General features: G+C 40.6%; 4 protein-coding genes and 6 pseudogenes across 10 annotated transcripts; 5 read left to right on the top strand and 5 right to left on the bottom strand.

Annotated features, from left to right (window-relative positions):
* Positions 1-7,262: 7,262 nt before the first annotated feature.
* Positions 7,263-7,893, top strand: LOC109694314 (small ribosomal subunit protein eS21 pseudogene; annotated as a pseudogene).
* Positions 7,894-8,202: 309 nt separating this feature from the next.
* On the top strand, positions 8,203-8,301 carry LOC141416353 (U6 spliceosomal RNA; annotated as a pseudogene).
* Positions 8,302-13,649: 5,348 nt separating this feature from the next.
* Positions 13,650-35,713, bottom strand: Mto1 (mitochondrial tRNA translation optimization 1). Of its 2 annotated transcripts, XM_020176170.2 has the most exons (12): positions 35,399-35,713; positions 30,821-31,020; positions 30,625-30,742; positions 26,792-27,081; positions 22,727-22,839; positions 22,426-22,616; positions 22,070-22,200; positions 21,028-21,232; positions 20,779-20,950; positions 19,709-19,827; positions 16,191-16,351; positions 13,650-14,327 (listed from the first exon to the last, which is right to left on the bottom strand). In XM_020176170.2, exons 1-12 carry the CDS (start codon positions 35,613-35,615, stop codon positions 14,172-14,174), a joined length of 2,073 nt encoding a protein of 690 aa, XP_020031759.1. In that variant the 5' UTR covers positions 35,616-35,713; the 3' UTR covers positions 13,650-14,171. The 2 variants fall into 2 exon arrangements, with proteins under 2 accessions (XP_020031759.1, XP_073935260.1); XM_074079159.1 differs by lacking the exons at positions 30,625-30,742; positions 30,821-31,020; positions 35,399-35,713 and adding an exon at positions 29,606-29,875.
* Positions 27,091-29,595, bottom strand: LOC141424821 (large ribosomal subunit protein uL16-like; annotated as a pseudogene).
* A 138-nt stretch (positions 35,714-35,851) lies between the features above and the next one.
* On the top strand, positions 35,852-106,458 carry Cgas (cyclic GMP-AMP synthase). Of its 6 annotated transcripts, none has more exons than XM_074079208.1 (7): positions 35,852-36,043; positions 39,744-39,849; positions 44,170-44,963; positions 65,024-65,243; positions 66,192-66,434; positions 73,186-73,288; positions 75,283-77,581. In XM_074079208.1, the coding sequence occupies exons 3-7, from the start codon at positions 44,190-44,192 to the stop codon at positions 75,632-75,634; spliced, it is 1,692 nt and encodes a 563-aa protein (XP_073935309.1). In that variant the 5' UTR covers positions 35,852-36,043; positions 39,744-39,849; positions 44,170-44,189; the 3' UTR covers positions 75,635-77,581. The 6 variants fall into 6 exon arrangements, with proteins under 6 accessions (XP_073935309.1, XP_073935302.1, XP_073935291.1 ...); XM_074079201.1 differs by having other exon boundaries at positions 35,852-36,223; XM_074079190.1 differs by having other exon boundaries at positions 35,852-36,230.
* LOC141416564 (small nucleolar RNA SNORA8) lies at positions 59,343-59,467 on the bottom strand (annotated as a pseudogene).
* Positions 78,739-82,915, bottom strand: LOC141415589 (acyl-coenzyme A diphosphatase NUDT19-like; annotated as a pseudogene).
* On the bottom strand, positions 94,501-112,055 carry Ddx43 (DEAD-box helicase 43). The gene is made up of 16 exons (XM_020187775.1): positions 111,806-112,055; positions 108,549-108,604; positions 107,167-107,293; positions 106,123-106,251; positions 104,570-104,651; positions 101,974-102,130; positions 101,621-101,739; positions 100,826-100,936; positions 100,036-100,177; positions 99,578-99,678; positions 98,044-98,131; positions 97,283-97,410; positions 96,972-97,081; positions 96,207-96,345; positions 95,337-95,424; positions 94,501-94,605 (listed from the first exon to the last, which is right to left on the bottom strand). The coding sequence occupies exons 1-16, from the start codon at positions 112,053-112,055 to the stop codon at positions 94,501-94,503; spliced, it is 1,932 nt and encodes a 643-aa protein (XP_020043364.1).
* Positions 112,056-112,133: 78 nt separating this feature from the next.
* Positions 112,134-117,489, top strand: LOC109702429 (ubiquitin-conjugating enzyme E2 B pseudogene; annotated as a pseudogene).
* A 2,243-nt stretch (positions 117,490-119,732) lies between these two features.
* Positions 119,733-121,751, top strand: Ooep (oocyte expressed protein). Its single transcript, XM_020187777.2, has 3 exons — positions 119,733-120,726; positions 120,949-121,131; positions 121,488-121,751. Exons 1-3 carry the CDS (start codon positions 120,537-120,539, stop codon positions 121,562-121,564), a joined length of 450 nt encoding a protein of 149 aa, XP_020043366.1. The 5' UTR covers positions 119,733-120,536; the 3' UTR covers positions 121,565-121,751.
* Positions 121,752-134,654: the final 12,903 nt, after the last annotated feature.

The following is a 134,654-nucleotide window of genomic DNA, read 5'->3' as shown; positions in this document are numbered from 1 at the left end:
TATAGGCAAAATACTTGGAATGGGCTTTGAGAAAACAATTTGAATACTTAAAACTAGTGCTTGACTTTAAAAACCATACTTTTAAGTGGCCCAACTGGTTGAATCATCCATGTCTACTTAAAAATGTCTACTTACAAATAACTTGCTGAATTTGCCCCGAGGAATTGGAAACAACTTCAAAATATGAAAAATAGGGAAGGTATTGTGTTAGGGAAGTACATAAGGCTTATCTTTTTTTTTCGCCCCCCCCTCCTGGACATACTGGGTTTTGGACACTTACCTTGTCCTTGCCTAACAAACACTGTACCTCTTTGAGTCCCCAGCCCTTGTATCTTTAGTTATTTTATAGATAGGGTGTCCCTTGGTGGCCTCCATTTGCAATCTTCCCTGTCTCCACCATGCCCAATTTCTTTTTTTTTTTTTTTTTTGTGGTACAAGCGATCAAATCTAGGGCCTGACACACACTACTGCTACAGCTCCAGCCTTACTTGATTTTTTACCTTTTCTCATAACTCAGGAAAAAAAAAAATTACTGGCCAGATGAGAATCAGAAGTTTTGGGTCCCTACCTTATATTTACACTATCGATGTCTGTCTTCTAAATCTCAAATGTATCTGGTTTCAGCTGTGACTGAAGAACCTAGCTTGCTTCTAGTGGGACGCATTTTTGTTTTGGTTTTTGGTGGTCTTGGGGTTTGAACTCAGGACCTTGGCTTGCTAGGCGGGCACTCTACCACTTGAGTGATGTTCTCAGGCTCCATTGGTTCCCATTGCTTGATAAAGAATTTTGACAACTTATGTCAATAGACCATAATCTCAGCATTGAGGAAGTTTTGTTTTTGTGCTGAGTGAGTAGGTTTTTTGTTTTTTTCTTCTGTCAGATAGCCTTTGTCATGCCCTTGATAATGTTTTAATGTTTCAGACTTAAGATTTTAGTAACTATAACCTTTTATATCTTACTGTGCTAATTCAAAGTAGTTTTATTTAACTAGAGACCCTGCTATTTAAATATCCTTGCTCAGCCGGACACTGGTGGCTCACACCTATAGTCCTAACTACTGAGGAGGCAGAGATGATGAGGACTGCAGTTCGAAGCCAGCCTGGGCAAATAAGTTTGTGAGATCCTACCTTGAAAATACCTAACATAAAAAGGGCAGGTGGAGTGGCTAAAGGTGTAGGCCACTGAGTTCAAGCTCCAGTACCACAAAATAAGCAAAAAAAAAAAAATATCCCTGCTCTGCTCTGATTATTTGCAGCAATCAAAAACTTGAATTACGTGGCAGATATGATGGTTCACATCTGTAATCCCAGCCCTCAGAAAACTTAGGCGGGAGGATCATGAGTTTGAGGCCAGCCTGGGCTACATAGCAAGATTCTCAAAACAAAAAACCAAAATTTGCCAGGTGTCAGTGGCTCACACTGTAATCCTAGCTAGTTGGGAGAATGAGGTAAGGAGGATCACGGTTCAAAGCCAGCCCATACAAATAGTTGACGGGACTCTATCTCAAAACTACCCAACCCAAAAAAGGGCTGGTGGATGGCTCAAGTGGGAGAGCACCTGCCCAGCAAGTGTGAGACCCTGGGTTCAAACCCCAGTGCTGCCAAAACCCAACAAATTTGAGTCCCCCTCCTATAGTCAAAACATTAATAAAACCACCTTAGATCTGAACATTTGATACTTTCTTCCCCCAGCCACTCCAGTACTGGGGAATGAACCCATGGGCTCATGCATGTTAGGCAACTGCTCTACCATTCCTAGCCTCCTCCACCTTTTAAAAAATATTAGAAACAGTCTAGTTAAGTTGCCCAGAATGACCTTGGATTTGTGATATAGTCCAGGCTGGCTCCGAACTCACAATCCTGCCTCTCAAGTAACTGGGATTACAGGCATATACCACCATGCCTGATTTAAAATTTTCCTTTTAGATGACAAAAATTGAAAACTGACCACAACTTAAGTGTCTTGTAGGAAAATCTCATAGATGATAAATTGTTAAACTAAGAGCTTGACTTAAGTTTGCAGTCTGACAGGGCAGTGACATTACCACCCTAGAGGCAGCATTTTTTTTTTTTTTTTGGTACTGGGATTTGAACTTGGGGTCTATACCTTGAGCCGCTCTTTTAGCCTTTTTTTCGTGATGGGTTTTTTTCAAGATAAGGTCTCTCGAGCTATTTGCCTGGACTGCCTCCTGAGTAGCTAGGACTGTATGTGTGAGCCACTGGTGCCTGGCAAAGCAGCAAATTTTTCAAGGTATCCATCTTGGATATATTCAACTGGGTCCTGGTTTTACCCAGCAAAGTCTATTAACTGCTTAATTAGGAGCTGTTGATTTTTTTCCGTACTTTTCTGTATGGTCTGTAAAAATCCTAGTGAATACCAGAACTATGGATTTTATTTCATTAAGATCTGTTATCTAGGTGTGGTGGTGCTCACTTGTTCAGCTACAGAGGAGGTCAAGGCAGGAGGGTCACTTGAGCCCAGGAATTTGAGGCCAGCTTGGGCAGCATAGATTCCACCTCAAACAAACAAAAATAAAATCATTTACCTCCATAGCCTGTTCTACTGAACTGAGCACTGAGCTGATGCCAAAGCAAACTTTTTTGGCCATAGCAGTCACAATTCGTGAAATGGAAAACTTTCTAGAACAAGAGTACAAATATCCTGTGTGTCAAAAATAGCTCAACATGTTTTAGATTGGTAGTGCTAGTTCATTTGTCATGGAACACTGCAGAAATTAATCCTATTCAGTTGAGAATTACAGTTGCATTCTGGAGTTATGACCAGCATCTTTGAAGTCAGTGAACAGCCAAGAGTTCTAGGTCCTGTGATGAGAGGAGAACATGCTTTCAGAAGAGAGAAAGAAAGAATACTATATCCTTCCCCACTTCTGGTTTTCCAGAGGATTTTCTTTCCTAATTGGGTTTGCTTTTCCTAGCTTTTTTTTTTTTTTTTTTACACTTCAAAATCCATAAGTGTTCTCTTACTCAGTATTGCTTAAGTGGCATCAAAATCACCTCCATTGTTTACAGGTCTTTGGAAACTTCCATAACTAGTTAAACTCGAATTGAAGTATAACTCACTGCTCTCTCAGTGGGTACTGATTTTGAAGAGTAAAAATTCTTTAACTTTAGGGAACCATATCATGGTTACTAAATGATTGTTGATCTCATCCAATGGTAATCTCTGAGAGGGACCATGATTGTGCTGTTTTCTAAAAAGAGGCCATTACCAGCAGAATTTATTTATTTATTTTTTTCATTTTTCTTTTATTATTCATATGTGCATACAAGGCTTGGTTCATTTCTCCCCCCTGCCCCCACCCCCTCCCTTACCACCCACTCCACCCCCTCCCGCTCCCCCCCCTCCATACCCAGCAGAAACTATTTTGCCCTTATCTCTAATTTTGTTGTAGAGAGAGTATAAGCAATAATAGGAAGGAACAAGGGGTTTTGCTGGTTGAGATAAGGATAGCTATACAGGGCATTGACTCACATTGATTTCCTGTGTGTGGGTGTTACCTTCTAGGTTAATTCTTTTTGATCTCACCTTTTCTCTAGTACCTGTTCCCCTTTTCCTATTGGCCTCAGTTGCTTTAAGGTATCTGCTTTAGTTTCTCTGCATTAAGGGCAACAAATGCTAGCTAGTTTTTTAGGTGTCTTACCTATCCTCACCCCTCCCTTGTGTGCTCTCGCTTTTATCATGTGCTCATAGTCCAATCCCCTTGTTGTGTTTGCCCTTGATCTAATGTCCACATATGAGGGAGAACATACGATTTTTGGTCTTTTGGGCCAGGCTAACCTCACTCAGAATGATGTTCTCCAGTTCCCTCCATTTACCAGCGAATGATAACATTTCGTTCTTCTTCATGGCTGCATAGAATTCCATTGTGTATAGATACCACATTTTCTTAATCCATTCGTCTGTGCTGGGGCATCTTGGCTGTTTCCATAACTTGGCTATTGTGAATAGTGCCGCAATAAACATGGATGTGCAGGTGCCTCTGGAGTAACAGTCTTTTGGGTATATCCCCAAGAGTGGTATTGCTGGATCAAATGGTAGATCGATGTCCAGCTTTTTAAGTAGCCTCCAAATTTTTTTCCAGAGTGGTTGTACTAGTCTACATTCCCACTAGCAGTGTAAGAGGGTTCCTTTTTCCCCGCATCCTCGCCAACACCTGTTGTTGGTGGTGTTGCTGATGATGGCTATTCTAACAGGGGTGAGGTGGAATCTTAGTGTGGTTTTAATTTGCATTTCCTTTATTGCTAGAGATGGTGAGCATTTTTTCATGTGTTTTCTGGCCATTTGAATTTCTTCTTTTGAGAAAGTTCTGTTTAGTTCACATGCCCATTTCTTTATTGGTTCATTAGTTTTGGGAGAATTTAGTTTTTTAAGTTCCCTGTATATTCTGGTTATCAGTCCTTTGTCTGATGTATAATTGGCAAATATTTTCTCCCACTCTGTGGGTGTTCTCTTCAGTTTAGAGACCATTTCTTTTGATGAACAGAAGCTTTTTAGTTTTATGAGGTCCCATTTATCTATTACCAGCAGAATTTATATGGAAGTGAAATGAGTAGAAGGAACATTATTATTTACTTTAGACTCCTCTTAGTAGGCCCATGGGTAATTAAGGGATTAGAATTCAGTTTGTGGTCTCCACAGGGGACATCATGACAACAAAGATAAAGTTAATATTGCAGTAATTCTATTCCTATAAGCAAAGGATATTAGAAAATTTTAAGCAAAAGAGTTTAAATGTTCACATTTCATTGAGATTTTTACCTATACTAAAATTCATCTTGTGTATGTATGTGTGGAGTAGTGGTAGTAGTAGTGGGGATTGAAAGACAAGGGCTCTACCACTGATCTACACCCCCAACCATAAAATTTGTCCTTTTAAAGTATATAGTTTCAGGAAAAATGAGACCTGTTGAAGCTTCTAAGAATGAATGGGGAGAGGGAGGATAAAGGAGAATGATGGAGAGGGTGAATTTAAGAAACATTGTAAGCACTTTTGTAAATGTCACAATGTACCCCCAGTACAAGAATCACATAATTAAAAAATAAGGTATATAGATCTGTAAGTTATGTCAAATGTATACAGTTAACCACAATTAAAATATAGAACAGTTACTGTGCTTCAAAATTCCCCTGTAGCCCTTTGTATGTAGTCAACCCTCTTCTGCACTCCTGGCCTTTGGTAACCACTGATTTAGTTTCTATCTTAATTTTGTTTCTGCAGGGGTGTCATATAACTGGCCTCAAAAAGTGTATAGCCTTTTGAGTCCTGCTTCTTTCATTTAACAGGATGCACTTGAGATTCATACAGCTAATATAGCAAACAGTAACCTGTTCCTTTTTAAATTTATTTTCACTGGAGACTGGGTTTCCCCATGTAGCCCAGGCTAGTCTTGAACTCATTATGTAGCCCAGGCTGGTCCCAATTTTTATTTTTTTGGCGGTACTGGGTTTTGAACTCAGGGCTTCACGATAGCTAGGCAGACACTCTACCACTTAAGCCACTCCTACAGCCCTGGTCTCTAATTTGAGTTTGTGCCTCACTCTGTCTCCCAAGTACTGTGATTATAGATGTGAACTACCATGCCTGGCTCAAACTTTTTTTTTTTTGGGTGGGACTGGGATTTGAACTCATGGCTTCACACTTGCAAAGCAGGCACTCTACCACTTGAGCCATACCTCCAGACCATTTTGTTTTGGTTATTTTGGAGATGGGTCTCATGAACTATTTGCCCAGGCTGGCCATGAATCTCTGCCCTCCCAATCTCAGCCTCCCAAGTAGCTAGGATTACTTGCCCACAAGTAGCCACAGTCCACCTCTCAGGTGAAATGGCATTCCTTTAGACTTTGAATTTTTGTTTTGTTTTGAAACTGGACTTTATAGCCCAGGATAGCCTTGAGCTCACATTGTAGTCCCAGCTAGTCTTGAACTCAAGGATCCCCTTGTTTCTGCTTCCCACGTGCTGGGATCACAGGCAAGCACCACCAGAATTTTTATAATAGAATGTAAATTTGGCTTGCTGACAAGCTGAACCACTCCAGTACTTCAATCAATAACACATTATTTATATTCTGGGCTCCTAAACCACCTCGCAGTTAAATTAATTGCAATCTAGCGTCCACCGAAAGTAGCTGTGACAATGGATATTTATGGAAGTGAGCCATGGGTTCTCACAGTTGGCTGGCCATCAGAATTACTTATGGAGCTTGTAAAACAGATGCCAAAGCCTTCCCAGGCCAACTGAATCAGAATTGTGTGGGTAACACCTGACCATCTACATTTTTACAAGATCTTTATAAAATTCTGATGTGCAATCAGATTTGAGAATCAATGCTCAAGGGCTTGGTATTCATATATTCCGTTAGGTTGATTTTGTTTTTGTTTTTGGGTAAGACTGGGGTTTGAACTCAGGGCTTCTTGCTCAAAAAGCAGGCACTCTAACCAACTGAACCTTGCCTCCAGTCCATTTTGCTTTGACTGTTTTGGAGAAAGGATCTCACAAATTATTTGCTCAGGCTGGCCTCGAACTGCAGTCCTCCCAATCTCAGATTCCCAGGAAGCTAGGGTTACAGGCCCCCAGCACCCAGCCTGTAACCCTATTATCTATTTTAGATAATAGCTTTACACCGAGGTTAATTCCCAGTTCTAGAAAAATAGAAAAACAAAAACAAGCAAACTACAAACAAAAAAAAACACCAACCAGCTTTATTGATATATGTCACATAATATAAAACTCACATGCCCTTTTTTTTGCAGTGCTGAATATCTAACCTCAGGGCCTCATACATGATAGCCATGTACTCTAGCATGAGCTACCCTACCAGCCTCAAATTCACACTTGACAGGCAGAGTGGCTCAAGCGGTGGAGCGCCTGCCTAGCAAGTTTAAAGTGTACAGTCTTTAATATCTTCCCAGAGCTGCAGAACCATCACCATAATCTAATTTCAGAATATTTTCATCACTCCAAAAGGTGAGACTCTCTCCCCACCCCAACCACCTTTTTCTTTTTTTTTGAGACAGGGTCTTGCTAGCAGCCCAGAATGGTTTCAAACTGGGGAATCCTTGTACCCTTGGCCTCCCTGGTGCTAGTATTATAGGCATGTACCGTCATGCCCAGCATGTTACCCCTTTAAGGAAGGGCAAAGAAGTCACCTACAAAACTTCCTTTAGAATTCATAAGATCATGGCTGGGCACAGAAGTTTACAGCTGTAAGCCTGTCTACTTGGGAGGTGGAGATTGGGAGGATCTAGGTCCAAGGCCAGCCTGGGCAAAAAAAATTAGCAGGACCCCATCTCAACAACAAACAGGACATGGTGGTTTGTGCCTGAAATCCCAGTTACACAGAAATACGTAGGTAGGAGGACAGTGGTCCAGGCTGTCTGGGGAAAAAAGGAGGCACGCTATCTGAAAACTAAAACAAAAAGGGTTGGAACATGACTCAAGTGGTACAGCACACTTTGTGTCCTCGCGCTTGTCTTGGAGGCAACAGGCGCGGCTCCAACATGCAGAACGATGCAGGTGGGTTCGTGGACCTCCACATGCTGTGGCAGTGCTCCGCCAGCAGTCGCATCACTGGTGTCAAGGACCACAGGTCCACCCAGATGAGTGTGGCCGAGGTCAACAAGGTCACAGGCAGGGTTAACGGCCAGTTTAAGACATACGTATCTGTGGGGACATTCTCAGGGCGGGTGAATCAGATGACTCCATTCTCCGATTGGCCAAGGTTGATGGCATCCTCTCAAAGAACTTCTGACTGGAGAAAATTGTGGGTGTGGAATACTTGTTATAAATAAGAGTGAGAAGCCCAAAAAAAAAAACAAAAAACAAAAAAAAACAAGTGGTATAGCACCTGCCTTGCAAGCACAAGGCTCTGAGTTCAAACCCCATTATCAATAAAAAAAAAAAAAATTCATTAGGTCAATTCACACTCTAGCCCCAGGCCTAAACCAAACACTGGAGGGGCCTGCACTGACTAAGATTGATCTAAACTTATGAAGATTTATTAACTCTGGAGCAGCAAAGGAAAGTGAACAAATCTCTCCCTTTCTCCCTCCTTCCAGGTATTTTAATGTTATTTAAGTCTCCTGAAGGAGTGCACTATTCCTGGAGTTACTGCAATACTAAGTCAATGCTTGGAGAGTGGATGGAGCAAGTTCCTATCTTTCAAATTAAAAAAATGTTGGGTGCTCACTTTGGCAGCATATACTAAAATCGGAAGGATACAGAGATTAGCATAGTCCCTGCGCAAGGATGCATGCAAATTCGTGAAGCGTTCCATTAAAAAATAAAATAAAAATTTAAAAAATTTTGGGCTGGCAGAATGGCTCAAGCTGTAAGAGCACCTGCCTAGTAAGTGTGAGGCCTGGAGTAGCAAAAAAATTTGTAGTGCTAGGAACTAAACCCAGGGCCTCATGCACACCAGGCAAGTGCTCTGTCACTACGCTACATCCCAAGCCCTCCTGGTACCTTTAAGATAGAACTATATGACAGGAAGCTGGGAGCCATTAATATTTCAGTGTAATTTGCCTTTTCCTCAGCTGACTTCTAGTCTTGAACTGTTTTGTTTTCCTTAAAATGTCTCAACTATGTTCTAAGAAGTAAGTGGGGGATTATCAATAAATAAATGAAATAGGTTTAGTGGACCAAGATAAATGAGTTAATACATCCAGCTTTTATAAAACTGATAAAACAACAAAATTTACCATCTTAACCTTTTTCTTTTTTCTTTTTTTTTGTCTGGTGGTACTGGGAACTCAGGGCTTCACGCCTGCTAGGCTGGCACTCTGCCACTTGAGTTACTCCCCCAGTCCTGTTTTGTGATGGGTTTTTTTGAGAAAGGCTCTCTTGAACTATTCATCCGGGCTGGTCTCAAATCATGATCCTCTTAATCTCTGAGTAGCCAGGATTACAGGTGCAAGCCACTGGCGCCTGGCTCCCATACTAGTCATTTTAAAATGTACTCTTCAGTGACATTAAATACATTCAAACTTGTGAACTCTCAGCACCAACCATCTCCAGAACTCTTCCTCTTGCAAACTCAAACTGTATCCACTAAGCAGTGATTTCTCCTGCTCCCAACACCCTGGCAACTACTGTTACACTTACTGTGTTTATGAACTTCACTGCTCTGGAATCAGTTTGTCTTTTTTATGACTCGCTTATTTTGCTTAGCATAAAGTCCTTACTGTTCGTCCATGTTGTTGCATTTGTCTGAATTTCCTTCTTTTATTTGTTATTTTTGTATGGTACTGGGGTTTAAACTCAGGGCCTCACACTCGCTAGGCAGGTGCTCTGCCACTTGAGTCACTCTGCTAGCCCTTTTTTGTGTTGGGTGTTTCTGCCTCCTGAATAGCTAGGATTACAGGTGTGAGCCGCCAGTGCCTGGCCATTTCCTTCCTTTTTAAGGCCAGTATTTTACCTTATGTTAATCCATTTATGCACTGATGGACACATGGGTTGCTTCTTCTATTTTTTGCTATTTTGAATGTTACTATGAACATGGGTTTTACTATTTCTTCCTTCTAGTAATGTTCATAAATTTGAAAAGCACGAGTGTCTACAACTACTGTATTGCCTGCACTCAAGAGGCTTATATATTAAGGACATGTAACATTAGCTTATATATTAAAAAAAAAATTATAGCAGGGCTGGGGGCTTAGCTCAGTGTGAAGTGTTTGTCTAGCATTCATGATGCCCTGGGTTAAAGCGCCAGCACCATAAAGAAAAAAAATTAAGGTAGAATGGAATAAGTGCAGTAATAGCAATATTAGGGAGAGGGGGTCCCAGAGGAACAGTTCATTTTCATGTGTGCATTCTAGTAAAAGCACCTCAGCCAGCTCAGAATGAGCCCTTAAATCTCTGTTGGTGGCTTTCCTGATGATATTCCCAACTTCAAGGAGTTGAAATTTCTGAAATGGAAAAGTCATGGTCAGTTGGTGCTCGTGGCTCACACTTATAATCCTAGCTGCTTGGGAGGCTGAGATCGAAAGGATCATGGTTCAAGGCCAGCCTAGACAAATGGTTCTTGAGACTCCCATCTCCAAAATAACCAGAGCAAAATGGACTGGAGGTGTGGCTCAAGTGGTAGAGCAACTGCTTTGCAAGTGGGAAACCCTAGGTTCAAATTCCAGTCCCAACAAAAGAAAAAAGAAAAAAAGAAAAAGCCATGGTAATTTCCGTGTATTCAAAAATGACAAAATATTTTAAAAAACAATCAGTATAAAAGTTTTATTTGATTTTTATATTTACTCACAAAAATCAAGTTCTTGCCTATAATAGAACCTTATATTCAAAGCCATAACAGTTTAAGTAAGCCTAGGTCCACATCTTTATCCGCCCCAATGCCTAATGCATAGTGTTTCTTATTCATCATTTTTTAAAAATAATTTTTCTGTTTCTATTGAAATGAACTTTAGTACCAGGTTTTTCCAACTACAAGGCAGTGTGGCCTGTGGTGAGAGGAAATCACACATGGGAAACTTTCATTGGAGGCTGACTTGTGGTCAGTATGAGGATTTTTTTGAAGTAACTGGATTGAGCAAAATTGCATTAGCTATTTTTTTTTTTTCTACTAGCACATCTATTAACAGTACAGAAAGTAAGCTATTTCTTTTTTTTGGCAGTATTGAGGTTTAAACTCAGGGCTTTACGCTTGCTCAGCAGGCACTCTGCTACTTGAACCATTTCACCAGCCTTTTTTTGCATTGGGTATTTTCAAGATAGGGTCCCTCAATTATTTGCCAGGCTAGGTCGGAACTGATATCTTCCTGATCTCTGTTTCCTGAGTTGCTAGGATTACAGGTCTGAACCATCAATGCCCAGCACAGAAAGTCGGCTATTTTGAAATATTATTTTAAGTGATCTAATTGTGTGATACTGGAGTTTGAACTCAGGGCCTTATGCTGGCTAGGCAGTGCTTTACTGCTTGTGCCATAGTGATGTAATTTTAAGTAAGTTAGCATTTAAAATTGTGGGTGTAGACTCTATCATGTGACCTCAGACCAGTGAAGTAGCCCCATTACCGAGTTCTCTACCCCTTTGCCATCTGGGAGGAGCAGGATGTGTTGGCTAAGGTTTTCAAACCAGCCTGCAATGAATATGGCTTGCCTTACTTTCACTCTCAAGTTGTTCAAGAATAATAAAAAATACAGAACTGGCAGGATGGCTCAAGTGGTAGAGCACCTGCCTAGCAAGTGTGAGGTATTTGGTGCCAGTGGTTCACACCTATAATCCTAGCTACTTGGGAGGCTGAGATCAGGAGGATCGAAGTTCAAGGCCAGCCTAGGCAAATAGTTTGAGAGACACCCTCCATCTCCAAAATAACAGTAAAATAGACTGAGGTGTTGCTCAAGCATTAGAGCACCAGCTTTGCAAGTGTGAAGTCCTGAATTCAAGTTCAACCCATCCCAAATAAATAAATAATACAGTAACAAGAATTTGAGACCCAGGCATGGCACACCTGGAATTCTAGCACTCAGGAGGCTAAGGTGGGAGGATCATCAGTTTGAAGCCAATCTGGACAATATAAGGAGACCCTGACTCCAAAAAAGACTGGATTTAAAGAGATTTTGTATTTCCTTTCTTCTTCCCTCCCTCCCTCCCTTCCCCCTCCTCTGCCTTTTTTGTGGGGATCAAAGCCAGGGCATTCCATATGCTAAACACTCTAGTGCTGAGTGGGGTTTCATATTCTAAAGAAAATGGAAGAACCTGAAACAAGTGCTTTCCAGTACACATTTTTCAGTGATAGTTACTACTGTAATGGAGCAGCATTACAACCCTAAAGTTCCCTTATATGTGTAGTCTCTAGGCTCAAACTGTAGCTGTTAAAAGGCCCCAAAGCATTTAGGAGCTTTGTTTCCTTAAAAGACCAATTTTTGTTACATTTCACTTAATAGGCACCCCACTCCCTGCTCACTAGCTACTTGGAAGTTTAAAAAATAATTTCTTGTCAATTGAAAGTATGAGGTTACCCATTTTCACTCTACTGAAAGTGTATTTCTTTCCTAATAAGCTTTATGTAATATCACTTTCTCTACAAAAAAAAAAAGAAAAAATTCATCATTGCTCAATGACTCGGGATTACAAATACTTTTTTACTTGTTATTGGTCTTTTTACTTGTTACAGCTTTATGGAAAGACTAAAACTAAATGAAACCAACTCATGAAAACTGAGCTGCATTCAGTGACCATAGCAATTGTAATAAGACATTGATTGCCTCACATTCATAACCAGGCTTAAGAGATAGGTCCATACCCAAAGTGACTTTGGAGGCTCTGGAACTCTCCTAAGTTAGAACTCATTTTAGCCTAGGCTAACAGAGAAGCCTCTCCCTGGGTTAATATAGCAATCCAGGTTGGTATTCCAGGTGCAAACAAACAGGGTCCTCTGACTCATTTGGTTTAACAATTAGGTTTTTTTTCTTTTTTTGGTAGTAATGGTGTTTGAAGTCAGGGCCTCACACTTGCATGCCTGGTGATCTATCACTTGAGCCACTCCACAGCCCCCTCCAGTTCATTTGGATGTATTCATCTTCTAGTCTACCTAGAAAGGCATCTGAGGAGAAAGGTGTCTGAGTAGCTAGCTGAAAGGTCCAGCAGGTCAACCCAATCCAGCCCTTATGTCTGCATACCTACCATCCAAGTACTACAGAGGGAAGAGGAGGATATTCTGCTTTTTCTGTTAATTCTGACTTAAAAAATGGGAAACACTATTCACCAGTTAGTATAGATCTGCCCTCAGCGCTAAATGATGGTCAGGAGCTTCATAAGAATATATTTTTATTGTATGACACAAAATAACTGCCTTTATTTTCTCTTAACCCGGTTACCAAACAAGTTGTACACTGTGGGAACAATGGTGGTTCCTGATTGTTCTATTCTCTCCATTAATGTCAAAGCCAATGACTGATAGGCTTCCCTGAATAAGATCAGAAACCTTACACATCAATTTTCACCCTACATATTATCTTCCAAAACCAAAAATTAAGCTGAATGATTTTTTTCTTTTTGGTGGGCTGGGATTTGAATATAGGGCTTTATGATTACAAAGCAGGCACTCTACCATTTAGGCTGGGGGTACTCGGGGTACATTGTGACATTTACAAAAGTTCTTACAATGTAACATAAATTCACCCCTCCATCACTCTCCTTTATCCTCCCCTCCCCCCATTCCTGAACAGTCTCAACAGATCTCATATGATTTTCCATTTGCATCCATAAGTACATAATATTTCCACTATATTTACCCTCCCACACCCTTTCCTTATATCCTCCCCTCTTGCACTGGTACCAGTCCCTAGACAGGACCTGATTTTCGTTCCTGTCCTGTTTTTGAAGAAAAAACAAAAAGAAATTTTTGTTTAAGTTAGTTATACAGAGAGTTTTATTATGACATTTCCATGTGTATATGTACTATATCCTGAACTGGTTCAAGCTGAACAATTTTTGATCATATTCCACAGTCTCAATTTTCAGCTGTAATAATCTGAGGGCTTTCTTTAATACTGCTTCCTAACTTAGTATAACCAGGCAAAAATTCCTATCTTTCAAAATATGTTAAAAGATAAGCTTGTAATTTGCTATATTCCATGGGCAAAGTCCTTATGAGTAAGGCAAATCTTATATAAATTAATATTATTTTTTCAGGTTCAGAGTGTTTTGTTTTTTGTTCTATCTTTTTTGACACAGAGTCTTGCTATGTAGCCATGGGTGGAACTGAGCTCACCATCTTCCTGCTTCAGCCTCCTGAGTGCTGGGATTATAGGTCTGCCAGCTTCAGGTTTAGTTTTTTCTACACTATTTTTTCTTTTTTTTTGGTGTTACTGGGGTTCGAACTCAGGACCTCATGCTTGTTAGGCAAGCACTGTACCACTTGAGCCACTCTGCCAGCCCTTGGCTACACTATTATCTTTCTTTGATGAATGCTGCATAAGGATAGGCTCATTGTATTAAAGCTCCAGAAAAAAAAGTATAAATCACTTACAACTATGTTTTTCAGCTACACAAAAAAGCCCAATTATAATCTTTGTCCTCTCACAAATTAATTAGGAGACTATAATAACTTAATCAAGCTATTTTCATAGATGCTAAAATAGTCCTTATCTCCTACTAATACTCTTCATGCACCCTTTTTAAAGGTCTTGTATGAATTGAAAGCTACAACTCCTGAAGTCTGTCTGTGTCCAGTAAGTACTGCTCAGCTTGGGGCATCTTATTCACAGTCGCCTGCCTTTGCTGAGTGGTCTTGACAAAGCGGAGCAGATTGACGATGGCAGCAGGCGTCACTCCAGGTATACGACTAGCAGCCCCAATCTAGGAGTTAAAAACCACAAGAGAACCACAGGTGAGTTGTGTCAAGTCTCCTCCTCATAACAATTTTTTTTTTCCTCATTGCAATTTTATAGTGTAGGTTACAAAATACTTAAGATTTTGAGATGGGGTGTGGCTATGTTAGCTACACTGGCCCTATACTCCTGGGCTGAAGTGATCTTCCCACCACAGCCTTCCAAGCAGCTGGGACTACAGGCATGTACCACACATAGAACTAATTAAGTTGTTATTATTTTTTTTTTGGTGGGACCAGGGTACACGGAGCTATTTTTAAAAATTATTTGTTTTTTTCTTGTAACCTAGTCTGGCCTTGAACTTGAGTTTCTCCTGCCTCCATCTACTGAGTGCTGGGATTACACGTGTGGGCTACTGTAATTATAATTATAATTAATTACAAGTAATGATTTCAAAATAACTTTGTAAAGCAGATAAAGGAAATGTGAAATCATTACTTGTATCTTCATCTCAGAAGTTAAAATGACTTGTGCAAGATCACATAACTGAACCAGGAATGGTGGTGTATGCCTATAATCTCAGCGCTTAGGAGGCTTAAGCATGAAGATCCTAGTAGCAGCCCAGTTGGGACTACATGATAAGGCCCTGTCTCAAAATACAGTAACGAGGACTGGGCCATGGCCGAAGTGTACAACACTTGCCCGGCAAACACAAGTCTCTAAATTCAATTTCCAGTACTGCCAAATTTTTTAAAGAAGACCATATAACAAACAGATGTTACAGTATTTTTTTCTTTCTATTAAACTAAGAAAAACTGTAACTGAGTTCTTCTCTTCAACTGTAAATCCTGCCAGGTGTGATGGTGCATACCTGTAATCCCAACACTTGAGAGTTTGTGGAAAGAGGATCACATGTTCCAACCCAGTCTGAGCTACATAAGAAAATTCTGTCTTGAAATTTAAATTTGAAAAAAAAAAAAAAAGAAGAAATACTACGGGTCATAAACTTTTGTGACAAAGTGTAGCATTGTACCTAAGGGATAATATCCCCAGTGATGATAGGGGCAGTACCCCACAATTTTAGTCCCACTAATATGTCAGCAGTGTATGTTTCAGACAAAGGTATGAACATTCACTCTAAGTGGTATAAAAACCACAAAAAGCCTCACATGAACTGAGGACAGTCTTTTTTTTTACTTTGGCAGTACTTGGGCTTGAGCTCAGGGCCTCATGCTTGCTAGGCAGGCGTTCTACCACTTGAGCCACTCTGCCACCCCTTTTTTGTGATGGGTTTTTTCAAAATAGGGTCTCTTGAACTATTTGCCTGTGGCCGGCTTCACACAGCAATCCTCCAGATCTCTGTCTCCTGAGTAGCTAGGATTACAGGTGTGAGTCACCAGTGACCAGCTACAATGCTTTCTTTTAAGACATACACTAATTTGCACTGATGGTTTAGCACATGGTAGTGACTACAGTATAACTGCTAAACTCTATCATCTCTCATACAGATGTACCAACAATTGTCAAACATAAAGAAAATATGAAGTTCCTTTTTTTTTCTCCCAGTACTGGGGATGGAACCCAGGGCTTGGTGCATGCTAAACAAGTGATCTACAACTTGAACCATATTCCCTAGCCCTTCAGTTTTCATGTTTTTGAGATAGGGTCTTGCTACCTTTTCCTGGGCTGGCCTCAAACTCTCAATCCTCCTGCCTCCACCTCCCAAGTAGCTGGAATTACAGGTATGCATCACCACACCCAGCCATTAAGTTTTTTATGATTAAATAAAATATTAGCTATGTGGTCACTGTAACTCCCAAGTTTTGAAAAATCGAAATACTGCTCTTTATTTGTAACTTATTCCTTCCTATTCTACTAACTGCTTTCTTACCGTCTGTGGACGACTGAAGTGTAGCTTCTCTCGAACTTCACTGGACAAAGACACATCTTTGATAGTCAAATAATCTAGGTCTTTTGGTAGTTGGAGAGCTTCATCTCGCTGAACTTCCTTTATTTCTTGTAGCTGATAGTACAGTACTGACTCATAAGTGGCTGGTGAACAAAATTAGGATTATGTTATGATACCTACATTATACTAATAACCTACATTTGTATAACCTACTATTTACAAACAGCTTTTGTATGCATCATCTTTTTTTTCCCCTGGTAGTACTGGGGTTTGAACTCAGGGCCTTATGCTTGTCAGGTAGATGATCTATCACTTGAGTCACATTTCCAACCCTTTTGTGTTTTAGTTATTTTTCCAACATGGTCTTACATTTTTGCGCAAGGGCAGTCTCAGACCACAGTCCTCCTACCTATACCTCCTACAAAGCTGGAGGCACCAACTACCATACTTAGTTCATTTGTGGAGATGGGGATCATGCTAACTTTTGCCTAGGCTGGCCTTGAACTGTGATCTTCCTGATTTCCGCCTCCCTTATAGCTAGGATTATAAGTGTTGTTTACCACACCTGGCTGCATGCCTCATCTTATTCAACACTTACATCAGCACCATGGGACTGGTGGTATATGTATTCCCTTTTGCAAATGAGAAAACTGAGGCTAAGACATAGTATCTTGCATGCTAAACTACAAGACCCTGACTAGCAGTTTAATGCAAATCCTTTTCATTTCAAATTTCTTTCTTTTTTCTTTTTTCAGTACTGGGGTTTGAACTCAGGGCCTATACCTTGAGCTATTCCACCAGCCCCTTTTATAAGATGAGTTTTTTTGGAGATAGGGTCTCTTGAACTATTTGCCCAGGCTGGCTTCAAACTGTGATCCGCCCAATCTCTTTCTTGAGTAGTTAGGATTACAGGCATGAGCCACCAGTGCCCACTTCAAATTTCTTAAGAATTAGAGGCTGGTGAAATGGCTCAAGTGGTCAGCAAGAGCACCTGAGTGCAAACCCCTGTGCCACCAAAAAAAAAAAAAAAAAGAAATAAAGTCAGGTGCTGGAGGCTCATGGTTTGAGGCCAGCCCAAGCAAATAGTTCACAAGACCCCATCTCCAAAATAACCACAGCAAAATGCACTGGAGGTGTGGTTCAAGTGGAAGAGTGCGTGTTTTGCAAGCCTGAAGCCAAGTTCAAATCCTAGTCTCACTAAAAAATTTTAATAAAGAAAAAAAAAAATTTGCTTTTCCTGTCACTGCAAATCTTGGTTATTTCCCTCAACAGGCTATACTATTTAAGTCCTAAAGACAATACTATTTAAGTCCTAAAGACAGGAGAATGTTTCTTGTTTCTCCAAGAAAACAATTTTCTGAATTATCTACACACACACACACACACACACACACACACACACACACACACACACACACACACACCCCAGCCTTGTCCATGACAGACAATACTAGTTCCAGTAAGAAAGCTATACTTTTTTAAAGTGGACATAGTTAGGTTTTATTTGGAAGTGATGTTAAGAAGAGAATTTGGTAACTTTTTTGGTAATTAAAGCATACTGTTCTTAGAAAAATAAATTCAAAACCTCTGCTTTTAAGACCTAAGTTGAAGTGGTCATTCTGTCCTGTTTAGGAAAGGGAGTCCTCTGAGGTTCTGGTAGGATTTGCTTCTATCACTTGTATAGCAGCCAAACAATGTCATCTGAGACTGGCTCTACCAATGAGGTATACCACCATCACTCTGGGAATCAGCTTCTTTGTCTAGACATTGTAAAGGCTGGCTCAGATGACTTCTGAGGGTTTTTATAGCAACTAAAGACAGTTGAAAAGTAAACAGACTTTGCAGTCAGACAAGTTAGGTTCAAATCCTAGCTCTGCCACTCACTAACCAAATGATCTTTGGCAAGTTATCATTTATCTGTAAAATCTGGTCAACAACACTAATGTCTATCCTGATCAGGGCAGTTCTAAGTATCAAATGAAATAATGCTGTAAAAGGTATAATGCAGTATTGTAATATAACATGTTAGTACCACAAGTTGTAACCTAATCTTATGATTCGTGAATAGATTTCAGGGTCTGATGGAGTACCTAAGGTAATACACATTTAAGGGTATATTTATTTAATCTCATAAATACATACAGCAGAACAAGAAAGATAATACAAACTGACATTGATTTCTGTCCTCAAGAAACTTGTCTAGTTGGGGAGATACATATGTGTCATATTTTAACCAACGTGGTTTCTTTTAAGCCATAGATAGATACTAGAATCTTTATATGTTCTAGTCTTTAAAGAACAAGGAAAAACAGTAGCAACACTGTAATTAAAGTCACGGTTTCCTATAAAAAAAGTAATGATAGTTCTAGATTATTCTAACCTAGATTTTTTTTTTTTTTTTTTTTTGCAGGGGCCAGTACTGGGGTTTGAACTCAGGGTCATGTACTTTGCACCTTGCCTCCAGCCTAATATTTACTGAACAAAGGAAAACTGCAAACCAAGTATAAAATATGCAATTAAATCAATCACCTTTTCCCAAAGGTAAGCCATAAATACTTATTTTTTGGTGGTACTGGGGTTTGAACTTGGGGTTTCAGACTTTTGAGGCAAGTGCTCTAGGCTTGAATCACACCTCCAAGCCCATTTTTCTCTGGTTGTTTTGGAGATAGTCTCACTTTTTGCCTGAGCTGGTGATTCTCCAGTTTTTTACTTCCTGTTGTTGCTGGGATGATAGGCATGCCCCACCACATGCAGCTTTTTCCCACTGAGATGGGGTCATGCAAACTTTTTGCCCAGTTTGGCCTTGAACCTTGGTCCTCCAATCTCAGCCTCTCAAGAAGCTAGGATTAGAGGTGTGAGTCATTGATGCCCAGGTAAGCCATAAATATTTAAATACTGAAGTAAGCCCTCAGTACTTTTTGTTTGAAAATTTTCATAATGAAAAAGTTGAAGGAAAAAAAAACAAGTAAAAGAAATTTGAAGTCAGGCGCCAGTGGCTCACGCCTGTATTTCTAGCTACTCAGGAGGCAGAGCTCAGTAGGATTGCAGTTCAAAGCCAGCCCTGGGCAGTTAATTCCGCTAGACCCTATCTCGAAAATACCTAACATAAAAAAGGGCTGGTGGAGTTGCACTATCGAAAAAAAAAAAAAAAAAGAAACCTGAGAACATGTGGCATGACAATCAATACACTGACCAAGAACATGTGAGCACAATGTGTGCTACAGTGTATGCAGGCCCACTCAGATTTCTTTGCCTGATACAGAGTGAGTATTTGTTACTGGTAGAGTGTGAAAGCCAAAGACAGTAGTACTATAACATTAGATGGGGAAAATATAAAAAAGCAGTTCAAGGTAAAAAAAATTTTTTTCTTACAGTACTGGGGCTTGAATTCAGGGCCTTTGCTATGGTATGGAGCTCTTAATAGATATGCTGTTCATATGTAACTTGCACAGATGGGGAAAAAAGTATGTAGTCATCTTAAGTAAAAAATAACTTTTTACCTTCTATCTTCAGTCTTTCAGCTAGCTCTTTACATCTAGTATACTTCTTTAAGGGCTCTGGAACTGCACTGGCTAGTAACTCCATGTCGACTTCCTCATACCTTAGAAGATCCAGAGCGCTGAAAAAACACAAAAGTTTCATTAACAAAAGGATCCACACTGTATAAGGTAGATGAAGACCAAGGATCTCTGGAATAATACCAAATTTCAGAATTCCTTAACATGAGAATTAAGTTGAGGTAAGGGTAGCATGGTATAATCCACTCATCCTCCTTCTTGTTTCAGGACAGAATATCCTCTGCTAACAAGGCTCCCGCCACCTTCCCAAAGAGCAGGGAATATGCTTTATACCCTCGTGTCCTGTGAATGAGTCATTTTCTTGCATACTGGAAACTATGCTAGAGGTGTTTGTTTATTTTTAAAGAACTTTTTAAGGAAGGAAAAGCCATTATGAGCATGTTTTAAGTCTCTGTAAAGAGACTGTAAAAATGACATATTTAAAAAGTACTCTTCCAGTCTGACATTTTCTCCTAATTTGGTATAATTTGCAAATGAATTTTTACCACATCAGAGCTATACCACAGACATTTTATATATATATGTAAATTAATAAAATACATCTCAAGGGTACTGGAAAAAAACCATAAGCAAGCTATGTTCATTTAAAATGTGTAGAGCCAGGTGCTGGTGGCTCATGCCTGCAGTCCTAGCTACTTGGGAGGCTGAGATCAGGAGGATCACATTTGGAGGTCAGCCTGAAAAATAGTTTGCAAGACCCCATCTCCAAAATAACCACAGCAAAATGGATTGGAAGTGTGGCTCAAGTGGTAGAATGCCTACTTTGCAAGTGTAAAGCTCTGAGTTCAAACCCCAGTACCCCCTTCCCAAATGTGTAGGTATGATGCCTATAAGTAATGTCTCTCTGAAATGATTTCATTTTACTGTAAGAAGTGAGAGGTTTATATTAGAAGTGCATACCAGGCCTGGGGTGTGGCTCAATCAAGTGGTAGAATGCCTGCTTAGCAAATGTGAGGCCCTGAGTTCAAACTCAAAAAAAAAAAAAGTCATACCTGACAGGCAGACTTTTTTTAACACTGATAGAAACCTGTGGGATTAACTTTTTCCACTTGGAGCTCGAAAACTCAATGGATTTCAGCACAGAAATGCCTTCTTCTAAAGAAGATTTCATCCAAGAAGCTCTTTCGTATCGTTCTTGGGACACACAGCCAGCTTCCTTATGCCCTAGGAAAAGGAGAGAATATAATGAGAGAAGTTTTAAAGAATAGTAAACCAGGCTACAGGACTTGGTGAAGAGCTACCTCGGAATGTGAGCCGGCTGTCGGCGTTATCAGGGCGCAGTGACAAACGGAACTCCACTCGGCTGGTAAACATTCGGTATGGTTCGTTGGTGCCCAGTGTGGTGAGGTCATCAATCAAGACTCCAATGTAGCCTTCTGTTCGACTAACAACAAAGGGCGACTTGCCACTGACTCGAAGACTGGCATTGATTCCAGCTATCACACCCTACAAGAGGACTGAAATGTTTAAAAGGCTATTACGAACTGAACTGAGAACTATCATATTAGAATTCTACCTGGGAAGAACTACATGGGGGAACAAAGCAGGCCCATAAGGAATATAACAAGAGGCAGAAAATGTGATCCATATTCAGAAACAGAATATGGGTAATGTACCATGTTAACATGCTATGAGTAAAAGCCTAGGGAGGGCTAATTTTTTTTTTTTTTTAAATCTACCTGTAAGAATTTTCTAGCTTTTTCCCACTTACAAATAAAACGAACACAATTTCCCACTTATAAGGAATAATTATATGATGATTTTTCAATAAAGTTATGTTAAAAGAACTAAGTTTTCTTTTTAAAGAAACTTCAGAAGCAATACTACAAATCTAATTAAAATTTAGTATCAGATCTAGGAGCTCAGAAAACAGTAATAAAGCCACAAATGTTTTTAAAATCCTAGCTTATACAACAACCATCTCTCTCTTTCTTTCACTCTTTTTTGTAGTACTGGGGCTTGAACTAAGGGCTTTGCACTTGCTAGGCAGGTGCTCTACCACTTGAGCCACTCTACCATCAACAACCATCTCTATACACTCTGATACACTAATAGTCTCCTATTACAGTTATGGGTTACAGCTAAGATCTATACAGTTAACACAACAAACATGCATGGTGGTGCATGCCTGTAATTCTAGCAATCAGGAGGCTGAAGCAAGAAGATAGGCCAGCCTGGGCTACATAGTTGAGAGCCTGTTTCAAAAACAAAAACAAATTAGAAAAAAAGGAACACTAATTAAATAGTCCCTTTTGGTTTACAGTAACATCTGAACAAGCTTACTTGAGCTGCAGCTTCCTCATAACCAGTGGTGCCATTTATCTGTCCAGCAAAGAAGAGTCGTTGAACCAAGTGAGTCTCGAGGGAAGGAGTGATCTGACGGGGATCTAAGTAATCATACTGAACACCATAGCCTAATAAAAGAATAAATGTGTAAAGTAAGCAAAAACATAGTTGGATTTGCCTTAAGGTAGTGATGCAAAGATTTTATCAGTGTCCTTCAAAAATAAGGACTATTTTAAATGTACAGAAGTTGACCTTCTGAGGCTCTAAGCCACAATGAAAGCAGTTAGGACCTCCCCACTCATTGCTAAGGTAATACTGAGCTTCCACTGAAGGAGCTCTGTGAGTCTCTTTACCTGGGTGAATCATTTTAGCTTTCTCCAAGCCTTTGATGCATGTGATCATTCTCTCTTGTAGCTCAGCTGGTAGTGTCACAGACAAGCCTTGTGGGTAGATAAGGTCAGAATCCATTCCTTCAGGTTCCAACCAAACCTGATGTACACGGTTTGGAAAACGTAAAACCTTTGATTCAATAGAGGGACAGTATCTAGAATAGGACATTGAAGTAAAAAATAAATAAATTTAAAAAATTGAACAAAAAAGGGGCTGACATCATTCCCTACAGTACCCAAGTGCTGACATTTTGTGTGTCCTTACCGAGGCCCTCTTGTAGTTTCCTTAACATGACTGTTAAGGTGAAGGTTCTCAAGGATAATCTCATCCACTCTAGGGTTGGTATAAGTCAAGTAGCAAGGCAGCTGGTCTTCTGGCTAAAAAACAGCAACCACAGGCAGTACTGTTTTCCTTCTCTTATCCAAATAAGTTCCACACAATATTTACTTACTTTTAATAGACTTAACTCTTTTCATAAAGCCAGTAGTACTTATGAACTATTCTTGCCAAAAATAAACGAATAACTCCAAAAATGAACCTAAATCTAAGGAAGCTTCTAGAACTAATTATCAGTTTATAGGACAAACGGTAGAGAAATAAAGTTCCAGAGGGGTACAATCACACAGATACAGATTGTGAGAAGTTCTAGAGAAAAAAAGAAAGACTTAATTTCTTCTATATATAAATGCTAAAACTTAAAAAAAGGAAAAAGAATAGGTTATAAAACACATTCTCCAGTTTAATGTGTGGATCTTTTTTGGTTTCCAGTTCAAATAAAACAACTATAAAAAACATTTTAAAGGCAACTAGGAAAAATGGACATGGCATAAAATGATATTAAAAGGGCTGACGTGTTACTCAAATGGCAGAGCATCTGACTAGTAAGTAGATGACTAGCATCTTACTAGTGCCAGGCTCTGCGTTCAAACCCCAGAACCACCACCACCAATAATAGTAGTAATAGTAATGATAATAATAAAGTGGGGCTGGAGCATGGCTCAAATGGTAGAGTGCTCGCCTAGCAAACAATATTAGTTAAAACTCTAATGTTGCCATAACAAAACAAAACAAAAAACGGGAGAATTAATGTCCTGTTGGGGTGATAATGGCATGGCTGTTTTTTTTTAAAAAGTTCTTTTCCACTGGTTAGAGTCTGCAAAAAACTGAAACTAGATCCATGTTTATCACCCTATACCAATATTAACTCAAAATGGATCAAGGATCTTAATATCAAACATTTGCCAGCTACATATCAGACAAAGGACTGATAACCAGGATACATAGGGAACTCAAAAAACTAAATTCTCCCAAAATTAATGAACCAATAAAGAAATGGGCAAGTGAATTAAACAGAACTTTCTCAAAAGAAGAAATTCAAATGGCCAAAAAACATGAAAAAATGCTCACCATCTCTAGCAATAAAGGAAATGCAAATTAAAACCATGGTAAGATTCCACCTCACCCCTGTTAGAATAGCCATCATCAGCAAAACCACCAACAACAGGTGTTGGCGAGAATGGGGGTGGGGGGAAAGGAACCCTTTTACACTGCTGGTGGGAATGCAAACTAGTGCAACCACTCTGGAAAAAAATTTGGAGGCTTCTTAAAAATCTAAACATAGATCTACCATATGATCCAGCAATACCACTCTTGGGGATATACCCAAAAGAATGTGACACAGGTTACTCCAGAGGCACTTGCACACCCATGTTTATTGCAGCACTATTCACAACAGCCAAGTTATGGAAACAGCCAAGATACCCCTACTGACCAAATGGATTAAGAAAAAGTGGTATTTATACACAATGGAATTTTATGCAACCATAAAGAAGAATGAAATGTTATCATTTGCTGGTAAATGGATGGAATTGGAGAACATCATTCTGAGTGAGGTCAGCCTGGCCCAAAAGATCAAAAATTGTATGTTCTCCCTCATATGCGGACATTAGATCAAGGGCAAACACAACAAGGGGATTGGACTTTGATCACATGATAAAGTGAGAGCACACAAGGGAGGTAGGAGGATATGTAAGACACCTAAAAAACTAGATAGCATTTGTTGCCCTCAATGCAGAGAAACTAATGCAGATACTTTAAAGCGACTGAGGCCAATAGGAGAAGGGAACCAGGAACTAGAGAAAAGGTTAGTTTGAGAAGAATTAACTTGGAAGGTAACACACATGCAAAGGAAAGCAATGCAAGTCAACTCCCTGTATAGCTATCCTTATCTCAACTAGCAAAAACCCTTGGTCCTTCCTATTTTTGCTTATACTCTCTCTTCAATAAAATTAGAGATAAGGGCAAAATAGTTTCTGCCTGGTAGCGAGGGGGTGGGGGGGAGAGGAAGGGGGCGGAGGGGTAAGGGAGGGGGTGGGGGGAATAGGGGAGAAATGACCTAAACATTGTATGCATATATGAATAAAAGAAAAAAAAAGTTCTTTTCCATTAAAGACATATACAAAAGTATAAACGAAATGATGTGATATTTAGAATTGTTTTAAAATTCAGCAATAGCTGGGAGAAGGTGGCTCACACCTGTAATCCTAGCTACTCAGGAGGCAGAGATCAGGAAGATTGTGGTTCAAAGCCAACCCAGGCAAATAGTTTGTGAGACCCTATCTTGAAAAACCCTTCACAAAAAAAAAACCTCAGCAATGAGTGAAACAAGGCCAAAATGTTATTAAAGCTGAGTGATGGAAATGTGAATTCATTACACAATTTCCATACTTTATGTAAACCTGAAAATATTATTTATTATGATACCGGGGTTTTAGTTGGAGGCCTCTTCTGTGTGTGCTAGGCAGGCACTCTACCACTTGAGCCATGCCCCTGGCCCTTTCATGCTTTAGTTATTTTTCAGGTAAGGTCTCATGATTTTGCCCAGGGGCAGCCTCAGACCGTGATCTTCCTACTTACAGCCTCCCAAGTAGCTGAGACCACAGGCTTGTGCCACTTTACCCTGCTTATTAAGATGGGATATTCTAACTTTTTGCTTAGGTTGACTTCAAACTGCAATCCTTAGGCGTGAGCCACCATGCTTGGTTTTATTTATTATTTTTGAGACAGGATCTCACCATGTAGCCCAAAGTAGCCTTAAACTTTTGATCCTCCTGCCTTAGACTCAGCCTCCAGAATGCTGGGAATGTAGGTGTGTGCCATCATGCTTGGCTCAAAAACTGAAAATTTACAGTAGAAAATTTAAAAGTGGGGCTGGGGTACAATTCAGAAAAAAATGCTTAAAAGCATTTAGGGAGGTAAAGCAGAAGAATCAAGAGTTTATGTCAAGACCCTGTCTCAAAAAAGTTTAAAAGCATGTATACTAAGAAAGTATCATCATAATTTGCATTTTACCAAAGTAAAAATACAAAACTGACTTGCTTAAAGTAATAGAATTATTTGGAGCCAGTCATCAGTACAGTACAAATTTACCAGAAACTGGGACCATCAATTTCACACATACATTATACATTTTTTTTTTAACTTAAAAGACAGGTTAACAGTTACCTATACTCTTCAAAAATGTCAGTTTCACAAAAGTCAGAGGAACTTTTTCACGTTAAAGAGAAATGACAATTAAATGAAATGCATGGGGCTGGAGATATAGCTCAGTGGTACAGCACATGCCTAACATGTTCAAGATCCTGGGTTCCATTCTCAGTATACATAAAAAGGGCAAAAAAATATATTCAAAAAAAGGGCAGTAATAAATGACCCTAGATTGGGGAAAAAAGGTGACTTTGAATAATATTGGAAAAATGAGCAAAATCTGAGTATGGACTGGATCAGTCCGAAATTTCAGCATTGTGTTGAGGTTCTACAAACACACCTCTTTAAATTTAGTTGAGATATAGACTGAAGTATTTATAGAGGTAAAAGTTTATGATTTCTGCAAATTACACTCAAATGTTCCAGAAAAAAATAAGAATAAATGCATATATTATAATATTACACATTAAATACATATTAGATATGCATATATATCTGTATGTCCCTACCTATGGGGATACACATGGTAAAAATTGATGAATGGGTGACTTTAATAGTTTACAGGACTTTTTTTAATAATAGCCTTGCAATTTTTCTATAGGTCTGAAATTATTTCAAAAAGTTTAATTCTCAAAATAGGTTATACAAGCAATGAAACTTAAGAATTTAATGGGAAGCGCCCACGTAGCCAAATTAGCTAAAACTTTTAAAGATCACTTCTATGCACCCTAAGCAATAGTGATACAAAGTAAACTGTTAAAAAAGAAAAGAAATGGTTAGGCTCCTTCTTGCTGTGAATAGTCAATATGAGCTGTAAAGCCAGGTTTTCAGAAATTGTCTTACCTTAATCCACACTGTCTCATTGACAAAGCTGAATGGTCTCGATGGGTCATCTGGTGTGTGCTTGTTCAGAATGCTGAAGTTAATGGTGTCTTTGGCAATTCGGGGTGGAGTCCCAGTCTTCAGTCTTCCAACCACAAACCCCAATTTCTCCAGAGTCTGAGCCAACCCTACAGAAGGCTGATCCCCTAAACGTCCAGCAGGATGCATCTCCAATCCAATTATAATCATGCCCCGCAGAAATGTCCCAGTAGTCAGAATCACACTCTCTGCATAAACTGTACTTCCATCCACTGAATACAGTGAAAAAAAGCAAAATGTTTTCTGATTGTTACCACAGATCAAAATGAAAAAACTATTTTACATTACAGAAAACCTTTGTCTTTAGAAACCTGAGCATCTTTTTTTGGTATTTGTGTTTTTGAACTTTACTGAGGTTTGGTTGACAAACTAAAAACTGTTATACATTTAACTCGGTATTTTGCTGTAAGTGTAACAATTTCCATAATCAAGCTAATTAACATGCCCATTACCTTAATGTTACATTTTTTTTGGTACTGGGGTTTGGACTCAGGGCCTTGCACTTGCTAGGTAGGTGCTCTACAACTTTAGCTACAACCCCGCCCTCGTTTGCTTTAGTTATTTTTTGGCGAGGGTCTCACATTTTTGCCCAGACCAGCCTTGGATTTTGAACCTCCTACCTATGCCTCCCCATGGTGAGATCATAGGCCTGGCAAGGTGATCTTTTTGTTTTTTCCAGTGAGCTAAGAATATTTAATATCTACACCTTCAGCAAATGTCAAATATAGACTATTAACTGAAGTTACTATGCTGTGCATTGGCTCTCTAGAGTAGTCATCTCATAACTGAAAGTCTGTAGCTTTTGACCAACATTTCCCCATTTCCCCCAACCCAGACAAAGAATTCTAAATGAATCAGAAGACTGTATGTCATCAATCCCAAGAAACCAAGAAATATGGTTGAGAAAACACAAAGTATTATTATCAATTCACATGTTCCTAAAATCATTATCAGCACCAAAAAATTAGTTGCAATTCATTTTAAAAGTGAATTAATTTTAGAATTCTGGTTAAATATGACAGGCTGCCTCACAGGATTTCTTCTCCCTCCTGAAATCCTAGAAAATGAAATAAAAGAATGAAAAAAGTATAAGACAACAAAGACAAGTAATGTGAGAGAACTTGTCAGAGGACAAGAAAGCTCAACCTTTTTTCTGAATGACAAAAAGCAGTTAGAAGAAGGGAAGACATCAGTGAGAATGACCTGATTTGTCCTTAAAGGCTCAAAATTGGAAAACTGAGAATAACTAAAGAATGTAGCAATGAAGCTTGGGGCTAAAATGAGAGAAAAAGTTAAAATCTACATATTAAAGTTCTGCATCCAGACAGATCTGCCATACAGGAAAAGAGATTTATTCTTCAGGTAATGAGCAGTTGTTTAATGGGTACAGAATTTCAGTTTAGGATGGCAAAAATTATGAACAGTAGTAATGGTTGCACAATATTGTAAATGTACTTAATGACATTAAAATGCTTAAAATGGTAAATTACATATGATATATACTTATATGTTCAAATACATACTTTGCTACAATTAAAAAAATTATTACAGCCAGGGATGGCAGTGCACACTCATAAACCCAGCTCTTAGGAGCTCTTAGCTCTGAGGCAGGAGAATCCAGTGGTTCTTGTCCATTTTTCACCAAACATATCATACATACAACATATAACATGCACGTTAACTGTATTTTTACTGGTAAGGCTTTGGTTGACAGCAAGTTATCAGCCCGTACGTTCTGGGAGAGTCAAACATGATACGAGCACTTTTCTTTAAGTGGACGGGAGGATTTATTGGTGATTAAGGTGATTAGGGAGGGGCAGCACAGTGGGAGCCCTCAGAGGACCACTAGCAGGCTATATTTGACCCCACAGCCATCAGGGATGAGGCGCTTCTCAGTACCATGTCTTCAAATCCATCTGCATTAAACTTGGCAAAGCCCCACTTCTTTGAGATGTGGATCTCTGGTGGCCAGGGAACTTGAACTTGGCCCTGTGTAGGGCCTCAATCACATGTTCCTTCTTATCTGCAGCTTGGTATGGATGCGCGATTACCTGGCCGGTGTAAGCCCTGGCCACTGCACCCTCGGGCTTCCCAAAGGCACCCACATCCCTGTCTGGAGCATGTGAGCCCCGGCACAGGACACCTTGTGCCTGTGAATGATGTGTAAAGGGTGCAGCTGAACTCAAATATGTAAGCCATCTTTGCTACACCTTTTTACCATGTACTTGTTGGCACAAATACGAGCAGCCTCCAGGGCTTCAGAGGAGAGCTGCTCATGTTCATCAGACACCATGTGCCACAAAGTGGAAAATCATCCACTCTCCCCACCCCCATCAAAGGTGCAGATCTTGGCATCATGCACACCTTGGCAAAAGCAAGATTTTGGGAACAGCTTGTTCTTATAATACCAGTAACATTGAGCAAAAACAAAAACAAAACAACAAAAAAAGATAGTGATATTTGGGATGGATGTGAGGCTCAAGTGGTAGACTGCTTGCCTAGCAAGCACCAGGCCCTGATTCCAAACCCAGTACAAAAAAAAAAAAAAAAAAGAAAGAAAGAAAGAAAACGATATTCTGGCACGGAAGCACATGCAGCACATGCCTGTACTCCCAGATACTTGGGAGGCTGAGGTAGAAGGATTGCCTGAACCCAGGAGTTTAAAACCAATCTGGACCATATAGTGAGACCCTGTCTCCAAAAAGAAAGGATCATACCAGGTATGGTGGTACACACCTGTAATTCCAGCACTCGGGAAGTAAAGGCAGGAGGATCTTGAGTTTGAGGGCATCCTGGACGACAGAGTGAGACTCTGGGTCATTAAAAAAAAAAGAACAGAGTAGTAAAAGAATGGAAAAAAGAAAGGAAAGAGCCAGGTATGGTGGCTCATGCCTATAATCCCAGCTACCCAGGAGGTAGAAATGGGGAGGGCAAAAAGTTAGTGAAAAACCATTTCAACAAAAAAGTCGGGTGTGGAAGTACACTCTCGTAATCCCAGCTAGTGGAGGCTTAAATAAGAGGATCACAGTCCAGAGCAGCCTCTATCTGAAAAATAAAGAAATTTTTGTTTTATTTACTTTTTAAGTCTGGGGGCATGGCTCAAGTAGTAGACAGCTTGCCTAGCAGCACTAGGTCCCGAGTAACACACACACACACACACACACGCGAAATATACTGACAGCAATTCAAGGGTGGGGGCATGGCTCAAGCACAAGGTCCTGGGTTTAAACCCCAGTACCACAAAAAAAAAAAAAAAAAAAAAAAAAAAAAAGAAATATGGAAGCATATGCCAAAAGTGACAGCTAAAAAAGTTGGTTATCTTCAGGCAAGGAGGTAGCTGTTTTCCCTGACAATTTTCTACATTTCATTTAATTACAAAAATTGTGTGAATCACTTTCATTGAAATACAAAACTCTTTTAAATAAAAACATATAAATTGGTAAGCTATAAATTTTTTTAAAGATTTGAAGTCAGAACTAGAAAAACTAGAAATTACAGAAGGACCAGGAGGAAAAGACACCAGTATGTAGATGTCGAATTCTACACTAAGATAGTACTAATGAGCTCAGAATTTGACTGAGCTTCACAATGATCAAAATTAAAAGAGAAACATGAATATCTGCACAGCTTTCCATATCCAGGCAGAGAAAACACAGTAATTTCCTGGTATAAGAAAAACGTCTCCACATGTTCTAAAACACGTTTCTCACCCAGAATGTTATATGCTGTCATTAACATTATCAGTCAGCACATACCCAAAACAACACCACTGACACGGCACTTCCCAGGGTGCTTGGGCTCTGGTTCTGTAAGAATCAGGTCTTCTACCGCTCCCTCTTGAACAGTAAGCAGTGGTGTATTCAGGATCTCTTTCTGCCAAAAGACAATGCCACTTGACACACACAGCTACGTACTCGCTGCCATCTTCCCGGTCTCATGCCCAATTCTCACCTGCATGTTTTGTTTATAGAGTTTTCTATCAATTTGAGCTCTTAGTCCCCACACAGCTGGTCCCTTACGCCGGTTTAGTACTTTGTAATGTACACCAGACTGGTCACAGATTCGAGAACACAGGCCATCCAACGCATCCACTTCCCGCATTAAATGCCCCTTTCCAATGCCACCAAAGGAAGGATTACAGGACATCTGACCTAAAGAGAATGGACACAAAATAAACACATGAACACCCTGCAGAGTGAGTGCTTAACAGAGAACTATTATTACAGGTAACCAGAATCACCTTACATGACAGAAAATGGAAAACTTGGGAAAATAGAAAACTGTAAGGAAAATCCCGAAGTCCCAAATGGGATGCAAGAGTTGTCTAGGCCACCCTGAAAGATCAACCAGTACCTGAACTTTCTCTCTAACCTTTCTCTTCATGCGTATTTTTAGCTTCATTAGGTTTGCTTTTCCTTTAAAACATGGAATTCTTACCTCATGAAACCTTCCTAAATCAAGCAAACTTTATTATTTAAATTTTTCTTGTGGCAAGGAGGTTTTAATGCTCTACCGTTTGAGCCACACCCCATCCCCTCAAGTACTTTTTTTTTTTAAAGCACACTTTTAAGATTTTCCTTGGCACTGGCTCATGGTTATAATAAATTAGTTCTCATAAATGCCACATACTGTTTTCTTTCTGCTTGTATTTTGTAGAAATAATTGTTAAAAACTTCTTGAAAGTAGACACCATATTATCTATTTACCTTCTCTTTAAATCCATCAGTCAATTGTAGGTAGAAACTTATGTGGTTACCTCAAAGGATTTTTTTTTTTGGTGGGACTGGGGTTTCATAATTGCAAAGCAAGCACTCTATCACTTGAGCCACACCTCCAGTCCATTTTGCTCTTGTTATTTAGGAGTTGGGGACTTGCAAACTATTTCCCTGGGCTGGCCTTGAACCTTGATCCTCCTGATTTCAGTCTCCCAACTAGCTAGGATTACAGATGTGAGCCACCAGCACCTGGCTACCTCAAATTTTTTTTTTTTTTCCTGAGGCACTAGAGTTTGAACCCATGACCTTACACTTGCTAGGTAGGTGCTCTACCATTTGAGTACTCTGCCAGCCCTCAAAGTTTTTTATGGGAGGAGGAGGGGTGGAAAATATGTCACCATCTGCACATCTGCTGCAGTGACCATGAAGCCCTCTGAAAGCTTTGGTGGTGTCCACTGGGAAGGTGAAAGGTGCTGCGATTATAAGCATTTGGAGGGTATGACTATGAGGAATGTGTGAAAGAGATGGAAGCTCAATTTCCAGGTCTTATTAGCTCTGTAATTTTGGAAGGCTACCTTTCCATCCTTTAGCTTTTCCACTCTGAAAACTGGAGTGTTAGCTGCTGACTTAACCAACCTTAAGAGTTGATCTACATGTGGACTAGATAATAAATTCATTTTGCTAAAACTAGTAGAATAAGGATTTTCTGTTACTTGCAAAATGAGAAAATGTACATAAAGCACTTAAAACAGTGTCTGGGCCGGTGGCAGAGGTTCACACCTGTAATCCTAGCTACTCAGGCAGCAGAGTTCAGGAGGATTGAGGTTTGAAGCCAGCCTGGGGAAATAGTTCGCAAGACCCTATCTCAAAAAAATCCCATCACAAAAAAGGGCTGGTGAAGGCCCTGAGTTCAAGCCCCAGTATCATTAAAAAAAAAAAAAAGTGGCACAGAGTAAGCAATAAAAATAAGTAACATTTACTAATAATTATCCTAATTTTTTTCTCAGATCAGCACAAAATATTATCTGCCTATCATCTTTTACCTTAAAAATATCCTATAACTCGGGCTGATGGAGTGGCTCAAGTGGTAACACCACCTGCCTAGCAAGCATAAGGCCTTGAGTTAAAACCCCAATGCCATCAAAAAAAAAAAAAAAAAAAAGTCTCATAACTACACTGAATATTTTTCCTTGTGGTGCTGGGGTTGAACCTCTCTCCCCTGCCCCCTGCCCCTCCCCTCCCACCTCCCTGGCTTCCAGGCAGACCCTGTTCTGCCCTCTTATTCTCCAATGTTGTTGAAGAGAAAACATAAAGAGATAATAAGAAAAACATAGCATTTTTGCTAGTCTTAGATAAAGAAGATAGCTTATACAGAGAGATTCCTAGTGTTGCTTCCAGGCACATGTGTATTACAACTCCAAACTGGTTCATCTCTACCAGACCTAGATTTATTTTTAATCTAAAATAATTTTTATCACCAGCCACATTTTAAAAATCCTTCAATATTTCTTATTTTCTCAAATGAGTAAGCAATTAGTATTTATGCCCTTACATGAATCTTGGACAAGTGTTCTATACACTTTGTACAAAATCAATAAGCAAAGTAAGAAAAAATCAATAAGCATAGTGAAAATTTATCACACTATTAAGTTCATATAAAAGGAAGCAACTTGCACTCCTGAGTATCTAATTTAACAAATTATTTATATAAAAACATTATCAACTGTAAATGTTTCAGACAAGGGCTTTTTATTTAGAATAAAATCCCCCACACAGTAACTAAATCATACCTGAAACATTTGAATTGCTCATGAGTTACTAACCAAACTACAAACTAGAAATGTGAAATGACGTCACCAAATCTGATTTCTTTTTTTTCTATTACTCTGTAGGACTCCCAAGCCATGCTTTTCACATCTCAGATAATTGTAGATCAAAGGTTACAATCCAGTGGCTTTCCTGTGAGGTTCTACTCGGCTTTTGTTAAAAACAATTATACTCACTGAATAGAACCATATTTCCAGTTCACCTTGGTTTCCTCATTCTATGCTGTTTTACATCACCTAGCTTCACACATTTAAATGACATGCTGGCTCCTAGAGCATCTGAAGTTGTGGTGTCTATTTTTACTTCGCTAAATGACTTAGCTTTCACCTCTTATTACTTAGTAGCATTATCAGAGGAAAGAACAACCCTAAGAACAAATTACTGAAACTCCACCATTTCTTTATATCACCATGCTTAACAACTTCTAGGCACTTTTTGAAATATTTTACTTTACTATTTACAAGAATTACATTTGTAAAATCAAGTGCAAGAAAAATCCTTGTCTTCTAAACTGCTGACAACTTTTTCTCAAGGAACTATGTGAATCAATGTTGAGCTCCCTTCCTTACAGGCATGAAAGCTGAACACGACACTCTCTTCTGCTTAGCCCTCAAAATCTTTCTCAAAACCAAACTCAGAAAGGCCAGCATTCACTCTCAATCATTTGGAGTTCATATAAAAAAATGAAATCTAAGCCAGGCACCTGTGACTCATGCCTGTAATCCTAGCTATTTGGGAGGCAGAAAACAGGAGGCTTGCAGTTCCAAGCCAGCACTGTAGTTCAGGAGACCCTGTCTCAAAAATACCCAATAAAAAACACGGCTGGCACAGTGGCTGAAGTGGTAAAGTGCCTGCCTAGCATGTGTGAAGCCCTGAGTTCAAATCCCAGTACTGCTAAAAAAAAAAAAAAAAGTCTAGGGGCTGGGGATGTGACTCAGTGGTAGAGCGGTTGCCTACTATGTGAAAGGTTCACATAGTGGTGGTAATAGAAATGTGTCAAGTCAGTTTATTTCACTCTACTAAAGAATTTAAATCAGCAATGTAAAAAGCCATGATAAAATAACATATAATATCTGACTACTTAATGCAGTTCCAGGTGATTTACACGTATTTTCTGGTAAATTTTACAGCTACACTATCAGGTTGATAACTGCTGTTATTTCTGTTTTACAGAGAAAATGAGGCTTAGATAAATTGTCTTTTGTCCAAAGTCACACAGCAGATACACAGTGGAACCTAAATTCTGAATCTAATGCAGAACAGCCTCCATGAAATGCATACATTTTTTTCTTCTGTTGAGAAAGGCAAAAAGTAGTTTGCTAAACAACGTTATTTTCCAGGTTAGTAGAAAATAAAGAAAAATAAATTTGTCTCTAATTTTAAAAGGAGCTGTAAGCCTATAATTCGACTGAATCATTCTTGTCTCCTGCATTCCTATGGATTCAACCTTCAAAGCCAACCCTCTTTGCTGAGATCAAGTACGAATACCTGATTCGGTACCAAATTACCTAACAAAAAACTGAGACTCTAACACACACACACACACACACACGCGCACGCACACGCACGCACGCCTGGCAGAGAGGCTTAAGCGGTAGAGTCTAACAAGCATGAGGCCCTGAGTCAACTCCAGAACCGCCAAAAGAAATAAGTCATTAAAATATCTCTGAAAGGTATCTATCTCCCCAGAGAACTTAGATCACAGAAGAAGAGGGGTTTTGTGCTACTTGGTATATATGCAAAAGAACTTAAATCAGTATGTTGACGAAATATTGCACTCCCCTATTTATTGTAACACTATTCACAACACCCACGGACCACAATCAACAATCAGTGCAGGAGCACTGACAACGGAGAAAACAAAAGCCTGATCCCTGCCAAAACCCCAGGCTACGACTGTCTTCAGCCTCAGAAAGGGAAGAGGGCGCCCCATGAGGCTTTGGGCCCCGCGTCCTGCGCCAAGCTCCACCTCTTCCTCGCTCCTCACCGATGGTGTCCACGCGGTGCGTGAGGAGCAGAGTGCGGGAGCCGCAGCGAGCGGCGGCCGCGGCGGCCTCGGTCCCGGCGTGTCCTCCACCTATAACGACCACGTCGAAGTGCGGAGTCCGCGGCGCCACGCTGTCGCCGCTGAACCGGGCCAAAGGAAGGCGCTGTTTGCCGAGAGAGGCGGCGACCCAGCGGCCGCAGCCTCGGAGGGAGAGCATGCCAGCAGAAAGCCCAGGAACCTGACACCGGCAAGCGGTGGTCTAGGCGAGAAAAAACCTACGGGGCGCAGCCATCTTGCCGTGATGTCACGACGTAACACGTCTACGTCCAGCGTCGCCACTGATTGGCGGCTTGGCGTAACTCTGGCTTCCCAGGGATCGCGCCCAACGGCGCAGGGTATCCTTTCCCTGTCCTGCGGGGCGTCATGGCCGCATAATGAAGCGAGCTAAGTGGCAGTTTTATTGTGGTTATTAAGATTTTTAGATACGTAATTTCTATTTTATTAATAATAAGCATTGCTTGAGCAATGCTGGTGCTCACGTCTGTAATCCCAGCTACTCAGGAGGTTCGAAGCCAGCCTGTGCAAATAGTTCGCGTGACTGCCTGGAAAAACCCTTTTCAAAAAGGGCTGGTGGAGTGGCTCAAGGTTGTCGGCCCTGAGTTCAAACGCCAGTACCGCAAATAAATAAATGTTGCTTGTAGGAGAGTTAAAGAACTCGTAACCACACATACACATATAGTAATGCTGCTATTGTATATTATGCTGTTCCACATTTTTCTTCTTTCCACTTAGTATCTCATGATGTTCTCCCGTGCCAGCGTATATGTATGTTGTATGTATTTTACTTTTCAGTGTTATATAGCATGCAATTGTGTATGGAACCTTGATTTATTTAATCAATTCAAATTAATGGGTAGATTATTTTTATTTTATTGTACATATATCTTTAAATATATATATAATTTTTTTCCCTTTTTGTCAGCACTGGGGTTTGAACTCGGGACTTCACGCTTGCTAGGCAGGTGCTTTAACACTTGAGCCACTCTGCCATCCCAATTTGTGGTACTCTTTAAGTCCTGAGTTAAGAAGCTTCTCAGTGTTTCAGTTTCTAATAAACTGCTACAATACTTTCCAAAAACTGTCTCATCTTTCACTAACAGTTTATGAGATTATTTTCCCACACTTCATCCAACAATGGATTTTCCCCCTTTTTTGGTACTGGAGATTGAATCAGGACAATAGCTGAAGCAATTTGGGCCCCCAGTCTTTCTGCTTTTAGTTTGTTTTTCAGATAGGGTTTTGTGCTTTTGACTAGGCTTACCTCAGACAGCCATCCTCCTACTGCTGCCTCTGTAGTAGCTGGGATTGCATACGTTCACCACCATGCCCAGCTTATTTTTGAGATAGTGTCTTGCTAACTTTTAGCTGGGCTGTTCTCTGACTTTTGATTCTTCTATCTCTGCCTCAAGTAGTGTGTGCCATCAAGCCTGCCAGGATTTTTTTTTTTTTTTTGAAGAGTCTAGCTATGTAACCCAAGCTGGCTGGGGACTGTGTAGACTAGGCTCCAACTTGAGATACTCCTGCCTCAGCCTCCTGAGTGCTGGGTTTATAGACATGTGCCACCACAAAAAGCTGAAATACACTATTTCTTTCTTCTTTTTTGGTGATGTTGGGGTTTGAACTCAAGTCTTTGCACATGCTAGGCAGGAGCTGTACCACTTGTGCCATGCCTTTATTCCTGAAATATACTATTTCTTAAATATTTTATTAGCATAAACTGTTATACAGGGGGGATACATTGTGGTATTTACATATTTGCTTACAATACATCTTAAATTTACCACCTCCATTCTGCCTCCTCCCCCCTTCTTAGAACAATTTCAACAGGCTCCATTATTCTATTTTCATATGTGAATATAAAATTCATCCACCATATTCACTCTCATTCACCCTTATGCCCTCCCTGTCCCACTGGTACCACCCCTGGAAAAGACCTTTTTACCTAATGGTTCATCTTTTTTTTTTTTTTAAGTCTATATTGATATTGAAGAGGGTTTCACCTTGACATCATGTACTCTTTCTCTATCGCCCTGCTCCCCTATTATTCAACAGCTTGCAGTGCATTTCATTATATTAACATATAGATGGGTTGTTTCAATATTTTTCATTCTTTGACATTCTCTTTCTGGTCTTCCATAGTCCCCTCAAGCAGATCCACTAACACAATCTTGGTCTCTCAACACACAAACACACACACACACACACACACACATACATGCACATACACATACACATAAATAATCTTTTATATATATTTGCTCACGTGTACATTTAACTTATGGATCTTCTTCCACATATGAGGAAAAACGTGACCTTCACTTAACATGATGTTCTCCAGTTCCATCCACCTACCTGCAAACAACACAATTTTATTCTTCTCAATGGATGAATAAAACTCCATTGTATGTGGAGTTTTCTTAATCCATTCATCAATTGTGGGACACATAGCTTAGCTATTGTGAATCTAGCTTCATTCTTTTTCATTTTTTCCAACACTGTGTTGAGGCTATTTTTTCTCTAGCACATATTTTGGGCTCCTTTGTTGAAAATCAAATGGCTGTAGCTGTGTGGGTTTGTGTCAGGGTCTTCTATTCCACTGGTCTTCATGCCTGTTTTTGTGTCAGTACCATGCTGTTTTTATTACTATAGCTCTGTAGTATAGTTTGAAGTCAGGGATTGTGATACCTCCAGCATTGCTCTTTTGGCTCAGGATTGCTTTGGCTACTAAAGGTCTTTTGTGCTTCCATATGAACTTTAGGATTGACTTTACTGTCTTTGTGAAGAATGACATTGGAATTTTGGCAGGGATTGCATTGAACATATAGACTGCTTTCAGCAGTATATTCATTTTCACAATACTGATTTTGTCGATGCATGAGCATGGGATGTCCTTCCATCTTCTATGTCTTCACTGATTTCTTTCTTCAGCGACTTGTGGTGTTCTTCCTATAGGTCGGTCACCTCCTTTGTTAAATTTATGCCTAGGTATTTTAATTTTTTGAAGCTATCTTAAATATTTTAACTCAATAAGTTCATTAATTAGAGAACCACAGACCTTTTTTTTTTTTTTCAACTGCAGTGCTATGCATCAAACTGAGAGCTTCATTCATGCTAGGGCAGAGCTCTACTCCTGAAACACACCCCCAGCCCATGTCTACATTCTTTATTTGAGAGCTATCCATTAATCACTTCATGTGGTGTACATTTAAGTGAGACCCTTCTCTTTTCAACAGAAACAGAACTTGCAGACCCAGTGACAGAGTGTTTAGGCATAGTGATGAATTGAATTTGTGTTGTAAATGTAGACAAAACTCTTCTTTATGCTGACCTTACCTGTTATTCAGTGCAGGGTCTTCAAGTTGATACTTGGATTTTTTTTTTTTTTTTGGTTGTTGCTGTTTGTGTGGGATAGGTCCTTGCCCAGGCTAGTCTTGGGAGACTGAAGCCGGAGGATTGCAAGTTCAAGGTCAGCTTGGGAAACTTTGTGAGACCCCGTCTCAAAATACAAAATAAATTTTAAAAAGGCGGGAGATGTAGCTCAGTGATAGAGTGCTTGCCTAGCATAAGCAAGGGTCTGGTTTCAAACTATAGTACCACAAAAAAAAAAAAAAAAAGACAGGAAGAAAAGAAAAAGGATGCGGGTGTTGCTTAGTGTTAAGGTAAATGCTTAGCAAGCATGAATCCCCGATTTAATCCCCAGCACCAAAGAAAAAAAGAATATTATGTAAAATCAAATAGATATATATCTAGAAACAAATTTCTTGGGGTTTCCTACTAGATAAAGTTCAAGTTCTGCACTAGAATTCAACTAAGCAGGGTATGGTGGTGTACTCCTGCAATCCCAAGAGGTAGCTCAGAGGTAGACTGCTTACTTAGTATGTGCAAGGTCCTGGGTTTGATCCAAAGTACTGAAAAATAAAAAAAAAAGACTTTCCCACTGTGATTTGGACACTGATTGCTGCAGCAAGATTGAGCAAGGAATGAGTTTTCCTCCTCTGATAGGCCAGCAGAAGTATTTGATCTGGCCCAGTGGAATGTTGCATGTACATTTTTTATTAAGCAAATACTAATGGAAATCCTAGCTACTCAGGAGCCAGAGATCAGGAGCATCTCAGTTTGAAGCCAACCACCTGCAAATACTTCGAGAGACACTATCTCAAAAATACCCAACACAAAAAAGGGCTGGTGGAGTGGCTCAAGTGGAAGAATGCCTGTCTAGCAAGTGTGAGGTCCTGAGTTCAAACCACAGTACTGCCCCCCAAAATAATTTTCTTGGTGATTTTAGGAACTGAGGAAAGAGAGCATTAAACTGGCTGTAAAGTCATGAATAGGATTCCACAACAAGCATCTGGAACCCTTGAAGAAAACAGAGCAGAGGTCTTCAGAACAAGGTAAGCACACGCCTAAGCATAGGTTTGGAAGACTACCCAAGTGCTCTACAGTTCTAAGGAAATTGATTTCCACACTTCAACTTTCATTTTACTCTTCCATGAAACTGATCAGCTTGAGGGCAAGCTTGACTACTCAACAGTCCTGCTTCCATTTTACAAAAGAAAAATATACCTCTCTGGCATCCCATTTCAAACCAGGTCTCATTACTCTGGGGTGTTAAAAACCTGTTTTCTATAGTAGAGAAGGATATGTCCAAAAAACTGATCTCAGGGAAATTTTAAACAGTAATCAGATGGCAGAGCCAGTGTTGGGGGAACTGGGCATGTTTTCTTTTTCTGTATTTTAATGAGGTGAAGGGCAGGACTGGAAGTACGGAAGGGGAGTTTCAGTGGAAAGGGACTAACTTGAAAAGGAGGCCTGATGGAGTCAGATGACACCACATTTTCCCAGCATGTTTGCCTCATACCCTACCCCCAGTAGCTGGTAAGGGATCCTGGAAGGTACACAGGTTCAAGGAGAAACCATCTAGCAACACCAATGCCCACCACAGCCCAGCCCAGGGGGCAGCAAGAAGAACAATTGAGCAAGCAGGTGCTGACCATCTTTCTGCTCTGTCACTTTCTCTCCCTGCCCCTCCCCCACAGGTGCAACCCTCTAGGCTGGGAGTTTGGAGTGGATGTCAGGGGAAGGTGGGCTGGCCAGGGGTCAGAGTTTTGGTGGTATTCATCCATTCTGGGAAGGGCAGGGAAGAAGAGAAGTGAGGGGGGACGTTGTGGGCTGTACTGGTATATGGCATCTTGGCCCTGCCACCTTCTGGATAGCCTAACTGCTCATCTCTGTAAAGCACTCATGCTGTTCCCTTTTAAAATCATCAAGGGGGTCACTTTGGTCAACAGGACACCTTCAGAGGGGCTTGATCCATGGGGCTCCCATTGTGGGAATGTTATAGGAAACTTGTACAGAGACATGGGACTCTGAGGCAAGCAAGTAACACTTTATTGTGCCGGCACAGACTCAGTGGACTCATGTCCAAAGGCTGAGCCCTGAGAACACAGGGGTCTCACTTTATATATCCTTGCAAGCAGGTTACAGTGGCAAAAGGTAGGGTTTAGCCCATATATGATTACATGTACTCTGTTGGTTACTTCACCCTCAGTGCTATGTGACCTTCTTCACGTTTTAGATTTTTTTTTTTTTTTTTTGCAGTACTGGGGCTTGAACTCAGGGCCTTCACCTTGAGCCACTCCACCAGTCCTATTTTTGTGAAAGTTTTTTGAGATAGGGTCTCATGAATTATTTGCCTGGGCTGGCTTCAAACTGCGATCCTCCTGATCTCTGCCTCCTGAGTAGCTAGGAATACAGATATGAGTCACTGGTGCCTGACTATGTCTTGGATTTTTAAGTTTTATCTCTCTGCTATGCCATCCCTTCCTCCTTGCTACTTTGTCAGAATACCGTTCTGTCAGTTTCTCTTCTGGTCATTCTCCCTGCTACAGGAACACCTGGAAAGAGCAAGGGGAGCAGAAAAAAGGGGGGAAAAGGAAAGAAAAGTAACGGGAAAGTAAAAAAGTGTTTGGCATTTTTGTCCACTGACAGATTAAGGTTTAAACACAGTGTGACATCAGCATACAATGGAACATTTAGCCCTAAGAGGAAGAAAATGCTTACATATGTGACATGAATTTTTTTTAAATAACAGTCCTGAGGTCTTTTAATTTTTTTTTATACTTATTATGCTGAGTTCATAGGGAATTGCTTCCAGCAAACCAGGCTCCTGTTCAATGCTTGTTGCAAAGCATGCTTTTTTGGGTAGAGCAGTCTGCTGTGTTAGTTGAACCCAGGCACCTCTCCTGTTGGTTTCCTTCTTTTTCTCATCGTTTCCCTTTATGCATTTCAGAAAGCTATCTCAGCTCTTAGAGCACTTAATATGCTCAATACTGACATTAATTCTCTTGGGTGACATTGTAGACTCTTCCAAGTTTTGCTATGGTAGCATTTGTGAGACATTCCCTCCCCCCACCTGTTTTTTTTTTTTTTTTTTGTAGATTGAACAGGCCTCAAGCATGCCAGGCAAGAGTTCTACCAGTTGCATTATACTCCCAGCTCTTTTGTTTGTATTTTATTTTTGAGATAGGGCCCCAATAACGTTGCAAGGGCTGGCCTTAAACTTGGGATGCTCCTGCCTCCTCCTTCCAAGTAGCTGCGATTATAGGTGTGCACCAGCACAGTGGCTGTGGAGCTTCCTTTACAAACAGTACTCATTCATTCCCTTCTTACAGACTTGCATATGTGACCAAAGGAAAAAATCCATGCTTTCCACAAGGCCTAATGAACATATAATGGGTACCTCTCTTCATTCCCTTTGTGTTTGTTACTTTGGTAAATTACTGGAAGATGGTACTTCTGGCCAGTTATAAAAAGACAAATACTGTATGACTCCACTGAGTGAAGGGACTTAGAGCAGTCAATATCACAGATGGAAAGTAAAGTGGGGATTGTCAGAGACTGGGAGGAGGTAGAATTGCTTAATGGTTTCAGTTCTGCAAGATGAGTTCAGGAGATGTACAGTGGTGGTATTTGCACAACAATGTAAATGCACTTGTCACTAAACTGTATACTTAGAAATGGTTTAAATGTTCTAAAAAGTAATCAAGGCATTCTAAACCCAGAGGGTTCTCCTCTAATATGGATTTCTATAAAGGTGGATGTGTTATTTGGCCCAGGAATGGCTCCCCACTACTGGAAAGCCAGAACTCAGGAAACAAGAGTTTATGGGAAAGAAATTAGGTTTATTCAAGGGCTGGCCCTGAGGAGATGGAGGAGCTGTCATCCTCAAAGTTCCATCTTGGGGAACTCAGGTACAGGAAAGGACTTTCACAGGGAGGGAAAGAAGTCGCAGGTGGGAATGTGGAGGAAGGCTAGGTGCTGAGCGGAGTCTTCTCAACTAGTGTGTACTTCTTTTTTCCCTCTGGCCAGAACACTGCAATGGTCCTTGACCTCAAGAGGCTTGTGTAAATGTACACACTTTCTGCAAGCTAAACATCCTAGCAATGTTTAGTTGTTAGGATGATGCATAGGATTAAGGAATATGGAGGAGTGTTACACATTCTGATGTTAGCTGAAGGTCACCTGATTATGTTCTGGGTTCTGTAAATCTGAAGAAAGAGTATTTATGGGGCTGGTGGAGTGGCTCAACCTAGCCTGCCTAGCAAGTGTGAGGCCCTGAGTTCAAATCCCACTACTATTAAAAAAAGACATATTTAGCAGTTAATAATTTAGGCATGATTTCTTCAGGATTTTGTGTGTCAGGCAAAGGCAGGGGAAGCAAAAGTAACCCTGCCAAGAACAACTCCCAAAGAATTAGACACACAGAAGCTTGGCTTTCAAAATTGATGTTTGAAAGATACTCCAAAATCATAACAACCAGGCAGTATGGATGATGTAAATGATTAAGTGCATTCTTCTGACAGCTTTAGAGAAGAATGGGGGTAACTTATAGACAGGAACTTTAAAGCCCCTGCCTGTGAGGCTCTGAGTTTAAACCCCAGTCAGTACTGCCAGAAAAAAAAAAAAAAATCTCTAATTTAAAGATTGGAGATCGGGAGGATCCAGGTTCCAGGCCACAGAGCAAAAAGTTTGGAAACTTTTAGCACTGAATCAGTAAATGCTGACACAGGTGGCTGGCCCCTGTCACTCCCAGCTACCACAGGAAACCTAAATAACAAGGCCCAAGGTCCAGGCCGGCTGAGACCCCATCGAGAAATACAAAGACAAAAAGAGCTGGAGGCGTGGCTCAATTTGGCAAATACAAGACCCTGAATTCAAACCCCAGTACCACTTTTTTTTTAAGTCAAATAAAATGAACTATTTACTCCAGTTAGTCAATCTTCATCTTACTCTATCTTCCAAAGGTTGAATGTTTTGTATTTACCATTAAGAAAAACCCTTATATTAGCTTACACTGAAAAAGTTTGTCAACTTCAAATGTGCAGGAGTGTGTAGTTTTCCGAAACAATTTAGGCAGAATGCCAATAAGTTGATCATCGAGGTCCCCCAACGGTGTCTGGGCGTCTGTCTGTTCCGTGTGGCTCCGCTGGTCCGGAAGGGTGAGAAAATCGGCAGCCTCTGGCCAGGCGGGCGACCTGCGCGCCACTTCCCGGCAGGGGCGTGGCTCCGGCGACGCTCCGCGTGGGTTCTTAGAGCTGCCGGCTCCCGCGCCGCAGACGCGCAGTTCGCGCCACATTTTTTAAGTTTCATTTCCAGCGGTCACTACAAGTTCCTCTTCCCGTGGCCTTTTCTCGAAGTCGATTCTTCTTTAGGGGAACAGAGAACGTCAGCCATGGACCCTCGGCGCCGAAGGGCGACTCCGAGAACCTCGAAGGCGGGAGCTGCTACCCTCTGCGCATCTAGGCAGGGTGCGACGGGCGCCTCGAGAGCCCCGACACAGCCCAGCGAACTTCCGGCTGTCCCCCAACCCGACGCGGAAAAGTGCAGCCGGGCCAGGGGATCGCGATCCCAGCAGACCAAGAGCGCCCCGACGCAGCCCAGCGAACCTCCGGCTGCTCCCCAACCTGACTCAGGAAGGCGCGGCGGGGCCAGGGGGTCGCGATCCCAGCAGACCCAGGGCGCCCAGGACCCCCCGCAGAGCCCGGAGCGCGCGCCGAGCGGCCGGCAGAAGAAGGCAGCTCTGCGCCCCGAGGATGCGCAGCCCTCGAGCGCGCCCCGCGCGGCGGGAGTCCGGGCGCGGGCGGCACCCGCAGAAGAACCAGAGCCCCGCGCCGTACCCGGGCCGCCCCCCGCCGGGGCAGGATCCCGTCGCCAAGGAGGAGGGGCTGCCACTCGAGAACCGAGACCCCCGCCGGCGCCCAAGGAGGGGTCGGGCCGGGGCGCGTGGGAGCAGACCCCGAGTCTCGGCCTCAGCGAGGCGCCGCCAGGAGGCTGGAAGCTCCGGTCAGTGCTCGAGAAGTTGAGGCTAAAACGCCAGGAAATCTCAGCGGCCGCCGAGGTAGTGAACAGGGTCGTGGGCCACCTGCTGCGGAGGCTGCACAACTACGAGTCGGAGTTCAAGGGCGTCGCTCTGCTGCCCTCCGGGAGCTACTACGAGCGCGTGAAGGTGAGCGGCCCCCTACGCTCCCCACTCTCCTGGGCGTCCCCGCTTCCCCGGGCGCGGGGCGCCTCACTTCCCGGGCTCTCCTTCCTCAACGCCTGCCTGGGATTCCCCTTTTCCCCGGGGGCGGATCCCTCACTTTCCTTCGGTGGCCTGTGAACATGGTTCTCATTCAAATTGTTCGTTTATTCATCGGTACATCCAGGGATCAAACAGCAAACCGACGCTTTTTTTTTTTTGCTGTTTCGGGGTTTGAACTCACTGCTTTGAGCTTGCTAGGCAGGCTCTCTATCATTTGAGACACTCCTTCCAGCCCCAAACCATCTGATAATGATTGCCAGATGCTCTCAGGACACCGCTTTGGAGCCATTCAATTGTACAGATTCACTCATGCCAGCAGCTACTGCTATGCGAGGGTGATGTGGACCAAGATCATCAAGTGTTATGAAAAGGTGCCCCAAATTAATATATCTAAGAAACGTTTTCCTATGACGAAGACACCTGTACTCTACAGGAAAAGTATCTTCCATCTCCCGCCCCACATAAGGGCCCCATTCCCATTGGGACCGCTCTCCAGTTTTCTTTGTTTTGTTGAGGCGGTGGGTATTGAACCCAGGAACTCGTGCATGCAGTACTCTACCCCGGAGCTACTCCCCCAGCCCCTCTTTCCAAAATCTTATACAAATGTATATGTATATGGAAAGCTCACAGGGAGGGATTGAAAACAATTAAGGAAAAATTCTCACAGACACTAAAAAGCACACCTCCTAAATTCACATCTAATAGAATTGCTCTTGATATATTCCACAGCTCCATTTGTTTTCAAGTGATTGAATCATTATAGTAATCTTGTCACTATAAAATGAAGGTTGGGGAGTGAGTTCCTGACTCTTCCTTCCCTGACAAGTGACAGATTCCTTTACTGTGTTTTTGGTGTATTCAATCAGTTTTCTGAGACCAAGGCTATACACCTCCTTTTAATTTTGTGTAAAATCTTCCGTGTAGCACAAACAAAAATGGAGACTGGTAGCATATGTTCCTTAAGTAACCATAATTTATTTTAGAGTTATATATTGGCTTTATTCAACTAACTGCTCTCTTCTAGTAGGTGGATGATTGTAAAATCTAGACTTAAGGTTTTGGGATTATAAACTTTTTAAAAAATGTTTTTATTAGCTTATGTTAATTGTATGGGGGGGTTTCATTGTGACATTTACATATGTGCTTACAATGTGTCTTAATTGGATTCACCCCCTCCATCATTCTCCCTCATCCCCTCTTCCAGCATTATAAACATTTTTCATTTATGTGTTTACTTTCCTTTTAGGATTCTAAAGATCTTAAGAGACAGACTAAATACTGTGCATCTTTACTAAGTGTCAATACAGTCAAGGCTACAAATGAAAAATCAATGAGATCACCAAGAAAGAAAGTGTGATCTCTTCCAGACTTCTCAGGGGAGCAAATTCAGATTTAGTTCCCATGACAAGCACTTGGCCTGATACCTTCAATGGAGATTAAATCTTTCATATACTTTTTTCTTTTTGCAGGGATGGGGGTTGGAACACAGGACTTTGTGCTTGCAAAGAAAGCACTCTATGGCTTGAGCCACACCTCCACTTCATTTTGCTTTGGTTATTATGGCCTCGAACTCTTTGCTTGGGATGGCCTCGAACTGCTATCCTCTAGATCTCAGCCTCCCAAGTAGCTAGGATTATAAATGTGAGCCACTGGCGCCCAGCTCCCACCTAAGTTTCTTTTTTGTTTTTTAATTTCTTTTATTCATATGTGCATACAATGTTTGGGTCATTTCTCCCCCCTTCCCCCCCACCTTACCTCCTTGCTACCAGGCAGAAACTATTTTGCCCTTATCTCTAATTTTGTTGAAGAGAGAGTATAAGCAATAACAGGAAGGAGCAAGGGTTTTTGCTAGTTGAGATAAGGATAGTTATACAGGGAGTTGACTCGCATTGCTTTCCTGTACATATGTGTTACATTCTAAATTAATTGTTCTCGAACTAACCTTTTTTCTAGTTCCTGATCTCCTTCTCCTATTGGCCTCTGTCACTTTTAAGGTATCTGCTTTAGTTTCTCTGCATTGAGGGCAACAAATGCCATCTAGTTTTTTGGGTGTCTTACCTGTCCTCACCCCTCCCTTGTGTGCTCTCGCTTTATCATGTGATCAAAGTCCAGTCCCCTTGTTGTGTTTACCCTTGATCTAATGTCTGCATATGAGGGAAAACATACGATTTTTGGTATTCAGAATTGTTTTCTCCACTTCCATCCATTTACCAGCGAATGGTAACATTTCGTTCTTCTTCATGGCTGCATAAAATTCCATTGTGTATAGATACCACATTTTCTTGATCCATTCGTCAGTAGTGGAGCATCTTGGTTGTTTCCATAACTTGGCTATTGTGAATAGTGCTGCAATAACACATGGGTGTGCAGGTGCCTCTGGAGTAACCTGTGTCACAGTCTTTTGGGTATATACCCAAGAGTTGTATTGCTGGATCATATGGTAGATCAATGTTTAGATTTTTAAGAAGCCTCCAAATTTTTTCCCATATGATCCAGCGATGTTGCTTATACTCTTTCTTCAACAAAATTAGAGATAAGGGCAAAATAGTTTCTGCCTGGTAGCGAGGAGGTAAAGTGGGGAGAGGGACAGGGCGGAATGGGTGGTAAGGGAAGGGGTGGGGGCAGGGGGGGGAGAAATGACCCAAGCATTGTATGCACATATGAACAATAAAACAATAAAAATAAAAAAAAAAAGGGTTCCTTTTTCCCTGAATCCTCGCCAACACCTGTTGTTAGTGGTGTTGCTAATGATGCCTATTCTAACGGGTGAGGTGGAATCTTAGTGTGGTTTTAATTTGCATTTCCTTTATGGCTAGAAATGGTGAGCATTTTTTCATGTGTTTTTTGGCCATTTGAATTTCTTCTTTTGAGAAAGTTCTGTTTAGTTCACTTGCCCATTTCTTTATTGGTTCATTAATTTTGGGAGAGTTTAGTTTTTTAAGTTCCCTATGTATTCTGGTTATCAGTCCTTTGATGTGTAGCTGGCAAATATTTTCTCCCACTCTCTGGGTGGTCTCTTCAGTTTAGAGACCATTTCTTTTGTTGAGCAAAACCTTCTTAGTTTTATGAAGTCCCATTTATCTATGCTATCTCTTAGTTGCTGAGCTGCTGGGATTCCATTGAGAAAGTCCTTGCCTATACCTCTTAGTTCCAAATTATTTCCTACTCTTTCCTGTACCAACTTTAGAGTTTGGGATCTGATATCCATTTTGAGTTAATACTGGTATAGGGTGATAAGTGTGGATCTAGTTTCAGTTTTGTGCAGACTGCTAACCAGTTTTCCTAGCAGTTTTTGTTGAAGAGGCTGTCTTTTCTCCATTGTATGTTTTAACACCTTTGTCAAAGATAAGTTGGTTATAATTGTGTGGCTTCATATCTGGGTCCTCTATTCTGTTCCACTGGTCTTCGTGTCTGTTTTTGTTCATTACTATGCTGTTTTTATTGCTATTGCTTTGTAATATAGTTTGAAGTTGGGTATTGTGATACCTCCAGCATTGTTCTTTTTACTGAGTATTGCCTTGGCTATTCATGGTCTCTTGTGTTTCCAAATAAATTTAATGGTAGATTTTTCAATCTCTTTGATGAATGTCATTGGGATTTTGATGGGAATTGCATTAAACATGTAGATTGCTTTTGGGAGTATAGACATTTTTACTATGTGATTCTACAAATCAGTGAGCATGGGAGATCTCGCCACTTTCTATAGTCTTCCTCAATCTCTTTTTCCAGAAGTTTATACAAGAAAGTAGAGGTCATTCACATCCTTTGTTAAGTTTACTCCTAGGTATCTGATTTTTTTTTTGAGGCTATTGTAAATGGAATTGTTTTCACATATTCTTTTTTCTCAGCTTGTTCATTGTTAGTGTATAGAAATGCTAATGATTTTTCTATGTTGATTTTACATACTGCTACCTTGCTATACCTGTTGATGGTGTCTAGGAGCTTTTGAGTAGAGTTTTTTGGGTCTTTAAAGTATAGGATCATATTGTCTGCAAATAGGGATATTTTGACAGTTTCTTTACTTATTTGTATTCCTTTTATTCCTTCTTCTTGCCTACTTGCTCTGACAAAGAATTCCAGTACTATGTTGAATAGGAGTGGAGATAGTGGGCATCCTTGTCTCATTCCTGATTTTAGAGGGTATGGTTTCAGTTTTTCGCATTCAGTATAAGCTGGCTGTAGTTTTGTCATAAATAGTTTTTATAATGTTGAGGTACTTTCCTTCTATTCCTAGCTTTCTTAGAGCTTTTATCATGAAATGGTGTTGGATCTTATCAAAGGCTTTTTCTGCATCAATTGAGATGATCAAGAAGTTTTTGCCTTTGCTTCTGTTAATGTGGTGTAGTACATTTATTGATTTTCGTATGTTGAACCACCCCTGAATTCCTGGGATGAAGCCAACTTGATCTTTTTGATGTGTTGTTGAATTCGGTTGTCATTATTTTATTGAAGATTTTTGCATCAATGTTTATTAAGGAGATTGGCCTACAGTTCTCCTTTTTGGAGGTGCCTTTGCCTGGTTTTGGGATAAATGTAATACTGGCTTCATAAAATGTGTTAGGCAGTTTTCCTTCCATTTCTATTTCGTGGAACAGTTTAAGGAGAGTTGGTATTAGTTCTTCTTTAAATGTCTGATAGAATTTAGCAGAGAATCCATCAGGTCCTGGACTTTTCTTTTTGGGGAGACTCTTGATTGCTGCTTCAGTTTCATTTTGTGTTATAGATCTATTTAGGTAATTAATATCCTCTTGGTTCAGTTTTGAATGATCATAAGTATCTAGAAATCTGTCCATTTCTTCAAGATTTCCAAATATATTTGCATATAGGTTCTCCCATCCAAGTACTAACCAGGCCTGACCCTGCTTAGCTTCCGAGATGAGACGAGATCGGGCGCATTCAGGGTGGTATGGCTGTAGACTGCATATAGGTTCCCAAGTAGTCTCTGATGATTTCCTGGACTTCCATGGTGTTTGTTGTTATCTCCCCTTTTGCATTCCTGATTTTACTGATTTGGGTTTTTTCTCTCCTCATTTTAGCCACGTTTGCCAGGGGTCTATTGATCTTGTTTATATTTTCAAAGAACCAACTTTTTGTTTCATTAATTCTTTGTATGGTTTTTTTGGTTTCTATCTCATTGATTTCAGCTCTTATTTTTATTATTTCTCTCCTATTTGTTTTGGGATGTGCTTGTTCTTGTTTTTCTAGGAGTTTGAGATGTATCATTAGGTCATTGATTTGAGATCTTTCAGACTTTTTAATATATGCACTCATGGCTATAAACTTTCCTCTCAGGACTGCCTTTGCTGTTTCCCATAGGTTCCGGTAGGTTGTGTTTTAATTTTCATTGACTTTCAGGAACCTTTTAATTTCCTCTTTTATTTCATCAATGACCCATTGTTCATTAAGCAATGAGTTATTCAGCTTCCAGCTGTTTGCATGTTTTTTTGTCTTTATTTTTGTTGTTGAGTTCTAGTTTTATTGCATTGTGATCAGATAGAATGCATGGTATAATTTCTATTTTCTTATATTTGCTGAGGCTTGCTTTGTGCCCTAGGATATGATCTATTTTGGAGAAGGTTCCATGGGCTGCTGAGAAGAATGTATATTGTGTAGAAGTTGGATGAAATGTTCTGTAGACATCAACTAGGTCCATTTGATCTATGATATGTTTTAGATCTTGGATTTTTTTATTGATTTTTTGTTTGGATGACCTATCTATTGATGATAATAGGGTGTTAAAGTCTCCCATGACCACTGTGTTGGAGTTGATATATGTTTTTAGGTCCTTTAGGGTATGTTTTATGAAATTGGGTGCCTTGACATTGGGTGCGTATAGGTTGATAATTGTTATTTCCTTTTAGTCTATTTCCCTTTTATTAGTATGGAATGTCCTTCTTTATCTCGTTTGATCAATGTAGGTTTGAATTCTACTCTGAAATGAGTATTGCTATTCCTGCCTGTTTTCGGGGGCCATTGGCTTGGTAAATCTTCTTCCAGCCTTTCATCCTAAGCCTATGCTTATTTCTATCGATGAGATGGGTCTCCAGTAAAGAACAGATTGTTGGATCTTCTGTTTTAATCCAGTTTGTCAGGTGGTGCTTTTTGATGGGGGAATTAAGTCCGTTAACATTAAGTGTTAATACTGATAGGTATGTGGTGATTACTGTCATTTAGTTGTCTTAGTTGTTTGAGGGTTTGATTGTGTGTAGCTAACTTGATGTTACTCTCTACTTTCTTGCTTTTTCTTTTCCTGTAGTTTGGTACTGTCTGCCCTTTCATGGTTATGTTGGGTTTCACTTTCAGTCTGCAGAATCCCTTGAAGAATCTTTTGTAGAGGTGGCTTTGTGGTCATATATTGTTTTAGTTTCTACTTATCATATAAGACTTTTGTTGCTCCATCTATTTTGAATGAAGTTTTGCTGGGTAGAGTATCTAGGGTTGAAATTATTTTCATTCAGTGCCTGGAGGACCTCACCCCAAGCTCTTCTTGCTTTTAATGTTTCTGTTGAGAAGTCTGCTGTGATTTTGATGGGTTTACCTTTTTATGTTATTTGTTTTTTCTCTTTTACAGCCTTCAATATTATTTCTCTATTCTCTGTACTTGTTGTTTTAATGATAATATGTTATGGGTTAGTTCTATTTTGGTTAGATCTGTTTCATGTTCTGGAGGCTTCCTGTAGCCATATGGGCATAATTTTCTCTAGATTTGGGAAGTTTTCTGTTATTATTTTGTTGAATATATTACACATTCCTTTTTCTTGCACCTCTTCTCCTTCTTCAATGCCCATGATTCTCAGGTTTGGTCTTTTGATGGAGTCAGTAAGTTCTTGCATTTTGTTTTCACAGGTGTTGAGTTGTTTAACTAACAGTTCTTTGGTTTTTCCTTTAATTACCATTTCATCTTTGAGTTCTGAGATTCTGTCTTCTGCTTGTTCTAGTCTGCTGGATTGGCCTTCCATTTTGTTTTGCATTTCTGTTTGGTTCTTTTTCTGAGGTTTTCCATATCCTGAGTCCCTTCCTCTTTAGTATTGTCTATTTTTGTCCTGAGTTCATTTGTCTCTTTATTTATCGTGTTCTTTTTTTCATTTTGGAGTTTATACAGTGCTTCTATAATTTCTTTTATTTGTTCTTATGCTTTCTCAAGTTCTCTATTTTTGTTGTCTTAGAACTTCTTGATTGTCTCTTGTACATTTTGGTTGACCACATTCAGTATCATCTGTATAAAATTCTCATTGATTACTTGTAGGATTTCTTCTTTCATTGGGTTCTTTGGCATAGTTTATCTTCATTTTGTTGGAGTCTGGATCTGGGTATCTGATTTCTCCATTTCCCTCTGGTTCCTGTACTAATTTATTATTGGGGGGAAATGGTTTCCTTCTTTTTTCCATCTTCTCATCAGTGCCCTTGCTACTGTTATTGTCCCTGTACGGTGTGTAATTCAGTATTGTCTAGCTTATAATTGTAATGATGGTGATATCTAGAATGGAAGGGTGAGGGGAGAAGGAAAGCAAAGAAGGTAAATAAAAAGGGGGAAAAAAAAACAGAGCCAAAGAAATAAATGGGGAGAGATAGTGTACTAATCAATGGTGAGCTAAACAGGCATTAGAGAGAGAGGGAGAGCATTAAAAAAAAAAAAATCCCCAAGTTCAAATGCAATAAAATTTCGTTCTTAATAGTTTTGGTGGTAGTCTTTCAACACCAAGACCTGGTGTTGGTGTCTGAATAGTAGTTCTGTCATTGTCTCATCAAAGGAAAAAAAAAAAAAAGGAGTCTGGAGACAGCTTTGTGAATGTCTGTCTAGGCTGGCTCACCTGCCACCTACTGTCAGCCAGCTGCTGCTGCAGGCTTTATTTATCGCAGATTTCAGGAATGAGCTTTACACTCACCTAGCCCCACAGGCTTTGTTTATTTAGAGTTCTCCTGGATGCATGCCCTTTTTGTTTTCTCCAGTATACAGGCCTACCCACCTATTGCAGTTGCAGTCCTTCTTTATTTAGAGTTCACGTGGGGATGCGCCCCCCCCTTCACTCTCCAGTGGAGCGTGCCACACTTCAGCCTCTGTTTCAAGCCTTCCCCTCTCCAAGCACACTGGGGGAGGTAGCGCTACACCCGCCTTCTCCTGCCGACTTGTTTACTTACAGTTCCATGAGGGAGTGCCCTCACCCACTCGCAGGAGCTCAGGGCGCCCTACCCTCTTTGCTACGTGTCTTTTTTTTTCAGCTGCTGGTTTATTATTCAGTTTGTTTTTTTCCTTTTTTTCCCTAGGTGGGGGTCAGTCTGACCAGAGGACTATGCTGATTTGTCCCAGGGTTCTCTATGGGAGTACCGTGTGCCGCTTAGCTCACCTGGTGGTCTGCTTCACCCAAGCAGGGTAGAAGCTGGTGTCTGGTGGTGCTGGAGCCCTCCTGGTTTCTCTGTTTAACATGGAGTGGGGATGCTATGCATGGGCTGGGGGTGTGGAGGAGGCGGAGTTTTGCCTGTTCTTGGAATCTCTCCCACCTAAGTTTCTTGAAACCAGGTGAGCAAAGCTTTTATCAGACTGTGACTTGAGCATGATTTTTACCACATAAATGTCAATTTAGTTGAACTGCATAAAGGTGCAAAGCAAACAGGAAGATATTAGAACTAAAGGACAAGACATTTAGAGAAATCTCCAATAAAACGACTCTCTTTTTAAAAATCACGTTGATGATGGTTGACAGAGTGGCTCAAGTGGTAGAGTGCGTGCCTAGGAAGCATGAGGCCCAGAGTTCAAATCCCAGTACCACCAAAAAAAAAATCATGCTGATGAAAAGAAATTCATTGAACTGTGTTTCGTTTAAAATACGTAGCTGAGCATGGTGGTACATACCAATAGTCCCAGCTAATTGGGAGGCAGGAGGTCACTTAAGTCCAGGGGTTTGAGACCAGCAGGGGCAATATAGCAAGATCCTCATCTCAAAATCTTGGTTTTCTGAGCCGGGTGCCGGTGGCTCATGCCTGTAATCCTAGCTACTCAGGAGGCAGAGATGAGGAGGATTGTGGTTGGAAGTCAGCCCCAGGCAATTAATTCCGCGGGACCCTATCTCAAAAATACCTAACATAAGAAAGGGCTGGTGGAGTAGCTCAAGGTGTAGGCCCTGAGTTCAAGCCCCAGTACTGCAAAAAAAAAAAAGACATTAAAAAACTTGGTTTTCTTTTTCTTGCTTCTTTCCTTCCTCCCTCCCTCCTGCCACCCTCCTTCCTTCCTTCCTTTCTTTTGGTGGTACTGGGGTTCAAGCTCAGGACTTTGCACTTGCAAAGCAGGTGCTCTCCCAGTTGAGCCACACTTAAAGACCATTTTGCTCTGGTTATTTTGGAGATGGAGTCTCTTGGCCTATTTGCCTGGACTGGCTTTGAACTGTAGTCCTCCTGATCTAGCCTTCCAAGTAGTTGTGATTTACTGGGGTGAGCCTCTGCACCAGGCTGTTTCTTTTTCTCTTTTCTTTTTTTTCTTTTGAGACAGGGTTCACTGGCTTCACACTCATTACATAGTCCAAGCTGAGCTTGAACTCATAATCCTTCTATTTCTGCCTCCCAAGCATTGGGATTACTACATGTGCCACCTTGCTTGGCCTTGAACCTCAAAATTGGGTTCTAAAAAGCTCTGTATTTGGTGAGAGCATGGACAAAATAAACTTCTCAATAATTTATTTACATGATTCCCTATTGACAGAGTTTTCATGGTATATTTTATTGTGATAAATTCTAGGTGAAAATCTTCAGAATGTGTAGGAAAAATATTCCTTGAGGAACTGTCTAGTCCTTAACACGTGTGTGTGTGTGTGTGGCAGGGTCTTTTTTTTATTGGCATGTAATAGTTGTACAGGAGGTATACATTACGACATTTATATATGTGCCTACAATATATCTTATTAGATTCACCCCCCCATCATTCTTCTTCATCCCCCCTCCCCTCTTCTTAGCACAATTTCAACAGGTTTCACTGTTCTATTTTCATACGTGAATACAAAACATATCCACCGTATTCACTCTCACTCATCCTCTCTTTATGCCCTCACCCCCTCCCACTGGAACCTATCTTTGGATGGGACCTGTTTTACCTTTTTGTTTTTCTTTTTTTTTAAAGTATTATATTGATGGTTCAAGGGGGTTTTGCCTTGGCATTTCACATATGTATATATTGTGTTTAAATCAGATCAACCCCCTCTATTTCTCTCTCTCTCTATGGCCCTGCTCCCGTTACTCAACAACTTACAGTGCATGAGGCTGACCTCAAGCTCACTCTGTAGTCCAGGCTGGCCTTGAAATAAAAACCTACCTCAGCCTCCTAACATAATGTTTTTATCCTAGATGTTAATGTACTTTACTATTTTTATAGTTGAGACTGAGTGAAAAAAGTATATAGAAATAAGCCAGGTATCGGTGGCTCACTCCTGTAATCCTAGTTACTTAGGAGGCAGAGATTAGGAGGATCAGGGTTCGAAGCCAGCTGAGGCAAATAGTTGATGAGAAAAAAACCCTTCAAGAAAAAGGGCGGGTGGAGTGACTCAGGTGGCTCAAACCCCAGTACCTCAAAAAAAGAAAAAGCTAAATAAAAATAAACTGTAATGTTTTTATATAATAATATATAAAAAAAGTAAAAAGAAGGAAAAACTATAGCAGCATTCAACATGAATGAAATCCAAAAATAATGTTGAATAGATAAAAACCCATGGCAAAAGAATATATACAGCCAATGCAACAAGGCAAGAAAATAGGAAAAGAAGTCAAATTATTCCTATTTGCAGATGATAAGATCCTATAACTATAAAAGTCCATAAAGACTCCAGCCAAAAAAAAGATAAAGAACTCTTATATTTGGTAAACACTTCTAGCAAAGTAGCAGGATATAAAATCAGCATGCAAAAATCAGTGGCTTTTTAATATATTAACAATGAACAGGCTGAGAAAGAAATCAGGAAAACAATCCCATTCACACCAGCCTCAAAAAAACTCCCCCCTCATTCAATGCAGTCTCATTTGTTAATTCTTTTTATTTTTATTCTTGTTTTATTAGTTACATTACTTTTCTTGTGGGACTGGGGTTTGAACTCAGGTCCTTCTGCTTGCTAGGCAGGCGTCTACCAATTGAGCCACTCAGTCCCCAGTTGTCAATTCTTGCTCTTATACCTTGGGGAGTTAGAGTCCTATTCAGGAAATAATTACCTATGCCTGTATCTTCCATGGTTTTTCCCTATAGTAATTTCAAAGTTTCAGTTTCAAATTAATCAATTTGGAATTGATTTTTGTAGAGGGTGAGAGGTTCAGTCTTCTGCATGCTGATAACCAGTTTTCCCAGAATCATTTTTTGAAGAGGCTGTCTTTTCTCCAGTGTATGTTTTGATGCCTTTGTCAAAGATCAGATGGCAGTAACTGATTTTAATTCTGGGTCTTCTCTTTCATTGGTGTTCATGTCTGTTTATATGCCAGTATCATGCTGTTTTTGTTACTGTGGCTCTGTAGTATAACTTGAAGTCTGGTGTTGTTCTGTTTGCTCAGGATTACTTTTGCTCTTTGGGACCATTCATGCTTCCATATGAATTTTAGGATTGAATTTTAAAATTTCTGTGAAGAATGACATTAGAATTTTGATAGGCATTTCATTGAATCTGTAAATTGGTTTTGGTCTTATAGCCATTTTCTTGATTTTAATCCTGCCAATCCATAAACATGGGACTGGACAGATTTCTGTACATCAAAACCATTACCAGAATCAATAGACAACTCACTGAATGTGAAAATCTTTTCTAGCTATTCAACAGAAAGGATTAATATACAAATTGCTCAAAAAACTAAACAGCAAAAGAATAAACAATCCAATTAATAAAGGGGCAAATGAATTGGACAGTTCTCAGAAGAAAGACAAACAAATATATTTATATATTTAACAAATACATGAAGAAATGTTCAACATCCTTATCCATAAAGAAAATGCCAGCTGGGCACTGGTGGCTCACACCTATAATCCTAGCTAATCAGGAGGCAGATATCAGGAGGATTCAAATTCAAAGCCAGCCCAGGCAAATTGTTCCTCAAGACCCTATCTTGAAAATACCCATCACAAAAAAGGACTGGTAGAGTGGCTCAAGTCATAAGAGTACCTGCCTAACAAGCATGAGGCCCTGAGCTCAAACCCCATTGCTGCCAACCCCCCCACCCCACCCCAAAAATAAAACCACTTTAGGATTCCATCTCACACCAGTCAAAATGACTATCATCAAGAAGACAAAACAAATGCTGGCCAGGATGTGGTGAAAAAGGAATGGTACTATTGGCAGGAATATAAGCTTGTGCAACCACTATGGAAAACAGTATGGAGGTTCCTCAAAAAACTAAAAATAGACCTATCTTATGACCCCACCATATCATTCTTGGTCATATATCCAAAGAAGTGTAAATCAATATACAAGAGAGATACCTGCACACCCATGTTTATTGCAGCTCTGCTCACAATAGCTAAACCATAGGGTCAGCGAGGTGCCTAACAACCAATGAGTGAATAAAGAAAATACGAGATATATAGCATGGAATATCACTCAGCCATAAAGAAAAATGAAATTATGTCATTTGCAGAAAAACGGATGGATCATCATGCTGAGTGAGATAAGCCAAGATCGGAAAACCAGATACCACATGTTCTTGCTCCTCTGTGGAATGTAGATCTAAATGATGATGATGATAATAAGGGGACATGGTGTGAAAACGGGGTGGTCTGGGGGATGCTCTGAGAAGGAAGGGGAAAGGAAAGGATACTGAGGGGTGAGGAGGATCAAATTGCACTTCATATATACGTATGAGGACAGCATAATAAAACCAATCAAATACTGCTTGAAAAAGGAGTGAGGAGAGAGAGGGAATGGGAGCGCACTGGAGGGGGGTGAACTTTTTCAAAGTACACTATATACATGTGTGGAATTACCACCTTGAAGTCCCCTTCTAACATTAGCATATACTAGTTCCAAAATATAATGAAAGTGTTAAAAATGAGAAAAAAAGCCCCTAGGAACAAACCTAACCATGTAGGTGAAAAACCTTTACAATGAAAACTATAAAAAACTGAAGACAGAGTTCCTGCCTAGCACGTGCACAGCCCTGAGTTCAAACCCCAGAACTGCCAAAAAAACAAAACCAAAATGAACAAACAAAAAAATCTTGAAGGAACAAATTGAAGAAGACACTAGAAGATGGAAAGAACTCCCATGTTCATGGATGAACAGAACTAGTATTGTGAAAATCGTCATATTACCCAAATGATCTATAGATTCAGTACAATCTCCATCAAAATTCCAATGATATTCTTAATAGAACTAGAAAAAATATCTTAAAATTTATATGGAAGCACAAATGATTTCAAATAGCCAAAACAAATCTTGAGCAAAATGAGCAATGCTGGAGTTACCATACCTAATTTCAAATTATGCTACAGAGCCATAATAACAAAAAATGGCATAGAACTGCACAAAAATCACAGTGCAATTGAATAGAATACAGAGCACAGAAATAAAGCAAACACACGTACCAGAGAAAAGTCAGCCTATTCCACAGACGGTGCTGGGAAAACTGGATATCCACATGTAGAGATCAGAAACTAGACTCCCCTATCTCTCACCCTGTACAAAAACCAATTTAACATGGATCAAAAGCTTTTTACATGTTTATTTAAAGAGTTTCACTACACACCAGGGTCAACATAGTTCTTCTAAAACTGAAGTTCAAGATTCAATTTCTCTTCAAGATAACGCTTTTTTTTTTGGCAGTATTAGAGCTTGAACTGAGGGTTTACACCTTGATCCACTCCACCAGTCCTTTTTTGGTGATTTTTTTTTGAGATAGGGTCTCACCAGCTATTTGCCTGGACTGGCTTTGAACCATGATCCTCCTGATCTCTGCCTCCTGAGTAGCTAGGATTACAGGTGTGAATCACCAGTGCCCACCAAGATCACGCTTTTTAAAGGAACTGATGCTTAATCCAGTGTACTACCAGCCCACAATTATTGTATTTGGGCTTCTTTTATTTCCACTTGAATTTTTACTTGCTATCTCCACTTTAATTATCTCCATTTGAATTATTACTGCACTTGAATTCCAGAATTAGGTTACTGATGACAGCTTCATAGATCTCTATCTGAGGTCTTTGGGATCTAATTTCTTCAAACAATTTATTTTGAATCATTTTTATATTGTATGGATCTGCCTGGTTTTCAGCTGCTGAACCCTAGAAAAAGAAAAGTGTTTTCTATTTATGACTGTATCAACCTGAACTAATATAAGAAACTATAAAAATAAGGTATCAATAGAAATACCAGGTTTAACCTGCACAAAAGTCAAGAAAATGAATGATGCCTGATACTGAATTTCTGTCACACTGTCCTTTGAACACATCTGGCTCAAAGACCCGAAACTTTGAAACTAGTAGAGGAAAACATTTAAAAATATATGAAACTGCTTATTTTTTATTTTGATGATACAGAGGGTTGAACTAAGGTCCTTGCACTTACTACATAGACAGTCTACAGCTTGAACCACTCTGCCAGTCCTTTTGTGTTGGTTATTTTTGAGATAGGTTCTTGCTTTATGACTGGGCCAGCCTGGACCATGATCCTATTTACGCTCTTCTGTGTAGCTGAGGATGACAGGCACCACCATACCCAGCCCCACTGACTGATACCGAATCTCACATACTTTTTGCATGGATTGGCCTCGAACCATAATCCTCCAGATCTGTGCCTCCTGAATACAGCCTTGAGCCACCCCACCTGGCTTAGGCAATGACTTTGAAGAAGACTCCAATAGCTCAGGAAATAAGAGCAAGAAATGATAAAAAGGATTGCATTAAATTAAAGTTTCTGTACAATACAGGAAACAATTACCAGAGTAAAGAAACAACCTGCAGAACAGGAGATAATCTTTGCCAGCTATTCATCTAATAGGGGATAAATATCTAGAATATAGATGTCTATGTGGTAAGTGCAAGGACCTTAGTTCAACCCCCGTAACTCAAAAAAACATCAGGCTGGGCACCTGTGGCTTATGCCTGTAATCCTAGTTACTTGGGAGGCTGAGATTGTGAGGATGCAGTTCAAGGCCAGCCCTGGCAAATACTTCGTGAGATCCCCATCTCCAAAATAATTAGACCAAAATGGACTAGAGAGTGACTCAAGTGGTAAAGTGCCTGCTTTGCAAATATGAAGCCCTGAGTTCAAACTCCAGTTCCACCAAAAAAAATATATATATACCAAAGGAACAAATAACCTAATCAGTAAATTAAAAATTGAATTGGATCCATCAAAAGAAGCACAATAAATACATGAAAGAGTGTTCAACATGTTTAACTATTAGAGAAATGCAAATAAAAATTACATTAAATTCCATCTCAACTGAGTCAGAATGGCTATCCATTAAGAAAACAAACAAGAAATGCTGGCAAGGATGCAGTGAGGGTACAGGGTAGAAACCCTTATCTGCTGTTGGTGGGAATGTAAATTAGTGCAGCCCCTGCAGAGATCAGTATGAAATTTCCTCAAAAAATTAAAAACAGAACTATTGTATGATTCAGCTGTACCACTCTTGGGTATATACTCAAAGGAATCGAAGTCAGCAGACAATAGAGACACCTGGACATCCATGTTTACTGCAGCACTATTCATAATAGTCAAGTTATGGAATCAGCCTAGCGTCCGACAACTAATGAATGGATAAAGCAAATGTGTATGTATACACAATGGATGGTTTTTTTGGGGGTAATTAAGCATTTCTTTATTTTATTTTTTGTGTGAATTAAATATTTTAAAGAACATTTTGGTTAGCATGTATTATTTGTACAGGGGATTTACTGTGACATTTCCATATATGTTTACAATGTACCTTGGTTAGGTTCATCCCCACCGTCATTCTCCCTCATCCTCCCCCCTACTTAAAATGATTTTGACAGGTTTCAGTGTTCTATCTTCATACAAGTATATAAAGTACATCAACCATATTCACCCTCCTTTACCCTCTCTATTCCCCCTCCCTTTTTTATTCTTCCCATAATAGGATCTGTTTACATTCATTATTGAGGTATATATTCATAGTTCAAAGGGGTGTGCCATGGTATTTCACCAGTGAACATATTGTACTTGATTAGTCTAACCCCTTACAATGGTTTTATTCAGCCATAGAGAAGAATGAAATTATGTTGTTTTTAGGAAAATGGATGGAACTGGAGATTATCATGTAAACCAGACTCAGAAAGGGAGCTATCATATGTTATCTCTCACATGCAGAATCTAGAACTTTTAAAAAAAAGATGTTAAAGTAGAAAATGACTATTTGGGAAGAAGGAGACCAGCTGGAGTGGGGACAGGGAATGAGAGAGGAAAATAGCAGGTGGATTTGATGGTTCCCGCCTGTGTTCTGAACAAGTACATCATGTACAGGTATGAAAATGCCACAATGAAGCCCATTATTTTGTACAATTAGTACACACTAATAATAAAAGGAAAATAAATGGTACTGGGTCATGAGCCCTGATCCCTGTTGTACACTAAGATTAGTTGGAGATGTAACATAGACTAATGGTGATGAAAGCATGGGAAACATCTCTATAATCTTGGGGTAATGCAAATATTTCAAAACAGGACACTGATGTTGCCAAACATAAATGATAGATAAATTGGACTCCATTAGAATTAAGAACTTCCATTCATCAAAAGACACCACTGAAGAGTGAAAACACTAGCTACAACTAGAGAAAGATATTTGTAATTTATGTATGTATTTGACAAGTGATTCTTACAAATCAATGTGAAAAAGATAAACCAATTTAAAATCGGGCAAAGAAACAGCTTCAATTAGCAACCTAAATAGCAATAAACACGAAAGATTTATCATTAATCATCAGGAAAATACAAATTAAAGCTATGATGACATCCTGCTACACACCTGCTCACTAGAATGACTAAAATTAATAGCAACAAAATAAAAACATGACAATTGCAAGTGTTAGAGAAGATGTGGGAGCAACTGGATTTCCCTCACTTTGATGAAGGAGGGTAAATTGGTACTACCTTTTTAGAAAACTGAAGTTAAAGAAACACCTACCCTATGAATTAGCAATTCCACTCCCAGTTATACATACAATAGAAATTAGTGTTATGTCCATATGGCCACAAAAGCATTATTGTTTATTATTATTATTGTCTTGCAGTGTCAAGGATGGAACCCAGGGCCTCATGCATGCTAGGCAAGTGCTGTCCCACTGAACTGTATCCTCAGTCCAGCAGTATTCGTAATAATTAAAAATTGGAGCTATAGCTCAGTAGTAAACTGCTTACCTAGCCTTCAAGAGGCCCTGTGTTCAATCCCAGGCACCGAAACAAGAAAAGGAGAAACAATCCAAATAACCATCCACAGAATGAGTGGATATATTTTGGCATATTACATTATATAGAATGAAAAAGAACAAACAATAAATACAATTTGATGAACCTCACCAACACAATGTTGATGAAAGAAACGCATATAAAAGAGTACTTTCTATCTTTTTCCACTTACGTGGCTTTCCCAAGGAAGCAAATCCAAACTCACGATGGTGTGAGAAGTCAGAATAACCCTTGGTACAGAGTTACACAGGCGAAGATTCTGTGGTGCTGAGGCTATAAATGGCAAGTTAGAGTGCAACAAACTCATCGTATCAGAATTTTTTTTTTTTTTACTAAATTCTCCTTGGTTTGCTGCAAGCCTTTAATTTATAGAGCCTTGAAAAAGTTGGATTTGATGGTTCCTGCCTGTGTTCTGACTGTTTTTATGGAAGAGCTGAGTTTTGGAGGCTCTTCCTTCACTATTTCTACTGTTGTCCTACAAGTGTTTGTTTTCCCCCCATGATATGTCTAGCTTAGAATGCCCATGATGAAATACCAGACTAGGTGGCTTAAACATCAGAAATCTAGTTTTTCAGAGTGCTTGATGCTAGAAGTCTAAGATGACAGCGTCATCAGATCCAGGTCTCGTGAGGACTCTCTATTTCATGGCTGCTTTCTTACTGTGTGCAATATGGCCTTTCCTCGGTGTCTATGTGTGGTGCCTGTGTATGCTTCTCTTCTTAAAAGGCCACCAATCCTGTCAAATTCGGGCCCCACACTTATGACCTTATTTCACTTTAATTACCTCCAAGTCCTGTCTCCAAATACAGTCACATTGTGGTTAGGCTTCAACATACGGATTTTGAGAGTGTGTGGCATAGCATATCTTAGTTTGGATAAGCCATATTTCATGTGGTCAGTATACGTGTGGGACTGGTAAAGTGGCTCAAGTGGTAGAATGCATTTCTAGCAAGCGTGAGGCCCTGAGATCAAACCCCAGTACCACCAAAAAAAGAAAAAATAGACATGTGTGATTCTGTGTTGAGCAGTGTAGTCCAATAGCTACCCTTAGCTAGACATTGGTGGCTCACACTTGTAATCCTAGCTACTTGGGAGGCTGAGATCAGGAGGATTGTGGTTCGAGGTCAGCCTGGGCAAATAGTTCCCAAGACCTCGTTCCCAAAATAACCATAGCAAAATAGGCTAGATGTGTGGCTCAAAGCCTAAAGCCCTGAGTTCAACCCCAAGTCCAATAAATTAAAAAAAAATATCTCTAACTAATGAAAGATTTGGGGTATTGTTAATATAGGAAAGAATAACCTGGGTTTCAGTGGTTTAGGCCTATAATCCTAGCTACTCATGAGGCTGAGATCAGGAGGATTGTGGCTTGAAGCCAGTTCAGACAAATAGTTCACAAAACCTTATCTCAAAAAAACTGGTCGTGAAAAAGGGCTGGTAGAGTGGCTCAAGGTATAGGCCCCAAGTTCAAGCTCTAGTACTGCAAAAAAAAATTGTGTGTGTGTATATATATAATGTATGCTATAATTGTGAGGATGAAAAAGAAGATTCTTTAGAGTGTCTACAAACACCATGGTTCATAGGCACTAGTGTAGTGCGTTGAATTGGAGTCACACTCATTTGAGTGGCCAGTAGTTCTAATCCCATAACACTTGCTCAATTGGCCAGCAGCAGAGCAGGAGGTAGCTCTTTTTTTTTTTTTTTTGGACTGCAGCTTGATAACCAGGACCATTTTTTTACTTGAACCACCTTCTTTTCTTTTTCTTTTTTTTTGGTGATACTGGGGTTCCTCCCTTTTTTGGGCTTTAGTTATTTTTTTTAATAGGGTCTTGATTTATGCCTGGACTGCCCCATTTATGCTTCCTGCAGTAACTGGGATGACAGGCATATTCGGCCATGCCCTGCTGTTGGTTGAGATGGAGTCTTACAAATTTAGGAGGATTATGATTCTCCTAATCTCTGCCTCTAGAGTAGTTAGGATTATAGGCGTGAGCCATTGTGCCTGGCTTTATACATATTTTTGAGACCACTGTGACAGGAAGGTGGCCACAGTGTATATCTTATGACATAAGGATGGTACTTTAATTTTTTCTGTTAGTTGGTTTTGGGTTTTTTGGCTGTACTAGGGTTTGAACTCAGGGCCTTGAGTTTGCCAGGCTTGTGCTCTATCACTTGAATCACTCCTGCAGCCCTCTAATGGTTTTTAATTTTATGAGACTTTAAACTAAAGAAAAATCTGGTGTAGATTTTATTTTTATTTATTTATTTATTTATTGGCCTCACACTTTCTAGATGGGCGCTCTGCCACTTGAGCCACTCTGCTAGCCCTGGTGTAGATGCTTTTAAAGCTTACATATATCATTTATAACTATTCTAGTTATAAAATATAATGCTTGTTTATAAAAAAGAAAAAGAAAAATTGAGAAAGTCTACAACTAAAGCCAGTAATGCTCTCCACCTATTTCCCTCTCCCAGTAGGCACTCTTCCAGAAGGCACTAATATTAGGAATCTTGCTTTTCAAAGTAGGGTTCCAAATGGACATTTCAGGAAAAAATTGCAATTGCTTGGATAACAATTTCAGTGGTGTTTTTACTGTTTCCTAGATCTCTGCACCTAATGAGTTTGATGTCATGTTCAAACTGGAAGTCCCTAGGATTCAGCTAGAAGAATATTCTAACAGTGGTGCTCATTACTTTGTGAAGTTCAAAAGAAATCCCAAAGGAAATCCTCTGAATCAGTTTTTAGAAAATGACATATTGTCAGCCTCCAAGATGCTTTTAAAGTTTAGGAAAATCATTAAGGAAGAAATTAAAAACATCGAAGGTAAGATTCTCGACTTTTGCTTCTTAAAGTTCTAACACTGCCTACTAATTGCCATTATACACTCCTGTCCTGATTCTTTTGACTCCCGCAGTGGACCCCAGTACTGCAAATAAATAAATAAATAAATAAATAAGCAAGTAAATAAATAACTAAATAAAGTGAAGTTCAATTTCACCTAGTCTTTCTTCCTCCCACTTGCTCTGTTTTGAGGAGCTGTACCAGTATCAGTGATTTTCAGGACAAAATCTTGGATGGCCTCTCAGGCTCCTGCTTGCTTCTCACCCACCTGATAGGCTCCCCAGTTGTTTGAGGGTTTTTGTTTATTTATTTGTTTGTTTATTTATAGATGGGATTGTGCTACATTACCCAGGTTGGTCTGGAAAACATTCTGTGGGACGCTAGAGATTAAACTCAGGGCTTTGTGCACGTTCAGCTATTACCCACCCACTCACCCAGCCCCATCCCTGATTCAAACTTGTTTAATTGCTCTTACTTCTTCCTGTGTCTCACTTTGTAGCCCAGGCTGGCCTCAAACTCGAGATCCTCCTGCCTTAGCCTCCTGAGTATTGGAATTACAGGTGTGCCACCACCATGTCTGGCTTGCTTCCTGTCTTGATGCTCACTGCTTGTGCAAGACTGTGGCTGTGGTCTGCTATCCTGCCTCTCTCCTCTTGGCCACTAGGTGGCCTCTTTTGCAGGTTTCCCTCCACAATTCTAAATGAAAATTTAATCACAGCACTTCCAAACCTTAAAGTCTCCAGGGGCCTTTCATCATATGTAGTAGACAGAATCTTGACAATATCTCTTGATCATAGGTATCAATAAACATTGTTTAAGTTAGTAAATCACTGTCTTGTGGGGCCTGTTTCTGTTTTATCACTTTATATTTACCACTTTTCTGGGTCTTCAATTATAATTATAAGCCTTCTCTTCTGTATGTTTAAACAGATGCAGATGTCAGTATGATGAAGAAAAAGAAAGGCAGTCCTGCTGTAACGCTTCTTATTAGGAAACCTGAAGAAATATCTGTGGATATAATCCTGGCTTTGGAATCAAGAAGTAGCTGGCCTGCCCGCACCTGGGATGGCCTGCCCATCCAGAACTGGCTTGGTACAAAAGTCAGGAACAAACTAAGACGACAGCCATTTTACCTTGTACCCAAGCATGCAAAAGAAGGAAATAGTTTTCAAGGTATGTTGAATGTAAAGACCAAGGTAAGGACATAAGAGAGTTGCTAGTGTTTTATGCTAGGGCAGTAGAAGACCTAATGACGTTGGCATCTCAAGAGCCCCAGGGTAGAGAGGTGAGGAAATGAATTTGGTGAGAGATGGAATTGAAAAGGACATAGTTGAGCCAGGGACCAGCGGCTCATGCCTGTAATCCTTGCTACTTGGAGGTTGAGATTGGGAGGATTGCAGTTTGAAATCAGCCCAGGCAAATAGTTCATAAGAATCCTCCAAAACAACCAGAGTAAAATGAACTGGAGGCCTGACTCAAGCAGTAGAGTGCCTGCTTTGCAAGCATGAAGCCCTGGGTTCAAACCCCAGTCCCACAAAAAAGAAAAAAAGAAAATGATATAGTTATAACAGTATTGTTAAATACTTGGCTTTAAAATGTGCAGTAGCCTGCAACTACTTTTATTACTTATTTATTTTGCACTACTGGGGTTTGAACTCAGGGCCTTGAGCCTGATAGGCAGGCACTCTACCACATGAGCCATACCTGGCCTGAATTTAATTTTTTTTAAATAAATAAAGGCAGTACAAGACTGGAGGTGTGGCCACATCTCCAGACCACAAACTGTGCTTTTTTGTTTTTGTTTTTGTTTATGGTTTTGGTTGTTCTGGGGCTTGAACTCAGGGCCTCATTCTTTCTAGTCAGGCACTCTACCACTTGAGCCACTCTACCAGCCACAAACTATATTTTTAAAAATATAATTTGTTTTTATTGACTTTTAATTAAAATTTTAATTTGTCTCAAATCTGTTTCAAAACTGGCATCAGTATAATTATCAAGAACATAATTATGATTTACATTTCTTTTCATTTTATGATTTCTTTGCAGTTCTTCTGTTCTTAGGATATTAGAATAGTCAAATATCAGGATTTATTTTTTATGTATTTATTTTTTCTTAAAAGTGAACATACTACAGATATTAGGTTTTATACTTACTTGAAAAATTTCCCTGAGCAATTAGACTACCAGCTCTCCATAGTTAAATTCACTTGTTTCTTTATAGCTTCTGTTTTTAGATACTGATTTTTAAATTTTCATCTAATTTTTTTGATGGGGTCTTGCTATGTTTCCAGGGTAGTCTTGAACTGCTGTGCTCAAGTGATCCTCTGCCTCAGCCTCCTAAGTGCTGTGATTGCAGGAATGTGCCACAATGCCTGAGTTTTATGTACTTTTGTTTCATAAATTTATAAAGCATTTATTCAAGCACTCATTCATATGGCTACAAAGTCCAAGTTCAGAAAAAGGTATATGTATAGGAACATATATTCTATTCATGTCTCCACCACTCTTCATTCCTTATATGAGCAGATACTCTTGTTTTCACTTTGCCCTTCTAGATAGACAGATACATAGATAGATGGATTCATATGCCACTCCTTTTAAGATAAAAGGTACACCTCCCTTTTTTTCACTAAACATTGTGGGTATCACACCATAGCTCTATGGAGAGATAACATTCATTCCTTTTGTGTGTGTGTGTGTGTGTGTGTGTGTGTGCACACTAAACATATATTCTACCACTGATCTATGCCGCCAGCCAATTCATATTCCTTTTTACAGTTGTTTTTGGGGGGTGGGTACTGGGGTTTGAATTCAGGGCCTACACCTTGAGCCACTCTGCCAGCCCTTTTTTGTGTTGAGTGTTTTTGAGATAGGGTCTCACTAACCATCTGCCCAGGCTGACTTTGAACCAAGATCCTCCTGATCTCTGCCTCCTAAGTAGCTAGGATTATAGGTGTGAACCACCAGTTCACAGTCTATTTTTTTTTAAAACTGGTTAAAAGTTAATAATTTTTTAAATTTAATTTTGTTCTATATTGCCAAATTTTCCTCCATAGAGACCTTATATCGATTAGCATTTCCACAGGAATTTGTCAGAGTACCTGTTTCACCCTCAGCCTCATCAACGGAAGTGTAATGAGGGGTAGAAGAAGCTGAGAGACGACTCCACTTTTTGTGTGTGTGTGTGTGTGTGTGTGTGTGTGTGGTACTGGGAGCAGAACCCAGGGGCCTCCTGCATGCTAGGCAAGTGCTTTATCACTGCACTATAGCCCCAGTGCTCATAAACAGAACTTATTAAACTTTTTGCCACTGAGAATTTTTGCAAGTAGCCCAAGAAGTGAGAAGAAATATCTCAGTGTATTTTTGTTGCTGTTTTCTACAGCATTTGGGTTTTATCAAACCCAGGCCCCTCATGTTGCTAGGCAAGGACGCTACCACTGAGCATGCCCCCAGCCTTTACCCTCAGTGTATTTTTTTTTAAAACTAAACTTTATTTTGGAAAGTTTTAGAGTTATGGAAAACTTACAGAAACAGTGCTCAGAGTTTCCATATACCCCAAACCCTTTCGCTATTTTTAACACCTTTGATTAATACGATTTATTTGTCACAATTAATGAACTAATATTGATACACTGTTGTTAACTGAAGTTCATACTTTATCTAGATAGCCTTAGCTTTTACCTAGTGTCCTTTTTCTGTTCTAGGATCCGATCAACGATGTCATTTATTCATATCTCTTAGGTTCCTCTTGACTGTGACCCTTTGTCAGTCTTTGTTTTTGATGACATTGGCAGTGTTGAGGAGTACTGGTCAGGTATTTTGTAGAATGTCCTGTGACTGGGATTTATCTGATAGTTTTCACCATTACATTGCAGATATGGTTTTGGGGGAGTAAGGTCACAGAGGTAAAGTGCCATCCTCATCCCATCATACATATCGAGGATATCTGTCATGAACACAACTTGGCACTCATGTTAACCTTGATCACCTGGATGAGGTGCTGTTTGTTTGGTTTCTTCACCGTTAAGTTCTTTTTTTTCTCCTTTCTTATACTGGACTATTTGGAAGGAAGTCAGTCTTAAGGAATAGGAGTTATGCTTCTTTGAGGGTGGAAGATAAGTTGCTTCCAGACTTAACATTAGTTTTACTCATGATTATTTTTTTTGTTGGGACTGTAATTTGAATTCAGGGCTTTGTGCTTATTAGGCAGGTGCTCAAGAGGCACACCTCCAGCACTATTTTAGGTATTCTTGACCCTTTGCATTTTCATATAAATTTTGGAATTAGTATGTCAAGTTTTACAAAACACTTTTTGAAATTTTGACAGAGATAACATTGAATCTGTAGACAAATTTGGGGAGGCTTGATATGTTGACAATATTGACTCTTCTATTCCATCACTTGCAGACTGGCAGAGTGGCTCACGTGGTAGAGCACCCGCCTAGCAAGTGTGAGGCCCTGAGTTCAAACCTCAATACTGCCCAAAACAAAAAAATCTAAACCGTCACATGTCTATATATTTATTTAGATTTCCAGTACTTCTTAGAGAAGTGTTAGTTTTCTCTACAGAGGTATTGTATATCTTTTGTTGGATTTACTCACAGGTAATTGATCTATCTTAAAAGTTTTATTGTAAAAAAATTTTAAACCAGTAGAAAAGTAGACTGAGAACTATTTTAAACTCCTAAACTCCCACATACTTCAACAGTAATGAACTTGCCAGTCTTGATTTATCTACAGCCCTGTTCACTTCTCCTTCTTACTGTTTTGAGGCTAATGAAATGTAATTTACATATATATGCATATATATATTTCAGTTTACATTTCTAAAGAATAGGACTTACAAATTCAATTATTGTACTTAAATGAATAATAATTCCCTAATTATCAAACATCTAGTCATTGTTTAAATTTCCACTTGTCTCTTATTATACTTTTTTCCACTGGTCTTTTATTTTCACTAGGCTTCAAATAAGGTTTCCGTATCACGAATGTCTGACATGTCCACCACATCCCTTTTATTTTTATTTATTTATTTTACTTATTGTTTTATTATTCATATGTGCATACAAGGCTTGGGTCATTTCTCTCCCCTGCCCCCACCTCCTCCCTTACCACCCACTCCGCCCTCTCCCTATCCCCCCCCATCCCCTCGATACCCGGCAGAAACTATTTTGCTCTTATCTCTAATTTTGTTGAAGAGGGAGTATAAGCAATAATAGGAAGGAACAAGGGTTTTTGCTGGTTGAGATAAGGTTAGCTATACAGGGAGTTGACTCACATTAATTTCCTGTGCATGTGTTACCTTCTAGGTTAATTCTTTTTGATCTAACCTTTTCTCTAGTTCCTGGTCCCCTTCTCCTATTGGCTTTTAAGGTATCTGCCACCACATCCCTTTTAACTTATAGCTTCTCCCCAGCCAGTTTTGAATTTACTTTTGTCATGTAGCGTTTCTTAACAGAGAATACTAACATGTTCTACCTTCTTCTGTATTTCACTGCTTAAATGAAATGTCATTGGTAATTCATATTTTATGCCATTATAAATAATGTCTCCCTTAAAAACTCATGTTTTGAAAAGATGACCTCAATGTATAGAGGAAATAGTAGTGAATGGGAAGGGGAAGGGGTATTAAGAGAGGTTGGGGGAGAGGGAAGGGCAAGGAAAAGTAGTAGGCAGGACAGAATAAAGTAGGATAATTGCATATAGGGAAATGTCACAGTGAAACCCATTAATATATACAATTAATATGCATTACTAATAATAGTTATATATTGAAATACATTTGGCTTTCATCTATGCAGTCAATTTTGTGAACTTAGTAAATTCTTTTGCATATTCTATATGTACAATTATGTCAGCTTATCAATAATGATAACTTTTAAATTACTGGGAAACTATCCTAGTTTTACCAAACATATTTTCTGGATCATTATTTAAATTTAAAATGTCTCTAATTTGAATGCCAATAAAATTAGTTGTAATCTTTGTGTGTGTGTGTGTCGAATTAGGATTTGAACTCAGGGCTTCTCACTTGCAAAGCAAGCACTCTACCACTTGAGCCACACCTCCAGTCCTTTTTGTTCTGGTTATTTTTGGAGGTGAGGTCTTGCAAATTATTTACCCAGGCTAGTCCAGAACCATTATCTTTCTGATACAAGAAGATAGACTGGGAAGGAAGACGGGGCACCTGGCTTGGTTATAATCAAATTTTAAAGTAATAATAATAACAAGCATCTGTCCTCCCCACTTAAAAAAGGTAACTTTGTTTCCCCTTTCTAGTACTGTTCTTTCTTCTTGCTGTTTACTGGGACACCTATTGCACATTGAAATAGGGATTTCAGACATCCTTCCCTTCTTCCTGATTTCAAGCGGAAAACCTTCAAAACTTTTACCTCCTATTAGCATGTTGCTATAGGTTTCTAAAAATCTACTTTTTATCAGAGTAAGAGCTCATCTAGACTTAAATTGCTGAGAGGCATTTTTTATTCAAATAATGAGTGAATGTAGAATTTTATTGGCTGCATTTCTGTATCTGTTGAGAGAATCATATTATGTTTCTCCTTTATTCTATTAATCTGACAGATCATTTTGATTGAGCTTCTAATTATAGACCAATCATGCATTACTGATATAAAACCTCCTAGGTACTAGGATGAGTAGAATTTAAAAGAGCTAGCCATGGTAGACTTGGGAAAAAATGATCCTATTCTTATATAAACTTTCACAAAGAATAAAAAGAAATGTTCCCAAATTTAGTTTACATTAATACCATAACTTGCAAAGCTAGTACAAAAATTGAATCAGTTGATTCAAATTATTATTTAGATTCAGGAACAGTGGTACACATCTGTTTGTCCCATCTACTTGTGAGGCTCAGGTGGGAGGATCACTTGAGCCCAGGAGTTTCAGCCCAACCTGGGCCACAAAGAAAGAACCCATCTCAAAAAAACCCAAACAAATTACTATTGAAATAAAATATTGACAAGCAGAATTTAGCAATATATAAAAGGAAATAGCCAGGCGCTAGTGGCTCACGCCTGTAATACCAGCTACTCAGGAGGCAGAGATCAGGAGGATCACAATTTGAAGCCAGCCCAGGCAAATAGCTTGCAAGACCCTATCTCGGAAAACCCTATCATAAAAAAATTGGCTGGTGGAGTGGCTCAAGGTGAAGGCCCTGAGTTCAAGCCCCAGTACTGCAAAAAAAAAGGTAATATATCTTGCCAGACACCGGTGACTCAAACCTGTAATCCTAACTGCTTGGGGAGACTGAGATCAGGAGGATGGAGCCAGCCCAGGCAAATAGTTCATGAGACCCCATTTCCAAAATAACCAGAGCAAAATGGACAGAAGGTGTGGCTCAAGCAGCAGAGCTCTTGCTTTGTAAATGAGAAGCCCTGAGTTCAGGTTATCTATATAAAGCTCTGATCTCCTTCTTTACCCTACCATTTCTTCTCATTTACCTTATCACTTTTTTGCTTACAACGCTTATTTTAATAGTTATATATCTGTTTACTTATCTTGGTTGATCTCCCTCTAGAATTTCTTCAGAGTGATGTGTGTGTGTGTGTGTATGTGTGTGTATATGTGTGTGTGTATGTATATTTTGTGTGTGTGTGGGTGTGTGTGACTGCAGTTTGATCTCAGGGCTTCATGCTTGCAAAGCAAGTGCTCTACTGCTTGAGCCACACCTCCTGTCCATTTTGCTCTGGTTATTTTGGAGATGGAGTCTTGGGAACTATTTTCCTGGGCTGGCTTCAAACTGAGATCCTCCCAATCTCAGCCTCGCAAGTAACTAGGATTACAGGTGTGAGCCACCCACCAGTGCCCAGTGTAGAATGGGAATCACTTAAATATTGTGCTGTTTAGATATGTTTGCTTTCAGTAACATGCTTTTCTATATTTATTTTTTAAAATTAAGAAGGGACGTGGAGGCTATCGTTCTCTCACATTGAAAAGAACCTTTTGAACAATCATGGAAAATCTAAAACATGTTGTGAAACTAATGGAGTGAAATGTTGCAGGTAATGTCCTTATTTGTGTGTGGGGTGGGGGAGGGGTGTACTGGGGTTTGAACTCAGGGCCTCAGGCTTGCTAGAGAGGTGCTCTAGCCCTCCACTGGCCCTGACCTTATTTTTTAATTGGCACATTATCTATGATATGTTTAATTCTTTGTTGACATTTGCTCAAATGTGAGGATGCTGTTGCTGGCTTGGGTTGGGTGTAGAGCAGCAATGGATGACCTGGGAGAGTGTGAGCATATTCTTTTTGAGAAGAGTGAAGAAACCAGAGAATCAGTCTAATTGAACACTCGTTCTTGCTCTGGGATGGTGTGGCTGAGTCAAATGCTAAGGGACTGACTGGAGAAACTGAGTAGTTATTTTTCTTGGTAGCATACATACCACTGAAAATAGAAGTTGTTAATTTGACTTTCTAAAGTTGACCAGTATAAACTGGGTGTGGTTGTACATGTCTGTAACTCCAGCTATTCAGAAGGTGGACCTAGAAGAATCCTAGTTGGAGGCCAGCCTGGGCAAAAGTTCTCAAGACCCTATCTCAAAAACAAGTATGGTGCTGGGCACCACTGGCGCATGCCTGTAATCCTTACTACTCAGGAGGCAGAGATAGGAGGATTATGGTTCGAAGCCAACCCTGAGCAAATAGTTTGTGAGACCCTGTCTAGAAAAAACCCATCACAAAAAAGGCTGGTGGAGTAGCTCATGTGGTAAGGGCGCCTGCCTAGCAAGTGTGAAGCCCTAAGTTCAAACCCCAGGACTGCCAAAAACCAAAATAACAACAAAAAAACCCAAGGATGGCATAGTGGGGCATGTCTGGGTCCCAATTACTTGTAAGGGGATCGAGGCCCAAGGCCAGCCTCAACAAAAGTGCAAGCCCTTATCTGAAAAACAAACCCAAAAAGCAAAAGGCCTGGGGGTGTGGCTTAGATGGTAGAATGCTTTCCATCTTGAGGCCTTGAGTTCAAACCCCAGTAGCCAGGGGAAAATAAATGAACAAATAAAGTTGACCAGTATAAAGGTCACGAAAGATCAAAAGTGAAAATAAGAATGCCCAGTGTCTTGGCGAAGAGGCTCTTCAAAGTCTTATGTGCAGGCTTTTTTTTTCCTTTTCATTTTTATGAGTATATATTCATTGTACAAGAGGGATTTCTTGTGACAATTCTGAATAGCTTTATGCTGTGCATTGCTTAGGTCCCCTACCCCTCCACATACTTAACGCAATTACACAAGGTTTCCTCATCCTATTTTCTTTATGTATGTGAAGCCCATCAACCCTACTCCTTCACCTTCATCTCCTCCATGCATCCCCCTTCCCACAAGTTATGCAGGCTTTGAAGCAAGCGTTAGGGAAGTCATGTTGCTAAGGAGGCTAGATAATTGACAGTCAATGAAGAACAAAGGTGTTCTAAAGCAACATTTAAAAGAATTTACTTATAAAAAATACTAAATTGGATGAATATTGTAAATATCTGCAGTCCCATAAAGTAAAACATTTATAAAAGAAACTTTTTTTTTTTGCGTACTGGGGTTTGAACTCAAGGCCTACTCCTTGAGCCACTCCACCAGCCCTCTTTTGTGATGGGTTTTTTCAAGATAGGACTCTCAGACTGTTTACCTGGGCTGGTTTCGAACCAGATCCTCCTTATCACTGCCTCCTGAGTAGCTAGGATTATAGGCATAAGCCACCAGTGCCCAGCTAAAAGAACATTTTTTGTAGATACTTTAAATATTTAAAGAGTAATTTAAGTATTTGTTAGTTCTGTATAGTTGATTAATTCTGGTAGAATAAAATGGGTTAACTAGCATTGGGAGAGAAAGAAAATGTGTTGAAGACTTCAAAGCATGTATTTGATAACATAATCAGGTTTAAGGTGATTGTAATTATAATGTTATATCTTTATTGTTTAAATATGTTTTTCCTGCAACATGCCTAAAGTCCTTTGTGAAATGATGTAGGGTGTAAATGGTAAAAGTAAAAGGCTTTCTGTTTTACTTAACAGGAAAGACTGCTTAAAATTGATGAAATTCCTTTTGGAACGGCTGAAAAAAAAGTTTGAAAACCGTAAAGAACTGAATAAATTCTGTTCTTACCATGTGAAAACGGCCTTTTTTCACTTATGCACCCGGGACCCACTGGACTCGCAGTGGGACTTAAAGGGCCTACCGCTGCACTTTGATAGCTGTGTGACATTCTTTCTTGAGTGCCTCAGAACTGAAAAACTGAGCCATTATTTTATTCCTGATGTTAATTTGTTTTCTCGAGACAATATTGACAAAATAAGTAAAGAATTTCTGCTAAGGCAAATTGAATATGAAAGAAACAATCAGTTTCCAGTTTTTGATGAATTTTGAAATTATCTTTTATAAAAAGGGCTGGTGGAGTGGCTCAAGTGCTACCACTCCTGCCTCCTGAGTTCAAACCCCAGAACCACCAAAAAAAAAAAACCTCAAGATTTAGTGACTGTACAATAATTGTGACTGCCATAGCAGTAAATGACTAAAATGAATGTAAATAACTATTCTCAACCCTAATATAAAGGATTTTAGATAAAATATAAAGAATTGACGACACTAGGAGAGGGATAAGTCAAGAAATAAGAAGCAAAAATAGTATTTAAAATCTGAAAGCTTCCCACGGCAGGTACAATGGTGCACCTATGGTTCCAGCAACTTGGATGGCTGAGGCAAGAGCGTCACTTGAGCCCAGGAGTTTGAGATCAGCCTGGGTGACACAGTGACACCCTGCCTCAAATATAAATAAATAAATAAATAATCAATTAAAGTAAAAAATAAGAGCTCTACCAGTTTGGGAAGGGGGGAGAAGTATAAAATGCACCCCCTCTCTTGACTTCATCAAGTACTTACAGACCACCAGTTCTCACTGAGCACAAATGTGATTAGAAGTGATGGTTGCCTTCCTTGGCAGGCTGGGTTCTTCTTACAAATACATTTAGAAGCAATGGGCTGTCCTATATGCTACGATAGGAAAGAAGGAAATGAAAAAACAAGTTCTGCATCACTTCTACATTTCTTAGGAAATATATAATCTTTTTTTCAAGGATTAATTTTAATATAGTAGGATAAAGTAGCAGAGAATTGAGGCAGAGGTAGAAAAGACATTTCCTTTTTCCCATGTAGGAAATGGAAGTAAAGACTCTAGGAAATATATAATCTTACAGGAAAATATGGGGCACTTTAATTGTATGTGATTAGATATAAAACATAACTTATTTTCTTTTATTTATTTTTATCTTGTATGTGTTTCTGGAAAGGTGATAACACGCATATAGTACCAAACTGTGATACATGGTGGTGGGGTAAAATATGACTGTCCTTTTATTCAACAGTATTCAACCTAGAGACAACTGGTGTTCATTAACTGTTTCTTGTTCATATGTTTGGCAATTTTTTGCTTATGGTTCCTCATTGCTTTGTAGCTCTTTGTATGTTTTTGGTACTTAACCTTTGTTTGCTGTCTATGTAACAACTTCTACTATATGGGTTATCGTCACTTTTTTGGGTTTCTTTTAGTAAAGTGAGATTGTAAAATTTTAATGTGGTTGAATTTATTTATACTTTGTGTTCTATGCTTCTTAACAAACTACTATGTTTGAACATACTAAGAGAAAAGTTAGGCATGGGGAGGGGAGTTTTGGGGGATAATTAATAATAATAAATAGAAAAGCAGACAAAAAAATCTAAGCTACACTTAACATTATAAAAATGTGCACAGAAAAAGAAAAGTACACAGGTGACTCAAGTGGTACAGTGCTTTGATTTCAGTTCCCAGCATGAAAAAGAATGAAGACAAAAAAGAAAAGTAGTTGTAGTCTGATTTGCGGCTGTTGCCCAGATGTAAGTATTTATAAAATCATAGCAATACAACAATTGACTATTGGTTTTATTAATACTGTGATTCACCTGTGTAGGGAAGGATAGGCCAACCACCTGAGTGCCTGTCTGGTGAAAGTGGCAGGAGGGAGTGGTGATTACATTGGTTTTCTACTGTTGTATAACAGCCACAAACTAAATGACTTAAAGCAATGCACATTCATTAATTTCAGAGTTTCTACGTGTCAGATGTTCATTGTGGCACTATTCGTAATAGACAAATTATGGAATCAGCTTAGGTGCCCAACAATGGATTATTGGATAAAGAAAATGTGGAGTATTATTTAGCTATAAAGAACAAAATTACATCATTTGCAGGAAAATGGAGGGAGCTGGCGATCAATATGTTAAGTAAATAAGCCAGACTACATTTTCTCTCATATATGGAGTCGATACCTAAAAACAAACAAAATACATGAACATACTAGGAGGCCTGTTTGTGAGGGTGGGGGGACAGTAGGAGGGGAGGAGGACAAAAGAGGGCGATGGTGGTAAATACTGCGTCTTTTTCCTTCAAAGAAATAGAATTATGTACCTAACCCCGGAAAATCTACTTCAAAGCAGCAACCCATTATACTTGCTTAACTCACAGCTTCCAAATTTTAAATGTTAACCTTGTCCTTTCCTAGGTAAATCCACTTCTTAAAATCATTGCCTTTATTTTATTGATAGGAAAACTAAGACATTTCCTAAAAACATCACTATCAAAGATCTTGAAATAGAATTGATGACTTCCTATCATTGTCTACCTTTAACCAGTAAAAGATTATTCCAGCCAGACATAGTAATCCCAGCACTCTGGAGGCTGAGCAGGAGAATTCTGAATTTGAGGCTAGCCTGGGCTATGCAGTGAGAATATCCACAAAATGAGGGGTGTGAGGAAACAGTACAGCACCTGCCTCGAAAATTGTGAAGCTCTGAATCCAAACTCAGTACCACCAAAAACAAAACAAAAAACTAATGGATGTGAAAAAATGACCCATAGTAAGCATATTGGAAATAAACCTCACTAATTTTATAGCACCATTATCTCTCTAACCTTTGTGCATTCCTTAAGTACCACTTAGAGCATAAAAATTGATGGTTGTAGTATGGCTTTATATTTCTTTAAAATATTAACTAAAGTGGTTTTGTAATTTGTGAAATACAGTAACTAATGCTATTTGGTTTTAAACCAAAACTGTATCTTAATCACCAAGCTCAAGACAGCAAGAAAACAATATTGTCACTTGAAGGTTGCCTCAGTCTACAGATCAGCATCTAATCAAATGCCTTTGAATTAATCCCAACAGAAAGTCATGGATCAACCTTCAAAGCCCATCCCAGAAAGTGCTAACACACAGGACAGTTAGCATAAGGGCAAGAGAACATCTCAAACCTTTGAGCTAAAAAAACAATACAGAAGTTGGAATAAGATTATTCAGATAATAAGATCATTAATACTTTATAAGAAACACTGCATTATCTCTTTTGTGGCACAAAATTCCTTAGGTTTCAATCGTGGCTTAGTCGACCTCTGTTACTCAGTGCTCCTGCAAGTGGCCAGCATCTGAGCTAGCAGCACCCTACAGGTGGCTCCTGCTTGCTGTGTAGCTCTTGGGATAAATGTGTTTATACTTTGAACAGTCACCTGGATACTGTAAAGATGGTTATTATGCATCACTCGTCTGTGAAAATTCTTGCCTTCCTTCATCATTTCTTCAGTCTTTTTATCAGTAGACATAAGATTTTCTATATATGTGAGTCTTCTATGTACAGCTCATCTCCTGGAAAGAGCTGGAGTGTAGAGTCCTCAGTGATTGGTGTGATGGGTAGCCACCTTTCAGGCCCTTCTGATGCATGAGCCAAACAAAATCTGTGCAAAGCAGAGAGAAAGGCAAAGTTTTCAAGTCTTCTTACTTCATAGAACTGGGCGGAAGGGAGGGGGTGCCAAGCAAATTTTTTTGGGCATGAAGCTTTCAGTTGCTTCTGACAGAGATAACCACTGGGAGTCCATCACCTCAGCATTGTCGGGGTCGACGGGTGGAGGCTGGCTGAGGCAGCACAGGTAGAAGGTGGTGTCAAACGGTGACCATGAGACAAGTGCATGAAGGGCATGACTCAGCCGCTCTAGTTGTGTGGCATCCAAATGTTGGGTGTGCAGTGCAGGTGTGTTGCCAGGCTGGACAGTGGTGCGAGGGTGCAGGTAGGCTCCTGGGTCAGGTCCACAGGCTCAGGACCCACCGAGGCCACAGCATGCCCACCTCAAAGGCCTCACTTTTAAACAGAACTCATCTATCATCAGTCAGCAAGACTGTGAACCCTGACTTAGCAATAGGAGAAGGGGGCAGTGTTGCGTCAGGGATAACCCAGCAGACTTTCCTCTCGGTGTGCTGCTTATCTAAACTGTTGGTGGCACACCCTTTTAAAGAAGTAAAACATTTTGCCTTGCTGAATGACTCCTGAGTCTTATTTCTAACAATATGATTAAAGCAAATTATATAAATATATGAAATGTCATAGTGAAACCTATTGTTTTGTACAATAAAAGTGCAAAATAAATAGTTTCTCTAGGTTAGCATTCTGGGCATGGCTCTGCTTGGGGTCTTGCAGAGCTATAGTCAAGGTGTCAACTGAGGCTACAGGCTTATCTGGGGCTCCACAGAGAAAGGGTTCACTTTTGTTGGTAGCATCCGTAGAACTGAGCGTTTGGATTTCTTGCTACAAGTGCAGGTTGCCCTCAGCTACTAGGAGCTGCCTTGGATTCCTTAGCATATGATTCTCCCAACATAATCCACAGCAGTAGCTCAATTCTTCAAAGCCAGCAAGGTAAGGACCCAACAAGAGGGATGCTACAGTTTTGTTTAACACACGTATGTCTACCACTCATGCCTTTATCTATTGGTTGGGTTCTTGGTTCTATGGATATTTTTCATGGGTTCTGGAAAAATTTCCATCATCTCTTCAAATATTTGCCTTGCCCCAACCTCTTTTTCTTTAGGATTCCAATAAACATATGTTAGAACATCTAACTAAAATTTCAGGGTTTTTTTGTTTTTTGTTTTATTTTTTGCAGTACTGGAACTTGAACTCAGAGCGTACACCTTGAGCCACTCCACCAGCCCTATTTTTGTGTTGGGTATTTTCAAGATAAGGTCTTATGAACTATTTTCCCTAGCTGGCTTCCAACCACGATCCTCCTGATCTCTGCCTCCTGAGTAGCTAGGATGACAAGCTTGAGCCACCAGTGCCCAGCAAAATTTTGTGTTTGTTATCTTACCCACCTTTGTATTTTCCATCTTTTTCAAATAGGTAAACATATGTGTTCTTTTTTATTGACATATATTTATCATATAATAAATGTCATAACATTTTCATACGTATATAATGTACTGTGATCATATCCACCATTCCTTGCTCTTTTCTTCACTTTCACTCCTCACTGGTCCCCTTCATCTTTTCAAATAGTTCCCTTTACTTTCATGTCTTCTTAAAAAAAAATCTAGAATGCACATATGAGAAAAAACATGATATTTTTCTTTTAAAGTCTGGTTTATTTGAATTAACATGATTTCTAGTTCTGTCCATTTTCCTGAAAATGACATTCTGTTCACTATAGCTGAATAATACTCCGTTGGGTATATATACCACATTTTCTTTATCTATCTGTTTACAGGCACCTTGGCTGATTCCATAACTTGGTTGTGGTGAATAGTGCTGCAATAAACATTGGTGTGAAGCTATCTCTATTGACTGCTGACTTTGATTCCTTCTGGTATATACCCAGGGTCATGTGGTAGCTCTGTTTTTAGTTTATTGAAGAGCCTCCATACTGATCTGTGCAGTGGCTGCACTAATGTATATTCCCACCAAGAATGGATAAGGATTCCTTTTCTTTCTTTCCTCCTCATCCTCTCTCTTCTCCCATTTCAGCCACACCCAAACTCTATTGCTCTATTGTTTGTTTTCTTGATGTTACATCTGTTTTGTCTTTCTGTGCTGCAATCTAGATTCTGCCCTATCTTCCAATTCTTTTTTACTCTCCTTTTACATCTAATCTGCTAGTAAACTCATTTAAATTTTTTTACTATATTCAGATGTACATAAAAAAGGATAATATCATATTCCCACATATCTCTTACCTGGTTTCAACAATATTAGCATTCTACTTTTCCGGTTTCATTTGTGGTCATTGAGTGTGAACTTTATTATTTTTAGATTTGTGTTGTGGCAGGAAGGCAGGGAGGGGGAAGGGAGATAATGAGAGACAGTGAGGGAGATAATGAGAGATAACGAGTGGAACAGTGAAACAGAAAAAAACAGATTTGAGGAATGTCACGTAATATCTGGGGTGACACCAGAGAAGGGTCACCTCACCCCAGAGATTAAAATAGCCAATGAAATAATATGTGACCATGTGTGGGACCTCATTTCTGTAACCTGCTCTAAATGGTATATAAGGAAAGCCCTCTTCATTCTCGGGGTTCAGCCTCTGGACTTGAGTCCACTGAGTCACTGCCAGCTTGCTTAATAAACTTGCTGCCCAAAAGCTTTGGTGCCCCATCCCTGTCTGAGCTGTCCCACAATATTTCTGGGCATTTGTCTGAGATTCAGAGGGTGGTGTTTTCATCTCCTTGTTGCTGGCTCAGCGTCCCTGGCCCACAAGGAGGGTCACCCCTGCCAGGTGAAACTCTCTCCCAGCAAACCGAAGAAGTGAGTTTTGGTCACACAAAGGAACTTGGAAAGGCTTGGGAACCAACTTGGGAGCCCTGCTCATCAGACTGGTAAGAACCCAGCTTCGAATTCAGACCTGCCTGAATCTGAATCAGACACTCTAGTAACCACCTTTTGGGGTAAAACCATGTCTTTCAGGTTCAGAGAGTGGGGTGGAAGTACTGTGCTGTGTGAGAGTGGAAATGTGAGCCTGAGACGTAGCCCAGCTGTGAAGTGAATGCAGAGTCCCTATCTGTGGGTCTGTGGTAAACTTATATGGTCCAGGGTGATCCTTAGCAGGGCCTTCAGTCCAGGGCTTATTTAGACTCACTACAGTCAAGAGATGCCTAAATCCCTGGAAGGGAGTGGCCAGAGACAGATGAAGTGAGTGGTATTTGTTTTCCCCTGTGTGCCAGAGAAGAGGACCCCTGACCTCCTCACCACAGACCTCATCCCTTCTGTCTCTGTCTCTGTCTTGACGTCTGGTAATGGGAGGAATGGGAGGAGGTCAGAGTAAGAAAACCTTCATAAAGTGCATGTTTTAAGAAATTAAAAAAGGGATTTAATGGAAATTATGGAGTCAGACTGACTACTGACAAGCTTAGGTCCTTCTGTGAAATAGACTGGCCTGCTTTTGGTGTAGGATGGCCCTTAGAGGGGTCATGAGATAAGGTCAGAGTCAATAGAGTTTTTGAAGTGGTTGTAGGGGAGCCTGGACACCCAGATCAGTTTCCTTATATTGACCGCTGGCAGGATGCAGTCCTCAGTCAGCTCACATGGCTAAAATGAACTTAGAGCCAAGGTAGCAGCAGCTTCCAAGTGCAAGGAAAAATGTAAAAAGCCAGAGAAACCCATATTAGTGGGGGACCCCAAGGAGACCCCACCCCCTCATGTGCCACTGTACCCACCACCTTCTGTCCCTTTGCCTGCACCCTCAGAAGGGGAAGCAGCATCAAACAGGTAAGCCCTAGCAGCAAACACCTACAAGACTGGGCCCGGGAGTCCTTGAAACTGCAACAACCCACCTTCCTCAGGCCCCATGAACCTCATGCTCATTCTGAGCCCACCAGTCCTCACTCTGCAGCTCCCTGTGAGACTGGCCCCGAGGTTCAACCAGTACCACTTGAATAGTCCCACTACAGGCCTAGCCTCTCTCCTGGGACCCACTGCTCTCAGATGCCCCTGAGAGAGGTCCAGGGCCCAGTATATTATGACCAGCATGGTCAGATACAAGGAGGAAGGCGGACATTCATCTACCAGCCCTTCACCACCATGACCTCCTAAATCAGAAGCACCATAACCCCCTCCTTCAGGGAAAAGCCTCAGGCTCTGATTGACATAGTGCAGTCCATCATCCAAACTCGTAAGCCCACCTGGACAGACTGCCGACAGCTTCTTCTGACTTTATGTAATACTGAGGAGCGATGCTGTATAACCTTGGTGGCTCTAAAGTGGCTGGAAGACCATGCCCCTGCAGACACTCTAAATGCCCAAGTCTACACTCAGGGCCAGTTCTCTGAGGAGGACCCATGGGACCCTAACGATGATCGAGATTACTAGCAGTTGAACGGGATCAGGAGGCATTATTAGGAGGCGTGAAGGACAGAGGGAAAAAGGCCAGGGACATGATTAAGACAACAGAAGTCCTCCTAAGGACCAGCTGAGAGCCCCAACCAGGTTTATGAGCAGCTATGTGAGGCCTTCCACCTGTACACTCTTTTTGACCCAGAGATGGCCAAAAACCACAGGATGATTAATGCAGCCTTTGTCAGCCAGGCCCAGGGGAACATAAGGCAAAAATAACAAAAGATTGAGGGGTTTGCTGGTATGAATGCCAGCCAGCTTCTGGAGGTGGCCACAAAAGTGTTTGTCAATAAAGATCAGGAGACCAAACAGCAGGTTGACAGAAAGATGAAAAGGAAGGTGGACCTCCTTGCTGCGGCTCTAGCTGAACAGTTGGGTGGGCCCCAGCATGCAGGCCATGGCAGAGGAAGAGGCAATCCCCATGGACAGTGGTCAACACCCCCGGAATGGCCTCACCCTAGAGAGGAACTAAGGTGAGGCCAGTGTGCCTACTGTTGTCAGGAAGGACACTGGAAAAATGAATATCCCAGGGATCGCCAGAAGGCCCCCAGACCAGAGGCAGAGACCAGTTGTCAAAGGAAAGTATTGGCCTGGTCAGGGGAGAAGTGGTCTGTGGGAGGAAGTCATCATTGGCTGGCCACTTTTGAGGATTATAAGGAGGACTAGAATGAACCAGGCTCTATTCTACTGGGCCCTCAGGAGCTGATGGTCCACATGAAGATAGGGAGCCATCCTGCTGACCTACTGGTGGACACTGGTGTGACCCATTCAGTTGGAACCCAACCTGTGGGTTCTCTCTCACAGAGACATGCGACCATTGTTGGGACCATGGGAGGTCAGACATGCCACCCCTTCCTTGTTTCCAGAAAATGCAATCTTGGAAAACAGGAAGAAGGCATGAGTTCCTCTACCTTCCTTATTGCCCTGTGGCTTTGATGGGCAGAGACTTGTACAAACTAAGGGCACAGATGACTTTTTTGACTCTGACGGCATGGCAGCCTTAAAGCTGAGAGGGCCTGAAGCCAAGACTCTCTTACAGTTGCACAGTAGTAGGATGGGCGACTCTGTGCTCTGCCACCCTCAGCCCCCTCACTGACTCAGAACATACCTCCAGTGGTGATAGAATTAAAGCTGGGAGCTATTCTTGTTAGCCAGAGGCAATACTATATTCCTGTCAAGGCCCAAATTGGGATCCAAAAGCATCTTAACCGACTCCTAAAGTGTGGGATTCTCTAGCTTTGTCAGTCTCCCTGGAACACTTCTTGCTTCCTGTCCAAAAACCAGGGACTGAAGACTTTAGGCCCATCTAGGACCTCTAGTCAGTCAACTCCCCCACTGTCACTTGACACCCGGTGGTCCCAAACCTGTATACATTTTTGGGCCTTATCCCAGCTGAGGCAAAATTCTTTACCTGCCTGGACCTTAAGGACACATTTTTTCTGCATCCATCTGGCCCCACAGAGCCAACCCATCTTTGCCTTTCAGTGGGAAAGTTCTAGTACTGGAGAGAAGGGACAATTGACTTGGAATCAGTTGCCACAAGGCTTCAAAAACTCTCCCACTATCTTTGGGACTGCCCTGGCATCTGACCTAAAGGCTTTCTCGACTGATCAGCATGGTTGCACACTCCTCCAGTATGTAGATGACCTGCTGTTGGCTGGACCAACTTAGGAGGATTGTATGGAAGGAACTTGCCTCCTTCTCTTCCTTTTCTGGACAGTAGGGTATAAGGTTTCCCAAAGAAAGCCCACATTTGCCAGGATACTGTCAAATACCTCAGGTTTCACCTGTCACAAGGACAACATTGACCAGGCTCTGAGAGGAAACAGGCCGTCTCTTCTATTCTGGCCCCCAAAATCCATTGACAGATTAGAGAATTTCTAGGGCCTGCAGGTTTCTGCTGGATCTTGAACCTCAATTACTCTCTTTTGGCAAAACCCCTTTATGACGCCACAAAGCAGGGAGAACGGGAGCTTCACCAGCACTAGTGAGCTTATTAGCTGGACACAGGTTTACAATCTCAAAAGGCCAGTATCTGTATACTTTGATGTGTGCTGTAATAGCTGAAAACTCCATCTATTGACTTCAGGGTATTGGAAACACCTGCAGAGGCCTGGCCTGGGAGAAAACTTATATGTCAAATGATAAGTGTATGTACCGGAAAGATAGCTGCTCATGTAATGATGCTGTGAAAATGTAAACCCCTAGATTAAGATGATGCTCTCTGACCCAGAAGAGGGTCTGAGCATCAAAGGTGGGAATGTGGCGGGAAGTCAGGGAGGGGGAAGGGAGATAATGAGAGAAAAATGGGTGCAACAGTGAAACAAACAAAAACAACCAGATTTGAGGAATGTCAAATAGCACCTGGGGCAACACCAGAGAATGGGTCACCTTATCCCAAAGGTTAAAATAGCCAATGAAATAATATGTCACCATGTATGGGACAAGCTGTAACCCTCATTTCTGTAATTTCTGCTCTCCCCCCTTTGATCTTGGGGGCCCAGCCTTTGGACTCGAGTCCACTGAGTCACTGCTGGCCTGCTTAATAAACTTGCTTCCCGAAAGTTTTGGTGTCCTGTCTCTCTGTCTGAGCCATCCTACAATACTCTGTGTGTGTGTATGTGTGTGTTTATGTGAATTGGCCGGGGATCCAATTCAGGGCCTTTAGCATGCTAGGCTAATGCTCTGCCCTGTAGAGCCCTGTAGTTACACCTCCAGCCCTCTTTTCTAGAAGTTTTATCTTATCTGCTATGTCATGTTTTATATTTTAAAAAATTTCTGAGCAGGGCACTGTGCCTGTAATTCTAGCTATTCGAGAGACAGATCAAGAGCATTGCGTTTGAAGCCTGCCTGGGCTGGCAGCATGGCTGAAGTGGTGAGCACCTGTCTACCAAGTGTGAAGTCCTAAGCTTGAACCCTCTCAATACCCTCTCTCCCAAAATTTCTAGCAGGTAATTTAAAACTCGAATTTATTTAATCATATTAAACAGAGCGGTTTTATTATGTTTGATAATTTCAATTTTTTTTTTGTCTGCTTCTGTTGATTCTATTGTTGCTCCTGGTTCTCACGTGTGGTGCTTGCTCTTTTTTTTTTTTTTTTTTTTCTTTTTTTGCTGTTTGTTTGTTTGATTTGAGACAGGGTCTCACTTCATCTTACTGCCTCAATCTTCTGAATGCTGGGATTGTAGATGTGAATCACCACACCTGGCCAGTTATTCATTTTTACAGTTCAGTATTGTTGAAAAAAGTATCTGTTTGGTTTTTTTTTTTTTTTTTTTTTTTGGTGGTACAGGGGTTTGAACTCAGGGTTTCACACTTGCTAGGGAGGTGCTCTACTGATTAGCCACGTCTTCAGGCCATTTGGGGATTCCTTTTAGACTATGAAGTGCCTTCCTTCATCCTAGAGAGGGTGTGAGACTTCTAGGGACATTAACATTCAATCAGGCTCCTTAAGCTGAAATTATTTCCTGAGGCTTTGTGGACCACGCAGGCAGTGTGAACTTGGACTTCACGTCTGTGACCAATTTCTCAATATTTTTCACTTTTTTTTTCTCTCTGATTTGTCTAAGTATCAGGGCAATTTTGCTTACTGTATCTGGCAGTGAGGTTTACTTTTGGTTCACTCTTAAAGAATAGCTGTTTGGGGTCCTGATTCAATTCATGGAAGGTTTTATTTAAATTCGCCAGGTCTAATAGGAAAAGGAGAACAGGAACTAGAGAAAAGGTTAGATCAAAAAGAATTAACCAGCAGATACCTTAAAGCAACTGAGGCCAATAGGAAAAGGGGACCAGGAACTAGAGAAAAGGTTAGATTAAAAAGAATTAACCTAGAAGGTAACACCCACGCACAGGAAATCAATGTGAGTCAATGCCCTGTATAGCTATCCTTATCTCAACCAGCAAAACCCCTTGTTCCTTCCTATTATTGCTTATACTCTCTCTACAACAAAATTAGAGATAAGGGCAAAATAGTTTCTGCTGGGTATTGAGGGGGGGAGCGGGAGGGGGTGGAGTGGGTGGTAAGGGAGGGGGTGGGGGCAGGGGGGAGAAATGACCCAAGCCTTGTTTGCACATATGAATAATAAAAGAAAAAAATAAATAAAATAAATAAATTCGCCAGGCCTTTGGTGTTTGTTACCAAAGTCAAAATTCCATTTTTCTGTACAGGATGCCATGGCTTTAGGCTTCCTTCTCTGTGAAGCCCAGGAAATACACTGCGTCCTGTGGGCCACGGGGTGCCAATTAGATGTAGGTGTAGGTGTACACACCTGACAAAGTGGATTGGTCTCTTGCCCCTCCACTGGCACCTGGGGTGACAAGAAGAACTTCAACATGGTTATACAGACAGCTATGAGGCCACTCCTATCAGCATGGCAATGCTGCCCAGGCATGCCAGGCTCCTGTCTCATATGCTCCTGACAGAATCTGATGCCAAGGATGGCCACTGGTGGTGTCCTGAATGTGACTGTTGACCAGCTCCAACCTATGTGTCCTGGGGCTGATGGAGGGTCACCAAAAACCCAAAAGTGGTTTAGAGTTGCCTGAGCTCGGAACTGCTTTTACTTTTTCTTTTTTTTCAGTACTGGGGTTTGAACTCAGGGCCTGGTGCTTGCTAGGCAGGTACTATACAATTGAGCCACGCTCCCAACCCAGGCACTGCTTTTCTGAGTTTGACTCATCCTTAAGATTTTGGGTTACTAGATCCTTTTATCCAGTCAGCTCAACTTTTAAGTAGACTTTAATTAACTATCGTATTGAACTGTAGTGCACATACCACACAACCCATCCATTTAAGATGTAAAATGCTGTGATTTTCTTCGGTATATTTCCATCATCTCAATTGAAACTCTGTGCGTAAGACTTTTTTTGGTGTGTATTTAATTCAGCATTGTGTTTCTGAAAGGAATGTTGGTCTTCTTGCTGTCACTGGTCCTGATTGCTGTCACATTATCATACCACTAGGGCACAGGTTCTGCAAGAAGCCAAGACCATCAGAGGCTACCAGTGCCTGGCTTGTTAAAGTATAGCTGTCCTAAACACAGCTATACTGAGATAAAGTTTAATTTAGAGGCCCAGTAAAATACTGAGAGAAGAAACCTTCATTTTTGTGTGCAATAGACTCATCCACAGTTTTGTTTTCCATGATTCTATTACCCACAGTGAACCATGGTACAAAAATACTAAGTGGAAAAGTTCAGAAATGAACAATTTGTAAGTTTTTAGTTGCATGTTATTCTGAGTGTCATGATGAAATCTTGCACCATCCTGCTCTCACACTGTCCTACTCCACCTTGATTGGGCCACGAACCATAACTGTTCCTCAAATCCACGCTGTATATGCTGCCCTCCCATTAGTCGCAGAGCGGAGGTCTCACTTATCAGATTGATTATCACAGTATGGAAATGCTTGTGTTCAACTTATCATCTTACTTAGTAATGGCCCCAAACTGCAAGAGTCGTGATGCTGGCAATTCTGATATACCAAAAAGAAGTTGTGATGTACTTTAAGTCAAAAGGTCTCAATTTATTTATTTATTTATTTATTTTTTGAGTGGAACATCCAGTTTGATTCTTTTTTTTTCATTTTTCTTTTATTATTCATATGTGCATACAAGGCTTGGTTCATTTCTCCCCCCTGCCCCCACCCCCTCCCTTACCACCCACTCCGCCCCCTCCCTCTCCCCCCCCAATACCCAGCAGAAACTATTTTGCCCTTATCTCTAATTTTGTTGTAGAGAGAGTATAAGCAATAATAGGAAGGAACAAGGGTTTTTGCTGGTTGAGATAAGGATAGCTATACAGGGCATTGACTCACATTGATTTCCTGTGCGTGGGTGTTACCTTCTAGGTTAATTCTTTTTGATCTCACCTTTTCTCTAGTTCCTGTTCCCCTTTTCCTATTGGCCTCAGTTGCTTTAAGGTATCTGCTTTAGTTTCTCTGCGTTAAGGGCAACAAATGCTAGCTAGTTTTTTAGGTGTCTTACCTATCCTCACCCCTCCCTTGTGTGCTCTCGCTTTTATCATGTGCTCATAGTCCAATCCCCTTGTTGTGTTTGCCCTTGATCTAATGTCCACATATGAGGGAGAACATACAATTTTTGGTTTTTTGAGTAATAAGGAGAGGAAAAAATCATATGTGGAGGTCCCTAAAACCTATAATAAGAACAAATCTTCTATCCATGAAATTGTGAAGGAAAAAGATAACTGTGCTAATTTTGCTGCTGCACCTTCAACTGTAAAAGTTATGACCATAGCACATAAGTGCTTAGTTAAGGTAGAAAAGGCATTTTATTTGTGGGTAGAAGACATGGATGGAAAATGAGTTTCAACTGACAGCAATGTGTGCACCAGAAAGAGTTAAACCTATACCAAGACTTCAGTAAAGGAGCTTGAAACAGGTAACACGAGTCTTTCCTGCATGGACGGCTATGCAGATTCGGGAAAAACAGCATGTGTATGGTTCATTACATCCACTGTTTCAGGAATCTACTGAAGGTTTTGAATATACCCCTCTCATAAGGGGGCACATGCAAATGCCAAAATTCAAAAAGCAGTTAAAGTATTTCACTCTAGTTAAATCAGCCACCCACTCACCTTCCCAGAGGCAATTACCCCTAGCTTTTTCTTACATCACTCTATGCTTAATATGTGTACATGCAGTCTAATATAGTTTTCACCTCAGCTCATCTTTTCCATTTTTTTTTTCAGTGCGAGGGATCAAAGCCAGGGCCTCATGAAAATGCTAGACAAGTGTTCTACCAGGACTACTCCTGGGATGACCCCGCTGCCGCCTTTTCTTTGAGACAGGTTCTCATTATGTAGCCAATGCTGGCTTGGAACTCACAATCTCGTCTCAGTCCCAAGGACTGGGAGTGCTTACAGGCAGGAACCACCATTCCTGGCTTCATCTTTTTTTTTTTTATTATTTTTATTTTTTTTATTATTCAGATGTGCATACAAGGCTTGGGTCATTTCTCCCCCATGCCCCCACCCCCTCCCTTACCACCCACTCCGCCCCCTCCCTCTCCCCCCTACCTCCTCAATACCCGGCAGAATCTATTTTGCCCTTATTTCTAATTTTGTTGTAGAGAGCGTATAAGCCATAATAGGAAGGAACAAGGGTTTTTGCTGGTTGAGATAAGGATAGCTATACAGGGAGTTGACTCACATTAATTTCTTGTGCGTGTGTGTTACCTTCTAGGTTAATTCTTTTTTTTTTTGTGTATAATAGTAGTTTATTATCTCATTATTGTTGCTGTTATTAGAAAATGTAAAGGCCATATAGTATTTTGTTTGCCCAAATTAAAAAACCCATCAAAGGGCAAGCCAGAGAGTAGAAGAAGAGTTAGACCATGTCATTATTGAGAGTGTCATCTATCATATGCCAAATATTTACCCTGATAGGTTAATTCTTTTTGATCTCACCTTTTCTCTAGTTCCTGTTCCCCTTTTCCTATTGGCCTCAGTTGCTTTAAGGTATCTGCTTTAGTTTCTCTGCATTGAGGGCAACAAATGCTAGCTAGTTTTTTAGGTGTCTTACCTATCCTCACCCTTCCCTTGTGTGCTCTCGCTTTTATCATGTGCTCAAAGTCCAATCCCCTTGTTGTGTTTGCCCTTGATCTAATGTCCACATATGAGGGAGAACATACGATTTTTGGTCTTTTGGGCCAGGCTAACCTCACTCAGAATGATGTTCTCCAATTCCATCCATTTATCAGAGTGGCTTCATCTTTTTAAATATAGGAACTTTTGTCCTGTTGAAGGTCCTTGGTTACATTTCATATTTCTTTTTTGTCTGTTCAGCTAGACTGCCTGAGCTATTGTGGTAACTCAGGGAAAAATGAAGCTGTCAATCTTGTGGATTTTCATATTTATTCACAAAACTGTACACAGAACTCTTATCATAGTTTAAGGCCTTCAACATTCTGCTTCCATTCTCTCCAGGACTTACGTTATTTGCTTGGTCTTAGTAAAGCATCAGCTATTGGTTTTCACTAAACTTTATTTGCTAATTCATTGATTTCAGATCTTTATTTCCTTTCTTCTGTTAGGTTCTCTTATTAATCTTTGTTTTGTGTTTGAGACAGGGTCTTACTTTGTTGCCCAGGATGGCTTTGAACTCACAACCCTTGTGCCTCAGCCTCAGTCTCCAGAGTCCTGGGATTACAGGTGTGTTCCACCACACCTGGTAGGTTCTCTTATTAATCTTATACTATCAGGAAAGTTATTGTCTGGATGATAATTTAAGATGATGTGATGAAGGCCTACACTAATTATATACAAATATAAATACAAATTCTAGAATTAATAATTGTCATTTATGGAGGAACAGAAAACCATATGGGGAAATATGAATGTGATCAATGAAACATGTGGAAATTTGATTTTCCTAGGATTTTAGCGAGTTACAGGGCTAAAATGAAGATAAACAATTGTTGCATATATTGGTCTCATTACATTATGATTTTACTTTAATTTCAAAGTAGGTGAAGCATAGGCAATTAAGGAACATATACCCAAATAAAATACTATTTAGCAAATACAAAATTAAAGTAACACACAGAAAGACAAATTACTTTTGTTATCACAAAAATTAACATTTATTTTGGTAACGTACCTTTTACACTGCCATGACATTTGTGCAAGTATTAAACTCTTGAAAGACACACCTTAGTACAGCAACATTACAAGGGATAATTTTTAAAAAATATACATATGTATTTTTACAGTGCTTGGTATTGAACCCAGGGCCTTGTGCATGCTAGGCAAGCATTCTACCATTGAGTTACATCACATCCAACCCCTTTTCTTTTCTAAGTAAAAAATGTAAGTAAAAGAAAACCTTCAAATGCTACATCCTTAATATCCATGAAAAAACGTCAACTCAAGTTTAAATACTTTTGATTTTATTAAAGAAAGTATAAAATATTGAATTCTACATTTAAAGCACTATTATTTTAAGAATCAAAAAAAATCAGTCAAGTCTCTTCATACTGACAGTTTCAATATTTCCATTTAAAATAGTATCTATTTCAAAAAAATCTTGAATTCTGAAAAATAAACAGAAAAAAGTAAATTACTCTCTTTCAAATTCTTTGTTTTAAAAGTGTAAGTGTGATGAAATGTACTTAACATTGGATTTACTATCTTACCTACTGGGTTTGAACTCTGAGGCCTCCAATTGAGCCACACCCTAGGCCCATGTTAGTTCAACAGTGTTAACTATACTCACATTGCTATGCAGTCTCTCATGTTTTAATCTTGCAAAACCGAACTCTGCATCCATTGAAGAGTGACACCTTTCTCTTCCCCCAGCCCTTAATAACCATTCTACTGTTTCTCTGAACTTTTTTCCTTGTTTTATTTATAGCCTAATGTCCTCAAGGTTCATCTAGGTTATAGCATGTGACATTCTTCCTTTCTAAGGCTAAATATTCCATTGCTATGTATAACACACATTGTATTAAACCACTCATGAACACTTGCACTACTTACAAGTGAATGCTGTTATCAATAACACTGCTACAAATGAGTGTACAAATCTCTGAGACCCTGATTTCTATTCTTTTGAATCTATATACCCAGAAGTGAATTGATGACATATAGTCATTCTATTTTTCTTTAAACAAACACGTACTGTTTGCTACAGATGTACCACTTTACAATTCTACCAGTGATGCTCAAGGGATCCCAATTTCTCTGCAAGCTCACAATACTTGTCATTTTGTTTTCTGATAGTGGTCATCTTTTATTGTGTATGTAGGTGTGGTGCTGGGAATCAAAACCAGGGCTCTCCTACATCTCCAGCCAGATAGTAGCCATCTTAATGGGTATGAATTGAGGATTTTCTTTACTGATTAGTAAACCTTAAAAATTTACTTCCTCCAAATAGGCCCCACTTCCTTCTTTTCACCACTCCCAATAATGCCATCTTATTATGAATCCATGGAGAAAATAATCCATTGATTATGGCAGAGACTTCAGGATCCACCACTTCTAAAGAGACCATCCTTAACTGCAGACCCAGTCCCCAGTACAGGGGCCTGTTAGGAACATTATCAGATCCGAACCATAATGGTTTCTACTAGGATGACTTGCAAGTGTTTCCTCCCACTCCACAGGCTGCCTCCACTTTGTTGTGTCCTCTTAGGCACAAATCTTCAAGTCTGATGCAGTCCCATTTGTGGATTTTTGTTTTTATAGGTTTTTCCTGTTTCCTTTCCAGTTTTATAGTTTTAGATCTTACTTTTTACTCATTAATCCAGCTTGTGTTATTTTTTGTTTATGTTGTAAGTAAAGGGTCCATTTTATAATTTTTAAAAGTGGATGTCCAATTTTTCCAGTTGAATTTTTTTTTGGGTGAAATGCAATTTGAACTCAGGGCTTCACACTTGCAAAGTAGGTACTCTGCAGAGTGAGCCATGCCTACCATCCACTTTTTTCTGGTTGTTTTGAAGATGAGGGTCTCACAAACTATTTGCCTGGGCTGGCCTCAAACTGTGATACTTCTGCTTTCAGCCTCCCAAGTGCTGAGATTATAGGCCTGGGGCACTATGCCTGGCTCACTTAAGGTATCTTAAAGATGGTTCAAATGTTCTTTAACAGCTGCACTGTTAAATTTAGCACTGTTTATTCATCTGCTCTGCTAGTATATATTTTGGTTAATCTTTTTGCTACTACAGATATTGTTGTGACAAACTGACTACAGACAGATTTATAGAATACACTCCTAGAAGAGCAATTGCTAGATCAAAGGGTGTTGGTATTTATAACTGACACATTATCAAGTTGCTCAGAATTAGTTGTCCAACTAATTCCATTCTAACGAGCTTTCTGTACAACTTCAAGTTTATTTTAACTCTGAACGAGTACTTCTAATTCTAAAGATACATTACCCAGACTTTCCATACTGGGTAGGAGTAATAAGCAGAGAGGTAATGGCTCTTAAGATACAAACTAAATGTCATAAACACACTATCAAAGCCTAGTTCTACAAGGCAGGAGTCTGTTACATAAATTGTACCTCTAGTAGGGTAGTATCACAAAAGACATCAATGAAACTTTCCTTGAGGTCTTCCCATTTTTTTTTCTGTTTCTCTCTTCAGTTTATTTGCTTTGTATCTCTCAGCCATTAAGACAAGCTCTTCAGGAATACTCTGAAATTATTAAGTATGTTGTTAGGATGCTCAGTTTTCTATCTACAATATTCTAAAATGCTTTGAAATCATTTCTGAGAATTTGCACAATTACATGACATCTCCCAGAATGAATGAAATGTCTCTGCCTACCAGACCAAGTTCATCTCCAGTTTTTTGTTGGTACTAGGGTTTGAACTTAGGACTTCACACTTGCTAGGCAGGCGCTCTACCTCTTTACCCAGTCCACCAGCCCTGTTTTGTGTTGGATATTTTCCAGGTAGGTTCTCGAGAACTATTTGCCCGAGCTGGCTTCAAACCTTGATCTTCCTGATCTCTGCCTCCTGAGTAGCTCGGATGACAGGTGTGAGCCACCAGCACCTGGCTCTAAACTGATCTTAAAAACATACATCCTCATGATCATATTGCTGCTCTTCAGCTGCTTTCAAGTGCCCTTACCTTACCTTTTCTTCTGGTAGTACTCCCTACATGTTCCGTCTCACCTCTGGACCAAGAATGTTCTCCTCTGCCAGAACATCAGCCACACCTACAACTCCCCATCTCTACTCCCCTCCTTTCTCACTCACACTAGTTTATGTTCCCCAATTACATGTTCTCATAGCTTTGCCATGATACAGCCCAAATAAGTTTGATTTTTTTCTCTTTCCTGATAAGCAATACACTCCAGTACCTGGCTTAATATACGACCAAAACACTAGGATACAGATTTCTAATGAGCTGCATATTCTTACCTGATTTGCTCTTTTCAGAATATTAATCAATTCAGTGGCAACCCTCCAATCATTTCTGGTGATAAGGGTAATTGACATGCCAGTCCTCCTTTAAAAGAGAGGGGGAAAAAGCTCATGTAATTTCTAAAAGCAATTACTATGCATTCATAACTCAGTTAATATAGAAGAGAATAAAAACAGGGAAACCTCAACTTTTTCACACAAGTCCAAATATGTGTTATGTATTCAGACTGAAAGTCATGCAAGTACCAATTTAGAACCTAAATATAGCCATCCCTCAGTATCCAAGGGGGTGGAGTATTCAGGACTCCCCGAGGATATCAAAATCTGGGGATAGTTGATCTCTTATGTAAGATGGCATAGCATTTTCATATAAAGTATGCACATCCTCCTATGCACTTTAAATCAGCTCTAGATGATTTATAATACCTACTACACTGTAATTGCTATGTAAGCAGTTGTCTTACTACATTGTTTTGAGAGTAAGAACAAAGAGAAATCTGTACATGCAATTTTTTTTCTAAATATTTTTGACCTGCTGGATTTAGTCAGAGGTCTAACTACCTTAAACTGCCCAAGGGTTTACAGTAGGGGGAAGGTCCTCTCACCCTCAGGCCAATTTGGACAATCTGTCAACAATGATCAAAGTAATTACAGAGACACTATAGATCTAGGACCGAATAGTATCAGCAACAGTTATGTGAAGCGAATAATGGCAGGATCCAGTTCATCCATGTGAACAGGGATAGGAGCAAACGGAACAGAACATGTACACGTGTAACAGAACAAAATGGTTTTCTGGGCAAGAACAGTGTGGAGTCATGAGAACCCAGAATTGGTCTCTTTCAAAGGTGGACTAAGTTTACTTACCCTGCTCTTCCAGTGCGCCCAACTCTATGAACATATTCTTCAATGTTCCGTGGAAAATCATAATTATAAACGTGTGTGATATCTTGGACATCAAGACCTCGAGATGCCAAGTCAGTAGCAATTAGTATTCTCACTTTACCTAAAGAGTAAATCCAAATGCATATTGAATCATCCTGTCACAAACCAGCCCAAAACACATGAAAAATGTATGTTATTATTTAATCAGGTGAACTATTATTGTTTACATTTAAATGCTTCGTAAGAAATGGAAAGGGGATTTGTTTCAGTGGGACTGGGGTTCGAACTCAGGGTTTTGCTCTGCTTATTTTGGGGATAGGGTCTCATGAAGTATTTGCCCAGGTTGGTTTTGAACCTCAATCCTCCCAATCTCAGCCTTCCAAGTAGCTAGGATTACAAGTGTGAGCCCCAGGTGTCTAGCTGGGATAGTTTTAAAAAAATTACTGGCAAGTTCTAACACAATGGCTCAGCAAATGGTCCCTCAGCTATCTGAACAGTGTCAGAAAATATATGCCTGAAGAAAATTGAGATATAGCTCCAATGCAAAGTAATATCTTAACACCTGGGTTTAGACATTACCCTTTGACCTTAGTTCTTAGAAGCATTATTAATATTTAGAGCTCTATCAATTGTGTTTTGGGGACATGCAAGTGAGGACACTGCTTAGAAATGGGTTTCATGAAAAGATGATGTCACTGAGCCAAGCCCAGGTACTGGTTACAACAGATGCTAATTATATAAATTTACCTGTTTTAAAGTTCTCTAACGCCTTCTCTCGGTCACTCTGTTCTCTGTTACCATGCAGAGACTCTACTGATATTTGTTGGAGAATCAGGTCACTTGATAAGTGATCAGCCCTGAAGCAAAAGATAAAAAAGGTAAAAAGATAATGGTTTTTAGCACTTACTCTAATACCACCATCAATTTACTAGCTTTACATCTATTAGAAAACTGGAATAATGCGACAGGTTGCCCCCATCAGAAACCAGTATACAGAAGTAATCCTAGACAAATCAATCTGATTCATGATTACAAGAGAAGTACAAGAAAATACCTACACAGCTTTTCTGCTGACAAAGACAATGACTTTGTCTTTAGGTGACATGCTTTCTAGGAACGTTTGGATGTGAGTTCGTTTCTCTTCCTCTGTAGTGATGATTATATTTTGTTTCACTGAACTTACAGCCTACAAGATTCAAAGATCATAGCACATCAACCTGAGGGAGAAACCCCATCATCAGTTCAAAAATTTTATAATTTATGCAAAGTTGAGAACAACTGAATGCTTAGCAGAATATACTGAAAGCTACTGGTTGCCACTGTAGGAAAACAACCATGAGGTAATGCATGCTTCCCAAAATACCTTCCTGAATTTTGGGCATCAAAAGGAAGGATGATTACGACTATGACACAAGTCTCAATTCAATATTTTGGCAATTTAATACAAAATTTCAAAATACTATTGGTACCATTCTTTAAGCAATAAAGAAATAAAATATTTACCTATTTAGATAAAATAGATTTCAATAGCATTTAGTGAAGGGAAAGGATCAAACATTTATATGGCTTTCCTGAATGTTACTGATCAGTTTACAAAATAAGCATCATTTTATACTTTAGCACAATCACTACCACTAAGCCACACCCCTAGCCCAATACCTATACTTTAAATGTCAGTAAGTTTTTTTTTTTTTTGTCTTTTGTTTTTTGGTGCTGGGATCGAACCCAGGGCCTCACGCATGCTAGGCAAGCGCTGTACCACTGAGCTACATCCCAGCCAGTCAGTAAGTTTTAATAATAATAAAAAAAACAAGCTTACAACCAGATCCAAAGTACCAACATAGACAATCATTGGTTCTTTCAAATAAGACTGTGCAAGACGACGAACAGCAGATGGCCAAGTAGCACTGGAAACAAAACAAGATAATACCAGTATTAAAAATTAGCCCAGCACTGGGGAACTGAGGCAGAACTGCAAGTTTCAGGCCAGCCTGGGTTGCATGGTGAGACTCTGTCTCAGAAATTTATAATACATTATATATTTCCTTAAACATAGTATGAATCAAAGTTATTCATAAAGACTACTATAGTATTCCTGTTTTTTCAGTAACTAAAGCAGACTTTACAAGTAAATCCCACTAAGAATTGCTCAACTGTAGCAAAGCTATTCAATGAAACCTTTACATAGGTTTAATAAAAAGGTTTATAACCCAAAGATTAAGGAGATATATATGCCTTCAACTAAATTTTAATCTGTGAAAAGATACTAAACGAATTAGCGTTAGGTTAGTTTTATCTTGACCTTTATAAAAGACAAAAGTTGTATTTTTCATACAATGTCAGCAGTCAAAACCAACTGCTTATGCCAAATGCAAATAATTTTAGGTATACTGGTCAAGGGCTATAAATATAAATGTTTCTTCAATCATTTATATAAAACAATGAAAGTGACCATGTTTTCTACCTTCACAGTAATCACACAAAATCAAACCTTACTCTTCTTGAAATAACAAGATCACAGAAAACAAAGGGAGGGGATATAATATAGTTTTTAATCACAGAACATGCCTCATGCTAATGAAGAAAAGGATTTAAGCCCAGCAGAAACTGGTCTTTATAGGTCACTCTAGATTCAAATTACGTTCTCACTTTTTAGCTTGGGCAAAAAACCATTCTTTCGGAATCAAATGCTTATGTCTAAGGATGGATGAACCCTTACACAATTTAAGGTATTCCATGAAAGTAAATGTAACTTAGGAAACCCAACAGTCAAGAATAAAACGGGGGGGAAGGTTTAATGAAAGGAAGTAGAAGGTGAATATTGTAATACTATGTATGAAAATGGAAAAATGAGACCTGTTGAAACTATTCTAAGAATGGGGGCAGGGGATAAAGGAGAATAAAGGAGGGGTGGATTTAACTATGGTACACACTAAGAACAATATATCCCAGTAAAACAATGATAATAAAAAGAAAAAAAAAGTAAAACAGCTGGGTGCTGATGGCTCATGCCTATAATCCCAGGTACTTGGAAGGCTGAGATCAGGAGGATTGTGGTTCAAGGGCAGCCCTTGAAAACAGTTAATGAGACCCCCATCTCCAAAATAACCATAGAAAATGGACTTGAGGTAGGCTTAAGAGGTAAAGTGCCTGCTTGGCAAGCACAAATCCCTAAATTCAAATCCCAGTCCCACCAAAAAAAAAAAAAAAAAAAAGTCATTGTTACAGTTAAGACTTAAGGATCTCAAAATCCTTTCAAGTAATGCTCTAAAATACTATGGGGAAATCAACCAAACAGACGGGATTCTAATCCACTGACTTCTACCCTGCAGACAATAACTAGGCATACCTACCTTGTCATAATTGTCTGTCTGTCTGGGCGCACATCTAACAAAATCTTCATTATCTGAGGTTCGAATCCCATGTCCAGCATCTTGTCTGCTTCATCTAAAACCTGAATTAACAATGAAGAATGTGGTTAATCACAGCTTGTCCTAAGAAAAGTTGTGCTTTCCTATGGATGTAACACTCATTTCCCTTACTACCTAAGCCACTGCTTTAATTTTTCCTCAGAGATCAAAGTAACTAGGCTCTCCAGTTATAAGGAATACTGACTGATTTGTTTACTTCACTTTCCAATAGTTTCTAAGTCTATTTAATGAGAATATTTAAAGGCCTCAAATTTCTAATTCTTAACATGCTAAAGGGAATGGGAAATATTCCAGAATCAAAAACCATGGTAAAATAGACAGCCATCCTAAAAATCTTGAGTTTTTCCTCCCAGTATTCCAAACCCCTACTCCACACTTACCAAGTAAGTTACACTTTTCAGATTGACGTAGTTATTCATTTGTAGATCATTCAGTCTTCCAGGAGTTGCAATAATGATGTCCACACCTTTTGAAACATCTTGTATTTGTCCATCTCTATCTCCACCACCATATATGCAAACACTAAAAAAACCCAGAGGTTCAGGATTAGCCAAAGAATATCCCATCACAACTCAAAATCCCAACCAACCTAAGCATTCTGGGTATACAGTAAGAAATAAAATATTAGATACATTTAGGGGTACCTGTATCTGTCCCTTTCTGAGAACTATCCACACATATCAACCCACAGGGGTGTTTCCTAAGGAACCATGTTTGTGCCATTACTTGACCCTATTACATGGCTACTGTTGATCAGGAGAGGGGTACATGCCTGACCCATTATGAGCCACTCAGATTCTAAATGTATGCAAATAATGAAGAGGATATTTCAAACTACAAATGACTAAAAATATAAAACTCATCACTAAATACAAGCAAGAAGCTCTGCCGTATTATTGCACAGCAGGGTTCAATTTGATTTAAGCATTCTATTATATACATGTATTAAAACATTTAATAATACCCTGTTAATATGTATGATTTTATTTTTTATGTATCAATTAAAATACATTTAATTTATATGGATGGGGAACAGCTCAGTATATGAATATGCCTAGCATATTTAAAGCCCTTGGTTCAATTTCCAGAGTCACAAATTATGAAATTAAAATAAAGAAAATTGCCACAGATACATCAATTGGTATGGAAATGACCAAGAAAATGACTTACCTTTTAAGACCTTTATATGAATACTTAGAACATTCGGCTTCTACCTGAAGCGCTAATTCCCGGGTGGGTGTGAGGACTAACATGCCTGGTCCATTTCTTTTTTCTCGAGCTCTTTGAAAAGGAAACATCAATATTAAATTACCCGTCACAGATGCATGGTACATTCATTCAGTGTAAGACTGAGTATTTATTTATTTTTGTGCTTCTGGAGATTAAACTCAAAGCTAGATTTGTAGCAATGACTGTCAAAGTTAGACATATTTGCACTTTTTGTGAGGTATATGATTAAAACTTAGACTTTGGTTCACTAACTATAATTCACATACCTAAAATCTGCTTGTTTGACAGGGTTTTATAAATGTGCTCAGATTAGAAAGTTACCACAAAGTGGGGAAATATAGAAAATAAGCCACATACAGCAAAAACCCAGTGTTCTATTGGCTTTCTCCTTTAACCTGACCTTTTTATTAACATTTCATTTAAACATTTTCTTACTGAATAGGGAAATGTTTTGGACAATTCATCTGCCTAATTTTATTTAAACAATTTTACTTATTACAATTTAAATAACTTGACTTCAAGGTTTCTCTAGTAAGGCTTTTGGTAGACATAGACTATTGCTTCTAAAATTCTTTCTAATTCATACTTTTATCAGTACAATGTAATCGTGTAATTCCTTGCATTCTGACACAGTAAGGTATTAACTTTTTACCAGTGTGATAGAGGACAGAATTAATCACACTTTTGGAGTCTATCAAACCCCTAAGAAGAGAACACAATCACAGGAATTCTTACACTGGTTGAGAGTCTAGATGAATGAACCCAGGCATCAGATAGGACAATGTCTTCCCTGTTCCAGTTTGTGCTACTCCAATAAGATCTATTCCTTGCAGAACTATTGGCCATGACTGTGACTGAAAAAGAATGATAAATACTGAAGCAAAGAGTACACCTCCCTTTGCCATCTCTTTCTGCCCCTCTTCTCCCAGCTCAAAGCTTCTTTCAAAGGCCTTGGGTGCTGGGCATTGCTGGGTGGTGCTAGCAGGAGGTACAGGCATGCTCCTGAGAGACAGTTGTTCCCTGGTGACATAACTTCTAACAGTCAGATACACACATACAGTGAAATATTAGAACTAAGGCAAGCATACCTGAATTGGTGTTGGATTTTGAAAACCTGCCTTTTTAATATTTTCCATAACTTCTGGGTAACTCTGGAAAGCATCTTCAAATTTACAGGTAGGACTGGGAATAGAACGTTTCTCACCATCTTTCAAGTCATCACATGTTATGTTGAAATTTTCCTTCCTTTACAGAAAAATATAAGGATTAGTGGTTTTGGTTACTTTAATACCTAAGAAAGAATTTTCTTTACAAAACCACTTCAGATCATAGAAATTCAGTGCAACTAATTAAAACCAACTTGTTACAAAATTTACAGTGAAACATACTAAGAAATACAGAGCATGTAACGGATACAGATCACATGCAGAGGCCAGCTGGAGACATACAAGACTGTCTCAAAAACAAACTAGAGAAAAAGAAAGAGCCAGGTATCAGTGGCTCATCCTGTGATCCTAGCTACTCAGGAGACCAAGATCAGCAGGGTTGCAGTTTGACACCAGTTCCTGCAACAAAAGTAAGATTCTATCCCAAAAATATCCAATGCACGCACACAAAAGAGGCTGGTGAAGTGGCTCGAGTGGTAGAGTGCCTGCCTAGCAAGCCTGAGGCTCTGAGTTCAAACCCCAGTACCAAGAAAAGAAAGTGCAACAGAGCCCATCTCTCTTATGTGGAAGAATAGTTGTAGAGGGAAGGGAAAATCAATTACATGGATGCTGAGTGAGTCAATGAGTTTCATGGGTGAAAGATTATGAAAAACAACCCCAAAATCATGTGCTTCATAATTCAAAACCACATTTAGCAAGTTCTTGAGGGCCTGCAATGTTTCACACTTGTGGTCTTAGCTAGTCCTCACAGAGGACTAGGTAAGGAAGTATTCTCTTTTAATAGGAGATCATCTATTCAGCCAGAAAGGAATGAATTTCATCATTTGCAGGAAAATGGATGCAACCAGAAGTGATCAAGTTGAATGAGGTAAGTCAGAAAGATACTCTTACATATGCAGAACAGAGACCTAAAGAACAGTAACAGTAACCGCGATGACATGGATGCAAGGGACTGTTGTGGGGAGGATCAAGTGGGAGAAGGGAGGGGAAAGGAGAGGGTGATGGGGTGAGTATGATCAAAGTACATCATATGTATTTATGAAAATAACATAATGAAGCCCCCTAAAATGTAAAATAAAGGGGAGTTGAGGTAAGAGTAAGGGAGGAAGTGAACTTGATAAGGTACATTAGAACCATGTAAGGAAATATCAGTAAAACCTTTGTACCAGTAATAAATGCTAATAGTTTTTAAAACAAAAAACCATCCCTAGGTGATCATAACATTAGTTTTTTGCCAAAGGTCTGAGCCCTACCTCAACCCTCTTTCCCCTCTTTCTGCGATCATTCACAGTTTTGTAACAATTTTTTTTGAGACAGGTTTTTGTAGTAGGCTGTCCTCAGCCTCCTGAGTGCTGGGATTACAGGCATGCCCCCATGACCAGGCAGATTTTGTGTGTGTGTATATGTGCGTATGTGTACTGGGTGTTTTAAACTCAGGGACTTCCATTTGCTAGGCAGGAGCTCTATTATTCGAGCCTGGGGCAGCTGCAATCCTACTGACATTTCTCACAGTTAGGATGACAAGCACATGCCACCATGCTCACCTATTAATTGAGATGGGTTATTGCTAACTTTTTGCTCAGGTTGACCTTGAACTGCGATCTTCCTGATTTCTGCCTCCTGAGAAGCTGGGATTACAGTGCCTGGGTAGATTTTTTATTTCTTAACAACTTTGTATCAGTTTTTCAAATTTCTACTAAAACTTTTGATTTTAGATAGAATTAAGGAGTTAATGGGCTAGGGTTATGCCTCAAGTGGTAGAGCATATGCCTAGCAAGCATCAGGCCCTGAGCTCAAACCAGTACTGACCAAAAAAAAAAGGAGTAAAAAAAAAATTAAGGAGTTAAAATAATTACAATGTAGAAAGCCGATCAATTTTTCTTTCAATTTTCAACTGTTGGAGAAATAATTCTGTAGTATGGAATGTTGGCATGCACATGATTATTCTTCAATTGTATGAGTCAGATTAAGTGCTCAACAGCTATATGGCTACTCTAGACATGTACAGACCAGTCTCTATCATGGCAGTATGATTTTTTTTTTTTTTTGGTACTGGGGCTTGAACTCAGGGCCTTCACCTTAATCTACTCCACTAGTCCTTTTTTTTGTGAAGGGTTTTTCAAGATAGGGTCTTGCAAACTATTTGCTTGGGATGGCTTTGAACTGAGATCCTCCTGATCTCTGCCTCCTGAGTAGCTAGGATTACAGGCATGAGCCTCTGGCACCTGAATTGCTTGCTTTGTTTTGTTGAGACAGGTTCTAGCTATGTAGCCCAGGCTGGACTCAAATTCACTTTGTAGCCCCGGTTGGGCTTGAACTGTTAATCTTCATGCCTCTGCCTCCTTGACTGAAATGTTTATTTAATACCAATGTTCTAAAAGCTATCGTGTAGGATGCAACCAAGTTTTCAATTGAATAAACATGGAAGATGAGTATAGTGTTCAAATACAATAATTGGCTAAACAGTTAATAGTACAAACTACAAGAACACATTAGGTAATGAAAGAAAACTACTCACCTCCAGCTGTCTATCTGTGCTTGTGACATTGAGCTTGTTGTTGCTGACTCTATGTAAAAGTTTTTCTTAATTGGAGGTAAATCTGGGATAAACATGAAAATCCAAACTTTGATAAGTAATGAGAATTTACATTTCATTAACATTTACTCAAAGCTACAGAAATCAACCCAAAATATATGAAGTTCTCCACGCATACAGTTTTAGACAGTTCTATGCTTTGCCACTCAGGCTTCTGCCCTAACAAAAGATCTTTTGGCTTGTTTTTCAATTACATTCTTCACCCAGGAAAGGGATCTTTAATATTAAACTTTCAAATAAAGGAAAGCATGACATATAGCCACCACACCTGATGAATCAGCTCTCAAACATAGTACATTAATTTTCCTTTGAAGACTATACCATTACTTTTTGTTTTAGAGTTGGGAATTGAACCCATCACCTTATGTGTACCAGGCAAGCACTCTACCACTGAGCTACAATCCCCAGCCCCATACCATTACTTTTAGGAATTATATTTACAACCTTATTCTACTTTGAGACTATATTTCTTAAATTCTTATCTTCCAAACTTAAATCCTTTCCCTAGTCCCCTAAAACTAAATCCTACAACACATCTATTGTTTGGAAACTTAAAATACACAGAGGTGCTGAGTCACTGGTCACTCTGTTAGTGCATCAACTTTTTAATTTTAAATAAAAGATGTATTGCTGATAGCCTACATTAGTGTCCAAGTTTATTATGAAACGTCTCACATTTATAGCACGTGAGAAATTTCATTTAAAATTCCCGCAAACATGCCAGGTAAAATGGCCCATGCCTATAATCCCAGCACTCTGGAGGCTGAGGCAGGAGGATTATGAGGTCAAGGCCTGCCTGGGCTATACAGGGAGTTGGAGGCCAGCTGGGTTCCATAGCAAGACCCTGTCTAAAAGTCAAGTGAACAAAAACTTATCAAGAATTGTTATGTGGAGCCGAGCACTGGTGGCCTGACTACTCAGAAGACAAAGATCAGGAGGACTTTGGTTTGAAGCCAGCCAGGGCAAACAGTTCCTAGGACCCTATCTCAAAAATACCCAGCACAAAAAGGGTGGTGGGGTGGCTCAAGTGGTAGAGTACCTGCCTAGCAAGTGTGAGGTCCTGAGTTCAAACACCAGTACTGCCCCCCCCCCCAAAAGAATTGTTGTTTCTTATGATTTAACGATGTTCCCTTTTTTAGTCAATGTCAGCTAGGCCACTCTGCAATCAATTTTTGCTGAATTACAGCAACTATAGTAACTTAAGGTTAGCAAGTTTATTTATTTCCTTCTCTATTTTATTAACCTTTTGCATTATTGAGTCATCTTAAACAATACAAGAAATATAATAATAAGCTTAATATTTAGCTTATTTATAAAATAAATCAGTACAGACAACATAGAAACTATAATGACCTTCGGACTACTGGCAAACTGAGTTTTACTATTTTTCCTACAGATTCATCATTAAAAATAAGGCAGACATTAGAGAGGATAAGTACCACAGGAGAAAGAAATCCCAGCTCCATGACACTGACCTGCCCACTTTTTTTTTTCCCATTTCAATGCATCCTCTCGGATCTGATCCCAGTCTATCAATGGCTGATCTTCTGTTCCATTGTCATTTGTGCTTACATCTCTTCTAACAGAAGGCTTGAATGCACCATCTGTTAAAAAAATATTTTTATAAAATTAGTTTTATGATAAATCCTGCCGATACAAAATCCCCAAAGCTATTTTTCTACTTTGTATTTATTTGTAATCAGATGCTAACTCTTGAATGTAAAATCTGCAGTTTTTGTACTATAGTAACAAGACAATTTGATCACCTTGGCATCATTTATTGACGTATAAAAGTTTAAATTTATTGGAGAAGGATGGAAACTAGCACAAAGAGCTTAATGTGTGTTAAATCTTTATAATCTTTATAATATTCCTGAGAGGCAGATATCACCTAGGTTAACAGATGAAGAAACGGAGCCTTAAAGTTTAAGTTCTTTTCCAAGAAACTATAAGAGGCAACACTGCTGTCTGAATTCTGCCTCTTGATTTTACTCCATGTTGCATCTAGGTATGGTTCAATAATGGTCTTTTTTTCCAGTCTAAACAGATCTGAGATTTTGAAAACATCAAATAATTAAGCAGTTTTCAAAGTCAATCTCAGATCTAAGGACATAGTTAAGAGCCCAAGACCAGTCTTTACCACTAGTACCAAAGTATGCGTATTAAATTATTTCATTTTCACTTATCTGGGCTAAAAGTAAAACTACACTTAATCACAGATATTAATTTGAAGAGTGAAAGTAATCTGAGCTTTCACAGAAAAGTGCTTAACTAGATTATGGAAATCCTAAACTTTGCATGAAGAAAGGAAACAAGTATGAATGATGGCTTATTACATGGCCTGGAAAGCAGTCAGGTGTGGTAGTGCAAACCCATAACCCAAGAGTCAGGAGGCTGAAGCAGGGGGATCCCAAGTTTAAGGCTAACCTGGGTTACATAGTGTCTCAAATTAAAATAAACAAAACAATCTGTAAGAAAATTTAAATTTCTAAAGTGCACAATGGGCAAAAGTTACTTACCAAATCTGCGTCCTGAATTGTAATTTTCATGTTTTTTAACAAAATTATCTATCACTGCTTTTGCTTTTGTCTGCATGGCCTTACTGCCAAAAATTTTGACTTCTGCTTCAGGATTTCCTTTTATTATCTAGAGACAGAAGAGAAAAACAGGTGATACTGACCCAGTCCCAATAATTCCTCAACTTTTAACAATATGAAATTAAAGAAAACATGGTATTGCTATCATTCAGTGTCTAAAAGTCTATTTGAGTGGGATGTTACTTGTATCAGCAGTGGGATTTGCCTCCTGTTTGGCTAGGGCGGGGAGCAAGACAATTAATAAATTTAAAAAAAATCAACTCCTAGAGAATAAATTTAGAAAAAAGTGTCAGAGGGAAAATTAAAACATTCATCTGAGAGATGCTATTACTGAGTCTATATTCTCTCATCTATAAAATGGTACTATTTTGTTTGGCATATCTTACAGAATTATAGGGCTGGAGTGGATTAACCTATGCAGATAAAGAGTATATTGAGCCAGTGTTGGTGGCTCACACCTATAATCCTAGCTACTAGGGAGGGAGAGATCAGGAGGATCAGGGTTGGAAGCCAGCCGGGACAAATAGTTTGCGAGACCATATCTTGAAAAATAAACCATCACAAAAAAGGGCTCAAACTCCAGTACCACACAAAAAAAAGTGCACTGAACTGTCAGGTTAGTTATATTTTAACTTGATGGGATTTTCTATTTACACATGTATACTGCTATGGAGCTAACATAACATCAAGGCTGATGTTATGACACAGAGGATAGAATCTACAAGTAACACCTTGAAATAGGCATAATTTTAGCTATCTTAACTGATTTAATGTTTATCTAGAAACATACACAAGATGCTGTTTTAGGCTGATGAGTCAATGCTTATCATCCACAGGGCTTACAGACAGAAAGGGGGAAAAGGAGGTAGAAAGCCTTAGAGCTCCTTGAGGAAGTGATATCTAAGCTTACCTGAGACGTGAGTACGAGCTACCTATAGGGACACAACTATGACAGCAGAATGTTAGGAAGTGGGTTAAAACAGGCCAAATCAAGAGGACCAGGCCCAGGAATCTGAGTTTAAGATCTGAGCTGGGCACTGGTGGCTCACACCTGTAATCCTAGTTACTCAGGAGGCAGAGATCATGAGGTTTAGGGTTCAAAGCCAGCCTGGGCAAATAGTTCTTCAAGACCCTATCTTAAAAAAACCCTACACAAAAAAGGGCTGGTGAAATGGCTGAAGGTGTAGGCCCTGAGTTCAAGCCCCAGGACCACAAAAAAAATAATTAAACTGAGCAGAACCTAGGGTTAGGTGTTCCCTTAGGAATGAACAATGTTTTTAGGGCTTAAGAACACGATGACTTACCTGTATTCTGGTGTTTGTTGTATTCTGGATTTCTCTTATTTTTGACCCACCACGACCTGTTTTTATAAATAAAATAGGTCATAAGCTTTATTATCACTTTCACTACAGAAAATAAAAGTAAAAGAATGAAGACTGGGAGTGTGGTTCAAGTGGTAGACCACCTGCCAAATCAAGTGTGAAAAAAAGCCTGAGCTCAAAGAAAGGCTCACAGGGTCTAGTAACCACTTTCTGTCTGGAAAGAGGTTAAGAAGTTTCTACTGCAAATTGTCATGGTGGAAGGAAGCTCCTTTCCAGAGCTGGAGACTAAGCATTACCTACTAGCTCATATAAGAATTAACTGGATCAAAGTATTGGAAAAGGTGTGAAGAAATTTGAACCACTGCTTACTACATAAATCCAGTTTACAAAAACGGGCAAAGCTGGGTAAGGTGGCGCACACCTATAATCTCAGTTACTTGGAAAGTGGAGGCAGGGGGTTAGGAGCGTAAGCCAACCTCTCTGTCTCTTTTTCTCTCTCTGCCAGTCCTAAGGATTGAATGCAGTGCCTCGTGCTTGCTAGCCAGGCATTCTAGCACTTGAGGCCCTGGGCTCAGTCCCCAGTACTAGGAAAAAAAAAAAAAAGGCTAAGAGGTTTGGGGTATAGGTCAGTGGTAGAGCACATGCCTAGCACACCAAAAGCCATGAATATGATCCTCAACTCTGCCAAAAAAAAAAAAAAAAAAAAAAAAAAAAAAGTGAAGGACTTGAACAGGTACTTCCCCAATGATATGCAATCGGCCAGCAAGTATACAAGGTGTTCAACATCACTAATCTACTACAGTAGGAGACCACCTCATACCTGGTAGGATGCCCATTCTTTTCTTTTTGCAGTGTTTGGGATTTGAACCCAGGGCCTTGCACATGCTAGGCAAACGTTCTACCACTGAGCCACACCACCAGCCCTAGATGGCCATTATCTGGAAAAAAAAAAAAAAACACGTGTTGAAGATCTGGGAAAACTGAAACCACTGTGCACTGTTGGTTGAATTGTAAAACAGTACCACTATGTTAAAAGTATGGAGGGTTCAAAAAAAAAAAAGCTAGTGGCTCACACCTGTAATCCTAGATAGTTGGGAGGCCAAAATTGAGGATCAAGGCTTGAGGCCAGACTGGGCAAACAGTTTGTAGGACCCTCATCTCCAAAAGAACCAGAGAAAAATGGACTAGAGGTGTGGTTCCAGGGGTAGAGTGTGTACTTTTTGCAAGTGTGAAGCCCTGGGTTCAAATCCCAGTCTCACACACACAAAAAAATCATTGTCACATGATTGCCACTCCCACTTCTGGGCATACATCCAAAAAAAGTGAAAGCAGGATGTCAGAGATATAATTGCACTCCTGAGTTTACAACAGCCAAAGGTAGACACAACCCAAAAGTGTTCAAGGGATGCACAATGTGTACTCATACAAAACAACAGAATATCATCCAGCCTTAAAAAGGAAATCCTAGCCAGGCTTGGTAGCCCACATCTGCAATTCCAGTCACTCCAGAGGCAAAGCAGGATTATGAGTTCAAGGTCAGCCCAGGGAAAGTTAGATGCAAAGTTTAGCAAGATCCTATCACAAAACAAAGGGCTAGAGGTGTAGCTCAACTGGGAGGCAGGTAAGGGCAAGGCCCTAGCTTCAATCTCCTGTACTGCCATTAAAAAAAAAAAAAAAGAAAATCTTATCACATGCTATGAAATGGATGAGGACATTATAATAAAATAAGTCAATCACAAAAAATAATTACTTCATGACTATTTATTTGATTATCTAAAGTAATACATTCAAACAGAACAGAAAGTGGTTTTCAGGGATGGGAGCAGGGACAAAAGGGAAGTTGGGTATAGTTTCAGTCATAGTAGCTCTTGAGATCTAGGGCACAACTTGTGTTTATCATTAAGCACTGTGCCATGTGCTTGTAAAGTAGACCTAGGTAGATTAGTAGTGGGCAATTTCCTTAATATTTGGGAGACTCTGGGTTTGATCTCCAGCACCACCAGAAAAAAGAAAGAAAATTAAAAGGTAAATTTGTTATGCTTTTTTTTTCTAAAAAACACAAGTTTTAAAAAGTTGGTTGCAGGGCTGGGGCTGTAGTTCAGTGGTAGGTACAGTGTGTACCTAGTGTTTGGGAGGCCCTGGGTCAAAAAAAAAATTCCAGCTCCCACATCAAGTGAGTACACTGCAACACAGTGCCTACATCTTTACATCTGCTTGCTTAACTGCTGAGAACTGATTCTTAATTGCAACCCTATTGGGTCTCTCATGGAATATCATTCTTCAGATCTTTTGTGCTTGCAAAAAATTGCTGAATAGTCTAGCAATAACCTTACTGAATACTACTGAATAGCCTTATTTGGCTAGCTGCTATTGAATAGCAGTCTACAAGATCTGCTCATTTTCTCAGAACAGGTTTAAAAAAATAATAATAAAACAAGCTGGGTGCCAATGCTGACCCCTATAATCCTAGCTACTCAGGAGACGGAGATCAGAAGGACCATAGTTTGAAGCCAGCCTGGGCAAATAGCTGTTGAGACCCTATCTTAAATACCCAACACACAAAAAAGGAGTGGCTCAAGTGGTAGAGCCCCTGCCTAGAAAGCCTGAAGCCCTGAGTTCAAACCCAAGTACCACCATAAAAAAACAAAAACAAAATATAACTCCAATAACCCAATGAGCATAATGTTGTAATTTATACTGTCTTAATAGCAACAAATAGGGGCAATAATTCTATTTTTAAATGCTTCTCCAAAAAATTTCTTAAAATTGTGAGAGTCAACATGTACTAAAATGCCTTTCTAGCAGCAGATAAATCATATGTAAAGTTCAAGAAACTAAGTCCAAGACATGGCAGATTTGAGTAGCTCTACAACATCCTACATCTCTTTCTTAAAAAAAAAAATTAATACTTCTAAATCGTGATCACAGAAAGGTTAATTTCAGCACCGTTGTTGTTCTTAAGGGTAAGCTGACAGTCAAAACACCTTTTTTAGCATCTCTCTTTATCCCAGAGATTTCCTAAGTCTTTTAGACTTATGAGTTGCTCTCCGTCAAACATGTTAATGGACAACCAAAAGATGCATCCTATGATATTCTAGCACCAGGTCTTAAAAATGACACCAGGGAGGGACCTGGATCTCACTAGACGGCCGCCGACTTAAAGCGAAGCCAACGCGGAGGTGGTCCCCTGGTCCCCTGGTCCCCTCCCGGCCCGCCGCGCCCATTCCCCCGGCACTCACCGATCACCACGCCCACCAGGTCGTCCTTCAATCCAAAGCAGAGCGGCGGTTCCCGGCGACCAGCGGCCCCAGGTTCCGGGGGACCGGAGGAGTCTCTCCCGCCGCTACCTCTGTCGCCCCTACTTCCTCCCCGACCTCTTCTGTTCGACTCCTCCGTCGGCCTCCTTTCCTGGGTACGGTACGCTGTAGAGCTTCGCCTTGAAGCACCGACCCAACGCGAAGCGTTAGCTCCTGCCTCTTGCCTGGACATGGTTCTGAGAAGATTCCGCGCGTCCGCCGTAGTAGTCGTCCGCTCTACACCACGCCGCCGTGCCGTCGTGGAAACCCCATGCTAGGGCCGCCACGCGGTTGCTACTTAAGTAGCCAGCACAAGACTCGCCCCGCCCCCCTGCTCTTGCCGCACAGTCATTGGCAGATGGGCATTGTGGGCGGGACCTTCCCGACTCAGCCAATCCGCTCTCTTAATCGTGGGGGCGTGCCTTGAACTAGTCACTACCTAGAGCGTGTGTTTCTTTTCAGGCGCGGGACTTCGCCCACGCATTATTAAACGCGAATTGTGGCTACACAGCATCTCAGTGCTTAGGAAACCTTTTTTAACTATGCCTCCAAAGCCCGGGTTATGTTTATAGCATGTTCCAATTCACTCATTAAAAAAGTTGAAACAAAAAGATGAGAAAATATCCTTCCTTGCTACATGAGGAAGCCCTTCGATGTGTTTAAGCCTATTTTAGTATTAAAAATGGTCCTAGTGCACACAATTTATGTAATGATCTAGTTTTACTATTACTGGCTTGAGAGGCGTTGCTCAATCCTTCACACACTAATCACCTGAATGTTTGCTATAGTTTTAGAGCTAAGAAAATAAGTTGAATTCATGCTTGAAGCACTCCTATCATTGCACTCTGGCTCTGGCCGGTCGTATAATTTCTGGGCCGTAGGCCAGGTTAGAATGCCTCTGCTTTGATTAATATATTCGCATTGTCTGAACAAATAGCAGTTCAGTCATCCACTGAGCATAATGGACACTCATGATACTAGGCACTATGGTTAGTGTCAGAGATTGAAAAAAAAAAAAGTACAAGACATAGTCCCTCCTGTGTTGAATGGGTTAAATTGCATCCAATTAACTATAATGGTAACTTAAAAAAAAAAAAGCCTTAGGCCTGCAACCTTACCTACTCCTAAAAGGAGATCAATTCAAGGCCCACAGGGGCAAAACGTTTGAGACCCTCTCCCCCATCTCCATGAATAAAGGCTGGGAGTGATGGTGCGTGCCTGACATCCTAGTTATGCAGGAAGCATAAATAGGAAGATCGAGGTTTGGGCCCACCCATGTGTAAATGTGAGACCCTATTAAAAAACTACCTGTAAAGAGGGGAGAAATGACCCAAATATTGTATGCACACATGAATAAAAAAAAATACCTGTAAACAGGGCTGGTGGAGTGGCTCAAATGGTAGAGCATCTACCTACCTAGCAAGCTTGAGGGCCTGAGTTCAAATTCAGTGTTGCCAAAAAAAAGTCCACTTTTGTCAGGTACTGGTGGCTCACGCCTGTAATCCTAGCTACTCTGAGGCAGAGATCAGGAGGATTATGGATCAAACCCAGCCCAGGCAAAGAGTTCGCAAGATCCTATCTTGAAAAAACCCATCACAAAAAAATGGCTGGTGGAGTGGCTCAAGGGGTAGGCCCTGAATTCAAGCCCTAGTACTGCAAAAACAAAACAAAACCTAAACCAAGCTGGGTACAGTGGCTCACACCTATAATCCTAGCTACTCAGGAGGCAGAGATCAGGAGATCTAGAAGTTTGAAGCCAACCCCAGGCAAATAGATTTTATCTCCGCCCCCCCCCCAAAAAAAAACCAACACAAAAAAAGGGCTGCTAAAGTGAAAAGAGCATCTGCCTAGCAGGCATGAGGCCCTGAGTTCAACATGCAGTACAGCAAACAAAGGGAGAAAAAAAAAAAGGCTAAACCAAAGGGTTGGGCATGTGACTGAAGTGGTAGAGCACCCATGGCAAGTTCAAGCCCCAATACTGCCAAAATAAATAAATAAAGAAGTCTTTAAAAAAAATTAGCTAATTTGCTAGTGAAGTGGCTCAAGTGGTAGAACGCCTTCCTAGCAAGCATGAGGCCCTGAGTTCGTTCAAACCCCACTACTGCCCAAAAACCATCAACAACAACAACAAAAAATTAGCTAATTCCTTGTGCTTGAGTTGATGAGTAAATGAGACTTTGATTCTGCTTTCTTAGAGGGCGAGGTGGTGAGGAAAGGCATTATAAAATGGTAATTCCAGGTAACATGAAACTATGTACTTTTCTGCATTTAAACTTTTCACAAAATAGAGCCAACCTCATTTCCCCCCAGATCTGTGACACTAAACCTTTTTCCTTTCTTTTTTCAGTGAAAGAGCAGAGACTCATTAAGCAGAGAGGAAAAGAAAAGCCCCCATATGGGGAGGGGGTCTCAGAAAGGCTGAGCCCTAAACCTTTTTCAATAAAAAGCAATAGATTCTCTTGCTCTAGAATTTGGTTTAGGATTTAGAAGGGTATCCACTAAGCCAGTAGAGAACAGACATGACTGTAGGGCTTTCAGCACCCACTTTCCCTCTCCAGACACTGAGAAGTTTTGATAAAGATTAAAAGGCAGAGTTTATGTCCAATTTTGACCCGAAGAAGAAAGAGGAAGAGAAAGAAGAAAGAAGGTGAAGAGGAAAAAAGGAGGAGGAGAAATTTTTCTATTCCCTAACACTTTTTTTTTTGGTAGTACTGGGGCTCGAACTCAGAGCCTTGACACTTGCTAGGCAAGAAGTCTACCACTTGAGCCATTCCATGAGCCCCTTTTTGTGTTGGATATTTTTGACACAGAGTCTTGTAAATTATTTGGCCAGGGCTGGTTTCCAACTTTGATCCTCCTGATCTCTGCCTCCCAAGTAGCAAGGATTACAAGCATGGGCCGGCCACTGGCATCCAGCTCCCTGTCACATTTATCTCTGATGTGATCAGAGAGTGTTGACTGCGGGGATTTCTACACCCCTACAATTTATGCTGCAGAGGTAGCAGCTGAATATTCCAGGCTCCAGGTGCCTTTTCCCTTCACTCTCTTAATTTCAGATGAGTCCCACCCCTTCTTAGACCGCCAGACTGCTTCTTCTGTTCTTTTTCTCCCTCTATGCTTTTGGGTAGGAATTGGCATGGATGTTCAGAGACTGGCTTTATCCATGACTTTTTCCTGGATTGGGAGAGACAGCCCTGCCCCGCTCCCCACAGGCCCCAGGTCTGCTTGCAGGAGCTCAGCAAACTAACATTTATTTTATCTCTCTTACTAAATAGGCCTCTTTTGTGAACTGTTTGTAATTGACAAACCTCATGACATTTATCCCTTTAGCATAAGGACATCTATATAATCCTATATGATTATTAATTCAGGAAATTCAGTATTAGTCCAGTACTATTATCTAATACAGACATAGAGTCCAATTTCCACTTTTTTTGAGGCAGAGTCTCATATGTAGCTTAGGGTGGCCTCAAACTTGAGATTCTCCTGTCTCAGCCTCCCAAGTGTCAATTAAGATTTTTTATAGTTGCTGGCGCCGGTGGCTCACACCTGTAATCCTAGCTATTCAGGAGGCAGAGATCAGAAGGTTTGAGGCCAGGCTGCACTATCTTGAAAATATCAACAAAAACAAGGGCTGGTAGAGTGGTTCAAATGGTAGAGTGCCTGCCTAGCAAGGGCGAGCCCTGAGTTCAAACCCCAGTCCTGCCAACAGGGACAAAAGATTCTTTGTAGTTAATTTTCACTTCTATCAAGGAGGGAGGGTTCATTGCATTTAGTTGTCACATCTCTGATCTCTTAACCTAGAATCATTCCTTGTTTATTTAGTCTTTGATAATATTGACATTTTGAACTATCCTTAATTTTAATTGTGGAACATCTTTTCTCTTTTTTTCTTTTGATGGTAGTGGGTTTGAGCTTAGGGTCTCATGCTTGCTAGGCAGGTGCTCCACCACTTGAGCCACTCTGCCAGCCCTGTTGTGCAACATCTCAAACGACAAAAAGTTGAGAGGAGAGTATAAACGAATGACCATATCCTGTGCTCATCACAGCTTCAGCAGTTAGCAAAGTCATGGGTTATCTTGGATGCAAATATAGACCATCCAAATTAGCTGGGTGCTGGTGGCTCATGCCTGTAATCCTACCTACCTGGGAAGCTGAGATGGGGAGGATTCCAGTTTGAGGTTAGCCCCAGCAGAGGCAGAGTTTATGAGACACCCCCCCCACCCCAGAGCAAAATGAACTGACGGTGTTGGTCAAGCAGTAGAGAACCTGCTTTGCATGCTCAAAGTCCTGAGTTCATAACCCAGTCCCATCAACAACCCCCCCCCCCAAAAAAAATCCAAGTGAGAACAAGCTTAGGGCCTTAGTGATGAGTTTTTGATGATTTCCACAAAGTTGAGTTCAAAAACATCAAGAGTTTTATTGAGATTATTCAAACACAATTAGATAAGTTCCTTTTGTCATTAGGAATGCCTTGGCTCTTGTGTTCAACTGAGATGAAAGAGAAGAATACTGAGCTGTTTGTAAGGATAGCTTATGACGGCAGCCAGCTAGGACTAGGGGATGTAGCTCAGTGGTAGAGTGCTTGTCTAGTATGCCCGAAGTCCCGGTTCTATCCTTAGAATATCCTGTTTTTTTAAAGGCAAAGCAGCAATTTACAATGGAAAGGGTTGAGCTTTAATCACTTACTGCAATGGTAATAAAACCAGAGGCTAAAACCTACAGATGGAGGGTCAGGTTGATCAGTTTGGTCACAGGGGTTCTCGCACAGTTAAGAGCAGTTCTATGGAGCCTGGGTGGGTGGCGGGAGGGAAGGCTACAGCAGAAAAGTACTTGGCATAGTCAGGGCTGGGGGTAAAGTTTTCAAGGTTTCCTCGTCTACCCCACGAGTAGGCCTCCACAGGGGCTCCTGAAGAGGACTTCTACTCAAAGCCCCAGATAAAGAGCCCTAGGAACACGACTCCAGTGGTTCGTGCGTGTAATCCTAACTTCTTGGGAGGCAGAGCTCAGGAGGATCACGGTTCAAAGCCAGCCTGTGGTGGCCCACAGTGATTCTCGGCTGCACCGGGGTGGGGGTGCATGGCCTCTTTTCCTTTCATACTGACTGCGGGGCAGGTGGGGGGTATGTGGACCCGACCCTCAGGAGGCTCATGCAGGATCTCAGATGATTGCAAGACCCACCTGGGAGGGTCAGTGGCACCCCATCTGAAAACAATATCGTGCAGTGGATGCAGTTATATTGGGACCAAAAGGGACACCCTTTGAGGATGGTACTTTTAAATTAGTAGTAGAATTTTCTGAAGAATATCCAAATAAACTGCCGACCGTTGAGAGGTTTTTATCCAAAATGTTTCTAAATGTGTATGCTGATGTAGCATGTGTTTAGATATCCTTCAGAATGGATGGAGTCCAACATATGCTGTCTTCTGTCTGAACATCAATTCAAAGAAAGAAAGAGGAAAAAAAAAGAAAACCATCAATACCAATTCAGTCTCTGTTGGATGAACCAAATCTAAACAGTTCAGTCAATAGCCAGGCAACCCAGCTCTATCAGGAAAACAAAGGAGATGATGAGAGGATGAGAAAAGAGTTTGGCCATTGTTTAACAAAGCAGGAATGATTCATAAAAGAGAAGTGGTCTGTTCATCTTTTCATCATTGTTGTTTATAATTTACCTCCTAACAGAAAGGCTAACAAATTTTAAGTGCCACAGATTTTAAGGATTCTGCAGAAAAAAGAAAGTCCTTCAGTTTAAAACCTACAAAAGTTTGTGTATTAATGTACTTTTTATTGCATGGTGTGAACTAAGTTATTGCTACATAAATTTATAACATATCCTGTTTGTATTTTTTCCAAGTGTGTAATGTTGGTATGGAGGTTTCATGACAGAATATACACATTTTGTAAATCTGTACTTTTTTCAAACAATTGAATGCCTTATTTTTGAATTCTTAGATTTTTTAATTGGAGAAAAGCACTTAAAGTTTTTTATATATGAATACTACATGTAAAGCTGTTAAAATACATAACTTCAGTGCAAAAAAAAAAAAAAGCCAGCCTTGGCTAATACATCACAAGGTCTTATCTGGAAAAAACCCATCACAAAAAAGGGCTGGTGGAATGGCTCAAGGTGTAGGCCCTGAGTTCTGCCAAAAAAAAAAAAAATTACACTTAAAATTTTTTGACAGTATGGATGCTTGAACTCAGGGCCTCCTGTTTGCTAGATAAGTGCTCTACCACTAAAACTGTACACATCCAGCTGCATCCTGGCCCTTTTTGCTTTATTTTTCACAAAGTCTCATGCTTTTGATGCCTTGATACTCCTACCTCTTCGTCCCATGTAGCTGAGATTCTAGACGTGCAGCACACCTGGCTTGATCAGTTATTTATTTATTTTTGGTGGTTCTGGGGTTTGAACTCAGGGCCTACACCCTGAGCCACTCCACCAGCCCTATTTTTGTGATTTTTTTTTGAGATACAGTCTTGCAAACTATTTGCCCAGGCTGGCTTTGAACTGTGATCTCCTGATTTCTGCCTCCTGAGTAGCTAGGATTACAGGCGTGAGCCCCTGGCACTGGCTTGACTTGATTTTTAAGATAGATTCTTGCTAACTTTTTTGCCCCAGTTGTCTTCACTATGCTCACCCAAGACATTATTTTAAAAGAAGTTTCAGGTTCACAGCAGAAAGTAAGCAGAAAGTATGAGGCGTTCCCATATAACCTTTGCTACCTGCAACACACATGCACAGTCTATCATTTGCTCACCATTCTCCCAATCATAGTCAAAACAGAACACCTGGGGGATGGTGGCATTGTTCAAATGGTAGAGCACCTACCTACCAAGTGTGGGGCCCTGAGCTCAAACCCCTGTGCCACAGAAACAAAAACAAAAAAACTCCCAAAACCTTGAAGCAAAACAGGACACCCTGGAAGTAATAATTAAAAAAGGGACTCAACTTGACAGTCTGTTAAGTGCTAAAAATACTGTAATTCTGTTGATATGGGGTCAGCAAATAAAACATAGGGCTTCCCAAAGAAGAAACAGAATAAAGCTGGGGTAAAGTCCCTGAAGGAATACACCTCCAAAATAAAATTAAGAAATAAACTGTCATCCAGATGAAAATGACAAAGGATCCTGGCTTTCTCAAATGTGTTGACATAATTAATGACCACATACCAGCTTTTTGGCTAACACAAGCTACATATTTTTGGAGGGGGGAGGAGATACTGGGGATTGAACTCAGGGCCTAAACTTGCTAGGTAGGCACTCTATCACTTGAGTCACTCTGTCAGCCCTCAAGTCTGAAAATCACAGGGAGATTATATGTAAAGAGGCCTCAAGTTGGATGCAGCATCAGGAGAATGGCTCAAGTAAAAAAGTACTGATTTATGAAAACATGACGAGCTGTCGGGGTGGCTCAAGAAGTAAGAGTGGCTATCTAGCAAGTGTGAGGCTCTGAGTTCAAACCCCAATGCTGCCAAAAAAAAAAAAAGATGAAATTATATCTCTACCTAAATCTCTAAAGAATTAATGCCAGGTGGATCACGATTAGGGTAAACCAGCAGCACATGTATTATGCCAATTTTAAAAAGTGACATAAAGTAGAAATAGTCACTAAAATTAGAATCAGTATCTCCTCTCACAGGTTTTTTTTGTCATTTTGGTGATTGAACCCAGGGTCTCATGTGTGCTAAGCACACTCCACCACTGAGCTACATCCCCCTCCTGTCATAGATAGGGGATGTTGACGTCTAAAGTATATGAATGAAGAAATTCAGTATATTAATATCACCCCCTTATGCAATTAAAATTTCCATTAAAAAGATTTAAAGAACAAATTATAGTCAATCCGAAGAACAAATTACTTTATACATCACAATGCTATGTACATCTCCCATCCATTTTGCTCTGGGTATGTTGGAGATAGGATCCCACAAATTATGTGCCTAGGCTGGCCTCTGGATCTCAGCCTCCCAAATAGCTAGGATTATAGATGTGAGCCACTGGTGCCTAGATTACATGAAGTATACCATTTGTCTTTGAAAGTGTTAAATCGTACATAATTTGAATTTTTAATTACAATTAAGAGCATTGGGAGAAACGTGCCAAGACACTAGTTGTCTTAGGATATTAGAAATAAATGAATTTGTCTAACTTGTTGCTTGTTCTATAACGACCACCTGTGACATTTGGTTTTGAATGATTTCAAATGGTCACCTTCTGGAGAATGAAATGATAACGGGCAGCAGATGACAGAAAACACAGACTCCGTAAGCCTGCCCTCGCCTGACCTACCTACCTACCTACCTGTCTTTGGAAGGTAACTGGAAACCTTAAAAAAGGCACTGAAGGGGATTATGGTCATCCAATCAACTTCACACTTAATCACGACGTGTAGGGACAGGAGCCTCTGAGGCTGAGATACCAGGTGGAGAAGACAACCCAGAGCGCCCGAGACTCCAGTGGAGTTCGAACCAGTAGTGGTTGCACATGGAAGAGGAAATCCGGGCGGGAATGCAAAGCGGTCGCTGCCATTGGGCCCGCTCGACGCCAGGGGGCGGGCTGCTGCCGGAAGGGGCGGGGCCTGTCGGCTCAGTAAAAGAGCTCGGTCCACGGTGTCGGGAGGAAGTCCCAGAGAGCCTTTGCTGTGTGCTCTGCCGGGCCTGGTTCCACTATGGTCGACCATGCTGTTGCTGTGGAGGCCACGGGGGACACGCCGACGCTGGCCTCCTCACTGGGGCGGCTGCTTAGCAGGCCCCTTCCCGCACCCCGGATTCGTGTCAGGCCATGGTGGTTTCCAGCACAGGAACTGAGCGATCCTTTGGTGTTCTATCTGGAGGTTTGGCTGGCAGACAGCATCTTTGGTGAGCCACCCGTCCATGGGTGTATTTGGGTTAGCTCCCTCCAGCTTGGGAAAGCCCAGCTGAGCAACTCTACAACTTCACGACCTTATTTGCAGGCCACTTGTGTTGCTGGGGATGTCCAGCCTCCAGCTCTTCCCTTCCCTGGCCAGTATTCCCCACAAGCCCAACACCTCCTGACCTGAAACCATGCTGCTCCTTAGAATCTCGCCTTAATCTGTGTAGGTTCAGACCGAACCGTAATTCCAGAAATGGAGTGGATGAGCCAGGCCTTGCTGAGGGTGGACACCGTGGACTCTGGAAACCTAGCCGAAATCACCATCTTTGGACGGCCACGTATACAGAATCGAGTGAAGAGCATTCTGCTGAGCTTGGCATCGTGGCACAAAGACCTCCGTTTCCAACGAGGTGAGGTCTTTGAGAATTTGCATGTGGAGGAAGCCACAGGTGATCCTTCTGGCCTGATGGCTTCTTTCCAGCCTCCCTTAACTTTCTCACAGTTTATACATTTCTAAATTCCAGGAAACTGCGCAGATTCCCTGGGAAATTCCTTTAGGAGGACCTTGGGAAATACAACGGAAATGAGTTTCATTCAGGCCCATAACCACCCAAGTCAGCCTTAGTTGGGCGGCATCATTATTCACAGATCCTAGGTTCAGGACCTCCACTCTTAGAAATAATGTTACCAAATCTCTCTCCCTTCTCCAGTCTAGGATACTCTGACCATTTTTCTTTATAGTTGATATCAGTTTCTTGTCTTCTAGCTAAGAAGATAAAACAACTTGAAGAGTTCTTGAAGTCCCATTCATCATGGTCAGACACTCCTCAGCATCCTCTTTAAGACTGCATAAATTGTGAACGTTACAAGGACATCCCTGCTTCTGCTACTAAAATTTAAGAGATTAAATATTCTTAAGTTTTTGCATTCATTTTTCCTGTGCCTTCATGGATAGTGAGAACTACTTTAATGATTATTTTGGTCAGTCATAAAGACTGTGGCTCACATAAAATAAAGCAAGCTTATCAAATATTGACTGCTCATGTCTTGATTCGAGGGGTGGGCAGAAGACTGATAACAATTGTTCTTTTAAAGTTTCTGCCAGTTTTGAAATCCTCTTCTGGCTCTGGTCAGTTAGACCCTCAAGGACAGGGAGCAAATGACATCAGATAGTTGATCTGTGGGGTTTTTTTTGTGTGTGTGTGTGTGTGTGTGATGTTTTTATTTGGGACAGGGTCTCCCTATATTGCTCATGCTGCCCCTCAACTCCTGGAACAATCTTACCTTAGCTGTTATCCCCATCCTTTTTTTTTTTCCCTTACATAATTGGTTTCTAATCTTCAGGGTTTGGAAATCACCTTGAGAGCTTGTTAAAACACAATTTCCCAGGCCACCTTCTCTTCTCTGGTGATTCTGATTAAGTTTATTAGGAGGGGCTTATAATTTGCATTTCTAACAAGCACACAGTGCCACAGTGACTCTTTGAGGCACTCACTTTGAAGCTGGTACTTTGACCCAGCAGAGCAACAGGTGCGAGTTTTCTTGGAGCCAGTCTCCTGCTTGCGCCCTCTGGTGGCTTTTCAACATGCAACAGGTGCACTTATGTCAGCAGTGTAATTTATTTATCTTTCTGGGTGAATGGTTTTTTTTTTTTATTATTCATATGTGCATACAAGGCTTGGGTCATTTCTCCCCCCTGCCCCCACCCCCTCCCTTACCACCCACTCCGCCCCCTCCCTCTCCCCCGCACCCCCTCAATACCCAGCAGAAACTATTTTGCCCTTATTTCTAATTTTGTTGAAGAGAGAGTATAAGCAATAATAGGAAGGAACAAGGGTTTTTGCTGGTTGAGATAAGGATAGCTATACAGGGAGTTGACTCACATTAATTTCCTGTGCGTGTGTGTTACCTTCTAGGTTAATTCTTTTTGATCTCACCTTTTCTCTAGTTCCTGGTTCCCTTTTCCTATTGTCAGCAGTGTAATTTAATTCCTGCCTTGGAATCAATCCTCTTGTGTCTGTTTTCTGTATTGCAGCACATCACAGAACATCCTCATGGGCTGGGCTGTTTTTACATTACCCATTACACCAGTAACGCAGTAATTAGTCTGCAAAACAGCTTCTGCCCTTGCCATCGCCATTTCTGGGAAGTAGAATATTCTGAGTCACAAAGTGCCAAGAGCTCTGGCTTTAGATGAAATTGGTGTTGGTTTGAGTTGTGCTGGTCTTTTTGTTTTGTTTTTCCCATCCTCGTGGCAGTAAACCCTTTGCAGTTTTGCACTCTTGCAAGTCTTCTAAATTGTGCTTTAATCACAGATGGATGTTCAACATTGCCTTCAGCTTTCTACTTTGTTCCTGTCTTGATTTTCAACTCTGAAGATTTTATTTGTATAAGCTTTCATAACAAACAGTAGTCCATTGTTACCCATATTTCCCACCGTCTTGTCTCCTAAGCTTTTGCAGAGGAAAGATACTTATTCTACTTAAGTCAATGACTGCTTCCTCTTGATTTCTCTACATGCTTTTAACCTTAGGAAATTCTGCTTTCTCTCCCATGAAAATTTGCCAAGTTTTTTTGATAGGAATTTTACAAAACCATTGACCATCTTTTGACTTATTTGTTGGAAGGCTTGTGTTTAAAAATTCAATTTTAGGACTGGTGGCCTGGCTTAAGTGGCAAGCACAAAGCACAGAGTTTAAACCCCAGTACCGACAAAAATTCAGTTTTTCAAAAAATAAAATATTGGCTGATTCTGCACTCTTCCATCCTTCATGGTGTATCATCAGGTACTAAAGTCTACCCCCAGCACTTCAGAATGTGACTGTATATGGAGATGATGCCTTTGAAAAACTGATGGGGGTAAAACTGAGGTTGTATGGATAGTTCCTTGTCCAGTATAACCAATTTCTTATAGGAGGAAATGTGGACACAGATAAATGTGAGCACAGAAAAAAAGACCATGTGAAGACAAAGAAGGGGGCTATCTGCAAGCCAAGAAGAGAGGCCTTGGAAGAACATGAAACCTGTTGGTTGAAACCTTGATCTCGGTCTTCTAGGCCCCAAAATTGTAAGAACATGCGCTGTTTAAGCCATCTCATCTGTGGTGTTTCAGTAGGGTGGCAGCCCTACTAAACTAATACAACCTTCTACATTTAATATTTGTTCTTTTTGATCCATTGGCAATATTACACTATTTTATTAGCTTTGTAGCCTGTTAATATTTAAAAGGGATGGTTGCTCTGTACTATCTTTCAGAATTCAAAGTAAAAGCTGTATATTGGCCCTGTGCAGAACACCTGAACTAAATAAGAGCATAAATAATTTGCCAAGTTAGTGCTAGGACTGCCAGGTGAAGGTGAAAGATTTGAACCAAAACATTGAATCCTGGATCCAGACTTACCTCTGTACTGGTACTTCCCCATTTGCTTTTATTTTTCTCCCCAGCTGAACTTAACTCCTTTGTCAGTGTGTGTGTGCGTGTGTGCGCGCATGTTTAATCTGGTACTGGCAAGAGAACCTAGTGCTCTACCACTTGAGCTATGCCCCTAGTCCTTTTTTGAGATAGGGTCTTGCTAACCTTGACTACCTGACCTGGAACTTGTGATCTCCTGCCTTTGCCTCCTGAGTAGCTGGGATTACCAGTGTGTACCACTGTGCCCAGCTTTTTTTTTTTTTAAAGAGGAAATGGAATATACTTGTGAAGAATCTAGAGTCTTTTATTGAGGAACAAGGATGTGTATTTCTAAGAGGTTATTGAGGAAAGATATTTGCTAGTACAAAATTCACAATAAAATAGCATTAACTTCTTGATAAACCTACATGCTTCCCACTTCTCCCCTTGCCCTACCCAGTGCTAGGGATCAAATGCAGGGCTTTGTGTATGCCAGACAAGTGCTCAACCACTGAGCTACATCCTCAGCCCTATGCTCAATATATAGTTTTTGAAAACAAGCAATATAGCAGCCAGGTGCTGGTGGCTCACGCCTGTAACCCTAGCTACTCTGGAGTCAGAGAGGAGGAGGATCACAGTTTGAAGCCAGCCCAGGCAATAGCTCACGAGACCCTATCTTGAAAATACCCAACACAAAAAAGGGCTAGTGGAGTGGCTCAAGTGGTAGACCACCTGCCTAGCAAACATGAGGCCCTGAGTTCAAACCCAGTACCACCAAAAAACCCAACATAATATTAAGAAGATAGGACTCACTCAAACATTCTCTTGTCCATATATTACCTTCAAGTAGCTTTTGATTACTCCAAATATCTATTAATAACACTTTACAGATGCATAATAGTTAAAAAAACATGTAAATTCTACCCGTGAAAGGATCCATGAAACAATGCAAAGGAACCATCCATTTAGCCAGGCACCCACAGAAGTAAAAATATCAACAATCCAGAATCCCCTCCCATCTGTACCACCTCAACACTACAAAGAATGCCTCCTATTCTGACTTACATAAAATCCGTATTTCTTCTTGTCTAACTTCATTCACTTAACATTGAAATTCATGTTCTGTGTAGTCATAGTTCCTTTGTATGAATAAAATATGTTTTTTCTGTTAATACATATGTGGTCATTTCCTGCTTGGGCCTATTATGAAAATTCTTTTTTCTTTTTTTTTTGTTTATGAACATTCTTAAATATGACTTTTAGTGCATACCTGCGGACATTTCTATACCTGGGATTGGCACTACCAGGTTATAAGGTATGCATAAATTCACACTGCATTCACATAAATTCACATTAGTGTGTAGAAAGGATGGGAGGAATGCTGTGGTAGACATTTCCCTCACAGCCTGTTGCAGTCCATTGCCACCATCCCCTCCTGCCCCAGACAACCAATCTGCTTTCTGTCCCTATAAAATTGCCTTTTCTAGACATTTAATATCAATAGAACCATAGGAAATGTAGTCTTTTTCATTTGACATTCTTTTGTGAAACGGTTTTACTATGTTCCTGGGACTCATTATGTAGCCCAGGCTGGCCTGAACTCCATCCTCCTGCCTCAGCTGGGATTTCAGGCATGTGCCAATACATTCAGTTCATGTGACGTTTTTGGAATGTCTTGGCTTTGTTTAGACAGGATCTCACTATGTAGCCCAGGTTGGCATCAAACAATCTTCCTGCCTCACCCTCTCAAGTGGTGGGGTCATTACCATGTGCCACCATGCTTGGACTATATCTACTTTTTGATTGAGTAGTTCTTTGGAATTTAATGTAATTATTGCTGTCATTGGATATTCTGTTCTTTTGCTATTTGTTTTACAATTACATGTCTTTTGTTGTTTTTTTACATCGTTCTTTTGTATTGGGTAAATAAGTGTTAATATTCCATTTAAGTTTTTAATTTTTCAATTTTTTTTTCGATGCTAGGATTGAACCCATGGCTTCATGCATACTAGGCAAGTGCTCTGCCACTGAGCTACATCCCAGTCTATTAAATTACTTTTTAATTACTTTTAAGAATTGCTTTATTTTTATTTATTTTTTGCAGCACTGGAGTTTGAGCTCAGGGCCTCATACTTGCTAGGTAGGCACTCTTGTGGTTGAGCTACTCTGCCAGCCCTTTTTGTGATGGGTTTTCTAAATAGTTCTTAAGACCCTATTTGACCAGGGCTGGCTTGGAACCCCAATCCTGATTTCTGCCTCCTGAGTAGCTAGGATTACAAGTGTGAGCCACTGGCACCTGGTCTCCAGATCCATTGTCTTAGTGCTAGATATTAATACATGTATTTCCCCAGCGTAGGAAAGTATAAGACCACAGATATAAACCACTATTTTGGGTCTTTACTCCCATTTCCTGCAAGGAAAGCAGTAAATGTTTCTCCCTCCCCCTGTTCTCCCTATTTTATCATGTTACTCTAAAATAAATCCTTGTTAAAACTTCTACTTTCTGAGTCTTCTTATTGTGAGATATCTTGAAACGTTTTTCGCATTTGTGGCTCTCAAGGACCTGTGATTTTACCCTTCCTCTGGTAACAAGAGGACATAACATTTGGTGGGGTTGGAAAAATGTATGTTTGTGGTAGACCAGTTGTGTAGCATGTGCAAGACCCAGGGTTCATCCCCACCACTAAAAAACCCTCTCTCTCTCTTTTTGTCTCTCTTTCTCTCTCTCTCTATATATATGTATATGTATGTATATATATATTTGGCATAGTACATAATAGAGTTCAAGATTTTTTCTTGAACTGGGCACCAATGTCTCAAACCTGTAATCCTAGTGGTAGGCTGAGATGAGGAGGATCTCAGTTTGAGGCCAGCCAGGGCAAATAGGTCATGAGACCCCATCTCCAAAATAATCAGAACAAAATGGACTGAACTCAGGGCCTCATGCTTGCTAGGCAGGCTCTCTTATACTTGAGCCACTCTGCCAGCTCAAGAGGCAGAGCACCTGCTTTGCAAACACTAAGGCCTGGGCTCAAACCCTAGTCCTTCCAAAAAAAAAATTAGTACTTTTTCTATATACAATAATGAACAGGTTGAGAAAGAAATCAGGAAGACAATTCCATTCATAATAGCCTCAAAAAATAAAATGTGTAGGTATAAACGTAACCAAGGGGCAAGAGAACACTACAATGAGAACTATAAAACCTTCAAGAAAAAAATTGAAGAAGACCCCACAAGATGAAAAGGCTTCCTATATTCATGGGCTGGCAGAATTAATATCAAGAAAATGTAGATTCAATATAGTGTCCATCAAAATTCCAATGTCATTCTTCTCAGAAACAGAGAAATAAATTCCAAAATTCATATGGAAGAATAAGACTCTGGATAACAAAAGTAATCCCAAGCAAATAGAGAAACACTGAAGTATCAGAATACTAGACTTAAATTATACTATACCATAAGAAGGGGACTTAGATAGAAAGGAGAAAAATAGGATGAACCAATTGGGGTTATAATACATATATACACAGAAATATCGCAATGAAACTCTTTGTATAGCTATCTTAAACAAAAATGCCTTTTTTCAAAAATGGAGAACAGAGAGGTAAAATAAGTCCTGTCTGGGGATTGGTACCAGCAGGAAGTGTGAAGAGGGTGAATACAGTGGAAATATTACCTACTCATATATGAAAGTGGAAAAATGTGACAAGTTGAAACTATTCCAGGAATGGGGTAAGGGAGATAAAGGAGAATGATGGAGAGGGTGAATTCAACAGTGATACATCATAAGAACTTTGGTAAATGTAACAATGCAGCCCTAGTACAACAATAATACGATCATTAAAAATAAAGAAAAAATATACTACAGAACCATAGTAATAAAAGCAGCATGATACTGGCACAAAAACAGACACAAGGACCAATGGCACAGAATAGAAGACTTACAAATAAAACCACACATTTACACCCACCTGATCTTTGACAAAGGAGCCAAAACAAACTGGAGAAAAGACAGTCTTTTCAACACGTTAGTTCTGGCCATTCCCCCATCTATGTCAAATAAGAGGAGACACGGTGAAGGGAGAGAAAGGAGATTTATTACACAGTATGGGATACGCTGTGGGAAGAGGAGAGTAAGCACTCAGCCTATCTTCGGTCTAATAAAATAGCCAATAAGCTATTGTAAACTCAGCTTTACATATTTAAGCCTTTTACAGGATAAATGCTTATTTAAAACTGGAGTGACGCAGGGTGATGGCTCAGGACTGTAATCCTAGCTAGCTACTCAGGAGGCAGAGATGGGGAGGATTGTGATTTGAAACCAGCCCCTGGCAAATAGTTCTTGAGACCCTATCTTGAAAAAACCCATCATAAAAAAAGTGTTGGTGGAGTGGCTGAAGTAGTAAGAGTACCTGCCTAGTAAGCATGAGGCCCTGAGTTCAAACCCCAGTGCCACCAAAAAATAAAACTGGAGTGACTATTAGCAGCAATAAGATGTTGAGACACATATACCATTTCCCTGGACTTTTGAAGTACTGGAGTTTGAACTCAGGGCTTTTTGTGTACTGTATTGTTTGAGTCACGCCTTCAACCCATTTTGCTCTGGTTATTTTGGAGCTAGGATGTCACTTTTTGCTCAGGCTGGCCTGGACTGTGATTCTGTTTTAAGCTTCCCTAGCCATCACTGGAATGGCAGGCACACACCACCACGTCCAGCTTCTATTTTCTATTTCTATTAGGTCGGGTCTCTCAAACTTTTTTGCCTGGCTGCCCAGGCAACCCATCTTCCCAATCTCAGCCTCTCAGGAGTACAGGCGCATGCCGGCCTCTCTGGACAAAGAACTTCTTTCTAGAGGTTTTAGCTGGGAAGGTCAATTACTAGAGCTAAGCTTCTTAAGAAGCAGTTGTTGCCATCAGCATTGGGGAGCCAACACAGTGTCTTGTGCATGCGAGGGAAGCTCTCTCCGGCTGCACAAAGCCCAAGCCCAGCAAGTGGAACTTTCCTGTTTGTTCAAGGACGCTTACATCTTTCAGATAGTAGAAACTGTAATGCATTGAAGCGAACCCAATGTTCACACACAGATTTCTTTAAAAGGAATGACTTGTAACAGGAGGGCACAGTGAGAAGTTCCGTAGGCAGATCACAGCGTCAGGCATGCTCAGTTCATCTCCGTGGTCACTTTCTGCCCCAAACAGCTCTGGTGTGCCTCACTCGCTCCCAACTACTGCTTCCAGCCCTCCCCTCCACGGTGCTCACGTCTTTTTTTTTTTTTTTTGCGGTACTGGGGTTTGAGCTCAGGGCCCCCACCCCTTTTTGTGATGGGTATTTTCGAGATAGGGTCTCTTGAACTATTTACCAGGGCTGGCTTTGAACCGTGATTTTTCTGATCTCTGCCTCCTGAGTAGCTAGGATCACAGGCGTGAGCCACTAGTGCCCGAATCTTCCTCCTTGAATTTTTAACTTTTAAAAACGATTCATGTCACCATGATTACTGCACCTGGCTGTTGGGGTGCAACTTCAGATTACCGCGGAAAGGGCGAGAGCCGCATTCCGTGACGACTGGTGACCGAGATAGTCACCGCACTGCCTATGTTTCGCTCACATCAAATTTCAGGGGAGCTCAGGTGACCCGGGAAGGCTTAAGAACCACCACGATGCAGCCTCGCTTTTTCAGTTTCCCTCCTCCCGACGGCCAGTTGCCAGCTAAGTGGCTTCCAGGTCGTTGTGCTGACAAAGCCAGATGCGCCGGGCGAGAAGCGAGGTTTAGCGCGATGCCTTCAGATCGATCACCAATATAAGGGGAAACAAACAAACAATCATAAGGAAAGCGGGAAGCACCTGACGCAGGGGGATGATCGCGGCCGGGCGGCTAGCAATCTAAGAGGTCCCACCTGTCTCAGGGGTGATGGGAGCAGCATAAGGCAGCTGGAGGACTTGGGGGTGGGTATGCAGCTCGGCGTCGGGCGTTTCCCTAGCGTGTAGGGGGCCCTGGCTTCGATGCCCAGGACCAGGGTGGTGGGTGGTGGTGGTGAGAAGGCAGCTGGAGGAAAATGTGTTCCTTATCCTTCACCTTCTAATTAACAGACCTTAAGGGGGAGGTAATTTTTATTTAAACTTTTACAATTCGTGTTTGCAAGCGTTTAGTACAAGGGGAAAACAAAAGCAACCCACACCATTCTTCCACCAGTTTCTAGGGCTTCTGCCCTAGAATGACTCTTGGAAGACTTCCGCCACCTGGCTGTCACTCCTGAGTCTCAGACGTCTTCACAACCTAGTGACGGGGGTGGGGGGGCCCAGCCAGCCTCGGGAGGCCTCTGAGTCCCGTCTTCCGGGACTAGGTCCGAAGACTCCTGGATCTCGTCCTCAAAGCCAGGCTCGGGGAATTGTTGGGACTTAGCCTTCTGGGCAGAGGCGTTCTCTGAGTCCGGAAGAGAGAAGAGTGAGGAGCCTGCATTTGGGTCCCTGTACCTCGTCCGAAAGTACAGTCACCCCTACTGGAGCAGGGTAGGGACCCGGGATCCGAGGACACGAGCTCAGTTTGGCTTTGTAGATCTCTCCCCAAACCAAAAGACTCTCCCAGGCTGACTGGGAGCCCAAGAAGATCAGGATCCCTCCCAGGGAGCTCGGGTAGCCCTCCCCATTCCCGCCCTCCAGCCCCCTACTTTGCATCTGGAGCTGGCGGAAATGGTTGGCCAAGTTCATGATCATCTCGGATACATCCTGTTGGTAATAAGGCCGCCCAAATATCAAAATCTCAGCATCGCCTTCCGGGTTCCAGTGATTCAGGTGAAGCAGGGTGCGGGTCACACACTCGACGTGCGGGATGTACGCTCCGTCCGGGCCTGCGCGGGGTGCAGGGAGGTCGCGAGGGTAGGGGTGGCTTGAGAGGGAACGGTGGTGGGCGAAGGCAGCAGGGGATGTGGTCAGATTTCCTCAGGGACGTGGCCAGACGGTGTGGGGGTGTATAGGTGAGGGTGAGAGGAGGAGGCTGAATGGACCACCCGTTCCCGGCCCCGCTCACCAAAAATCGTCTCCACCAGCCACGCCTCCAGCTGAACTGCTTTGGGGCTCCTCAGGTACTCGGCGTGGAACCAGCTGGGCAGCTCGGTGAGGTTTCCGAGCACCTCGAAGACCATCCCTTCCCGCTGCTGCAGCTGCACCAGCGTCTGAAGCTTCTTGGTAGAGGCCATGCTGCGGGGCCTTGCTGCAGGCTAGTGATGCCTTGGTCAGCCCAAAAGCTGCGACCCGCCGGCTCCTTATTTCAAGGGCTTTTGACCAGCCCCTTCCCATTCTCGCCCTTCTCATTGGATCCCAGGCCGCGCCTCCCCAGCCCGGAAGACCACCCGGGCTTCTTCCCCAGCCCACGCCAATGCACAGTTTTCTCGCTCACAGTGGTCAGACTCGCCATGGGAGGCGGAGGGAGTCCTAAGCTGGAAGGTGAGGATAGTCCCAACCCAACATCAAGACAGAATCCCTTCCCGAAGAAGGAATTTGATACTGGACTTCAGGGGCCAAATTAAGTCCTGCTTATCTGCCTGAACTTTGGCTATTGAAATCCTTCCCTCTGGCCACCACGTTTGCAGATTCTTCTTCATTCTTCTGTTTTTTTGAAACAGGTCTGGCCAAGTAGCTCAGACTGGCGTTGAACTCCTGCTCATGCTCGTTCTGCCTCGGCTCCCGCAGTGCTGGCATTAGAGAACTTCCAGATTCTTCCATCACCTTCTGGACGCAGCTGAGCAGGTGCAAGGGAAAGTGCCTCAATAAAAGCAGCAGAACAGATGGTCCACGTGGTTTGGACACCAGACGGAATCTCTTAAAACATTTTTTAATGCCTTCACTCTGTAAATACGAAAGTTATATTCCATGTCTTTTTTTTTTCACTTAAAGCTTCCTCCCCCCTCCCTCCCTTCTTTCCTTATGTCCTTCCTTTGTGGTCCTCACACTTGTTAGGCAGGCACTCTACCACTTGAGCCACTCCTCCAGACTTCTGGGTGTTTTTGAGATTTTTGAAATAGGATCTCCTGAACTATTTCTCCAGGATGGTTTGGAACTGCAATCCTCCTGATCTTTGCTTCCCGAGTAGCTAGGATTGCAGTTGTGATCCACTGATGCCTAGCCTTAAATAATTATTTATTAACAGTTCAAGAAGCTGAAGTTATAACTCTGGTGTCAGTAGTTGGGGCCTAATGCTCAGATGCAGGTGTAAGAGACCTCCTAGATCCTTCTTGTACTCTCTGAGTACCTTGAAGATTAAGGAAGTGTCTGAGAAGTTACAGGTACTTAATAGGACAAAGGCCCTGAGACCTGGGTGGGGGCAACCAAAGGAAGGCAAAATCCATTTTGGGTATCACAGGAGGTAGTTACAAACTTCTGCTGGTGGACAGAACAATTAGGTGAAACTGTAACTGACACTCAAGGATCTGGGTTCCATAACCATGGCATCTCGGAGATTGTGTGTCATCGACATAACAACTGAAAATTGAAATTTGTGGTGCCATCAGTTTCATCAACAAAATCCCATTCAGCATACTCGGGAATATCTGTGCTCTGAAATGTGTTCTTATGCTAAAATGATAGAATTGCTCCTTAGTTGGCTAAGAGGACAGTTCTAGCATGTTATTGTGTGGAAGTTCTGGCATGTTTGAGTGGAAGGGGGTGGGAAGAGAGAGAGCTTTCATTCTCTTGAAGTTTCAGAATTGGGTGTAGAGTGGAGGAACATTTTAAGAATATTAAAACCATAGAATGACTGTGTTAAAAATTCTCGGTAGCTGGTGCTGGTGGCTGACATCTGTAATCTTAGCTACTTGGGAGGCTGAGATCGGGGGATCATGGTTCAAGAGATTCCATCTCAGCTAGGTATGGTGGTACACAACTGTCATCCCAGCTACAGCAGGAAGCATAAAATAGGAAGATTAAGGTCCAAGTTGGGGTGGGCAGAAAGCAACACCCTAGCTCCGAAATGAGAATGAAAGGGCTGAAAGCCTGGTTTAAGGGGTAGAGTACCTGCCTCTTACTTGGTTGTTACCAAATAAGGGGGTGTTATTAGATTGGTAGAGTGCCTGCCTAGCAAGTGCGAAGACCTGAGTTCAAGCCCTGGTACCACCAAAAGAAAAATAAATCCTAGCTAATGCAGACTAATCTATAGTGACAGAAGCCAGGGAGCAGTTGCCTGGGGATGGATGTTGAGGAAGGGGTGGAATACAAAGAACTAGGAAGCTCCTGAGAAGTATGGAAATGTGCCTCAATTACAGTGATGTTTCCACTGTGTGTCTATATATGTCAAAGGTAATGAAATTGTACACATTTCAATATAAATAATTTATTATATTTCATTCATCAAAGCGGCTATAGAATTTTGATTAGAAATTTTTTTTTCCATCAAAATTTTATGCTTTGGTCTGGTGAGTGGCTCAAGTGGTAGAGTGCCTGCCTACTAAGCATGAGGTCCTGAGTTCAAACCCCAGTACTGAAAAAAAAATATGCTTCATAGTCTTCTAACTTTCAGGAATGCTCTTTTTTTTTTTTTTTTTTTTTTTGCAGTACTGGGATTTGAACCGTGAGCCACTCTACCAGCCCTATTTTTGTAATGGGTGTTTTTTGAGATAGGGTCTTGGGAACTGTTTGCCCAGGGCTGCCTTTGAACCTCAATGTCACTAGGATTACAGATGTGAGCCACTGGCACCTGGCCCAGAAAAGCTTTTAAGAATTTTGAACCATTTTGATCTTAACGATTGGAAAATGTTCTTGAATTGTTTTGTTAATCATCTTTTTTCCCTTCCATCTTTCTAGAATTCCTTGATATTCTACATGTGGCCTTCTAGACTGGTATTCTTTTTCATGTCTTTGCTTTATGCCCTCTCCCAAACATGAATCCTTGGGAACTAAAAAACTTACTAGAAGCTCTAAGTATGTCAGTTTGTCTTTACCTGCCATCACCGAGGAAGACACTAGGAGACTCTTTCTTCCTTGGGAGTCCCAGTGCAGTAGGTCTTTTCATGTAGGTGCTCTTTGAGGCCATCCATCACCTATGGGGTCGGTCGTAGGTCCCTGTTTTCTTCATATGAAGCTGGCATTGAAAACTATTTTGCAGGTGAAAATGAAGTACAGGCTGAGACTGTTTCATGACTGTTAACTTGGCATGCCCTCACAGCCAGCCTTGGGACAAGGTATGGGGCATAGGGGAGGGGATGGCAGCTTACGAGGCTGGTCGGTGAAGGGAGGAGAGGGTAAGACTTGACTCCAGCCTGTATCTCTCCCCATCTCCACACCCAGCCTGCCTCTCACCAAGGGCCAAATTAGCCAGGTGTTCTAGGTCCTTACAATAATCCCATCCCCCATTAGGTGGCTACCATCCATCTTGGAGGGAATTGAGAAGCTTCTCTCCTGTGCTTTCCTTTCTGGTGGGCCCTAAAGAAGAGGTGCTGCACGTACTCAAATGTCTAACTGGCCCTGGAGTCGGAGACCCGCAGATGGCAAACCACGAGCAGGTTCTGGGGTGAGGTGTGAGTTGGTGCAGCATAGTGGAGCCGGGTGCAGATGGA

This window comes from Castor canadensis, chromosome 1, assembly GCF_047511655.1.
Source record: "Castor canadensis chromosome 1, mCasCan1.hap1v2, whole genome shotgun sequence".
In the NCBI taxonomy this organism is placed as follows: Eukaryota; Metazoa; Chordata; class Mammalia; order Rodentia; family Castoridae; genus Castor; species Castor canadensis.
The sequence above is the reverse complement of the archived record's forward strand: the minus strand, read 5'-3'. Positions and strand labels throughout refer to the sequence as shown.

Bases quoted from the DNA above. Each gene is read 5' to 3' on its own strand.
- Mto1 (XM_020176170.2), bottom strand. From the start codon at position 35,615: ATGCTCTCCCTCCGAGGCTGCGGCCGCTGGGTCGCCGCCTCTCTCGGC. The intron at 30,743-30,820 runs GTGAGAATTGGG...GTCTTTTGGCAG, and splicing joins TCTATAAACAAAACATGCAG to AAAGAGATCCTGAATACACC. The intron at 14,328-16,190 runs GTAAGAAAGCAG...TTTAACTCCTAG, and splicing joins ACTTCAGTCGTCCACAGACG to ATTGGGGCTGCTAGTCGTAT.
- Cgas (XM_074079208.1), top strand. From the start codon at position 44,190: ATGGACCCTCGGCGCCGAAGGGCGACTCCGAGAACCTCGAAGGCGGGA. The intron at 65,244-66,191 runs GTAAGATTCTCG...ATGTTTAAACAG, and splicing joins AGAAATTAAAAACATCGAAG to ATGCAGATGTCAGTATGATG. The intron at 66,435-73,185 runs GTATGTTGAATG...TTTAAAATTAAG, and splicing joins AGAAGGAAATAGTTTTCAAG to AAGGGACGTGGAGGCTATCG.
- Ddx43 (XM_020187775.1), bottom strand. From the start codon at position 112,055: ATGTCCAGGCAAGAGGCAGGAGCTAACGCTTCGCGTTGGGTCGGTGCT. The intron at 106,252-107,166 runs GTAAGTAACTTT...TTTTTTTAACAG, and splicing joins CAATTCAGGACGCAGATTTG to ATGGTGCATTCAAGCCTTCT. The intron at 94,606-95,336 runs GTAAGAATATGC...TAATAATTTCAG, and splicing joins TTCTGAAAAGAGCAAATCAG to AGTATTCCTGAAGAGCTTGT.
- Ooep (XM_020187777.2), top strand. From the start codon at position 120,537: ATGGTCGACCATGCTGTTGCTGTGGAGGCCACGGGGGACACGCCGACG. The intron at 120,727-120,948 runs GTGAGCCACCCG...TAATCTGTGTAG, and splicing joins GCTGGCAGACAGCATCTTTG to GTTCAGACCGAACCGTAATT. The intron at 121,132-121,487 runs GTGAGGTCTTTG...CTTGTCTTCTAG, and splicing joins AGACCTCCGTTTCCAACGAG to CTAAGAAGATAAAACAACTT.